At 44.1% G+C, this 130,480-nt stretch overlaps 1 protein-coding gene across 1 annotated transcript; it reads right to left on the bottom strand.

Moving 5' to 3' along the window:
• Window positions 1-40,783: 40,783 nt before the first annotated feature.
• On the bottom strand, window positions 40,784-116,228 carry C2H14orf132 (chromosome 2 C14orf132 homolog). Its single transcript, XM_059723204.1, has 2 exons — window positions 116,006-116,228; window positions 40,784-52,863 (listed from the first exon to the last, which is right to left on the bottom strand). Exons 1-2 carry the CDS (start codon window positions 116,030-116,032, stop codon window positions 52,639-52,641), a joined length of 252 nt encoding a protein of 83 aa, XP_059579187.1. The 5' UTR covers window positions 116,033-116,228; the 3' UTR covers window positions 40,784-52,638.
• Window positions 116,229-130,480: the final 14,252 nt, after the last annotated feature.

Raw genomic sequence — 130,480 nt, 5'->3', positions numbered from 1 at the left:
ATTTAATAGTTTAAGACAAAGATGATGACTTTGAACTTTTAAGGTTTTACAGACCCCACAAATAATCTTTTTGGATTTGTACAACTAATTTGAGTTCACAGATTCTCTCACTTTAAGGGAGATTCATTTAAGAATAAAATTTAAACCATGTTTTCTACCTAAAGGGAAATTTGTGCTACATCTAAGTCCAGGTCTATCCAGAAATGGTGCATGACAGTACTGTGCCAGTGTAGCTGCATTGCCACGCCTTCCTAATGCATGCTAGCAAGAAGTGCTTTTGCTTCTACAGCTTATACCATTTCCACAAATAAAATAGCCACCCCAGCTAAAGCAATTCTGGCCAGTTCCTATTGCTTGGATTAGATGCCTAACTGTGCTCAGGTGCCAACTAGGGTGAGCTGCCCAGATTGGACCATGCACAGCTCGAATCCAGCCCTGCTACTCATGGATCTAGCCCTGTGTGCCTGGATCTCGCCCTGCACACCTGGATCTAGCCTCATGCCACCTGGATGGAGTCAGATCTGGCTTTGCATTGCCCAGATCTGACCTTGCCACCTAGAACACACTGCCTAGAACCCACCTTATGCCACCACACAGGCCCAATTTAGCAAGCAGAGCCATGCTGTCTGGCCTCCAGAGCTCCCCACAGATCCAGAAATTTGGCAGCAGGGAAGTAGCAATTAATACTTTTGGTACTTCCCTGCTACCAAATTTTTGGAGCTGTGGGGAGCCTGGTGGGCCAGATGACAATGCTCTGAGGGCCTGGGGTTGAGCACCCTGACCTTGAGAAACTGTGCAGTCTTAGTCACTGCAAGTCATTAAGTGCAGTTAGGTGAGTGGTGTCTGGCCTTCTTGGCCCATGGTGCCAGGTCTGTCAATAGGCTGAATCTAGCTGCGTGAAAATGGCTTGGCTGGGGCTGATCCAGCCACATGGGGCTTGGGCCTGCTGTAGCTATGTGGGAATGGCCTGGCTGGGGCTTTATCCAACATGGCTGCATTAGGTCTGAGCTGGGCCATTCTGCCTCAGTTGGATCTGGCCCTGGATTGATTCACCTGTGTGGAAATAGGGCCCTATCCCTTTGCATAGGGCTGGCCTTGCAGCACTGACCCAGCCATGTGGGGCTTGGGAATTTGGTGGCGAGGGAGTAGTAGCAGTGTTAATTGGCACCAGTCTCCCATTGCCAAATTCCAGACCTATGGGGAAACCTGCAGGCCATATTACAGGGCTCCGTGAGCTGAAGGTTGATCACTCGTGTCAGGTAAACGCTTAGCTGGCAATGGGATAGTTTAAACAGGGAGTTGGACTAGATGACTGCCTGAGATCCCTTCTAGCCCAATATTTTTAATGATTCTATCACCAACACCCTTTGAGTGAAATCCAAGTGTTATGTGATTTGTTGAAGGTCAAAACTCTTTCAGGAATTCTTATTGCAGGAAGGAAGTATGCCACCCCATTCAGAGCTCTCCTCAAATCTCATAAGATAAGGCATAGGCTGGGTCCAGTACTAATCCATGATTTCCCATGTGATTTAAACAATAGTCAGGTTTATGTACACTGTTTATGGATGTGACTTCACAGGAATGTGACATCCCATGTGGACTTAGTCTGACAGGTGGTACAAAGCTTTGCCATTTCTCCAAAATTGTATTTGTTTTCTCCTGGCAAAGCCTTTCCCTGACCCAATGTATTCACAACCATTTCTTTCAAAGCAAAGTTTCCAGGATACATATTGTATCCCCAGATGCAGCCCCTGGTTTATTTAAAGGAGCCTCAGGGTTGTTCTAGCTTACCAACCAGTTGCCCATTGCTCCACAGAACATTATGCTAGCTGGGGATTGCCAACTTGGAGTCACTCCGGGTAATTTTCTTTTTCCCCAAATGCATTCTTAAATGTGAGTGGAGAGAGGGAATGGTAAAGATGCTGCTATTGAAGAACTTCCATAACCTATCTCCCAGTTTTCTGGATGTTTTATTTGCCAAAGCAACCTGCCTGACTTGGCTTTGAATCTCTTTTCATAACTATGTATCAACTTTCATTTGATGATATTGAAGTATTCCATAAATCTCAAATCTTCAATATTATATATGTGCACAATAGACATGCCTTATCTCCAGTTTTCAGAAGCAGCAGTGACAATGTGCCAACTAACTTGTCAAGATCAGTTAGCGACTCTGCTGCTGCAGAAACAAACTAGAAACTAGACTGCAACTCAGAGGGCTCCTGTCTTCACAGTGCCCTCCTTTTCTGCCCCTACCCTGCTCAAGAAAGTGTCTGGATTCACTAAGTGTGTGTCATCAGAGACAATTCTATACCTAGTGCACTTGGACTTTCCTCAGCTCACTCATGATTACTGAAATCTGAGAGATTGGAAGTATGCAAATAGTAAGTGTTATAGAGACTGCTGCCACATCCTTGCTGGAATAGGTGTAGTGATCTCTGGGTTCAATAAATGCAGGCATTCAAAGGATGAGAAGAACTAACAAGTAACAAGTTTTATTGTGGAGCAGTAGGCAAGCCTCTGCAGACCTTTAGTCTCTCTCTAACTGACTAACGAGGTGCTTCCTAAATGAGGGACTCTCCAAATTCCCATCTTCTTCAGTCTCCTGTTAGGGAGCATCTCTAACTATCATTTCTGTTATTACAATAGGGGAGCTCACTTTCCCCAGAGTGAGTAACATCACCATCATTTACAATGTTTTCAAAGTGCCTGCCGCTACGGTAAAGAAAAAAAAAACTTCCATGTCTTTCCATGCATCTCTGAGACAAAGATTCATTCTCATAAGCCTGGTTGGTCCTGAACATAATAATTTTAATATAACATTACATGAATATTTATAACTTAAAAACAAAAGAAGATTTAATAGATTTCATAGACATTAGGGCTGGAAGGGACCTTGGAAGATCTTTGAGTCCAGACCCCTGCCCCAGGGGCAGGAAGTCAGCTGGGGTCATAGGATCCCAGCAAGTAAACATCCAAATGTCTCTTGAAGGTGTTCATTGTAGGTGCTTGAACCACCTCCGGCGGCAGTCTATTCCAGAACCTGGGGGCTTGGACAGTAAAGAAGTTTTTCCTTATGTCCAGCCTGAAACAGTCATGGAGGAATTTGTGACCATTCAATCTTGTCATCCCTTGGGGCACCCTGGTGAACAGACGTTTCCCCAGATCCTGGTGAGTACCCCTGATAAACTTATAGGCAGCCACCAGATCACCCCTGAGCCTGCGCTTTTCCAGGCTGAAGAGTCCCATGGCTCTCAGCCTCTCATCATAAGGTCTGTTTTCCTGACCTCTGATCATGCATGTGGCTCTTTTCTGGACTCTCTCAAGCTTCTCCACATCCTTTTTGAATTGTGGAGCCCAAAACTGGACACAGCACTCCAGCTGCGGCCTCACCAAGGCTGAGTACAACGGGAGAATGACGTCCTCAGATTTGCTTGAGAAGCATCTATGGATGCAAGCCAGTGTTTTGCTCACTTTACTAGCCGCAGCATCACATTGATGGCTCATGTTCATCTTGTGGTCAGTCATGACCCCCAAGTCCCTTTCATCCGTAGTGCTAACCAGCGTAGCACTGCCGAGCCTATGAGCATGCTGCGGGTTTTTCCTCCCAAGGTGGAGAACCTTGCATTTTTCGGTGTTAAACCATCAGGTTCTCATCCGCCCATTTTCTGAGTCTGTCAAGGTCAGTCTGGATCGTTCTTCTGTCCTCAGGTGTGGATGCTTTACCCCAAAGTTTGGTGTCATCGGCGAACTTGGCCAGTCCGCTTCTGATACTAGTGTCTACATCGTTAATGGAGATGTTGAATAGTGTTGGCCCAAGGTCAGAGCCTTGAGGGACCCACCTTGAGGGACCCCATGAATTTGTTATAGAGACTTTCAAAATTAACAATGATACTATCTGAGAATTGTGTGGTAATAGATCTTGAATTTATTAATTTTTTAAAATTAATTGACAGGTAGTATATAGTAATAATTCTTGGTTAATGATAAGACTGTTTGGGCTTCTTCATTTCTTACAAAAATGAATTAAACAAATTATTTATTTTTATTTAAATGTTCATAAATATTTTGTTATTTCAATGAAAAAGAAAACTGAAATTTTCAGTTTTCAAAGAAAACATTTTAATGAGAAATTTTTCCTTTTTTCTAAAAAGTATCTTAGCAAATTTTTGTGCCAAAATTCAATATCTTGTTTGAACCAGCCCTCATCAGTAGGCTGATATTCAGTGTTCAACATGTGGACTAGTTAAACTGGCCTCTAAGTAAGAATGACCTGTATTCTGAGTTCTGACTAGGTAGGAATAATCTTTATAATCAGGTTTAAGGTATAAATACTCAAAAAATGCACATATGAAAATCTTTTTTTCACAAATATTCAACAATGCATAGTTAAAAGTTGCTGATTCAGTGAATATATGATAAGAAATTTAGAGTGGAATATTAGGAGGAGAAAAAAGAGGGAAGGGCAGCAGATCAGACTCATCTTAACATTAAAAATATACAGAAAAAAGTCTTAGTCTATTGACAGGCTTATCAATACTACTCTTTGATCTGGCCTTTCCATTCACCACAAAACACAACAGCAAAATCTGTTTTATTTGTCCTACACACAAATCTCACCACTGTCCTGCAGAAGCAAATGAGCTGGCTGCAAATTGCAGACATTTATCAATTTTACCAATCTCAGTAGCCTTCCAGAAAATTCCTCTTTTAATGATCTTTATCTCTTTGAATGACAGGAACCAGCAGGATCCTATCCTATGAATAGAAAAGTTGGCAAGTCTTTTCCTTAACTTCAAGACATCACTAACCATATGTATTTCTGTATCATAATACAGACAAACTCTAGATCTTAAATTAATGGATTTGATTTAGCATAACACATTTTCTATAGGTTCCTGATGGTCCACGATAAGAAATTAAATAATTTTTTGTGTCATGTTCAGGCCTGGGCAGGCAGACAGAGTCATTATTTTAGATTTATTGGGCGCGTCTACATGAGACACTATGCACAGTGGTTATCGTGCATTTATTTAGTACCTGTATAATCAAGTACTAAATAAATGCAAAGTAACTGGACTTACAGCACAATATCACTGGCGAATGTCTTTTAAGTGACACTACTTACGCAGTAGCTGTGCAGTAGTGTACTAGCACTGTTGATGCTTTGACACACTACTGTATGTGCACAGTATTATTCAGCTACTGCGCAGTCAGCATCTTGGGTAGATGTGCCGACTATAGATTTTAACTTTGGGGAGCTATAATTAACTATGTATTTAGCTGTATTAGATATATTTAACAAATACTATCCCAGTTCCCCAGAAAAATGTTTTAGCTCAGTCTGGATGAGAGTGTTGGCACTTCCTTCTCACCTCCAACAAAAGGTGGCCTGCAAGCCCAGAATCCAAGTCTGAGATCCTCAATAGCTAATAACTTATATGGGGCAAATATCTGTGAATCAGTGCGAGATACCCACCTAATTCTATGATTTGTCTTCCTTAGAGATCAGTCGCAGTTTTACCACTGTCTTTCCGTTGCTTTTCTACTCCATAGCAAAGAAAAAGATTTCATGAGACAGTCTCATTGGATAGAGAAAATGAAAAAAAATAGTGATGTTGAAGACACTGGCAATAGGGGGGCAGTTGTTTAGTCTGGTATGGTGATTCAGAGATACTTGGTGCATCTACATGAGCTGCTTTACTGCAGAGCTGACTGACTAGCTCCACAGTAAAGCATCACTGTCTACACATGCAACACTGTTAGGCATGTGAAGAAATTTCTTGAAGAATTTTTCGAGATAGCCAATCTAAATTTACTTTGCTGTAATTTCAAGCCATTGGTTCTCATCCTTCTCTCTGCAGCAAAAGAGAAAAAGGTGCTTTCCATCTTTTTATGTCTAACTCTTCAATCTGTCAAGTTCCTTCTGAATTGCACATTCATTCTTCAACTTGTTCACAGTGCTTCCCAGTTTAATGTCACCCACAAACTTGCTCATGAAGCTTTCTGTGCCACCATCCAAATCATTAATAAACAAGTGGAACAGCACCGAGCCAAGGACAGACCTCTGTGGGACTCCACTCTAAACTTCCTGCAATTCAGACACGGACCTGTTAATAATTACCCTTTGCTTCTAGTTATTGAGCCGGTTATCTATCCACCTTTACCCAGCCCAAATTTCTCCAGTGTGTTTGTTGTTTAAGAGAAGGTCATGTGGGACCTTGTTAAAAGCGTTGCTGAAGTCCACTGTATTCTCTTCATCCACCTGAATAGTTACCTTGTCAAAGAAGAGGAGATCAGGTTTCCTTGACATGATTTGTTTTTCATAAATCCATGCTGGCTGCTTGCAATCAGCCCTTCCTTCTCCAGATGCTTGGAAATGGCCTTCCATAGGATATGCTCCAGTAACTTCCCAGGTATTGAGGTGAAGCTAACTGGTCTGTAGTTCCCCAGGTCCTTCTTTTTGCCTTTTTAGAGGAGCACTACATTGGCCCTTTTCCAGTCTTCTGGTGCCTGGCCCATCTCCTGAAACTTCATGAAGATCATTGCCAAGGGCTCCAAGATTTCTTCTTCCAGTTCCTTCAGGACCCTGGAATGAAGTTCATCTGGCCCTTCTGGCTTGAATTCATTCATACCCAACAAAAGCTCTCTGACTATATCTTTTGTTATCTCCTCCCTCAACTTGCCCATTTCCTTATCCAGATAATCCCTGTTAGGTGCTGGGCAGCTTACATTTTTTGTGAAGACTGAAGCAAAGTAGCTTTTGAGAAACTCTGCCTTCTTTGTATCTTTACTTAGGAGTTCTCCCTGGATTGTTAATAGAGGACTCACAGCTTCCTTGGTCCTATTGTTCTGGTCAACATACTTATGAAACCTCTTCTTGTCATCTTTAACCTCCTTTGCCAGGTGTAGCTCATTCTTTATCTTTGCCTTCCTAATTTTGTCCTTGCAGGTTCTTGCTATTTCCTGGTATACATCCTTGGTGACCTGCCCATTCTTCCATTACCTGTATGGTTTCCTTTTGCATTTGAGGCATTTTAGAAGCTTCTTGTGTAGCCCCTTTGGTTTTCTTGCCATTCTTCTTGTGCTTCCATTGTGCTGGGACAGTATCTTGTTGGGCTTCCAATACTATGCCCCTTAGAAGCTCCCAGTCCTCCTGGGCACCTTTATCCTTCCATCCATCCTCCCATGACACCATACCTATTTGCTCCTTGAGTCAGATGAAATCCACCTTTTTTAAATCTAGTGTCCTAATTTTGCTGACCTCATGATTTCCCTGTCTCAGGATCTGGAATTCTATCATATCAGGATTGCTTCTTCCCAAGTTACCCATCACCTTCACATCCTCCACCAATTCTTCCCTATTGGTCAGGAAAAGATCCAAGACAGATGTTGTATCCTCCACTTTGTTGAAAAGAAAGTTGTTCTCCACAGAAGTTAGGAACTGGCATGACATTTTATGTTTGGCTGCATTGTTCTTTCAGCAGATGTGGACCATACAGCAGATGTCCTCCATACAAAGAGGATGGAGCTAGGATGTTTTCAGTGGTGGCAGATGACAGAACAAGGAGCAATCAAGTTGCAGCAGAGAAGTTTAGGTTAGATATTAGGAAAAACTTTATCACAATGAGGGTAGTAAAACACTGGAATAGGTTACCCAGAGAGGCTTTGGAATCTCCATCTTTGGAGGTTTTTAAGACCCGGCTAGACAAAGCCTTGGTTGCCATTATCTAGTCAGCATGGTCCTGCTTTGAACACAGGGTTGGACTACATGACCTCCTGAGGTCCCTTCCAATCCTAATTTTCTATGATTCTATGTCCAGAAAATTGAAGTTTCCCATCAGTACTATCCCACAGATTTTGGATAGATTTGTCACTTGCTTGAAGAGTGCTTCATCCACCTCCTCTTCTTGATTAGGAGGCCTGTAATATATCCACACTATTATATTGGTGCCGTACCTTTAACTTTTAATCTTCACCTAAATACATTCTGCTTTACCATTGTCTTCCTCCTGAACCAGGGAATAAGTATATGTGTTTTTGACACACAAGGCAACACCACCATCTTTTCTCCCAACCCTGTCCTTCCAAAACAGAGTGTAACCCTCAATGTTCATATTCCAGTCATAAGAGCTGTCCTACTAGGTCTCAGTGATGCCAATCAGATCATAGTTTTTTTCACAGGCTGCAGCTTCCGGCTCATCTTGTTCATAGATGAGAGAGACAAATGTGTGGTGTCTGTGTTTATGGTCAGTGGAAAAGAGCAGGAAAAAATATATCAATTGATGCAAGCGTGTAACCCAGCAGGAACAGGGTGTTTCATTCCATGCAGCACCAAAGATTGTATGTTTACAAGACAAGTAATGTGTTTACATTTGTCTTGTCCAGGAACTAAAGAGCCCCAAGCTACTTCAGGTAATCAGAAGGACACACAAGAAATGCTGCCTCTCAAATTTCCCAGTATCCAACCATTCTCAAAAGCTCAAATAACATTTAAAAATTGTCCTGCACAGTGTGTGATACCAAAACAAGCATTCAGAGTGCCCCGAGCTTTTTTACCCTAAAGAGGAGATTGTAATTTTACCTTATAGGGCCATAAGAAAAAGAAAATGCACTTGGCTGCATAGGATCATGGGAAAGTAGGGCTGAAAGGGTCCTCATGAGGTCTTCTAGTCTAGTCCCCCATTCAAGGCAAGATTGACTCTGACTAAACCATCCCAGGCAAGTGTCTAACCTGCTCTTGAAAACTTCCAAGGATGGAAATTTCACAACTTCTTAGGTAGCCTGTTTCAATGCTTGACCAGCCTCACAATCAAAAATAATCCTAATCTCCATCCTAAATTTCCCCCATTGAAGCTTGAAGCCATTGCTCCTAATCCTGTCCCCTACAGCCACAGAGCCCATCTCTATCCTGTCTGTAATCTCCCTTCAGGTATTTGAAGACTGTTATCAATTTTTCCCCTGAGTCTTCTCCAGATTAAATAACCATAATTCTTTTAGTTTTTTCTCATAAATCCTGCCTTCCAGGCCCCTAATAATTTCTGTGATTCTGCATTGGACTCTCTCCAAATTGTCTATATCCTTCTTGAAGTGTGGGGGCCACAGCTGGACCTAGTATTCCATGCAAAACCTCATCAGGGCTGAAAAGAGCAGAAGAAACACTTCCCTTGATTTGCAAGTGACACTCCAGTTAATACAACTCCACATGCTGTTGGCTTTTTTTGCAATGAAATCACACTGTCAGCTCATATTCAGTTTACTGTAACCTCCAGATCCTCATCTGCAGTACTATAGCCCAGGTACTCCTTCCCCAGTTTGTATTTGTGCACACAATTATTCAGTCCCAAAATCAGAACTTTTCATTTGTTCTAGCTGCATTTCATCTCATTGATTGCAGACCATTTCTCTAGTCTATCAAAGTCATTCTGGATCCTAAACCCACCCCTCAGAGTATCTGCAACTCTACACAACTTGGTGTCATGCACAAATTGGCTAAACATGCACTTGATCCCATCATCCAGACCATTAATGAAGACTTTAAACAATATTGGACCCAAGACAAACCCTTGGGGAACCCTACGTGTTACCTCCTCCAACTAGAAATTGAACCATTGATAACTACTTGTTGAGGACAGTGATCAAACCAATTTTGAATCCACCTGACAGTACTTTCATCTAGTCTGTATTTCTTTAGTTTGCTAATGAGAATGTCATGGGAGACAGTTTCAAAAGCCTTGCTAAAGTCAAGGTATAACACATCCACTGATCTCCCCGCATCTATAGATCCTGGCACTTTATCATAGAAGGAAATCAGATTGGTTAGACATGACTTGCTCTTGGTGGACCATGGCTGTTCCTGATTACCTTGCTTTCCTCTAGGTGCTTCATAGAAGGACCTGCTCCATGATCCGTCCTGGTATCAGGGTCAGACTAACTAGTTGGTAGTTCCCTGAATCTTTCTTCTTCCTTTTCTTAAAAATGGGCACTATATATTGACCATTTTTCAGTCATCTGCGATCCCACTTGACCTCCCCAAGTTCTTAAAGAGGATAGCCAATGACTTCAAAATTACTTCAGCTAATTTCTTCAGTACACTAGGGTGCAGCCCATCCAGCCCTGCTGGTATGAAAGCATCTAGCTTCTCTGAGTAATCCCATGTTTCTGCTGCAGGTGCAGGAGGGAGACCAAGGGTGCTGTACACCCAGTGCTTCCTCCGTTGCATGTGGTTTGGAAAGGAACACAGGAGAGTGATAATGGTCAGAGTCCATGGCACCAGTGACTTGACCATGAAGTTGAGGTGGTGTTGAAGTCTAGCCATCAACTACCAATCAGAGCTAATGGCAGCTTACTTCCTTTTGAGGGAGCATGGACTGTAACAAACAAAGAATTCGATCACAATTCCCTCCCTGAGCTGTTGTGGGGCAGATGAGGCCTGGGCCATTCCTTACATAAGACAGCAAGGGAGCAATCCAGTTCAAAAGGTTTTACCAACCCAGTTAAGGAGACCTTTTACTAACACAGAGCCCTTACAATATTTAGATGTTATGAGAATGCCAACAATGCCCCTCTCCATCCAATTCCTTTTAAATTTATTTTTTAAAGAGGAATCAAAGTGTTGGTGTCTCATCCATTTTTAGTAAGAACTAATGGGTGAATACAGTGGTAGAGTCAGAAAGGAACAAAACTTACTTGAAACAGGTATCACAGGAACAGGAGCTGGACAGACAGAGTATTTTCCCTCCACAGACCTGAAAATACTCTTCAGTTTTGTCCTGCAACAACTGAGCCATTGCTATCTTGAACCTCAAAGTCACTACCTAGGATGGGAAAATGACTTTTTGCTGGCAAAGGCTGTCATGCTGCTGTATATATGCATAGCAACTGTCCCATTATATGTTGCTTTCTGTATCATGCAATGTATAACGGCTGGTGCTGAGGGGACAAAATACTTCGTTCTTGTTACAAGAATAATGTGACGGAGTCGTTAGGTGGAACGTGTAGCCAGATTCTCTGATGTATTGTGACTCTAGTGCAGCCTGAAAGGAACAAAGCAGAGGCTAAAGAGCAACTGAATCTGCCTGGCTGTGAATTCCTTTAGCGTGGAGGATCACGCAGCTGATGCATGTAGCTGAAGAATCCAGTTCCTGGACTACCTCCTCCTAGGCACCATTTAATGTGCTCTGTAAAGCCTGGATCAGATAAAGTATTTACTTTTAAAAAATCCAATTCTGTAGGAAATGGCCATGCCTTTTCCCTTCTTTGTCATCCATCTTGCTGAGAATTTCTTATGCTTGCCAACTCAAGTTATTTGTAGTTGTTTTTACTTACATTTAGCTATTTAACTGTCAAATATAAAATAATGATATTTAGTTATTTTAGTTTAGATGCTTTGTTGTTTAATGATTTCTTTGACCATGACGCAGTCTATTCCTCAGACATTTCCACTTTGTTGGGTTTTATTTAGTCAGTGTCCGTTTGGTGCTACTTGTCTTCCGTTCTGCTACTGCCACCGTTGTTAAGACAGAATTCCTCAGCTCTGTTGCTGAAGGAGGAAATTGCCAATTGCCAGGAGCCTGAGTTAGTCCTAATCTTGTGTTAATAATTTCTTCCTCTTCCATTAGGGAAGTAATTTAGAATTCCCAGATTGATTAGAACTAATGGCATTTCTTTTAAGGCAGACACATGGACCATGCATTTTATGCCTGGAAGGAAATAGAAAAATAGGTTCAAAAGCATAGCGTGTCTCTTATTCGTCATTCATGTTGGACTTTACTTGGTAAACATTCCATTCATTGCCTGACTGCTCTGTGGAAGGCAGACAGTATGGGTCAAAGAAGAGAAACTGGCACCTTCTGGTGCCACATGGTGCTCCTAGATGCTGCATCTGTTTGACACTTGTGGGTAATCACATTCCACCCCATGGTCTTCACAGTGCCCTTGCTCTCGCCTCCCAAATGATATTATCTTTAACTTGTCAATATATCATTCCAATGATTAAGTAGAAAACAGTCTGTGAGTAACCTTCTCTGGTTGTTGACAGAACCGGTCTTTGCAAGGCAAGTAACCCTTAGCTCCCAGGATGATCCTTGTGTATTTTACATGCAAACAATAACCACTTTCCTTCATTTGAGGGAAATGGGACAAAAGAGCTCATCTCTGTCTGTTAGTTTGAAGGGCTTTGTTGAACTCCTGGGCAAAACAAGTCCAAATCAGTTCTCCTTGCTCCCTCTCCTTCTTGTGTGTAAGAATAAGGCAGCAGAATAGAGAGCAGGAAATCTGGGTCTATCTCCAGGCTCTGTTAGTGGCCTATTGGGTAGCCTTAAGGAAGTCACTTTACTCTGTGCCTTGGTTTCCATCCTTATTGAATCATGAAAAATGATACTGACCACCTGACAGACTTATTGATGAAAAGTATTAAGATGTAGGGGATAGAATTATTAATAATAGTATTACTAATAGTATTATCATAACTGTTCTTACTGTTGTAAAAATTCTTACAAAGCCTAAAAGAACGATCTTTACTTAAAACAGGGCTGTTCAATTTCTGGATAGTGGGAGGGCTGCAGACCCTGGAGCATCATATCGCATGGGTGCCCCTAGTTGCCCCATGCCCAGGGGCCCCGCAAGCAGCATGGTCAACCTGGCCCCTCTCTTCCTGCATGGGCAGTGCCCCGCTGCTACCCTGTCCTGCCCCACCCTCAGGAGCTGGGTAGGAAGCAGAAGCTGGAGGAGGGAGCACAAGCCAAGGGCTGCATGTTAAGCTCTCAGGAGCTGCAAGTTAGATAGCTCAACTTAAAAGATACACAAAAACATAAAATCTAAACACAAAATATTGAAATATTCCAGTACAATCATTGCTGTATTGTGCCAGTGGAAGAAATGGTGTGATCAGTAGAGCTAAGCCCAACTCTGGCCATCTGCAGGGTGGTGAATTTTACCTGAAGTGAAATTGACTGGAAAGAGACGAAGGCTCCGATGGCATAGTTTGACAGAGCTGTGGGCTGCAGAGACCTGCTTGTGGTGATTGTGTTGAGGCTTTTGCCCGAGGCTCTCACTCTGTTTAAAATGTATGTGCTTTAGAGGACCTCTCTAACTCACTTCCATGCCATGCCTGGGATCATTGCTGCAAATGTGCCCAACCTGCCCATTGCTCACATTTTGCTTATGCCCAGTCCTGAAAACAAAGCAATGTTGTTGTCCTAGAGTACTTCTGAGTGCATGCCTGGCACTGCTCTAATGCGTTGTCTCTTGGTTGTGATTATAGGCGCATGCACAGGGCTACTCTTAACACAGGTCCATTGCTGTATTTTGGGGGCTCTGGACTGTCTTAGATATGATTGTCAGGGGCAGTTCCCAGTTCATTTTTCAGGACAAAAACTTTCCAAATGTCTGTTTTTAAAAGGAAATGACCCCTGAAGGTTTCACTCTGTGAGGGGCAACTCTGAGCCTGCAACAAACACTTTTATAGGCAGGCAAGGGTCATTGGGTAGATGCAATACCTTTTATTAGACCAACTGAGTAGTTGGAAAAAAGTTCTTACCAAGCTTTGGGGCACAATCACCCTTTGTCAGGCATAGGGAGTCTCTGCTGGTCAGAGATGCCAAGGAATGAGAGAAACTAAAAGTGTAGAGGGATGTCAGTGAAAATGTAAATAGGTAATGATAAGCAAGACAAAAGGAAAAGCAGGGAAGGGAGGGGACACAGAGCAGGGGGAAGAAAAAGTCAGAGGGAGACAACAGAGATAAAATACTTCTTAGTTGGTCTAATAAAAGGTATTGCATCTACCTAAAGAACCTTGCCTGTCTATGTTCTTAGACTAACACAGCTACAACCAAATACCCAGTACACATTTTTATGGCATGCATATTGGCTGTCAGTGGGCAGAAGTGAATTGTGGGTATTTTAATTTCTAACCTCTAACTTTAACTCTAATCTTTTAACAGCTCTACAAAACAACTTGGAACCTGTGCTTAATACATTTTACAATTTAAGCCAAGCATGGGATTTTCTCAAACTCCATATCAGCTCATGGTTTCATGTTCTCAGGACATTTATCTAGTTTCTCAAACTCCTTGGATTAGTTCCATACCCCAAGGTCTTGGGACTCTCTTCTTGGTTTTCACACTTATTTTAGCAATCTAACACATTTTCACATTTATTCTCTGCTTTTGTTGCCAGGGTTAGCCTAATTATTTTAGTTGGACTAAGTCCTTCACTTCCCTAAAAGTCATATTCTATAATGAAAAAAAACTCTCTTTGTTAACCTTCTTGGGAAACACAGTTTAAAATCAACAGGGGCTCAAGCTGTAATATTTTAACCTAGTTATCATGTGTTTAATCAAAAAACAACAAGCAAAGAAACTGAATGAAGACCTAGAAATAGGAATGCATGAAGCACAGGAAAATAATGACCTGGTAATAAGCCCTAAATCTAATAAAGGACTGAGGTAACTGAAAATTAGGTGGTAGGGTCTAGCCCCCGGGGTAGAAGGTGCTTTGTGTTAAGTGTTTAGGTTACCTTGGCAGAGCAAGGGGGGAGTTGGGTACCTTAGACTGGGTCCCAGTCTGTTAGCACACTGGGCAGGAAGCCCCCTAGGGCTAACCTATAGGAGATGCTGAGTGCCTGTCACACTGTGGTGGCACTCAAGGCTTGAGGGAGATGCCTCTCCATTTGCGAGCCTCAGCCTGGAATCCCCTCCTGAAGAAAGGGGGGGCTGTACTGCGTGTTTTTTTCCCCATATGGTACTAAGCAGATCTCCTTCTTTTAAAATAAAACCAGAGTAGGAGGTGGTGGTGCTGTCCACCTTTCGCATCACAGCATGGTGCATAAGGGACTCACCCAGGAAGTGGAAAACCTAGTGTCAGTTGTTTTCTCTGCATAAAGGGGCTCCACCCATATCTTTCACCTCCCAAGAGAAAACGTTTACCACTAGGCCAGCAATGCCTATGTATGGAGGTGAGGGGGGGATGAGGCGTACCCTTCCTCTCTCCAGTGGAAGTTGTGCCACTGCGGATGTTACATTCTTTGCTGCTGTAGGGCAGAAAGAAGTGAGCAGAAGAGGAAGTATGACTGTGAAGTCTAGCAGTTAAGGCACTAGGTTGGAGGCAGGGTTCTAGGTCCTGGTCCCATTTCAGGGCATTTCAGCCTTTTTAGAATGAGTGTGGGGTGTAAAAGACAGAAACATCACAAGTAGGAGGAATTTCCTGATGAGCTCCACCCCGCCGCCCCAGTAGCACAACTAGGGGTGGGCAAGGGGGCACAAGCCCGAGGTGCTGACTTAGAATGAGATGCAAGATTACTGGCTGCTGCTGCTGTCCAAGGCACAGAAGATACTTGTTATGCTCATACCTCCCTGGGAATTGCCCCAACTGCTAGGCTATAGTCATGCTGCCTCTTATTCTCTCTCTCTCTGGTCCAATGGTGCTCATACTGTTTTCTGTGCAGAGGCACACATTCAACAGGAAGGGTAGAGTAGTGTGCCCCACCCAGAATAGCTATTGGCTAGGGCAAGGGTTGGCAACCTATAGCCTGTAGGCTGGATCCAGCCCACAGAGTCACTGGACCTGACCCATGGATGTGGAGCTTCAACAGTATTTGGCAGCAGGGAGGACTTCCTCTGCAGGTGATCTCTCCAAGTTGCTGCAGGGAGAAGTGGCAGCTGCAATTGGATCCTAACACCCACCTACTTGCTTCTGACCTGAGGCTAGTCATTCTGGCTTGCAGCTGGAAAAGGCTGCCAACTGCTGAGTTAAGACATAGTGATGGGGTGGGAGATGTGGGTTTGAACCGAGTCAGGTATAAGCAGCCACTGAACTTGGGTCTTCTACTCTGGAGTGAGTTTCCAAACACAAGGTTCTGATTTAAAAAAAGGGGTGGTTGTGCCCGTTTTGTGAAAATCCTGATCCCCTGTGTATGAGACAGGCTGTGAGAAGACCCTCAGGATTGGGCCTCTCTGAGGAGCTAATCAGAGGATTGTCTGGTTTCTGGATCCCAGTCTGAGTTGGAGTGAGCTACGGCCAATCTTCTGCCTCGCCAAAAGTGAGGCAGTTCTGGGTATGGTTAGTGGCATAACTCTATTAAGCTGAAAAATATTAAAGCCATTAGGTTCCTGTGGAGTATAAGCATCTTTGGAAGTAGGGGCAGCTGAGTGGGGCTTTTGTTTGGGATCACAGTATTGGATTGAGGCATATAAATTCTGCTTAAATCCTTCACAAAGTGTCAAGGTCTTTATTAGACTTGGCACTGAATGATTAAGTACTAAAATACCCAGTATGTGATCAGCAGATTCACATGATTCAGACTATCAGAACCTCAAGCCATCAGCTCTAGGGTCTATGCTAGCTCTTTCCTGAAGGTTGGAAAGTTTGAATTTAGAGTCCAACTTCACAGATTGGACCCATTTCTAATTTTAAAAAATCCACTTCCATAAAGAAGGAGAATGAGGAAACACTTTCAAAATGGCTGGAGGCATCTGTATTATGTCTGAGCAAAGAGTCTTCATTAGGATATAGACCTCCAGGATTAGTTCCATGCAGGGCTGATTTTACTGTGTCAAGATGCTACACAAGGGACATGTTTTCAGTTGTTTTAGCAAGAAGAGATACTATTCACAGAGCTCCTGTGCAAGTAAAACAAATCAACGTGGGAGTGAATGAGCTCGAGGGCTGTGTAGTTAAAATGTGAAGAAAAACAAGAGTTATATAATCACAGATGCTGTTTGTAGCAGGAATTCCTGCAGCCTAGAATGTGAAGAATGGAGAACAAATATGTGCATGAAAGAACCAAATAAAAGACCAAAATAGTCACGGTGTTGCCTAGGAAGCAAAGGCCTGAGATGAAGTGTTTGCATTCACCTAGAAGGGATAGGGAATGCAGATGAAAAAGGCAGATTGAGTGTATGAACCTTGTATCAGAAGCCAGGCACTACATCTTGGAACAGCAAGTTTAATGCTGACATGTTGTCTTGTCAGACAGATCCCAAAAGCAACTGTAATTTGTTATTGGTAATCCTTTGGGAGTTTGAAACTCAAACTTGTGCCTTTTTCCAAGGGCCTCGTTCTTCCACAGGGGAGCATGAGGGCTCACACATTTACTCATCTGCTATGGTAGAGCTGCTCATGGTTGCTGAGCAGAAGCTGGTGATTCGTGTTCTTGGTGGGTAATGCATTCAATCTCTTTTTGAAGGTTTGTCTCAAAGCAAAGCTCATAGATGCAGCACGTCACCTGGTTTCACACCAAGAGCCTCATTCCAAACCCACTGACATCAACTAAATTCTCTGACATAATGTATGTTTGTAAGGGCCTGATCCACACTCAACAAATGACACATCAGGCCAGACTCACACAAAACCAGGTTCACATTTGAATCCCCAAGATCTTTCTTGATAAAGGCAGGCAGTGTGTCAAGGATTATGAAACCCTGACACCAGAAGGATTCTGCATAGTTTTGGATTACAGCATAAAATCTGAGCATAGCTCTTTTACTCCCAAATGGGGATGGCATTCTGATAACTCAGCGTTGCTTGGCTTATCTACCTTCAACTCTGTCCATGTTCTAGGGAAGTGTAGAGAGCTGTATTTCCCCTTCCCCCCTCTCCTTTCTCCTCCACTCAATATTGAAGCATTGAGGAGCCTGTAAAATACCACTTACCAATTTTTCAAACAGATGTAAAGGTGGAAAATATTTAAATCATATTTTGGACGCTTACAAATTGACTGTAAAGTAGGATGACCTAAGAAGGAGGAAACCTATTTTATTGTCAATGTATTACTTCATGGGCCAGGTAATAACTCACAGAACTTTAAGAAAGCTGTCAGAAAATGGTGGTGGCAATCAGGATTTATATAGCATTTTGCAAAGGAAATTTAAAAACAGCAGTCTGTGCAAAGTTACCAGCTCCTGTGGTGTATTGCTTTTAACACTGCATGGTCATTAACAGAAACAATGCCCCTATGTATCAGTTCCAGTAGTGATGGTCATCCTCACATAAAGGACATTCTCCCTTTGTCTTCCTTGACTGAGAGGTGCAAGCTGCACGTAGCAAAATAGCTTTACCAAAATTCCAAAAGATTTAGGCATCTGTATAAATAGCACAGGATACCTTGACTAAGTAAAGACAGTCAAAAAGCTGAGGGCTGAGTCGATTCAATCTTTGCAGATTACGTTAAGCTGATAAATTTAAGAACTGAGAGGCAAGTGAACAGATACTCACTTTTGATTCAGAAATACAGCCACATGCCTGTAGTGGCCCAAGCCAGAAGCCAGGTGGTCCTAGAGTACACCTCCTTGATTGGGCTCCTGGCTGGAGCAGACAGCTTGGGCCAAGGCTAGTTTGCCCACCCTGTGAGGAGGGAAAAGGAGCTGCAGGAGAGTTGGAAAGTATCCTGGGATGCTGGAGGACTGTAAATTAAACTTGAATCTGGAGAGGATCTGAGACAACAGTTCAATAAACTGATTTAACCTAAATCAGTTAAGTCTGATACTACAATCACCCAAGTTTATCTTAAACCAGTTTCAGCCATTTTGAAAATGATTTATGTACACTGAGCTTCTTGACTAGGGACAGAAGTTACACATCAACCAGTTTAAGTGATCAGAAACTGGTTTAAATCTGTAACAGAACATAACTTCAGTGTACATAAACCAGTTTCAAAATGGCTGAAATTGCTTTAAAACTTGTTGAATGTAGTATCAGATTTAATCAATTTGGGTCAAACTGGTTTATGCAAAGTCTATCCTAGACACCTTCCTGGTTTAAGTTAAACCTGAGTCCTCCAGCATCTCGGCATGCTCTCTGGGCTGAGCTGGGCTGTGCTCTCTGCTCCAGAGAGCAGGGCTGGCCCCACCCATCTGCTCTCTTGCCTGAGCAGGACAGGGGCAGACATGGAGAGATGCTGGCAGGCATGGCCCTATTAAGGCAAAGTGGGCACGGAGCGAGTTAATTCTTTCTTCCTTTCCCCGCCCCACCCCTGCATGGGCAGTGGAGGGGGTGGGAGGCTGGAAGACCCCAGCTGCGGTCCCCAGGAGAAGAAGGGATGGAGGGAGGAATTAACCCTATCCCTGACCCCCTTCATCTTAATGGAGTCATGCCGGGATGGCATCTGGCCAGGTCCCTCCGCTGGAGCAGCGAAGGGTGGTGGATGGGCAGCAGCCTTTGTGTCAGGGTGCCTAGGACAGGGTTTATTCCCTGCCTTCCCTTCCCTGTCCCACCAGCAGGGACCGCAGCTATCCCAGCATGGCTCCATTAAGGCTAAGGGGACATGGAGGGGGTTAATCCCCCCCCCCCCACTAGGGGACTGCAGCTAGGATGGAGCAGCCCCCTTTCTCCCTGCCACCCACTGCTGTAGGGTGGGGAAGGGAGCTCTGTGCTTGGCTGCCCAGCCCCAAAGGGGTTCTCTTCCCCATCTCCCTCCCCCTACCACCACCAGTGGGGGGCCTCTGTGCAGGGCTGCCTGGCCTGATCTACCCTGGGCATGAGGAGCAGTCGTCACTGAGCCACAGCCTCTGGTGATAGCCCTGCCCCCGCGGCCTGGCCCCACTCAGCCCCAGCTGAGACATCCACACAGTGGGGCTGGGCCAGGCTGTGGGGGCAGGGCCATCCCCAGAGGCTTCAGGTCAGTGATGGAGAGAGTGAGCCCTGTCAGAAGTACAGCCTGTCCCAACGCGCATGGGCATGTGTAGATATGTACATCAAGGGCTCAGTGAATAACTGTTCACCAGGGCACCTGAGGGTAAAACCAGGAGTGATGGCCACAAACTTCTGGAAGACTGTTTCAGGCTCAACATTAGGAAAAACTTCTTCACAGTTAGTGTCCAGACTGTGGAATAAGCTCCCTCCAGAGGTGGTGCAATCACCTACCCTGGAAATCTTCAAGACGAGACTGGACAGTCACCTTGCTGGGGTCATCTGACCCTCAGTTACCTTTCCTGCCTGGAGCAGGGGGCTGGATGACCACCGAGGCCCCTTCCAGCCCTACAATCTACTGCATCTTACATGCCCTGCCTTTGATACAGTCAGGATCCTTTGTGTTAACAGATCATCCAATTATTTTATGGTTGTTTAGTACTTTCATGATTCCTAGAAATAATTCAATTATTCACGAAACATGACTTGTATATGGTAGGAATAACATTATCTTGCTTGCCTTTGTTTTTACAGAATGTGCACAATAATTGTAGGGCTTCATAGGGGCTCCCAAAAGCAACTGCTATTTTATGCAAGGCTATATAGTTTAGCCACTTCTCTTGCCACGAAGACCCAATTAAAGGACAACCCAGCTAGGTGATTTAAAAACACCTTTTAGTTCTGTTGTAGAAACACACGCAGCATACTTTTGGGTCAGGTCAGCAGAAGCTTTTATTCAAATGAAACTACAGCTGACCCCAAAGTGACATGGATTTCTTAAGCACTTGGAAGGGGTTCTCCCCCAAGAGCAAAATCAGGAAGCTTATATACTTTTTAACAGTTGCTACAACTCACGTGATCATATAGTGGAGTTTGCTAGAAAAAGCAGCTACAAACACTAGCTCATTACTGCTTTGCTATTATCAGGATGGGAATTATGGAGGAGACAAAATTAGTTCACAAAGCGAGAACTAACACTCCCTTCTTGCCCCTGGAAATCAGAGTTTGTACATACTTTTTTCTGCTATCTTCAAGGCTGCGGTGAGCGAAGCAGTTGCAGAGGAGTTACAAAGAACAAACACTTTCCCTTATCTGCTCTACTATCCAGAGCCAGCAATTCCCCACAAAGCGGTTATGTCATCTTATAACTTGTATGATCAAAGTTTAAGGCATTTATTTTTTTCTGATTCCACAGTCCCCACTTTGAGACTATTTAGTCTCACTTTAGCCTTAAACTTCCATTCTCATGAGTCCCTCTATTTCATCATGCAGCCTTTCATGTTTTCTTTCAATCTGCTTACACTTTTGTAACACCATTATTCTAGACTCTGCCGAGTGTTTTCTTGCCTTGCTAAAGCTTCTCCTGCTGGCTTTTACACAGCAGAGGATCAGTTGCACTAAGATATAAAACATTGTCAGAACTATCAAGACAAACAATATTCTATACAGGATTTTCTTGCTAAGGGTTCCTAAATTTGGGAACCAGGAGGTTAACCAAGACCACATTATTTCCATATCCCTTTGATTCATTTGGTGAAGTTCGACAACTTCTTTTTCAATAATTTTGGCTTGATTTTCAAGGGCACTAGAGGCATCAGGTATATATACACAGCATTCAGACTTTATCAGGGCACATATTTTTCCTTTACTGGCTAGTATATAGTTTAGAGTAAGTCTATTTTGCAAAGTCATTTGTCTCATTTCTTTCATTTCTTTACTTATTTCACGGAACCCAATGGCAGTGGCATTGGCTATTTTTTCTAAGGATACTGCAACCTTCTGTATTTTAGACATAGCTAAGCCTGCCCCATAATTGGGGAACATTATACCCCCAAATTTTTGGTTTTCAGTAATTTTGCGAACATTGCGAATTTTTTCTTTTGGCAAATGTGATCTAATCGTGAAAGCGGGGTATGCGGCAGAAACATAGCATGTTCCTTCCCACTCGGAAGGAAGATTTTTATAAGCCGTTTTCACAATCAAAATAATGACCAGCCAGTGCAGTGAAGGTGGTGCTACATTGAGGTTTCATCATCCATTGTGAATAGTACCCGGAAAATTTACTCTGGGGGGAGTAATTAGATATCCAGGAACCATTAGAAAGCCAAGCACTATTTACTTTAAATTCTACTTCGCATTTGCTAATTCCTACTGCTACACGTGATCCATTACAGGTCCAACAAAACTTTCCAGGAGTAGCATAGGCTAGTTGTATATAGTCAGACTGATTGCAGTTTATGTCTTGCCAAGTCTCGTTTCAATGGAAATCTGAATAATAAGGGGCCAGCATCTGAGTTGTATTCAAGGGTACAGGTATCATGGGTATTCCTCTGGTGGAATGGATAGGAACATGATTACATATCCAACAAGTGGAGACATTTAAATCTATTCTTATTTGATAAACTAAAGACAAAAATACATTTCTACAGGCTAAGCTCAAAAGTTTAGCATTAACAATCAAGATAGAAAAAAGCTTCATGTTCAAATATTATTCAACGGGGTCAGAGATATCTTCGTTTCACAACTGGTGAATCTGGCTGGGCTGAGGTGATGGGTTCAGGGGAGAGGTTACTAGGACTTGCACCCTGATGCTCCTCACTTGCCTGAGTGAGGTTCTTAGGGTCTTTGTCCTTGGCCTCAGGGAAAGGTCTTAACTTTGGTTGGAATTCAGCTGCTTCGTGGTCTAATGAAGGTGATACCTTCTTGCAATGCGAGGCGTGAGTTCACGTTTGGTGACCTTGGCAACGAACAACAGTATTAGTGGTCAGAAGTACCTGGAAAGGTCTCTTATCTGGGTTGAAGTGCATTTTTCCATTGATGGACCTTTACGTAGACCCAATCTCCTGGTTCGAGGTTGTGACAGGGAACATCCGGTGGTTGAGGTAAGGCTTCTTGGACCTGTGAATGAACAGACCTGGCATACTTCGTTAATGCCTTGCAATAATTTAGTACAGTTTCATCAGTCAATTGTAGGTCTGTTTGGTGTGGGGCAACACGTGGTATGGCTGGCATCCTCATGGGTCATGTCATGAGTATTTCATTAGGGGTTAGGCCATGTTTTCTGTTAACAGTGTTCCTAATGTGCATAAGAGCAATGGGCAGCGCATCAGGCCATTTGAGGCCTGTTTCAGCGCAAATTTTTGAAATGCGTGTTTTCAAATCAGAGTTTTTACATTCTACAGCACACTGGATTGTGGATGATAACTACAGTGTAGGTATTGCTGTATGTTGAGTGCTTGGCAGATGTTTTTTACTATCTGTCTTGTGAAATGGGTGCCTCTGTCGCTATCTATTGTGAGGGTCAATCTAAATCTAGGGATGAATTCTTTAAGCAATTTTTTTGCTACAGTGATGGAATCAGCATGTACGCATGGGTAGGCTTCTACCCAGCCAGAGAACATATCAATAATAACAAGAACATACTCATAAGAACAGCACTTAGGTAGCTGCACGAAATCAATTTGCTGATTCACAAATGGTCCCCATGGAGGGGGATGGGCTGCGGGTGTCGTTTTTACCCGTTGCCCAATGTTGTGAGCTAAACAGATGGGACAGGAGCTATGGTATTGTTGTGCCATGGAAGGAAAATTTGGGGCAAACCAATCTCTTTGTACTGTACCATGCCCCCCTTGCTCGTATGGGCTACTGAATGAGTCAGATAAGCAAGATATGGCAAAAGCTCTCTAGGCGCCACCAGGTGGCCATCCGGAGAGCACCAGAGACAGTCGGGGTGCAGTGAACATCCTGCATGCAGCTAGTCATCCTTTTCCTTTTTTGGGGCCTGATTTTGAAGAAGGGCCAGACTTGTCTGCTGAAGTAACCAAAGGAGACTTGTCTGCTGAAAAACAAACAAGAACAGTTAGGAGCCTGTGGGCCAGAAAGGGCCGCGTTTCTCATGAGCTTTACGTTTAACAATAGGAATAGCAGAAGGCAATTGAACAGCTTCTAAGAGCGCTTTTACATAACAACCATGACTGATTTGGGTCCCTGATGAAGTGAGGAACCCTCTTTGTTTCCAGATTTGTCCAAAATCATGAACACCGCCAAAAGCATACTTAGGGTCAGTATAAATGGTTGTGGTTTGATTTTTCACAAGAATGCAAGCATGTGTTAAAGCAATGAGTTCAGCAATTTGAGCAGAACGAGCTTGGGGTAAAGAATAGGCTTCCAAAACAGCATACTGAGTGCATACTGCGTATCCCGCAACTAATTTGCCTACATCATTTCTAAGACAGGAACCAACAACAAACAAAACAAGGTCAGAGTTCGGGATAGGAATGTCCTTGAGGTCAGTTCAAGGGGTTAACAATTGAGTTGTGACAGACAGGCAATCATGAGGCTCACCTTCAGAGGCGATTTGCAGAAATGACGCAGGATTCAGAATTGAACAGCAATTTAAGGTTACGTTTGCAGCTGACAGTAGCAGTTTCTCATATTTAGTAAGATGGGAATTGGAAATATGCTGAGTTTTGCCCTTGAGGAGAAGGGCCATCGCAGCATGTGGAACTGCAATGGTTAAAGAGTGTCTCAAAACTAGAGTATCTGCCTTTTCAACCAACAAGGCAGCAGCTGCAACTGAACAGAGGCAAGGAGGAAGTCCCGCAGCCATGGGATCAAGGGCAGAGCTGTAATATGCAACTGGGTGATGCTTTTCACCATGCAGCTGAGTGAGTTCTCCTAAAGCGATTCCTTCCTGTTCATGACAAAACAAGGTAAAGGGTTTCTTATGATTAGGGAGTCCAAAAGCGGAAGTAACAGTGAAGGCTTGCTTAAGGGCCACAAATGCTTGTTTGGCTTTATGAGTCCAAGGGAGGGGTTCTGGAGTGGTTTTATGAGTAAATGCTTGCAAGTGTTTTGCAAAAGCAGCATAACCCAGGATCCACTGTCTACAATAACCCGTTGCACCTAAGAATCCCCTTATCTGTTTTCTAGTCATAGCTTTGGGAATGTTGAGGATAGCTTCAACTCTACTAGGGGAAAGGTGTCATTCTCCTGCTGAAATATCATGCCCTAAAAGTGTACCTTAGACTTACAGAGCTACAGTTTAGATTTTGAGGCCTTGTGGCCTTTCTGAGCTAAAGCTGTGAGGAGTGTCAAAGTATCTTGCTCACAGGCCTCCAAAGTGGGTGAGGCTAACAACAGATCATCAATATACTGAACAAGGGTGGACCCCCCTTTGAACGTGTTAGGATCTAAATGCTTCTTCAGGATCTGGGAAAACAGGGTGGGGGACTCTATATCCCTGAGGGAGTCTTGTCCAGGTATACTGGAATCCCTGATAAGTAAATGCAAACAGATTCTGGCTATCCTCATGAATGGGGATAGAGGAAAAAGCAGAACAAAGGTTCACTACTGTGAAATATGTAGCATCTGAAGGGATACAGGAAAGAATAGTGGCGGGGTTAGGGACCCCGGGGAAAGCGAGTAAAACAGCAGCATTTACAGCTCGAAGGTCTTGCACAAAGCGATAAGTGTCTTTACCAGGTTTCTTGACAGGTAGGATAGGTGTGTTACAAGGGGAGCGTGTTGGGACAATAATCCCTTGCTCAAGGAGTGAGGAAATGACAGGCTTGATCCCTTCCTTGGCTTCCTTTGAGGTGGGGTACTGTGGGACATGAGGAAGTGGCTTGGCAGGGTTCAGGGTGATATGCTGAGTGCTGAACCAGTGCGTGTGCCCCACTTCATTTGCATGGGTGGACCACAGCTGTGGAGGTACTCGTGCCAACAGTTCCTCTTGCAAGTAGGAAGCATCAGGATCAGAGTACTCCTGAGTTAGCAAAGCCACAAGCTCGGTTTCCCTATGTTCCGGTACCTCAAGGTAAACACCATCTGGGCTACAATAAATCATGCATCCCAGTTTACACAGCAAATCCTTTCCAAGAAGGTTGACAGGTGCACAGGGGCTAAGAAGAAAGGCATGATTTTCAGACAAAGGGCCAATAGAGATGGAGACGGGTTCAGAAACGGGATGTGGGATAGGTTGTCCGCCTATACCGACAGCATTTAGTTTCAGGAGAATGAGGTAGGAAAGGAAATTCAGTAGCCTTTAGTGTGGAGCGGGAAGCTCCAGTATCAACAAGACAGGAGACAGGTTTACCAGAAATAAGGCATTCAACAAACAGACCAGATTGGTCAGTAGCAAGCAGAGGAGTGATAATGTCACTGTCCCTCAGGCTGTCCTATTCAACACTGGGAAAATTGACAGAAAGAGAAGGTAGGGGCTGGGTTTTTAGCCAGGGCGGTTGGGGCATTCTGATTTCCAATGTCCTTCTTGCTTGCAATAATGACATTGGTTCCCATAGCCTGGGTTTTGTGGGCCCGAGAATTTATCTCTTCCCCTGAATCTACCCAGGCCTCCTCTTCCCCATCCATGTCCCCTTCCTCTACCTGGACCCTGCAACTGAGAAATCTGTAAGGCCATTAACTGAAACTCGGCATTGTCTTTGGACTGTTCCAATTTGTTATGAAAATGGTTAGCTGCAGCAAGGACTTCAGTTAAATCTTTAGTTACCCAGCCAATAATTCCTGTTTGAATTTTCTCAGCAATTTTAGGGTTAAGTCCCTGGACAAATGCTGCCACTATTGCTTGTTTAGCATTTCTGACCGGGTCATCCATTCCTGAATATCGTTCAAATGCCTGTTTGAGGCGTTCCAAGTAGTCACTGGGGTGTTCATTTTTGTTTTGTTTACAGGTATTTATTTTGGTCCAGTCTGCCTTTTTTGGGTAAATTGTGAGAACTGCCCGAACCAAAGCATTTCTCTTGTCAATAAAGTCTTGGCCAGTCCCTGGGTTTTGATCTGGCCAAGTACAGGCAGTGTACAGACACAGCATAGTTTCCTTGGGAAAAATGGATTGCATGAGCTGATTAACGTCAGCCCATGTTGGATTATAACAATTTATAACAGTCTGCAATTCTTCCTGAAATTTTTCCTCAGCCTTCCCTGATCTTTGGGAATTTTTGAGTTAAACTGTAGAGATCACCTGGAGTCCAGGGTGCATAAGCGGTTATTATATTTCATCCATCAGTGCCAATGCCTGGCATTTGCCTTAGGGGGTAAACTTGTACAGCTAGGGATCTAAGATTGATGGGAGATCTTTCTGTGCCTATTCTCATTCTTCTAAATACACCTGTGGAGGGTTGTGACCCAGGAGTAAATTGCCACACTGGTGATGATTGAGTGGCAAGTATGGTGGATGAGTCTGGACTATTAAGCTCCGTGGATGAGTTTACCAAAGGAGCTTCAGCTAATGGGTCCCCAGCCTGGGCTGCAGCCTGTTACTGAACCAGTTGTTGTTGATGTGGGAGTCTTAGGAGAGTAGGGTTCAAACAAAAGTCAAGGATATCCTCTGCTGGCTCCGGTGGTGGAGGCGCCCCAGGCAATGCAGCTAATTTCTCCTGAACAGCTTTTAACTGCTATTTTAATTTTTCTTGAGAGTCTTTTAGACTTCTAGTTTGAGATTCTGTCCGCCTTTTGGACATCTCATCATACCAATAAAAGAATGTGTCCCACTGGTTTCGTGGTGTTTTGGCTCAACAGGACTATAAAGCCCCTTTTAAGTGCACTATTTTATCCTGGTCAAATGTTCTTTCTTGTGGAAACTGCTTCATGGGATAACCCTTAGTATACCAGTTCCACTTATCCAGGTACTTGCAAGCCTTGGGAGAATAGTGTGTGTACATAAAGTACGCTAGAGTCCCCTTAGGGGGGAGTATGGTTTTGACAGACCTGTTCCATATTCAGTCACATGGGGAGACGTAGGATGGGCTTATTTAGGATGTCCAGGCCGCTCAGTCCCTTGTCCCATGGTTTTTTCACTGCCCAGACAAAAGGCTTCTGACCCGACACCAGCTCATAAAATGGAAATGGGGAGGGAAACACAAAAGGGATCCTTTCACTTCTGTTTTGGCAGAAGCTACTGAGACAAGGGGTTTGGAAAAGACTAAATAACTGAAGCCCTGTCCACCGTGTCATGAGATTCCAGTTGGGCCCCCTTGTTTTCAGAACTGCCCTGTCAGGCAGAATTGGGGCGGCTGAACCCAACCGTAGTCCCAGACTTGGTCAGTGGCTCATATTTCTAAATACACACACACACCCACCCACCCACCCACCCAGTCAGCCAGACCCCGTCCCACATTGCCTTGGTTAACTAACTGCGAGCCCAATGTGCTGTTGGATGGAGGTGATTCAGACAGATTCTCCCTGAACAGAACGTATGTTACCAGACAGGATTATTAGACAGAAAATTTTAGCCAGCAGTAAGGTTCTAAACTGACCTGTTTTAACAAGGTTCAGATCCAGTTACCTTGGCCAAGTTGGGAGCCTACGGGCAGTCCTCCTCCAAAACCCCAATAGAGATTTTGAATTAGGTCTCTTACCTCTCAAGTTTGGTGCCTCGGGGTTTGCGCGGGGGGGGGGGGGCAGTCCACAGTCCTCCTCCCTCAACACGTGTTCTGGATCTGAGTCATGGCACCAGGAATAGTCGTGGAAACACACACAGCATCCTTTTGGGTCAGGACAGCAGAAGCTTTTATTCAAATGAAACTACAGGTGTAGGGGGGACCCCAAAGTGACATGGATTTCTTAAGCACTTGGAAGGGGTTCTCCCCCAAGAGCAAAATCAGGAGGCTTATATACTTTTTAAACGGTCGCTACAACTCACGTGATCATAGAGTGGAGTTTGCTAGAAAAAGCAGCTATAAACACTAGCTCATTACTGCTTTGCTATTATCAGGATGGGAATTATGGGGGAGACAAGTTTAGTTCAAAGCGAAAACTAACACTCCCTTCTTGCCCCTGGCAATCAGAGTTTGTACATACTTTTTTCTGCTATCTTCAAGGCCGCGGTGAGCGAAGCAGTTGCAGAGGAGTTACAAAGAATAAGCACTTTCCCTTATCTGCTCTACTATCCAGAACCAGCAATTCCCCACAAAGCGGTTATGTCATCTTATAACTGGTATGATCAAAGTTTAAGGCATTTATTTTTTTCTGATTCCACAGTTCACTTGACCCATAATCAGATATTATCTAACAAGTCTCTAAATTTGTTTGATTTAATGACAAATACTCCATGGTTTGGTGCTTCATTGCAAACAGCATAGGCAGACTAAAAAAAAACCAAAACAAATAAACAAACAATGAGTTGTTTCCAGGCCTCACTGGAAAGAGATGGTAGAAATTTTGCAAAAATACATGATATTTATTCCTGCAGTTGAGTAGATTCCTTCCTTTGACTTTCCCTTCTTCCCTAACAGTAGTCTCCTAAACATAGAGAAGCCATAGTGCCACTTTCTGGCAGCCTCCACGCTTGGATTAATGCAAGATAGTTTATTTAACACTATATTATACATTACTTTTATATTTACAGTCGGATTTGGCTGATTTGAGGGACAGTGATTCGATTTGGCGATTTGAATCACCGTCCCAAACTGATTCAGCTGAATCGCCTAGGCCCATTCCCCCATCTGCTCTCCCACTTGCCCCAGCTCCTAGCACTTGGCAGGGAAAAAAAGCCCTGACTCACCGTTCCTGCCAGAGGGGGGCAATCCCCACTGCCCCCTACTGCCCCACACCATGTGGGGGGCTCTGCATGAGCCTCCAGAAGCCACTGCAGGAGTGGTGAGTCCCAGGGGTTTTCGGGAGGGGGGGGGGGAGGAGGTTCTTAAAGAGCTGGAGCAGCCAGGGGTCTCCCCATGGTCCTCTCCCCAGTCCTCCAGTTCCCCCTTCCCCGCCCCTAGTACTTACCAGCTCTGAGTCCGGCTACGGTGGGTGTGACCCCTGGGGCACTCTATTTGATACTGGCTGCCAATTAGACATTGAGCTGTTTATTTCTACTCTCCGAGCCCAATACTGCAGCCAGTTTTCTATCCACCTTACAGTCCATTCATCCAACCAACCTGTATTTCCTTAGCTTATTTGCAAGACTGCTGTGGGAAACTGTATCAAAAGCCTTACTAAAGTCAAGGTATATCATATCTACTGCTCTCCCCATATCCACAGAGCCAGGCATCTCATCATAGAAGGGAATCAGGTTGGTCAGGCATAATTTACTCTTGGTGAATACATGCTGACTTTTCCTAATCACCTTCTCCTCCAAGTGGCTAGAAATGGATTCTTTGAGGACCTGTTCCATGATTTTTCCAGGGACTAAGGCGAGGTTGGCAGGTCTGTAGTTCTCTAGATCTTTCTTTTCTTAAAAGAGGGGCACTATATTTGCTTCTTTCCCATCATCCAGGACCTCTCCTAATCTCCACAAGTTTTCAAAGATAATAGCCAGCAACTCTGCAGTCACTTTGGTCAACTCCCTCTGCACCTTGGGTGCATCATGTCTGGCCCCATGGACTTGTACACACCTACCTTTTCTAAGTAGCCCCTTATCTGTTCTTTTGGCACTGTTGGCAGTTCACCTCCTCCCCAAATTGTCCTGCCAGCTGCAGTAGTCTGGGAGCTGATCTTGCTTCTGAAGATTGAAGAAAAAGCAGCATTGAGTGCTTCAGCCTTTTCTGTATCATCTGTCATTAGCTTGCCTAACCTGTTCAATAAGGAACCCACTCTTTCCTTGACCTTCCATTTGTTGTCGACATGCTTGTAGAAACCCTTCTTGTTACCCTTCACATCCCTTGCTAGCTGCAACTCCAATTGTGCTTTGGCCTTCCTAACTTTAAAAAGCTTACTAGAAGTGGAATCATTCATGCCAGAATACTGAGCTAAATCTCTCCGAAGAGTTCCCTGCTAAACCAATCTGGTATTCTACCATACTTGGCAGTCTCTCTGTACGTGAGGACGGCTTGTTACTGCGCCCTCAGTGAGGGTTCTTTAAAATAGAACCAGCTGTCATGGACTGCTTTCTTCTTCAGACTGGCCTCCCAGGAGAGCCTGACCATCAGTCCCTTGAGTCTGCTTTTCTGAAGTCCAGTCTTTACTCTGCTGCTCTCCCTTCCTTCCCTCAGGATCCTGGTCACTGTTGCCAAATTGCCATCTCCTTCTATATTCCCCATCAATTCTTCCTTGTTTGTGAGCAGCAGGTCAAGAATGGGATGTCTCCTACTTGTCCTCTCTTGCACCAGGGAGTTGTCCCCAACATTCTCCAAAAGAATTGCTCATGCAATTTGTTAACATTGCGCAGGCAATATGGTATATAGTTATTGTAATATTTAATGGGCAATTTTTATTGTTAAATTTTATTAATAACTTTGTTAACAAGAATTCGCAGAGATCCATACTGAAAGTAACTTAACCCAGGCACATCCTAAAGGAGCTGTTGTGACTTTTCAGTGAGACTTTTAATGCTTAAGGGCTTGTCTACTCTGCCTTAGTACTTTGCCAGTGAATTAGGTCCATGCGACTATCTCCTAAAATGGAATTAATATATCTACCTTATTTTGGAGCCTAGCACATGCCAATAAGCACACTCACTTGCTCTCTCCCTCCCATCCCCACTTTCACTCCCCACCCCCTGTCACCAAGGTGGCTATATTATTTCTGTTTTGGGTAGCAGGGCACATAGCATACATAGCATTGAAGGAGCAAATCCTGGCTGAAGTTGTGTGCCTGTCTGCAGTCAAAAGTAAGGCCCTGCAGTCAGTGATGGGTTTTCAGAATACATTCCTTTCTTCAGCTTAGATGGCTCTTTGCTCCGGCTGTTATGGTTTCTGGTATTATTAGACATGTAATTCTTCCCAGACCTTGAAAAGGAAACTAGATGCTTAACTCAGGGGGGTTGGATTCCACTAGATAGTAAAACTGCTAGAAATCTAGGGGTGTAACTAATCCCATCTAGGACTTAAATAGTTCAGAAATATTTGCCCTCCATGCATTTTTTTAGAAAAGCAGCGCCAATTTAGTGGAAAGGAGCTCTCCAAATTGACATTGATCGTCTCTTTCTTTTAGATAAGAAGACAGATGGTTGAAACAAGCAGCTGGAGACAACACTGAAAAGTCTTCTGTTTTATATGTCACCAGAATTCAATAATAAACCCCATTTCCAAACAATGTTGAATAACAGTATATTGACTTAAAAATTGAACTTAGTTTCCCCCCCCCCCCCCACAGAAACAAAACATACCAGCCAACTGATCAAACAAGGAGTCTTGACCAGTTTCATTAATGGGGAATACATGTAAATAGGTATCTTAAAATGTTTCTGTAGCACTTCATAGTAATTATAACTAGAGCTGGGAAGGTTTTGATTAATCTTTTTCTCATTGAAAATTGCCACATAAGCAGATTATTATTTTCAAAATAGGGTTAATTTGACAAATTTTCCCATCCAAATTTTACTGAGTAAAAGGCTTAAAATGGTCTTAACACCCCATCTTTATATTTCTTGAACTGAAATTATTTTTTCTCATTGAAAAACTTCTCACTTTAAAATTTATACTAGATTTAGAATAAAAGAAGATTACAACAATAGTCCATTGAAACTAAAACTGCAAACTAAATATTGAGGGCACATCTATATATGCACATTTACTGCACAGTATGGACGTGTGTTGACATGCACACTCCTGTACTACACAGTAAATATGGTGATTTACACTGACTTGAGCGTAAATTTGATACCTGCATCATGCAGGTATCAAGTTTACACCCGATTAGTTACTGTGCAGTAACGCAGTGTAGATGCCTTACTGTGCAGTAATACAGTGTGTGGACTGACTTGAGACTAAAGTTAGTCCCAAGTCAGTCCACATACAGTGTTAATGCACTTTAACACCTGCATGTGTAGACACTGGTCTATTCCTGCTTACTGCGTAGTAAATTTAAGATGGCATAAATACATGTGTAGACATGCCCCAATTATCGTGTACTGTTTGTGAAAACCTGGGATTTTGATTTTGCCCTGCTTTGGGATGGGATTTTTTTGGACATGTTGACAATTTGCAGGATAGGAAAATCAGTTTCCCCATCCATCCATAACTATAATTTTGCAATCCAATTTAAAGAAACAATCCAAAACTGTGTAGAGTATACAAATAAACCTGCTGAATCTAGCATGTATCAGTTATGTTATTTTGGGTTATAAAAAACCCCATCTTATTGTCACAGACTTGTAAGAAAACTGTCTGAGCAGTAAAGACAAGCAAGAAGTGATGACTTTTTTTTTTTTTTTTTTTTTTTTTTTTTAGAGGATTTGGCTCAGAGGAATAAGATATAGGAATACAATATGTGGTAAAAATAAGGCCTGATTTTATTGCACAATTTGGAGTTGCTCCAAATAAATACATATCAGAATAGCACAGATTTCCAATGGAAGACCATGCTTTAGCAATTAAAGGGAATATGTTATACCCCTTAAAACAGTAGGAGATATTCGGGCTACATCCTTTTAAGCCTCTGAAATAGATACTAGACTGCCATTTGCTGTCACCAAGAATGAAGTTAAATGTTCGGTTCATTCCATCCTTGCTGGGATATGGCTACCTCAGAATTGGCAAAAAATAGTATGCAGAGTTTCTGAGCCTGCAGCTGTATCTGACTGATGATCATATCAGAAGAAGGGAATAAGTATGTGAACACCTGCTCTCTTGAAAACTCTAGCATGGTACACCTTGGTAGCAATGCCAACACTAGTGTACATGATATACCACACTGCAGACCCAGGAAATGGAACCCCTTATGGCAAGGATGGCTAGCCTGTGGCACACCACATATTAGGAAGGAGATCAAAGTTGCATTTAGGGAGGGTGTGGGGCTAATTTGTGGCACACCTGCCACAATGGTTGGCACCCACTACTTTATGGCTTACATATTCACAAATGCTGGCAGGAGGGCAGACATTGGGCACATCTATGCCATCACTGGCCCCCATCACATTTTGGAAAATCCACTTGCTGAAAGCTAGCTCTTATTTCAGACCCATCCCTGATGCCAAAATCCAATGGGTAAAAAAGTCTAATCATGATGTTGTAAACATCCTCTGCCACTGCTCCCAGCATTTGACGTACCTGCATGAAATGAATTAGCCCTGGATGTTTCACAGTCAGGGGAAGCAAGTCAGAAAATTGCAGTGGCTTCCCAGTTCTGTACTAGTACTGGTTTCCCTAGAACCATCCACTGACAAGTCCAGGAAGATCTGCTTCTTCATGCAAAAATTCTTGAACTGCTATTTATTCCACAGCTCCAAAATAATGTGCCCCATCAATCAGTGCTAGTTATTACAGGCTATTCCCAGGGGAGGATGAGCTCTGTCCCTTCTGTTAGTACTGCTCCACTTTGCTTGGAATAATTAAATATTCACTGGAGCTGAGGTAAGAACTCATCTCCCATGCAAGCATCCCAACTACCAGGCCTAAGATTAATTTTCTCTCTCTTATCTGTGAATGTGGCCATGTCTAAACAAGATGATAATTTTGTAATTGCATACACAAATACAGTAGCATCCCCAAATGGCTTTTTGGTGATGCTGACTGCATAGTAACTCATTACTACTACACAGTAGTGTTGCGTTGCACTTCATGCCATGCGACGCTACTGCACAGTAGTAATGAGCTACCATGCAGACAGCATCTTGTCTAGATGCAGCCTGCGTAAGTATTCTAGTCAAAGTTGGAAAGTTTGAGACCCATTAATGGTTAGGGTGCTCATATGGGAAGGGGAAGAGGGTGGTGTGGAAAAGGAGGGAACACCTGATTTCAGGTTCCTGGGCCAGTGAACGTTTGTTTACTCAAAACTGAATAGGTTCAAGAGGGAAGACTGAAATGACCCAATGAGCATTCATCCAGAATGCCTACATGCTGCGTGAGCATCCTAATCAGTGTTCTTGGACAATAGGACAAGCATCACCGGATTTGCAGATTATTTTGGTGGTAACTGAAACTACATCTTGTGGGGGTTACTAAACTAAATAAGTGAGGAGAAGAGCAAAACCTTCTCATGCCAGCACAGAAACAGGAAAAGTGTTAATTTCATGGCAGGTATGATCAGTGAAAAAAATACAAGAACAGTTGGGTCTCCAGGAAACACCTGGCGATGATTTTAGCACTGAGATCTATGGAGATGGCAAATGGCTAGTGTCACAGCGGGGTCCTACAGGAGGGCCGTGATCTCCTTTGTCACAACCCAAGGGTGTGATTTTTGTTGTGTGCACGCTTTGGCACCACTGAATTATTTTCCTGCCAAATTGTAGCTTTCTTTGCAGTGTGCATTTCTTCTTTGCAGTTAAGAAATGCTCATTGCAAAGAGTTCCCGCCATTTGTATGATAATTTGAGCCCCATTATTGGCTTGCGTGAAATTATTCACACGTGGCGGCTAGTGATTGGCTTGCTAGTCGTATAAAAAGCTTGAGTGGTTTCCGCCCAAGTTGGAGGACTCCACGAACACCAGGAGGAGGGATCTTCACACTGTGTGAAGATCTCCAAGCGTTGCGGAGCCTATTGGACCCAGCGCATTTCAAGCAGGCAACAGAAGTCTGATCAGCCTCTAGCCTCTCCCCGTCGCCGTTCGCAATCCTCGACGTATCCCTCTCCCTGCGCGCAAAAAGGATCCACGGAGCCTAGCAAACTTCATGCAAGTCTATTCAGAGCTCTCTACTTCGAGTACTTTCTTCAGTTGGCGCGACGGGCTTGTGGTTTAGAGCCTCCAACCGGATGGGCTAGAAGAGTGTTCACGGGAAGGAACTCTAGTCCGCCTCTCTTCTTTTCTATCTGTAACCACAACTCAAGCAAGTTTTCCAGCCTACACCGCGACCAGCTTCGGTGTAAGTAAACAACCTTAAATCAACCATTACACGTCCATGCCTAATTCTAGCGTGTCGCCTGTTTTCTCTGACCCAGTGTGCTCAGGCTACTGGCCACAGCCCACGCGACGCGAAAAAGGGCCCAGATTGCTCCCGGCCCGCACATCCTTAAGGCCCCCTTCCTCCGTGCCAAGTCGGCCCAAGGGCACCCTCTGATTTTCGCCCGCCACGTCTTTGCTGTTTAGATAAGTTTGGGAGGCTGCCTTACATCTTCTTGGACACGGCTTGTTGTGACCTCTGTCCCCATGCACTGCCGGGCCCCTTGTGGGTCTTGTCCTGCAAATGGGTGCTTTGGGGCACCCTAGCCTTATGGGCTATGCGTGGCTCCAACCACCCCTTATACCACGCCCCAAACCTCGCAGTTGGAATAGATATTGGTCTGTCAAGTTTACAGTCGTCCTCTCTCCAGGATCCTCTGCAGCGCCGCCCTCTCTCCGGGATCCTCTCAACAATGCTGCCCCTTTCGGTAACACTGCCCCCTTCTCTGGGGCTCTTTAGTCCTGCTGCCCTCTCTCGGGGCCTTCTTAAGTGTCGCCCCCTTCTCTAGGGCTTTCTCAGTACTGCTGCCCTCTTTTCGGGCCTTCTCGGTGAAGCTGCCCCTTTCCCGGGGCGCTCCGTGCCCACGCTGGGCCTTCTCAGTCAAGCTGCCCAGTCTCTCGGGTCCACCACACTGCTGCCCCCTTCTCCAGGGTTCACCACACCAGCACTAGGGCTTCTCAACCACCCCTCTCTGGACCTGGGGTCTATGCACCCCATACGCAGCACCCTTATTGGCACTGGGGTCCCCACACTGCTGTGGGTTCCCTATGAGGCCTCCTCCAACCCCTAATAGCCTCACCCAAACCACCAGTGATAAACAACAACAAAGCAAAACACAAGCCCCTAAGCTATAGCGTAACTTAAAGCCACCCGGCTAAAACCACATGGCTCAGACATCCTAGAGCTGCCATCCTTCACCCGGCTTGAGCTGTACCTGCAGTCAGGCTTCTTCTCACATCTTTGCTCCAGGAGCTCCTTTCTCTGTGGCTGCTGGCCAGGAACTGCGTGGCCTCAGCTCCTGGGCTTTGAGAGCCAGGCCCTGCCCCTTGCAGCCAGCTGACCGCTGGCAGGTGTGGGTCATTTGCTGACTCCAGTTGCCCTGGCAACCACCAGCTGGGCTCCTTATTCACTGCTAGGGCTCTTTCTCTCGCAGTTTCTCCTTTTTAGGAGCAGGGCACCTTGGTGCTCTGCAACAGCTAGACAAGTGATTCTCAACAGTGTATATTGAGACTAGGGTTGCCAACCCTCCAGGATTGTCCTGGAGTCTCCAGGAGTTAGATATAAATCTCCAGGAAACTCCTGAGTTACGTGGAAGTTAAATGATAGGGCATGCATTAAAATAAATATTAAATGTTGAATCCAATTTATACAGTAGTCTAGTGGGGTTTTAAAATGTAATAGTAATGTGCATTTGCCTTCCCATTGTAAAGTCAACACACCGTACTCCATAACTGATGCATGCAACTACATGGGCACATTTGTGTTGTCGCAGGCATGTTGGCAGTTCAGAAACCTCCCAGCATAGATTCAAACAGAGTTGGCAACCCTAAATGAGATCCTTTCAAGAGTCTCACAGGAAGTTGTGCAATGTTAGCACTGCTAGATGTGCAAACATGATTCACAAAATAAATCCAGAGATTTCAAATAGGAATCTATAGCGTTAAAAACATACTGACCTGTTGTGCGCTTTCTGCAAAAGAGCCCTCCCCAGCAAAAAACAACAAAAGAACTACTTAATATCTTTCCATAGTTCAAAAATTAAAGAAACCTAAGTGTAAGCATTTTCCAAGGGGTCACCTGAATCTAGTGAGGGTTGTCTCAAGTCTAAAAAGGTTGAGAACCACTGGGATAGACTATTTAATGCAATATAATGGATGGCTCTGTTAGCAGTGGACATTTTAAGTGGCAGAGTTTTTGGCAATGTTTCAGTACAATCTTTACAAATTGTAGGCACGAACTGAATACATGAGGTGTAAGATGAAATGTGATTGTAGCTGTACCGTGAAAAGCAAGAGAGTCAAGAATACATTGATTATATTTACAGTAACAGAAAATAGATTTGGTCATGCCAGGTTACATTTCTGGGTGCAGTGTCAGACTCAGATAAGCATTCCTGTCGGGACTACAGTGGTGGAGCTCCCCACCAGCAAACTTCAAAGTGGCAAAGGCACAATTGGGTCCATAAGGATTAAAACTCAGAATAAAGCCTACAAGCAAAATTTTCCTCTCTGATTTGCATTGTGGATCACTTCTCTAGAGTCTCTGTTGTTCTACACTTCTGCCTGTGAAATGTGTGCAGAATAGGCAATAGAGATCTGCAGTGCAGATAGAAGATGAGAATCTCTAAGTTACAGTTCTTGGGTGTACTAGTACTAAGAAATTGTGCTAAATAACAGAGACTCAGCAGGGTCTTCTGCCTCTTTTTGTGTTGGGGGGGGGGTGTGAAATCACACAAGGATCTAAGAGAAGCATTGTCCTCAATTGTGCCAAATTTTGATACAAAACAGTTCTTCCTCACTTCATTTAAAACAATGTTCCTCCCCCCGCCCTGTGTTTCCTTTCCTTTTAAAAATGAAGGTGCTACAGCACAACCTTTTTACTGAGCAGACTTGCGAATGGCATTTCTGATCTTTCTGAGTCAAGTCTTAAGGATTATTATACAGGAAATTTAATGGTCAGTGAGAGTGTGAATTTGCAGCACAATAATTATTTTATACCAATTCCCTAGTGGACAGTGGAAATTAAGCACAGAGCCATAGATTTTGAAAGTGGAGCAAGCTACCTGGCACTCAGTGGGCACATCCACACTAGCGTGCATGTCTCAAAGCCCTTTGAGACACTGCAAGAGGCACGTGCAGAAATGAGAAAACATTCTCCATGGTACAAATTTGCAGCATGGGGGGCTCCCCAGTGACCAGTGAGTGACTGGGAGGGGGGGGTCCCTCCAGCTGATCCTGCTGACTGGGAGGGGGTGCTCCGGCCGATCACTGCAGTCACTTCTGGGAGTGGCCCTGGCTGATCGCTCCAGCTGCTCCCACTTCTGGGAGCACAACAGCACTCCACTCCCTGGCCAGTGCTTGCAGGGTGGGCACCGGCACTCTCACCTGCCCATTGCCTAAGTGACGAGCACAGCCAGTCAGGGGGTTGCACTGGTGCTCTTAGGAGGTGCACATGTACTCCCACACATGCCTTATCCATCGCCACTGCCTGGCCCCATTCGGCCTCTGGCCCAAACTTGGCCTGGGACATCCTCAGATATGTGGTGGCCACATGCCCCCTCTCTGGGACCTCTACTCTCACACACTCTGGGTGTTTTGCCTCTGGGCTCTTTGAACCTCACTGGGGTCACTACTGTGCCTCACACTCTCTCCCCCTCACTAGGGCTGCTGGGCCTCATGCCCCTTGGGCCTCAAGGATGGGTATCCGTCCATGTGCTTGGACCTCACCTCATATTGAGGCCTTCCACTAAGCCTCAGGTCCCCCTGGCCCCTATGGTATGTCATCCAAGCCTGGTGCTTTTCTCTCGGGATGTGCTCCCCTAGCCTTTTCCCTCCACAGGATCGCCCATAAGGCAGGTGGGGCTGAGGCTTTCCAGCATTCCATACTCACTTTTCAGTAGAGAGGCACAGGTGTGGCATATCCTGGAGACTGCCCCACCACACCATCCAACCCCAGCGGGTGTAGTTTTAGGTTATGCCCCAGGACTACTGCAGGCCTACCTGCCCTGGTCTTATTCTTCCCTCACTGGGCTCCTTGATGTTCTTTGTGGACTGCTCATTCCTGGGCACTCTGTTCCAGCCTCGATCTCATAACATAACCCAAAGCCACTGGCCCCATCTCTCTCTCAGGCCCCTTACAGGGTACCTCCATCAGGTGACTGAGCTTCAGCCTCCATCCTTCTAACCTCCTTCCTGACAGACCCCGTTATTCTCTCACTGGTGATCTCTCCCTTGAGAGACCTTCATTCACTTGCTCCCAGCCAGAGCAGTTGGGGTGCCAGAGCTCTCAGCCACCCTGGCTTGCCCCTCGCAGTAGGCATACTTGCCCTTCAGCCACGGGCTCTCAACTGGCCCATTTACAAACAGCTGACTCTGCCCACTTGATAAGAGTCCACCCCTGGGTCCCCCCATAAAGTAGTCCTCTTATACCAGGCTTGCCTGGAGCCTCACAAATCTTGTGCAAAGAGGCTTTTTACTTTATTGGGGTCATCTGAGCCCCTCCAGAAACCCCTCCAGGGTCAGCTCCACTCCCCAAGTTTTCCCAGACCTACCCTAACCTCCAAAAATTGTGGGAACAGCAGTACTCAGGCCAGATAACGTTCAGCCTTCGGCTCCCTAGTTGCAAGTGGCAGCTGTGTTCCTTGGGTCTGGTCTTATACCCTGGCTGCCCAGCCCTCCTCCAATCAGGTAGCCCCCTGGCTACCATGTGACCACCTGATTGGGTCTGCTTCCATCTGTAGGTTGGTCTGCAGCCTGCTTAAGTCCTTAAAGTGGCAGGCACCCAAAGGTGCTCTGCCACAAGTAGACATATATACCAATTCTGTTTGTGCAGCTTGGTGACCTGTTTCAGATTTATCCTCAAATTTATGACAAACATTTACTGGAGCCCATGGAAGAGGAGGTTCTTAGCATGTCCATCTGCCCTTCCCTCAGCAGACTTGGACTTCCCCTGGTCCTTGGCTGTCTTTCGAAGGATCCTGATGAAGTTGACATTCTACCTGCCCTTGCAGTAATACCCCTTCAGTAGACAGATGGCTGAAGCTATTTCCTAACTCACCCTGCTTCTTATAATCTAGTCAGCAGCTCTGTGGCTGCTCCTTCCCCCCACTCCCCCCCAAGTGTGAAGTTACAGGCCTAACTGCTGCAGGACTGGACAGGAAAAATCAGAGCAGGAGACTCTTCCTTAACCAGGCTTCTGCCATTTCCTAGAGTCCTTTCTCTCACTCTGGGGATTAATTAGCCAAAAGCATGGCAAGGATAGGCAATCCTTAGAATGGGAACCTCTGTAATGAGGCAGAAGGCATCATGAAGTGGAGGTAACACAAGTATGGAAGCATATCCCAGTCCTGCAGAATGAGATTTGGGAATTCACAGTACAGAGGGTGTAGCGATGGTAATAGGATTTAACTAACTTCCCAAAGAATGAGAGGACAGACATGTGCGCTCCCCATGAAATCTGAAGTGGGCCAGTCAGCTGGGAGGGGGTAGAGAGGAGGGCCACAGAGAAGTAACCGCATATATCTGTCAACCATATGGCTTTTCAACCTTTATTTGCTGCATGTGTAACTGACATGCTGCCAATTTATTTTAAATTTATATTTTAATTTATTTTTAATAAGGCTCCCAGTGACTGACAAATCATGAAGAGCTGCAAGCTACAGGTAACAATAAGCATATCATCAGCTTTAATTATAATCCATATCGTTTCATGTAGATTAACAGAATGAAATACAAATCGTCACAGTTGTCAGTTTCAAGAACTTTATCCCCCAAAGCACATATTTAATCTTACATTAACAAAGTTTATTATCCTCACCATAGTAAAAGAATAAACCAGTAGTAAGTACATATATAGTGAATGAAACCAGTTAACTAACCATGGAAGGAATAGAACAGAATACATTTTCTGTTTACTAAACCAGTCATGATTACAAAAAGTTCAGGAAAACCTAAGTTAAACACTTTTCATTTTTTTTCTCTGAACAGATAAATCCACATTTCAAGAACAATTCTTTACAAGAATAAAGTTTCTGTAAACTAACCAATACTATATAAAACAGTACAGTGAAGCCTCTTCAATGCAAACTTGTTTGTACAGGGAGAGGAGTAGCAAAGAGAAAGAATATGAAAATTACATTGTCAAAGTTAATTAATAAAAATAGTACAACATACAAGGACTCTTGTGAAAGCCTGCGGCTGGAAGGAGAGTGAGAAGAGTTCAGTTTCTGCAATCAGTAAACTTTCTAATGAAGTGTGGACAACTGCAGTGAATTTACTTTCAGATTGAACTGCTGCAAAGATACTGCAAAGTGATATTTAAAGTGAACAGCTAATGACAATTGTACAATACATGCATTCAGAACAGGCTAGATCACAGAGTTATTTGTTTGGCTGTTTAGATCATCTAGAAACTCTGAGGCTCTGCACCTGATGCAGGGTTCAGTAGCTTCAGAACTGAAAGCAACTTTCACATAGTTAAGGACTGCTTCTAAATTAAGCAGCCTAGTGGACAAGCAATATAATAATTTGTTATACTACAGACCCTTCCAACACTTCTATCAAAATCCTCATATTTTTACATTACTTATTCATTTAAAAATACATTGCTCTGATTTCTTTTGTAAATTAAAAAAATTAAAAATTTGTATAAAAGACTTAAAGGCCCAGTCCTGGAAGCTGCGCTAGACAGGAGGACCCCCAGACCGAGAAGAACCTCAGTCAAGCGACTGAGGCTTCATGGGTGCAAACATCTATCTGCATGTAGCAGCTCTTGGGCTGAGGCTTTATTCATTCATCTAATGGGAGTAGCCTAACCCAGTATCAATTTTATGTTCAAATCCTGCAAACACTTTGCTTGCATGAGTAATCCCATTGATGTCAATAGGACTACTCATGTAAAATTCCAGCAGTACCTTAATATTCACAGGAGAGAGGCCTTAGTGATTATAGACTCAGCCAGCTCCCTTTTATTCCAATGGCAGTAGAAATAGGCTGTGCTTGACTACCTTTAAGTTTATTGTCAGCATCTCCCACCTAATTCCCACCAGTAAGTTTCCGCATCCTTGCTTTTTGCTCAGTTGATTTAGGAAGGTTCAAGTGCCATCAGGCTATATATGCTTGGGAGCACATCAGAGAGCAAAAGATTATTCCTGTTGTTTAACATCTGTGGCTCAAGACTGTGGAGAAGTATTTCAACTCTAGTTAATTTTTCCTTTCAGCGTGTTAGTCTTGATCCTGCCCCATGAAAAATCAGTGAAAGTGCTGCAATTTACAAGGGATTCAAGCTACAGCACTAAAAGCTGTAGTTCACCATTCTCAAAATGAAGAACAGCCAAGAGAAAGAGCATTCACAGACCTACATACCAGCTTATAACCAGGGATCCAGGTTTTCAGTTTCCCATGGAAAAAAAGAGAAAATCACAGATTTTATCCTTTACTGGAGGAAAATGCAGATTTCTCATTGTACCAGAGAAACCTGTGGATTTTGCAGTTTTACAAAGACCTCTCTGCAGGCTAAGGGGCACAAACCCATGCTGTCACCCCTGCTGCTGTTGCGCACACAGGGGACATGTTGCCAGGGCACTGTGGAGCTCGCAGAGGTAAGGAGATCCCCGTGCGGCCCCACTGTGCCCTGCAGTGCCACGTTGTACCCATTGGGCTGCAGAGGCCCTGGTGTAGGGCAGCAGGGTGGGAGCCTGAGCCTGCAGCAGGCAGGTAGCAGTGGGGGAGCCAGGCTTCGCTGCAGCAGCCACCGCCTCCTGCCAGGGGTTGGGGGCTGCAGACCCAGGTCCCTGACCCCATTAGCCTGGCAGTTGGAGGCCCCCTCCAGCAGGGTGGCAGGGGGCTGTGAGTGGGGGGCGAGGGGCACCAGCAGGTTTGGGGGGGCAGTGAAGGGCACAAGCAGGGCCAGTGGGTTGTGGGGGTGGAGGGGGGAAGCAAGGGACACCAGCAGGGCTGGGGGCGGGGGTGGGACTGTGGAGGGGAAGTGAGGGGCACCAGCAGGGCTGGTGGGGGGCTGTGGGGTGGAATGAGGGGCCTGTCATTTTAATCATGGATTTGGGGTGGTTTATAAGAGAATTTGCAATTTTTTATCAGGGAAAACCAGGATCCCTGCTCATAACTTTTTAGATGAGGTAGAGTAAGACATGCTATAAAATGAAATATTGGGAAAATAACACTATGTAAAAGACAGTAAGATCTGAAATATCAATACACAGCAAAAAGCACGTATGTTGGAGTTCTCTATTTGAGGGTATGGTATAATTTCAATCCAGAGGGATAGCTTTAGGCTAATGTTGTATACTGGGGTAGTACCAGAAGTATACCTTTTCCTTGTTATGGAACAGGGATCCATAGAACTGGTTTATTCTATTCACACTACCCACCTTATAATCACAACACAGTGAACAATATAATGTGAACATACTGTACAGCAGCTTTGATGTACTTTCTATAAATAATACTTTTCTATATACAGAGGGGAAAAAAAGACTGGATGAAATGTGTGTTAGACTTTGGAAGAAAGTCTCCACAGTCCTGGAACAATAACTATGAAATCTTCTGCTATGAAATGTAGCAAGATTAGATCATTCTACAGTAAAAGCTGTGCTATCTGACACTTTATTAACCGGCATGAGCTATTATGCATGCAACTGGTATGCCGGCATGCAACCGATCGACGTGGCAAAAACGAAACCAGAAGTCTCACCGTGGCATGTCAGGTTTCGCCGAGTCCCATGGCCCGGGGCAAAGCAGCCTGCACGGGGGCCCCCTCCTTGTCCCCTGGCATAATGATGCCAGGGAGTGAAAGCTTTGGTGCACCAGATGCTGCGGGAGGGGCAGCAGCCCTAACAGACGCCTCTCAGATAACCAGCATATTTGATTAACTGGCACTCCCCATTCCCCCTGGATACCAGATAACACAGCTTTTGCTGTATATTACAAAAAAAAAAAAAAAAAACCCTACAAAAAACCCCCCAAAAGCAAACTATTGACACAAAGTTTTAACAGTTAATCATGTTAAAAAGATGGCAAAAATTATACCAAACTACTGTATACATTTATAAGTCTAATCTTACTTTAGCTATGAAAATGAGCATAGCTATATTTTTCACCTATACAAAATACAGCTCTTCATGCCACACCAACAGCCTCTTTCCTTTTCTAAATTACAGTTATGATGCCCTTCAAAAATTACTCAGGGCTTGGGGTTTTTCAGATTGGTGATTACTAAATGCTGGCCAGATAAGAGCTTGCAGCTGTGGGTTTCAGCTTGCTGATAAAGTCTGAACTGCTAACAATTTGGACAGTAGACATGTTTGTCATGTATACATACTGATAAGCAGACTTACTAGCAAATGGGGTAAATGTAGTGGTTGCAATTAGTTTCCTGGTTTTGTAGTTTGTTATAGGCCGTGAAAACTAACAATTTTAGGAAGAAAAAGAACTCTTTATTTCCTTGGATTTTCTCTAGTGATGTCTGGCAGGTGGAAGCTATGAGCAAGTCTCAGCTCTGCTATCAACTCGATGGGCTAATGGGATTTAGTTCATGCAACCCTAGGGGAGATTAAAAGGAGAAATAAAGGACACAGTGCACTTGGTTTGTTGCAGGTTGGTAGCGCAGGGGAAGGGCATTCGCTTGAAATAAAAGGAGGCTGGGAGCAGCATCACCTGAGGGATACTGCAGTGGGCCAAGCTCAGAAGACTTGATTCCCAGCTGTATCACTGGCCTGCTGGGTGATCTTGAGCAAGTCAGCTTATATATCTGTCTCTCCATTTTCCTCCTCTGCAAAACTGGGTAAAGAGACTAACCTCCTTTGTGACGTGCTTCCAGATATACTGGCATAAAACATGAGATACCAGTTGGCAGTGTTATTTCTTTATTTATTAGATTTATATCCTGTCCTATCCAAAGGCTCAGAGTGGTTTGCAATAAACAAACATCCCATAGGAAGGATTCCCTAACACCCCTCACAAAACCCATCAATGCCATAGGAAGGACATGACCATTGTCCAGAGCTTTCCATATTTTAAGAGATCATTGGTTGTGCTCATGCTACATCTTAGTAGCCTTGGTAACAACAGACTGAACTGGTCCATAAAGCCCAAGTACGTCTGTCTATTTGGGTGCATCCTCATACATGCAAAAGAGGTCTAAAGGATCTAAAAGATTTTCTATCACAAGAAAATTCTGTATCTTGATGGGGTCTTTCTGGCTAACTTTTACAATAGCTCCACAAATAGGCAACTGCAATCCCAGGCTGTAGAGAATTACCACAGAATACCAGCAGCAACAGAGTTCTTAGGCACCTAGAAATACCCCAGTTAAATCTTTTTAAGAAGTATATATTTTCTTCCACTACAATGATTATTCAGGAGCAAACAGCACTGATGTAAATACAGGTTGCTTGAAGGTTATTTCTGACAAACATCAATTGTGCTAGTCAGATCACTTGCAGTTTTATAAGCACAGTCAAGTTTACAGTGGCTTCTTTTAACCTGCTTTATAAGGAGACAAGACACATGTTGGCACCCGGAGCACAAGTGAAGTGGGCCAGCATAACTGATACCACCTGAAATAACCTGTCCATTGATAGAGGCCTGGATACATTGGCTCAGTCCAAGTACTCTGGAACAGACAGACCAGGTAAGAACGTTACATGCTATATTTGGCAAAGCACTCAGAACTCTTGAAACTTGAAACAGATTCTTGACCCTAGTCTATTAGCCCTTTGTGGCCTCAGGCACTGGAAAGGGAGACAGCCTAGCTGGGGCATTTCTCATGGGTGTAGGGTCCCTAGTGAGCAGAAAATTAACAGAATTTCCTCTTCTGTCCTTTCACCCCAAATGCTTTGGTTTGGGGCTATGTCAGAAGCAGGGAGGAATAAGAGAAGACTGGGCACAAGGAATAGTGCAGAGCTCAATGCGCTTCAGAAATAACCAGCTAAGGCAGTGGGAGCCAGCCTTTTGGCCACAAAGTAGACCCTGTATCCTCCCTGAGTGCCACTCAGCCCCTTTCCCTGTTTGATCTGGTGCTTTGCTTTCTGCTCTCTGCCCTATCTTCCACTGTTTCCTGCTCCCTCCCTGATCTGCAGTGTGCTACAGAACACATAAAAGCAGCCTGTGTTGCTTGTGATATGTGGTGTGGGTTGGTCACCCCTGAGATAAGGGATAACAGCAGCTGATATGATTTACAGCAGGCCTCCCGGATGCTGTGGCTTGTGTAGGATGCCCCCAAATGCCCTTGCCTCCAGGCCCATCCTTGTTTGTTTTTTTCCCCCTTTAATAACTAACAGGTATAAACAACTGAATCTTGAACCACTGATCACTTACTCCCAGTACAAAACAGTTTCCCTGATACTTCCCAACAATGAGATAAGGAAGGACTTGCCATCCACAATGTTCTGGAGGGAAGTTCAGCTCTAGTATAAACAGACTGTTAGACACAAATGAGGGCCATGGGATTACAGAAACAGGATGCTAATTAACAGCTCTGAACTTCACCTGTGAGAACGATGACATTTTACACCATTAGCAAAAATATGGGAATGACCCTTGTATTTCCTGACAATAATTAGATGAAATTAAGTTTTGTTTCTTGAAAACTCAAAGTTCTGAAGTGTTTCTATTTAGGATTATGGTTTTTTACTCACTTTTTATTAACAATTGTTAATGTCATTTTCCAGACTGAATTCTGTGATTAACCACAGGAAGTCCAGTAAAGCAACATTTGTAAGGACACAGTGTAAAAAGCAGAGCAATGGGAAATTAATAACTTTTACTACTCTGCAGGAAAATGTGAAGAGATTAAAATCCTGAAAAACACCAGGATATTAAAAAGGAAACTTTTAATAAGAGAGAAATATAAAATGGATCATAGAATAAAGGAAGGAATATAATTAGGTTCAGGCTCACCCACAGTAGAAAGTTTTCTGGATTGTTTGATATATGTGTGTTGGAAAACATGATAGCAAATGTCTGTGTCGCTTGTATTCACTCACCAAGTAGCTTAGTCTTGTGTGGCACTGAGCATTTCTGTATATGATGCTGGGTGAGATCAATGAGTATTCAAGGAGCTCAGGATCTCAAGGAAATGTTTAACAGTTTGCACAATTCAGCCATGTTTCGACTTAGACAATTCTAAAGCGAGCTAATGCTTTAGGAACGTTTGTTCACCAGAGTGCCCCAAGGGATGACGACTAGGTCGAATGGTCATAAACTTCTACAAGACCGTTTCAGGCTGGACATAAGGAAGAATTTCTTTACTGTCCGAGCCCCCAAGGTCTGGAACAGCCTGCCACCGGAGGTGGTTCAAGCGCCTACATTGAACACCTTCAAGAGCAAACTGGATGCTCATCTTGCTGGGATCCTATGACCCCAGCTGAGTTCCTGCCCTTTGGGCAGGGGGCTGGACTCGATGATCTTCCGAGGTCCCTTCCAGCCCTAATGTCTATGAAAATCTATGAATTATATATATATTTTACTCATAACACGAGTCTCCCCTCTTTCTCCACTGCACTTGTCAGTTTGTATAGCAAGGTGGATGATAGGTGAAAAACACATTCCCAAGCAAATGCATTTTGTAATCTTATTTTTTCCCCCCAAACATTACTTCTAGGGGCAAGACACTGTGTTTGAAGATTGAATAGAACACTGAGTGGAAGAGCCAAGCTGCCTTCAATTCTGTCATAAGATGTCCCTATCTCCATCCTCAAGGAACTAGCTGTCTCCTTTCAAATGTTTGTCCATGAGCAGCCAACTGGGTTAGGATGCTCGCTGCTTACAGCACAATAATTCTTAGGAGTTGCACCATTTATCCATTGCCAGAAAGCCCCATGAACTACAGATGGGGGCAAATTTTGTCAGAATATGTAATCCCCACAGTGTACCATTTCAAGGATCATTAACTTTGGAGAGGACAGATATTAGTGCTACCTGCATTTGCAAAGGGTGCTGTGCTAATTATAAGATAGCTAGCTACTGGTCTTACTCTAATATTTATAAGGTGGTTTGCCTTATTCAGTTAGAAGACCAATATGTGTATTACCATTTTCCACATACTAGTGAGTACCTCAGTGTCACTTGCCTGTGGTCTCATGTGCTTCAGATTTTATATAGACCGTAACTGATCTGACAGATGAGCTCTGTGCTGATGCACAAAAGGGGCTAAAAGAGAAGTGCAAGGACCTCCTTCTTCTTCGACAAATGATCGCACAGCATGGTCTACACACAAAAGCTAACACCACACTCCAAAGGGAGAGATCTGTAAGAAAAGGGGGAGCTGTTTGGCTCCCAGATGCCTAGAGGCCACAATGTAGTCAGCTACATACACCTACTTTGAGGAACAGGAAAGTGCAGTCAAAGATACTTCTTCCTTTTGTTTGGGCCAATAGGGGTCATGATGCAAAAGAAACACCTGCCAATGCCCCTACTCTTTCTGTGAGCACTATTTACCATATTTACTTGAATACAAGGTGAGGTTTTTTCCCTGTTCAGCATGGGAGGCAGGGAGCCCCTCGTCTTGCATTTGAGAACAAGGCAGGGTAGAGGACCAGGCAGCTGTTGTGACTGACTCTGGCTCCAAGCCTGGGTCAAAGGCCCAAGTCAGAGCCACAGCAGCTGCCTGTTCCCCCTCCATCTGTGCCCTCTCCGGCCTCCCCCACACCTTCTCCCCTCCCCACTTTAATGTAAGATGCAGCTCTGGCTCAATTCCCTCCGGGGCAGTGGGGGAAACTCTGTCTCCTGCCTCTCCAATTAGCAGGGGCATAGCTCCAGCCCCAGAACTGCTGCATGGTCAGGCAAGGGCCATGCCTCCATGTGCTCTGTGACTAAGGGGAATCAAGGCAGAGCTGCATCTGATAGCAAGGGGGGGGGGGGACAGGGGCTGTGGGGAGCAGGCTGCAAAGGAAAGAAGTAGTGTGGGGACAGAGGGCAAGGAGGCCACCTGTCCACCTGCAGCTGCTTTCACTGTAGCAGTGGGAGGGATGAATTTAAGATGACCTTCTGTTTATCAAACTCTATACCTAGAAATGTACAACAAATTCATAAAGTGATCATATATAGCATCTAATTACTGGGGGATTGTCTTAAATTTGAAGTTGTCATTAATTTAGGTAAATATAATAATTCCAGTGGTCAGAGGGTTTAGAGTTGGTCCAAGTTACAATGAATCTAAATCTGAAATTCCTCATGTTCTCATGTACAGAGAATGAGCCAAGTTCTGAGGTTCAGATAGGTAGCTTGGTCTTAATACTTAGGTATCACATCAATAAGTTTGTTATAAAATGCCTTTAGGCAAACATGTCCAGGTCCAGGTGTAGAGTTTTAAGAGACTCAGCCTCAGGCCAAGACCATCCCTAATCCACTTCACAAAAAAACACTGCAGAGCCTTTTCAACCAACAATATGTTTAAATCCTTGGAATATTCAATTTATTTAACTATAAAGTTGCTATGGGCACCTGCATTTATTTAAATACAGGATTTATTTATGATCTTGTCAAGTCTTGAGGCTGGGCCTGCTGCCAAATTTCTCTATTTTACATGCCACCCTGTCAAGCCAATTGCTTTAATTAAGTTGCATCAGATTTTTTCCTGACAGCTTCTTATGATGAAAACATGTGTAGTGAGGAACTGGTTCCTTTTCATCTTGCCTGCAATTACTATCAAATTTATACAAAAATAGGGCACTTCTTTGTATATGACTACATGGCAGTGTCTCGTTTTCATAAGCAGAAGCTTGGTCCTTTTCAGTTCATTCCTGAGTACTTGATTTTCATGGCTAAGCATGCCCTTTCATTTTGGCCCAGTACTTCAGGAGGTAACACATACATGCACACACACACACACTCGCAGCTAACTGCACTTAAACATTTTTAGGATTTTAAATCTAAGCCAAGCATTCTACAGGCAAAGTCATCAAGCAGTTAAAAAATCCTATTGGGTAATTACCATAATGTCAATTTATTTTTTAATCATGGTGAAACTGTTTTGCTCTCAACCATGAAGAAGTAGTTTTACTGCAAGATGTATCATATCTATAGAGCCTCGCTGAAACACTGAACAATCTCATGGAACTAATAATGCAATTATGAAGCCAGTGACACATCTGAAAGCTGAATGGGACATGCCATCAAGCTATTCTTTCATGTATTATTGTTTTAAAATGAAAAAGTGGAGGAGGGACACACAGGGGCACATTAAATCTTTTCATCTGGCCCAATCCCAATTAGATGGGTCTAGCATTAGTACTCCAACTCAGTGTTGAGGACTTTGCTCTGGGCTGATCCTTGAAGGGGAGGAGGCGGGGGAAGAGGGAAGGTGTCCTACACACAGAGATTATGCTTACACATCTCACCATGCCCCCAAGTACAAGGCCTAGGCTGTCAAAGGCGTTTCTGCATGGTCACACTAGTTTCATTACATTCAAGGCTTTATTTGGGCCATAAGATTTGGCACTTCATGGCTTTGTCTCTAGCTAGAACACTTGGGGAGTTCATTTATGGACCTCCCATGAGCATTAACCAGTCCTCCTTCGTAAATTCTTTCTCTGTGAAGGGGAGAATAGAGTTTATAGGATGCTCATCATCTTAAATACTATAGGTGCCAGATTGAGCCTCCAAAGCCTAACTCGGATTCACCTTCCACACCACTGAACGACAGGAATGCCATTGCTCCCTCACTCTCGGAGAACCTTATGGTCTCTAGAGTGCAGCTTTGGGAATCCTCTCATGCAGTTTCATGGATCGAGGATCTCTGCAGCGGTGTGACAGCAAGCCAGCTGCCAAAAGAACCAGGGCAGCTTTAAAGGCCAACACTTTGAACAATAAATAGATACAAAAGCGGAAATGCTGATTTAGGGCATTCTGACTTGGAGGGGAAAATGGTTCAAAGAGAAAAATAAGCCAAAACTCTCCATATATCTGGCAGCTTTAATTCAGCCTTGAGCTGAGTGGCAGAGAATAACGGGGGGAAAAAGCAGTCATCCCTATGCCTGTGAAGCGGGGAGAATATGGAAAACTACCCAATATGTGGAGGCTGCATATTAATATTTATCAGCTGCTATTTTTCTATGCTCAGGCTCTGCATCTTTTTAAAAAAGGAGAAAGAGGCAAGACATGACTAGCATTCATTTGAGTTTTGTCTGAAGATGCAGCTATGTATGCCCAAGGCAAGGAAGGCTACAGATTATTGTGGATGGGTAAAGCCCTTAAAACAATTACTCACAAAAGGTAATACAAAGACATTATCTACTAACAGAACACTGAATATAAATACCTGTATAAAATGCTTTCTGCAAGTGATTTTACATTGCCCCCCTTCAAAGCTATTATCTACCCATAGGAATATATTAACATCTAAATATGAATTTTTGTCAAGCCTGTCAGCAATTTCACTTCAGATACTGCTCTCCATTTTTCTATGTGCCTCCCCACTATAATTAACTCGTGAAACCAATTCACTATGGAAGCCTACACATGAGCAAAACAGGACTATTCAGTAATCCTTCTGATGGCAGTTCTTCCCCCCTTAAGGGGGATCATTGACAGTTATTTTGGCTGCAAAATTTCTCTGAATTAAGATTTTGCTTTCATTTATGTTTACTTGACCAGATGACTTTGGTAGAAAATTTGGACTTCAATACAACCAATGAAAAAGGCATCATACTACCCAGATCTTTATTTTCTAGAAGGGATAGATCCAATGAACTATCAGTGTTGTTTCAGTTAGCCAGCTGTACAATGGAAACTGAAGATTTTTGCCTTTCCCACTTCACATGCTTGCCAGTACTTCGTCCCCTGGAATACAGGCTGCCTGCAGGCAGTAATACCTATTACATAAACTTCTGGAACTACTACAGTCAAGATACACCTGCAGATCATCTTCCCTATTCACTGACTTGAAAAATGGAGTGTTAGTTAAACCAGGCACACCGCTACTTGCTTGCATTGCTTTAAGACTCATAATAGCTACACTTTAAAACACAGCTGAGTGATAGCACATTTCAAATTTACACATATGCTTAATGTACAGTTTCAAGGACCCTAAAAATCCTCCAGTGTCTCCCATCCATTGCATCTGGAAAACTAGGTAACTACATTTTCTGGGAGTATCAGATGTACAGTTATTTAATATAATGATGTGATCAAAATACCAACCCAAAGGCAGATTAAACACACACAAACACAAGCTAATAGAAAATTCAACCAGTAGAAAATAAGAACTTTCTATAGAAACATTACTTTCTTTTTATATTTAATGGACCCACACTGATCTGTCACATCAAGTTTATACAGAGGACATCTACTGGCTTTGCTCGTGGGTAAAGCTTTCACCTCCAAACAATTTGCAAGTGTAGCCAAACTTTTTGCTACCAAGGTTCAAATTCTTAGGCTGGGCCAGTGCTTAAAATGGACAACATGTCTACCTATATTTATATAGACATCTATACAGACACACACACACACGAGAAATACTGTTGTAGCTGTCCACTCCTGCAGTATTCGGGTCTCCAGTCTTCTTAGAATGTGAAGGCATATACCACTCCCACAACCACAATGTTTCCAATTGTTGCTATGATCGCAATCCATAATAGTATGGCATCATTTGAGGAGCGGGGCGTTTCTTCTGGCGGGTTCTGCATTGAAGCAGCTGCATGGACATTGGCCGATGAGTTAAACAAGGAGTATTCGGTACTAAAGTCCTCATTGGGTGAGTCCATGAAAGCTCCTCCCATAACAGGAAGCTGTGAAGGACAGAATTATGATTACTATTAGAATGAAATTCAAAATTAACATTTGTTTTGGCCTAGAAGGTTATAATTTCAAATAAATAAGTCAGTGATGATCCCCTCTTTTGCTAAGTTTGCAGAGATCTCATGTGCATATTGGTATACAATGATCATGCACACAAGAGTATCTTTCAGTATGCATATTCTTTGCAGTAAAGGTCACTAGATCTGACCATGCCTACAACGTGGCCCTAATTTTACTACTAGAGTAAAAACCATTAGCACCAAAAGGCTTAGTGTGATGAACAGAACTATTAAAAGAGGAGACTAAAGAAATAACAGAACAGAAAATTTAGTATATGATGCTTTTCCCATGTCACAGGAACATAGGACTGAAAGGAGACTTCTGGGGCACTATTCACAGACCATAATCTGTTTAAAAATTCCTGAAAAAGCACCCACTTCAAACCCTCACACACCACAACTACAAGACAAGACCAGAAATACCATGACTCCCCTATAACTAACCACAGGTAAAAGCAGGAGAAACGAAGGCACTGCCAAACCTCTCTATCGCTGCAATGCAATTATGCTCACAGGATTCTTGGAAGAGGACCATGCCCTACACACCATAGAGGAAGGCAGAAACCCCCAAAACCCTTACCAAACTGACTTGAGGGAAAAATCCTCTCTGACCCTAAATCTGGTGATTGGTTTGACTGAAGTAAAACAGCAAGATCCTCTAGCAAGAAAACTGTAAGATTTCTTGTTACCAGCAGGAGCAGTGGCTATGTACCTCAATCAAAGCCCCAGCCTTAGTCATAGGTCATAGCCAATGTCCCAAAACTCCAGAAGCCAATACAGGAGGAAAAGAAAGAGGCCTTCCTGGTCTACTGATGGTCACAGAAACCCTGAGGTACGTGATGCGCTATCAAGAAGTGACCAGGTAAATTCCATAGAACAAAGAGAACACAACAATCCCAATTAACACAACAATCCCAATTCTGCTTTTGCTAAAGCAGCTTCTGATCAATTTAACATTGCCCTCCTGTAATAGAAATTATTTTTTGTTCCACTCTCTGGAATCAACAAACTCCCTTGTCAAGATGCCATATTCACAACTCTGAATAAACTACAGAAGACTTCAGAATTGATGCTGAAAGTCCTGACTTGCAGCTGGTGTTAATCTGTATAATTCATGGCATGATCTTTCATGGTCAAAGATCTGAACCAACGTGTTAAAAAACCCCCAGAGGAACAGAGGGCTATCTGCTAAATGGAAAAAAAAGCTTTTAAAAACTGCCCTATAAACTTCTGTAGAGAAGGTGAAGTTGCCTTTCTCTTCTTAATAGGTAAGTTAGCACTGTACATGGCAGTTAAAAAAAAATGAAGAGAAAAAAAAAAGAACTCTGTAAATTGGAAATTATTCAGTGTATGAGTCAGACTCTTAGGATGTGGAAACTTCAAAGCACACTAACAGCACTGTAGTTAGAATTTAAATTGTGCTTCCAAGCTTGTCTTAGTCAATGCAGAATTTTATATTGCGATAGTACAGCCAATCTCATGTACAAAGAGGAACAGTCACATCATTTTATCTTTCAGCAAGCCTATTGGCTCCTAGTTTATTTAAGGATGAGCTTCAATATTGTTAGGCTAGTTCCACATCCTGAAGGCCTTAGACAAAATACCGTTTTGTTTCCTCTTCCTTCCTCATCTTGCACATGAAGGACTTCTATCCCTCAGCTCTGCTAACCTTTGTGACTTATCAGCCAGGTCTGTCCCACACAATTATCTTTCTTTCTTTTTCTTTTTCCTTTTTTTGGTAGAAAATTTTATTTTTGTAGGAAGTGGGAGGAGTGGAAAACATTTTGATGGATAACTTCAACCCAGCTTTAATCTGCATGTTCTCCCCTGTAACTATCTATGGCAAGAACAGCTCAAAGCAAATTAAGTGCTCCTGGGATGGCAGAGGGAGAGAGAGCTGGCTGTGAAAAGCTCGACCACTGATTGGTTGTAGTCTTCTCTGGGGTCTAAAAATAACTTTCAATCATTTTCTGAAAATGCCTAAAAAGCAGCAAATTAGGGCCAAGAAACAAAGCTCCCAAGTCTGTTTTCATCTTCTTCAGTTAACTAAAGACATATAATTCTATTCCTAAGAACAGAATTCCTGCACATAGGCAGAGAGAGTTGATGATGATTCTGAGATGACTATTAGAGTTGTATCCAGAGACCACAGAAATATCCAGAGACCAGCTGTGAATCCTGGCACTCTTATGCAGGGACAGGTAGAAGAAACATTCACACCTTTAGTTAGGCACTTGATTTCAGGATGCAAAAGCTTGGAGTCATAACTAAAAGACAGACAATGCCTAGCTCCATAAATCAGTAATTCTCAACCTTTACAGACTCAGGGCACCCCTCCACAACTTTTGGAACTGAGCAGCAGCCCATTTAAAAAAGTGAAATAACTTATTATAGTTCTTGTCTCCTTGCAAAGGAGCTAGGCAGTGGTGGCAGGACAACACCCATGTAGCAATGAGCCTGAGCCTGCACTTATCTTCTCACACTTTGCAGCACCCTTCAAAAAGATCTTGCAGTTGAGAATTGCTGCTATAGATAAAAAATGGTGGCTAGTTAACTTGAGCTTTCATTGCTGCATTAGGCCCTTCACATTCTTCTGAAGGCCAAAGTTGAAAGGTAAATTTATTCTATGCAGGGAGAAGGCTTAATAGTCATTTCACTATGACAAGGACAGTTTACAATTACTGCTGGAAAGCCAGATTGCACAATGTACTGTGGCTTCCCCAGCACTCTCTGTGATGACAATCATTAGAAGTTAAGGATGCTCAGCACTTTGAGAGATTTGGCACGTGAAACACAACTCTTTTGCGCCTGCAGAGACTGGAGAAATAACAATGTTTAGTTGAGAGGCACTGTGATCAGTGATGTACAGAGTAGTCCAAGATCAAAATGTAAGTCAATTATAGAAACAAACTGCAATTATCCTCTTGCCCTAACATGAAATGATTCACTAACTTTCAGAAGCAAGGAGGAGAGGTCAACAAAAGGCCTTGTTAAGTTATAACTTCACAACGTGATTTTCTCTCGAAACCTTTAAGAACCTGGTGAAAGATTGTTGTTATTTGTACTCCAAAATCTGGTAGCACAGTTCCCTTGCAAATTAAAAAAATGGAAAACAGCTCAAACAGATTTGTGAAAAGACTTTACAAACGAGAAGCCTGGAGAAGCTAAAGGTCACCTCATTTTAAGGACACTGCTGAGCCAGGACAGCTGTGAAAAATGTTTTTTCCTTAATTGTCCTCATGAATCACTGTTACAAAAAACATTAGATTTTTGTTGGATGGGAAACCACTAACAAGCAACCTCAAAATGACACTTTGAATTGCCATGGGACTTGTTGTGTGCACAACCGGTGGTGTCTCTACCATGAAGATTTTTTGGGAAAAAAAGTGTTCCAGTAATTGCTACAACTGGCTTTTCATCTAAAGTCCTTAAACACTTTTCCGTTTAAATAGTATATAAACATATTTTACATTCACAATTGTTAGAAATCTCAAGAACTCAGTGTTGTATTATTAAAAAATATCACGTTTCCTAGGGTTTAGACTACATCATTTGAAAAAGTCCTTGGAAAAAATTATTAAGTCAACACATGAGGTTTACTTATGGGGGAGAGGGTGGAAGAAGAATGCATTTACTGCAAGCACCATGTAATAAAACAGCATTGTTGTTATTATTCAACAGGGTCTTTAGGCACCCATTACACTCTCCATTAAAATTAAATGACTATTCCCACTGGTATCAACAGAAGATAGATCAAAATTCAATAACATTTCCGTTATACTTTCCATCTCTTCTTTCAGCCATTAGCAACCATTTGTTTCTGAATCAAAAAAATAATTCCTGGTTATTAGTGAGAAGCTGATCATATCATCCATAAAGATTATGAATGAGAAAATGTGGGGTGAAATAAAAAAAACAATAAAACTGACCATTTCTGTCAGTTATTTCCCTTTAAGAAAACGGAAATTAGTTAAAATTACCTCAATCATCAAAAGGAACGTGCGAGGAGGAAAGCAATCAATTTATAAATTTAGGATATTTAGTCTTAGTTTAGAATTGTAATTCTGAAAACTGATTTAGTGATCATTTTAGAAAACAAAACCATATGGCTTTTAAGAAAAAAGGGCGGATCAGATCTCTGAATATTAGCTCCTGCACTAGAAGTCTGGGTTTGCAGGAGTTAGAGAAGATGAATGGCTTCTCCAGAGATTACACACTCATTGTGGGAAAAGCCTCTGTAAAATCAATTCTCTCTAAAAATTGGCTTCCTAGCTCCCATAAGCATAGGTGTGTGTAGGAATCAATGGGTCCAGGAAGCAGTGGGGGAGTGAAAACATGGCCTCAGCTGCGTAGGGTCTGAGAAGCACTCAGATCTGGGCCTTAGGGTTGGGCAATGTGGGCGACTGCCCAGGGCACCATGGTCAGGGGATCACCCCCCTCCTCCCCTCCATGCTCTCATCAGAGCTCTCCCCCCAGCACATCGTGGCTGATCCCTGCCCCAGGCAGGAGTGATGCCCAGCCCGCTGCTCACCTCTAGCCACTGCTCAGGAGCAGCCGAGTCAGGCAGCATGGGCAGCAGCAGCAGCAGTGCCTGCCCATCCACCTGCCTGGGGCACCATGTTGCTTCACCTCCCTCCTGGACTGTGCTCTGCACCCCTGCCTGCAGCAGTGCCACCAACCTAATGGTAGGCAGAGGGGCACTAAAATACAAGTTCTCTCAAGGTGCCATTGTCCCTCAGGCCAGCCCTGAGTGCATTGTTAATCAGTCAGCAAGATTCATTTCAATGCCTGATTCATTCAATTTCTGTGATGAGTGAGTGATTCCACTATACCAGTGGTGCTCAACTTTCTGGCCTTGGATGCCGGATCCACCTGCGTGTGTTAGTCCCCACTGCAGAGTGAACCTGCTCACCAACATGATCTAGCATGCAGGACCATGTCATCCAGCCCATGGGATTCCCCACAGCTCTGGAAATTTGGCAGCAGGAGAGCAGCAATTAATACTGCTACCATTCCCCTGCTGCTGAATTTCAGGATCTGTGGTGAGCTTCATGGGCCAGAGGACATCCCATGGGTGAGAGGTTGAGTATGACTGCTCTATGCAGTACAAACAGGATATACACGTACAATCACATTTCCCTCTGAACAAAAATAAAAACCTCAAAGGCTGAGAAGTTTTATATGTTTGGTGGCTGTACAACCATACCCTTCCCTCTGGGAAGTACAGTTTCTGTTAAAGTGGTCTCTCAAGTGACATGTGCTCATCAAAAGATACAGAAAAAAAAACCATGCAGGCAGACCTTGATGGAAGTCTGGCCTTCCACATAGCACGGATCTGTCTCCATGGACCCCAGTTCTGCAGCACTGCTATATACTGCCCTTGCCTGAGATCAGAAGAGAAGGGGCATTACAGAACATACCACCATCACACTCATTGTGTAGGTTCATGACTTGGACATCATCTATGACTTTTACTTCCCTCCAGGTCCCTGGAGGTTATGCAAAAATTGTACAGATTCCTTATGTATAACATTGATACGGTAGAACATTTTCAATCCACTAACTCATCATCTTGCATACCGATTAGGGCTTTTCCCTGCCTCTTTCTCTAGCTTTGACCAATGCAATTTTGCTCAGAACGTGGCTGCAAAGATCATTTCTTGAATTATTGTTTTAACTATGTGACTCCTCTCGCTGCATCCATCCACACCCCTTCAAACACAGGATGCTTATCTTTACTGTCAAGGCACTTCATGGCATCTTATCCTATCTATCATCTCTCATTCATCAGTGAAATGTCAGCTGCCACTTCCAGTTAGCCATCAGTTACTTGTTAAGTTTCCAAGCAAGCACCTTCATAGAAAATTAGGGGTGGAAGGGAACTCAGAATGTCATTTAGTCCAATCCTCTGCTTAAAGCAGAACCATCCCCAACTAGATCATGCCAGCCAAGGACTTGTCTACCTGAATCTTAAAGACCTCTAAGGATGGAGATGCCACACCCTCTCTGGGTAACCTGTTTCAGTACTTTACTACCCTCCTAGTAAGGAAGTTTTTTCTTATTTTTTACATAAACTTGCATTGCTGCAATTTGAGACCATTGGTCCTCACTCTGTCATCTGCCATCACTGAGAACAGTTTAGCTCCATTCTCTCTGAAACTCCCCTTCAAGTACTTGAAGGCTGCTATTAAATTTCCCCTCAGCCTTCTCTTCTCCAGGCTAAATAAGCCCAGTTCCCTCAGCCTCTCCTCATAAGTCATGTTTCCTAGCCCTCTAATAATTTTTATTGCTCTCTGCTAGAATCTCTCCAATTTGTCCACATCCCTTTAGGGGGTCCAAAACAGGACATAGTACTCCAGGTGCGGCCTCACCAGTGCTGAACAGAAGGAAATAATCATTCCCCTTGATCCGCTGGCAACACTCGTGCTAATGCAGCCCAGTATGCTATTACCCTTCTTTGCAACAGGGGCACGCTGTTGGCTCATATTCAGCTTATTTTCCACTGTACCTACCTCCCAGGTCCTTTCCTGAAGAGCTACTGCTTAGCTAGTCAGTCCCCAGGCTGTACCGGTCCATAGAATTATTCTGCCCTAAGTGCAGGACTTCGCACTTGTCATACATTCATAGACTGTAAGCCCGGAAGAGACCTCAGAAGATCATTGGGTCCAGCCCCCTGCACCAAGCAGGAAAGATAACTGGGGGTCAGGTGATCCCAGCAAGGTTATTGTCTAGTCTCCTCTTGAAGACTTCTAGGGTAGGTGATAGCACCACCTCTGGAGAGAGCTTATTCCACAGTCTGCACACCCTGACTGTGAAGTTTTTTCTAATGTTGAGCTGAAATGGTCTTCCAAGAGTTCATAGATGTTAGTTTGTGGCCATTACTTCTTGTTTTCCCCTTGGGTGCCCTGGTGAACAGTTGCTCATCGCGCCCTTGATGTACCCCCCTTGTGTAGCGGTAAGCTGCTACCCGGCCCCCTCTCAGCCTTCTTTTCCTCAGGTTGAAGAGCCCCAGATCCCTCAGCCTTGCCTCGTATGGCTTGCCTTTTAGGACTCTGATCATATGGGTGTCTCTTCTTTGGACTCTCTCAAGCTTTCTTTCTCTCTCTGCTTGTTAAATTGTGGTGCCCAGAACTGGATGCAGTACTCCAGCTGCGGTCTCACCAGTGCTGAGTGGAAGAATCACTTCCTTGGTTTTGCTGGAGATGCATCGATTGATGCATGCCAGAATATTATTTGCCCTACTGGCTACAGCATTACACTGCTGGCTCATATTCATACTGTGATCTATTTTTACCCCCCAGGTCCCTTGTATTTGTGGTGCTAGTCAGTTTGGTGCTGCCAAGCAAGCTCCCAAAGTGAAGCACTTTACGTTTCTCAACACTGAACTTCAAACGATTCTGATCCACCCAACTTGCTAGCTCTACGTCCACCTGTAGCCTATTTTCAAGCATGACCATGCTCCCCCATAACTTGGTGTCTTCCGCAAACTTGGCTAGTGAGCTCTTCACCCCAACATCCAAATTGTTAATAAAGATGTTGAAAAGTAGTGGACCGAGCACCAACCCCTGTGGGACACCGCAGCCCACTTCTCGCCAGGATGACACAGATCCATTCACTACAACTCTGCATCCTTTCCTGCAGCCAGTTTCTCACCCACCTGACTGTCTCAGAGTTAAACTCACAATCCTCCAATTTTCTCACAAGGACATCATGGGATACTAAGACCTTTTGGAAGTCTAGGTATACAATGTCAACCTGGTCTCCTGTCCAGGTGTCTAGTTACCTGGTCATAGAAGGAGATGAGGTTGGTAAGGCAAGACCTGCCTACAATGAAGGCATGGCTGGCTGTCATTCAGCATCTTACCTTTTGAAAGCTTATCGCAGATATACTCCTCAAACTTTTCTGGGAATTTCCTTAGGATGGAAGTTAAAGTGACTGGCCTATAGTTAGCTGGGTCCTCCCTCCTGCCTTTCTTGTGGATGCGCACAACTTTGGCCCTCTTCCAGTCCTCAGGGACTTCTCCAGAGTGCTACAAGTTGTGGAAGAGTTTTGCCTGGGGTTCCGCAATGACTTTGGCCAGCTTCAGTCCTACTATTGCGGTAGGAGCTGGCTCAGCACTCTTGGACAAAGATCATCCGGTCCTGCTCCTAATTTTTTCAATTCGTCATACACCAGTTCTACGGCAATAGTAGGAAGGCAATTATTCCTACCATGCTCATCCTGTACTCTATATGGAGATGTTTTCCCCTTGTCCTTATTGAACCTCATGAGTTTTTAGCCCAATCCTCCAATTTGTCTAGGTCTAGCTGAATCCTAGCCCTACCCTCCAGTATATCTACTACTCCCTTCAGCTTGGTGTCATCTGCAAGCTTGCTAAGGGTGCACTCCATCCCGTATTCCAAATTGTTGATGAAAGTATGGAACAGAACTGGTCCCAGAACTGCCCCACTCCACTTGATACTGGTTGCCAACTAGACAAAGCTATTGATTACTACTCTTTGAGTCTGACAATCCAGCCAGTTTTTTATCCGCTTTATCTAGAAGCATGAACTTACATCTTCCACGCTGGACTGCAAGGGGAACAAGCTGCAAGTTGGAGGCAGCTTGGTTTTAACCATTGCTTTGTCTCTTCCCTAATTCCATCCCTTCACACCTAAGCCACAACCTTCCTGGGCCCTTGGAGCTGAACTTCAAGGCTAGGGACAGACATTATACATAAACCAGTTTAAGTGATCACAACTGGTTTAAACCTGTAACAGAACATGTTTAGTGCATATAAACCAGTTTGAAATATCTGAAACCGGTTTGAGATAAACCTGGTTGAATGTAGTATCAGACTTAACTAATTTGGCTGAAACCAATTTATGCAATGTCTGTCCTAGACCCCTTGCTGGTTGAAGTTAAACCAAGAGTCCCCCAGCATCCTGGCATGCTCTCTGGGCTGAGCCGAGCTCTCTGCTCCACAGCAGGGCTGGCCCCACCCCTCTGCTCCCTACCTGGAGCTCTGGAGCAGACTTCTAGGCACAGCAGGGTCTGCTAGACTTCACGATTCATCGTTTGATTAAAGCTGTAACTTTCCTAGTTAGTGTGGAGCACCGAAGTGCTGATAAGTCTTTATCACCCGATTAGCAAAATAATAGCCTCTCTCCACATAACTTCAAACTTCTTAAACAGCTTACTGGCTGACTTGTTCATTAACTCTGAAGTGGCAACACTCCTGCCCCTTGATCAGCCAGAAGGGAAAAGCCTGCGGACTGTGCAGGCAGACGTCCCTAATGAGAGTCCTGCCAGGGCCTGGCCACACCCACCGCAGCTCAGCTCCCTGCAGCAGGGCAGGGAGGGCTGCTCTAGCAACTTGGAGCCACTATTCAAGGTTCCAGTACAGCACAAACACACACAACATTGCCAACATCAGCTTGCAACCCTCCAATACACCATAAAAAGAGTGGGAACAGATAGCTTTTACCATCTGAGAGTCATTCATGGTAAAGTGGCTCATCTGACATTGAGGGGCTTTTAGTGACCCATGATAAATGGTTGACTTGCAGCACCTGGTATGGATGTACTGTATTTTAAAAAAAACAAAATTTGATCATCTCTATTTGTTAGCAGCACTTCATATTTACTTCCAAATGTGCAGTTAATACTGACTGTTTGATGATAGTGGCTGTCTCCTTAATAAGAGATGTCTCTTAGCAAAAAACTATGTTACTAACATTGCCCTCCTGTTTTCTGGTGGTAAAGGGTCATCCACTGATTACTGAAATAGCCAACAATTTAGGAGGCCTGGATCCAAGCATCTGGACTGCCACTTCCTGCACCTTAGTCTGCCATCCGTCAAAGGGTTGTAGTAATAATTCTTCATCTCACAGGAGGTTCTGGAGGGTAGGTACATTAAAGCCTGTGAGGCCCTCAGCTGATATTATTGAAGGGAGTTACACAGGCCTCTTGAATAGATAAACAGAAGACCAGGAACAAGAAGGCATGCAATAGACAGGAGATATCACTGATATACACACAGACACCCAGCTGTTATGAACATGACAAACCCCCACTAAAAGCAGCTGAACATTTTCCCATCTCTCTGAATACTTGGACTTTGCTGTAGTCTGAAGTTGATAACAATGTTCCTATTAATTTGGTGTATTTGAGGCTTGGCAAACAGAAACACCTTTGCAAATGCCAGAGCATATCACTATATTAAAAGACCAGGCGTGAAGGGTATTTAGAAAGGTTGTCTCCTAATGTGAGCTCCTTTCCCCAACAGTCAGCGTGATGAATGCAGTATAAGCAGACAAAAAGAGCACTGCAATATAGTGAAGTGTGAAAAGTTTCTGCCCACCCCCCCAAAGACTGCAGATAAGAACAATTAGGACTAATAGTAAGTTGTTTTTTGATGGTTTTTGAAAACAAGAGAGTTTGTGCTGTTATCTGCCCACAGCTGTTTAATTAAACTGCAAATTGTCAAGCAAGCACTAATAAGAAATTCCTGTGGCTAATGACAGTGCACAAGTCCAGTCGATTGCTTTTGCTGTGGAGCAGAACTGATAGATACACAACTTGGATTCTGGTTGGTTAGACAATGAAGTAATGATTAAACAGAAAGGGAAATTCTAAGCAACTTCCTATTTATGGTGCAAAATTTGCAAGACAAAATAAGTGGAAAGAAACAGCTTAGAAAGCATAGATTCAAGGAGAGAAGTTCAACAACAGTTGAGAGGAGAGCTACTGAGAAACCCAGACCAACAACCTTAGAAGTAATAGTGTCTAATGCCTCAAGATTTTTTTAAAAGAGGAACAGTATTTTTCAAGTAGAAGTTGGTGGTTCAAATCCAGCCCCCTTCTTTAGAAGAAATTCAAATGATCTGATGGCTGTGTAGTAGTCCAATTCTGGGTTAGAGCAGATAAGTTTCTATAAGGTGTTTGGCACATGTTTTAGTAGTTACAGCACAGATGCCAAGTTTTAACAGACACAGAGGGAGAATTATCCTCTTCCCCTGTTAATGGGATGTACACATCAATATTGATGTTCATTGGTTAATATGCAAAAATTTGCATTGATCCTGTCCAGATTTACCTATTCTGTGGATAAAGATTTTAAATCTTTCAGCCATAAAGATGGTACATTTAATTAAATCAATATACATTTTAGTCAACATTACCACCAGGCTTACTGACACATAAAGCAATTTTCTACTTTGTATCTTGTAGTGCCTTAAGACTATTAAACATTTAACCCCTGTCTCCAACACTCCTGTAAAGTATTATGCCCATTCTCTAGAAGTATAAACTAAAACCCAGTAGCACTATTTTTCTGGAGAAAGCAAATTACTCTTATTGAAGTCAACAGGATTTTCTTGGATGACAGGAGAAGATTAAGCTTTTACTTTTTGGTTAAGTGACCTGCCCATGGCCACATATCAGGTCAATGTCAGAGGAGGACAACAGAACCAGAGGACTGGATAACTGAGTTAATTTACACATACTCAGTTACTACTGGCTTCACAGGAAGCAACATGCATCACCACTAGAAAAAAAAAATCAATGTTTGTGGCCCCTCAGTCCCAGCCCCTTGGTTCTAAACACTGAGCCGTATTTTCTTCCCAAGGATTACAGGGTATTTCTTTCCAGTAAAGATCTAAATCTACAACTAAAAAGTTTGCAGGTTGGGCCCCTCTAGTTGGCAGAAAAATCCCATATTATGTCAAATGTGACTTAAAAAAAATGCCAGGAGGAGTCATCTTTACTTTTCAGCAGTGCTGTTCTTATCATCACATCAGTTCACAATTTGCATTTGTCTGTGTTGCTGAATAACAGCATAACGTCAAAGATGCTAAATAGTATGATAGTTTAAAAATATTACGTATTTCAGAGATTGCAAATCCTTAGTAGCACTAGCATTGACTGAGGTGTTACAATTCACTTTAGTTATGCTTACCTATAGTAATGGCTTTAGGGAGTCAGCTGTGACCTAGTATTTAGATTTTCTTACAATGTGCTTTTAAAAGTCTTATGTGATTAAAGACATGTTGGGCGGGTTCCCACGTGCGGGGGCACATGGTCTGTGATGCCACAAACTGTACATGGGGAATGTGAAAACATGCACCATGCTGCAAATTTGCAACACAGTGGCAAAAATCCTGGCAAAAAAAATACCTCCAGGAAAAAAAGCAGCACAGAGCACACATCAGTAGTGTGCACTGAAACAAATGGAGGGCTGACCATCCAGAGCACACCCTGGCTGCCAGCCAGGTTCTGTGCTCCTGGATCTGCACCCCTGCTGCATCAGGACACCAGTTAATACTGCTGGGGCCCACACCCTCAGGCTCCCCTAGTCCTACCCAGGACAATTTGCTGTATGCCAAATCGCATGTACAGGGGTGTGCAATGGGGCACAAAACAGTGGTACAAATCTGTGCCACTACTATTTGTGCCTCTACAAGCGCATGCCCCTGGCATGTGGGGACCTGCCCTTCAGGGTTACTTTTAATTTTACAAAGCCAAATGAACACACCCATAATTTGTTTGTAGCATTTGAAACTGCAGTATTGTGCTTTGAAGTGAAATTGATTTAGAAGCTAGTTACAAACAACTCTAATAATTAATTGCCCAAGATGGTAGAAATGCAAGAGGTGTACGAATAAATTTTATTCTTTTTAAGATATTAAGCTTTTCAATAGTTTTTAAACAAAGCAGATATCCACAGCAAAATGATAACCACAGAGTCATTGTTTTTCTCACCCTCAACCTCTTTCATGCACATGTATGCATGCACACAGCGCATGTCACTAACAGACGGTTTTCTCTTTAATAAAAGTATGGAAGTTATTGTGATTGCTTGTCTGACAACAACATCTGTAGGCCCAGTTCCATTGTCCAAACATACAAAGCCCATCCTTACATACTTGCAATTTAGCTGGCATTGCAATACTCAGAATAGTTATTCAAAATTAATTTGTCAAGTAGATTAGTCAAATTGTATTAAAGCCTCGTGTAACAAACTGAGTCACAATTAACTGAATTAAACTTACCTCCCATGTAATTCAATTAAACCAAATTTAATTTTAAATGACAGTTGTCCACCCAGGGGTTTAGTGAAGTTTAATTTATCCATTTTAAACTCTTACCTTTAATTTGAATGATTTTTCCTTAATACCCTCATATGAACATGTCTAAGCAAGACATGTTATTTACTTTTAAACATACTTACAGAAGTACATTTTATTTACTTTTAAACATACTTACAGTAGAAGAGAAGTCTCTTTCTACTGAAACTCAGAATTAAAGAGATTTGCCATTGATGGGGGTGGGGAACACACCAGGACTTTATCAGTTATTTTTAACCTGTCATTAAGCTCCCTTTGCAACACCATACTTCTCCTTATTCTATTCAAATAGCAAAATTCAACTCTCTATCCTCTGCATATTGGGAAGGAGCTTCTTGTTATTTTTGTTGAGCTTCCTCTTCTGATATACATGTTCAGGGGTCAGATAAAATCTGACATTGTCCCTTCCACAACTTCTCACAGTTTTACTTGAAATAGGGCATTTGACAGAATCTTGCATTCTGCAGGACTGTATACAGCCAGTGGCACTGGAGAAAATACCTCTGTAGTTGGATCCTTTTTGGAAGGCTATTCTGTTAAAAACAGATGCAGAGAATGATGCAGAGAACTGGAATATAAATGGATTTAATTTCTTTCTTTTGTTGTTGTTATTGTTAGATCTGAATAGGTAACATGTTGGCTAGCACTGTGGAAGAAAGAGACTTGGGGGTCATCATTGACCACAAGATGAACATAAGCCTGCAGTGCGATGCTGCGGCTAGTAAAGCAACCAAAACGCTGACTTGCATCCATAGATGCTTCTCAAGCAAATCCCGGGACGTCATTCTCCCCTTGTACTTGGCCTTGGTGAGGCCGCAGCTGGAGTACTGCGTCCAGTTTTGGGCTCCACAATACAAAAAGGATGTGGAGAAGCTTGAGAGAGTCCAGAGAAGAGCCACGCGCATGATCAGAGGTCAGGGAAGCAGACCCTACGATGACAGGCTGAGAGCCCTGGGGCTCTTTAGCCTGGAAAAGCGCAGGCTCAGGGGTGATCTGATGGCCACCTACAAGTTTATCAGGGGTGACCACCAGTATCTGGGGGAACGTTTGTTCACCAGAGCGCCCCAAGGGATGACAACTAGGTTGAATGGTCATAAACTTCTACAAGACCATTTCAGGCTGGACACAAGGAAGAATTTCTTTACTGTCCGAGCCCCCAAGGTCTGCAACAGCCTGCCACCGGAGGTTGTTCAAGCGCCTTCATTGAACACCTTCAAGAGCAAACTGGATGCTTATCTTGCTGGGATCCTATGACCCCAGCTGACTTCCTGCCCTTTGGGCAGGGGGCTGGACTCGATGATCTTCCGAGGTCCCTTCCAGCCCTAATGTCTATGAAATCTATGAAACTTTCCAACCTCCCCAATGGCAGAACAGTCACTGATTTTCTTCTGCAAGATTGCATCTGCCTCCTTGCTGCTCAATTCCTTCCTCAAATAATCTTTATCATCTCCACAGAGAAATCCACTCTATTCAAGCTAATTATCCCCCTCCATCAACTGCAGTTCAATGTGATGCATTTTTAATTCTCCTGCTAGGTCTGAAAATAAGTGTTGGGGGGAGTGGGGAACCCTACTGTCAATAAAATACCTGCCACATACTTGAATACAGAACACGTCCTTATCTTAGCTTTCAAGAGATCACTTCACCAAGCATTTCCTTGTGTCTAATGCTAACAGCATCCCAAAGTGGAAAAGAATAAGTTCTTAGAAAGGAAGAGAAATGTAAATGTCAGTCACACTATTAAAAAGTTTCCAACCCAATTTGAATGATGAAAGGCAATTCTTTTCCGTTATAAAAGGTGGTGAATTTCATATTCTGCTTTTGTGGGCAGTACACCAGTGCACCAAGTCCCTTTGCATGGGAGGTCATTTTCAGCAGTTGTTCCTTAGGTCTAAAATTCCCTTGTTCTTGAAGCATGCCAGAACCTGAGCCTGGGCATTTTCTGAAAGGCATTTAGCAAAGCTAGGCTGGGTTATTGTTTAGGACAGTAATTTTCAACCTGTGGTCCACAGACCCCTAGGGGTCCACAGACGGTGTCTAAGGTTAGGGAAAGAAGTTACACAAAAATCGGTTTAATTAATCAGAAACTGATTTAAACCTGTAACAGAAAAGAAGTACAGTGCACATAAACCAGTGTCAGCCATTTTGAAACTGGTTTAAGATAAACCTGGTTGAATGTTTTGTCAGACTTAACTGATTTGGGTCAAACAGGTTTATGAAACTTCTGTCCCTGACCCCTTCCTGGTTCAAGTTAAATCGCAGTCCCCCAGTATCCCAGCATGCTTTGCAGTCCTGGGCTATGCTGTGCTATGCTGTCTGCTCCAGAGAGCAGGGCTGGCCCCGCCCCTCCACTCCCTACCTGGAACAGTGAGGGCTGCCTCACTGGTCTCACTGTCACTGCAGACAAAACCTGGGTGGGGTCTGGGGCCAGGGAAGGGAAGGTTACATTTATCTTCCCCGGAGTACGGAGCTGCCCTGCTGGCTTACTTAGCGCTGGCTGTGACTGTGGATTACACACCCCAGAGGCACCTAGAAGCAGGAAGAGGAAGCAATGAGCAACACTGTAGAGTCCCCTGTCCCCTGCTGCCCCATCCTCCCTGGCTTCTGGCTAGAGCTACTGCAGGCATATGGCTGCATTTCCTGAATCAAAAGGGAATGAGTGTTCATCTGCTTATCAGTTCAATCTCTGCAGTTTAGATGAACCTGCAAAGACTGAGTCAATTCAGCCCTGGGCTTTTTGACTGTGTGTACTTAGCCCCTACCTCTGGCTTGTTCTCAACTTTCTGACCCCACGTATCTTCCCTTCTTGGCATCCCAGTGAGCCAGCTTCAAAGGGAGGGCTGCAATGTGTTCTGAGCAATGCTGAACCTGTAGCCTCTTGGTTAGAGCAGTCTACTCTGAGGTTGAAGACACTGCTTCAAGCCCCCTCTGACTGAAAGGGTAGAAGGTGGATCTCCTAGTCCCTTGGTAAGTGTTCTAAGCACTAAACTACTGGGCTAAAAAGGCAGAAGAGCTTCCTTCCCTGACTCCAGTATTTTTTTTGAGACCAGAGTTTTGGATTCTGCCCAGTGTTATGTGCATGCATGGGCAATTCTATTCCCCCTGGCAACTGAACAGCCATAGTGTAGCTGTAGCCCAATGGTGCTCAGTCCATCTGGCCCTGAGCCCAGATGTGTGGTGCAGGGCTGGTCCATAAGCAGGCAGGATTCAGTTGCAGAGTGACCCCACGACACCAGAGAAATCTGGTGCCTGAAGCCATGCCATGTCACCTTGACAGTGGGACTGCCCACAGGTCTGGAAATTTGGTGGGAGAGGAGCAATGGCAGTGCTGTGTCTCTGGGAGCAATTAAATACTGCCACAACTACTCTGCCACCAAATTTCAAGACCTGTGGGGAATCCCAAAGGCCAGGTGACACAGCTCTGTGGGCCGTAGGTTGAGCACCACTGGTTTAACTGATTGAGCATATAGGGCCGTGCAAAGTGAACATAGGTATGCTAAAACCCAAATTGTGCACAAGTGCTGATAATAGCAGTCACATGGCTGTGTAGATGCTACATGAAGGGTAAATAGGATCAGGCCCTAAGTCACGGCAACTACAACAGGATGATACTCAACATTCCACTAGGAAAACAGAGATGCTGATTTTTAGAAAAGAGCTGAATAAAATATAGACACTGGTTCTGAAGTGAAAAAGTAAAGGAAATAAAATCTTGAAGATGGCACAAGTGTCCCTTAAATTTGTAGAGGTTTTAAAAATGTGCATATGTCAGCTATGTCCTTAGACCAACACGGCTAAAACCTACACCCCTGCATATTTCAGTCATGCATCTCACTGAACAAAAAGGGACACAACTAAAGGCAAAAAGTAAATCAATTATGTGGGATGTGAGAAATGCCTAGGCAGACAATGAGCACTCAAAAGAGAGAAGAGAATAATGGAAGAGATTTCAAGACAAGAGCTAGCACTAGATATGTAATGAAACAGAGAGGTGGAAATAATTAAAAATGATAGAAGAAAATTCTCTCACACAGCAGTTGTTACGCTGTAGAACTCAGTGTTACAGGATGCCAATGAGGGCAAGAGTGTAACAGGATTTCAAATAAAACTATCCATTCATATAATAAGAAACCCAGAGTTGTTCCTGTTTTGGAAGGAATATAAAGCCTCAAGCTTTACAGTTGAATGTAGCAGTTAACTAACTATATGCGATGTAAATGAGACTTTCTGATACAGATTGTTTCACATCCACCTGCTGTGGGATGTGAAACAATCCCTATACCTTCCTCTGCTATTTCTGGTCCTAGCCACTCCCAAGCACAGGCTTCTTGCCTAGATGGACCTTGAGTTGGATCCAGCACAGTAAGTCCTATTTTTCTCCCTTCCAATGTTATTTTATCTGTGAAAAGCAACACAACTTATGGCACAATGCCCCTGGGAACGCACTTCATCTCAGACAAATGGCAATGCTCCACAATTTGGTGAGCAGTGGTAACTACATGGGATAGACAAAAAGCTTCCACTGACATAATGTACAAACAAAAAGCCTATTTGTCTATCAGTAGAAAGTGCAATGTAGATTTTATAACCGTGGGTAAGTTTCATGTTCCTTAAAATCAAGGTAATGATATAGCGGCACAGTAGATAGTAGTCTCATGTGGAGATACACAGCACATTCTTGGAAGAACCATTAAAAGGACCTTACCCAGTTAGTCAGAGCCTGATCCCACTAAAGTTTATGCAAGTCTTAGCATGGATTTCACTAGATATTGAATCAAAGCTTTTGATTTTTTTTTCACCTCTCAGAACTACCAGCCTGATGGGATATTGACATTATCTCTGTATTATTGGGCATAGTAGGCGGGTGTTTGGATCTGATTTGCAAAGCTGGAGGTAGAAGTATGCATCTCAGCTGAGATTATTTAAATGACTAACTAAAATTCATTACTGACAAGACTGATTTTTAAAAACATGGCTATACAGAAAACAGTACAATGTAGATGTGGCACTCTTGGACAAAGCTTGAAGGAATTTTAGACAGCTGGTGGTAGATGGGTGGCATCATTAATTGCTCCAAGAGCCACTCCACTAGTGGCAGGTGAACCTTAGAAGACCTAGAGCAGTGGTTCTCAAACTGGAGCATTGTGAGTCTCTTGCAGGGACTCTGCAAGACTAGATGGAACTACCTTGCATGCCTTGTGCACAGCCAGGCTGGGAAGGGATGCAGCATGAGCCTGTGCTCTTGCCTGCTTCAGGGTTATCTGATAACCCAAATTATACCTATCTGATAACCCAGAGTGCCAGTTCCTTCCCACTCTAACCTTGAACAGTGTCTCCCAGAATCGGAGGCAGTGTAGGTGGAACTGTCCCATATGCTTCTGTTTCCAGGATGATTGTGGCTGCACCAGGAAAGACTGCAGAAAGAGCAGCTGCTCCTGCCTGTGTTAGGCTTAGAGAACTCTAAAGCAGGGAGGAGCGTGTGCTTGTGCTGCAGCCCTTCCTGGTCTGGCTGTGAACAAGGCACATGAGGCAGTTGCAGTAGCAGCTCCCAGTTGAAAAGCTCCGAGCTGAGCTGAGGCAGCCCAACTATGGTTCTCAACTGGACTGATGCCAAATTAAGAAAAGTTATGAAGAGGGCCCTTAATCTAAAAAGGTTGATAACCACCAGACACGAGCAGACATGTCAAACTCATCTTATACCCCAGGCCAGATCAGGACTGAAACGCTCCTTGCAAGCTGGATGCAGCTGGGGACATGAGGAAACTGGGCAGCAGTGGCAGCTCTCACTTGAATATGCTGTGGTGGCAGTTCCTGCTCCAACCCAGAGCCCAAAGTGATGGCAGTGACTGCAGCTCCAGCTCCAACCCAGAGCACACAGCAACAGCTCTTGCTCTGACCCAGAGCACATGGCAGCAGATCCACCCACTGTCGGGTGCCCTATACTGGAGCTGGTGGTGCCATAGACTACATGCTGCAGAGGCAGTTCCAGCTCTGGCTCTAGTGGTCCACTAGACGACCTGGTGACCAACTTAAACATAAAGGGCAGCCTGGGTGATAGAGACCGTGAAACCATTACGTTCACTATCTGGCACAAGGCAGACAAATTAAATAGTAGGCTTGAAGTATTGGACTTAAAAAATGCAAATTTCAACAATCTCAGATCACTAGTAGGGAAAGCACTGTGGGATCAGGCACTGAAGGCGAAAGGAGTACATGAAGAGTGGTTGTTCCTTGAAGACATGATCCTTGAAGCACAAAGGAAGTCCATTCCCACGTGGAGGAAAGGAGAGAGTCCAGAGAAGGGCTACCCGTATGATCAGAGACTTACACGGCAAGCCATACAAGGAAAGGCTGAAAGATCTGGGACTCTTCAGCCTGAAGAAGAGAAAGCCGAGAGGGGACATGGTAGCAGCTTACCACTACATCAGGGGTGTACATCAAGGGCTTGGTGAACAACTGTTCACCAGGGCACCTTTGGGGAAAGCTAGGAGTAATGGTCACAAACTCCTTGAAGACCGTTTGCGGCTCAACATTAGGAAAAACTTCTTCACAGTCAGGGTGTCCAGACTGTGAAATAAGCTCCTTCCAGAGGTGGTGCAATTGCCTACCCTGGAAATTTTCAAAAGGAGACTGGACAGTCACCTTGCTTGGGTTACCTGACTCCATCTTTCCTGCCTGCTGCAGGGGGCTGGACCAATGATCTTCTGAGATCTCTTCCAGCTCTACAATCTATGAATCTATTAATCTAGCATGGGGCACATGGGCCAGCAGCCAGGGAGCTGAGGCCATGGCAGTGTGGAGAGGAGAAGCAGCTGGAGAGCAGCTAGGGCTATGTTAACCTTCACTTGCCCTCCTGATGTGGATTGCCATGTCCACCAGGACCTGTGGGCCCTGGATTCTGCAATAGTCTGGTAGGCCACATAGAACAGCTCTATGGGCCGAATCTGGGCTGTATGTTTGACATCCCTGGACTACAGGATAAAAGGTGAAAGTGTTCAAAACATAATAATTCCTCCATGGACCCTATGCTGTTTGAACAAGGTAGGAATAAAATCTTGTAGGCTAGTTCAAATTTCAATTGCACTGCCCATAAAAATTAACCAGCTGAAGTTTAACTATATTATACCAATAAAATACCATAGCTTAGCTTAGTTGCACAAAGAAAAAAAGGTCCAGTCTCTATTCCATGCAGATTTAATATCCAAACTATCCGCCTAATGAATTTAGATAGCCTTGGTTATACTATAAAGTAAGTTGGGCTGTCTGCCTAGCAACTGCTATCAGATCAGCACCATTGTGGGCAATGATAAAATACAGCCATGTGGGTACATATTCAGTGTATGAAGTCAACGCCTCCATACTATGAACAATTTTAAATATTATTCCTCTCATGGGGGAAACAAGCATATTTTCAAAAGAACAGCTTCAAAAGGATTCTAAATAGTGCATCTCTGCCTCAATTTTTCCTCTCAATTATTATTTTCCATATGCTGGTTTCAGATTCTCTACAAGAACAGAGAGAAGGAAAACAGATGATGCATTTGTTTTTCCCCCTTCGAGTATTTAATCTTTGTCCAGTATTTTCAGTCCTAATTTAATTTTCTTCCTTTCCTTTCATTTTTGCATTACATTTTTCAAAAGGGAAGAGGGACCTGGTGTAGAATATGACATTGTAATGTGTATTTAACAATCTTTTATTTACTGTCACCTTCTATGAAAACTTTTCCCTTTCCAAGTCCCTAGATCAAGAGCAGTATCAGTATTAAATACGCAAATGCTTCTGTTATAGGAGGCAAGTGTTTTGAAAGAAAAATACCATTGTTGCTTTCAAGCCACATTTCCTATGCAACAAAACCTCACTGACAGCAAAGCGTAGTGTCCAAATAAGGAGATACCACGTACAGCAGCTTCTAGGAAATGAGGTTGCCAGCCCAAGTATAGAAATGGGACCACAGATTCTGGTTTTCTGTTTTAAAAAAATATAATCGCAAATTCTCTCATAAAAAACAATCCCAAGGTCTCTAATTAAAACCCCCCAAATCTGTGTTTTTCCACAATTAAAGTGAAATGCCACTAATATTAATATTAATAAATATATATATACATATATATATATACACACACACACACACACACACACACACACACACACATACAGCAAAAGCTGTGTTAACCGGCACTTTATTAGCTGGAAAACTCTATTAATCGGCATCTGAGGGATGCGACAAAAGCGAAACTGGAAGTACCACTTCCAGATTTCGCCACCGCCGTGAGCAGAGTTCTTGCCACTTCTTTGGCCCATGGCCCAGGGCAAAGCAGGCTGTGCAGGGCCTCCCTCCCTGTCCCCTGGCACACTGACCGATGGTGTACATTTGATTAGCTGGAATATTTGATTAACCAGCATCCCCCATTCCCGGGGATGCCGGATAACAGAGCTTTTACTGTATGTATGTATATAAATATATATATATTAATATATCAGTTGAACACAATGTTGCCGATGTATTTACAATTTTAAAGCAATTTGGAAGCCTCAATCATTATAATAAGACACGTTCTAAATACCGATATATTTGGCATTTGATTTTGTTTTGTTTTTTTATCATAGAAAACCAGAGCGCCCTCTTTCCCCTTTGTTCACCATGATGTAGGTCCAGCTGCAGCTGCCACATCCTCTCCCCTGAACTGCTTTTTGGTGTTGAGCAGTTCTGAGATGCTGTTTCCCCTCACTCCCAACCCACAGCCCTGCCAGTGCCCCTCATTTCCCACACAAAGCCCTCCAGCCCTGTCGGTACCACTCACTCCCAGGATCCCCCCTTTCTCCCCATAATCTCTGCCCAGTGGCCCAGCTTTAAATGATAGGATGGAGTTAGGGTGCTATCCTGGTAAGTAAGTTCACAGTTAGGGCACTGTCCTGGGAAATAAAAGATGTGGGTTGAATCACCTCAAACTTAGTTTTTGGAGTATTTGCCCAGGAGATGCTCCTAAGCTTTTATATACAGAAGAGCATCTCTTCCGTCTCATCTTCCTCCAGCAGCTGTACTTTGAGAAAAGGAAACAAACATACATGCTTAAAAGGACAAACTAAGCACCTAACTCTGTAGGGAAGGAGTTATGTCATGCTGCAAGTCCCAGCCTTGCAGCATGACATACCTGCTAACCTGAGTTAGGCACCTAGAAACCTCTCTATGATGTTTCATTAGCAAGTATGCAACATTACAATGAAGCATTTAGAATACAAGGAAGTTAGAATTAGGACAGATAAAGATATATCCTGGCAGCCATTGACACAGCACCAAAAACGTATCTCTTCTATAACTCTTCAACAGAAGCATGTCTCAGGACAATTATTCCCTACTCCTCTCACAATAGGTAAAAAAGAAAAAAGAAAACACATGCCCTTTTTTACCTCAATGATGTCTAACTTGAGATGTATTTTGAGCTATATATATGGGCCTAATTCAAATACAATACAAAGGCTACTTAAAAAGGGGGGAGGGGAGGGAGGGAGAGGAAGACATTTTAAATGGTTATCTATCAATCATTAATTCCTTGAAACAAATATGTGTTTCTCTCACTTGTTTTAAAAACATCTAGCAAATATTGGGTTCTACTGCAATGATAATAGCACTTTCTTCATGACAGGGCAAGGTATCGCCCTAGAGTCTAACTCATTCAGAGAGACGTGAGCCTTTGCATGCTATGCATTTCATAGCATCTTTCATACAACACAACCTATTTTGTCAGTTCACGCCCTTCTGAACAGGGTAGTCTATAAAGGTGCCACCCTGCCCTACCTTCTATCTAGCTTCAGACTAACATGGTAAATTGCCTATTTCTACTTTCTTGGCTCATTTGCATATGAAAAAAAGGTGAAAGCAACAGAAAACTTAGTTCAAGCCTGTAGCCTGCCACTCTAGTAAGCACCAATGCTGCAATCCAAATGGGAAATGTATAAGATCAAAGGTAGACAAGTAGTAAGGAAGGCATAATACACTGATGTTATGTGGAGTACCTATATGTCTTCAGATTGCAAAAGCATGAGCCACTACAAAGTTCCAACCATATTTTAACCACATTTCCCATAGCAACAGGCAGATGCAAATACAATGATAAAGCTGAGAGAGTTAAAAATAAAGAAGTGTTGCATTTTATACAGGGCTTCTTTGGTACATAGATGGCACCTCTGTAGCCTGAGAAAGCACTGATTCTGCTCTAAATGGCTCTTTGCATGCCATTCATCATTCAATTCAATTCACTCCTGAAATGAAATTGGAAACCATGATGTCACAATTTCTTAATGTTCTCTGTGACTAGAAATACTGGAGAAAATTGAACTCTGTATTATATCCTTTAAAAGAGAAGGTCATTTCTTTCTGTAGCTTGCTATTCACTGAAGTAAATCTCAGTTAAGTATAGAAATAAGTTTATTTACTGGCTATAATAGAAAGAAATCAAAGTAGAAATAAATTAAATTCATCTTGATGCTAAATTGTTGCTATGGAAATATAAATGATCAAATGGATCATATCAGTGAAAAGATACTGTCTAGCCTAAAGGCTTCACCCTTAATTACCAAAGGTGATAAAAGTGTGGGGTTTTTTGTTCAGTCTGGGTGTTTTGGGAATTGGTACTACTTTATCCAGCCTCTCACTTTCAGGCTGACAGTCTGAATCTGAACCAGGTCAACTGAAAATGATTGTGAAGGCTGTTTTGTGGCCTGTGTGATATGAATTTGGTGATCTCAGTCCAATTCCAAAGCCTACCTCAGTAATAACATTTTAGACCCAGTCTGAAGGAAATGGGAAGATTTTTATGAACCTTCTCATAGGACACATCCAAGACATGAAGACTGACCCATCCTCTCACTTCTGAAGCAGTGAAGGTGGCGATCCGTTGCACTCTAGTGGATAAAACTCGGGAATGGTGCTCGTTGTTCTATTTACATAGCTGTGCGGTGGATGGGCCACAACTTAAGCAGGTCACTTCACCTGTCTGTTTGTTTCTCCTCTTCATCATTTCCCTAACTTGTTTTTATTTATATTTAAACACTTTAGAGCAAAGGATGGGAATTGCCCCAGTCTGAGTGGACCAACCACCAATAGGCAGGAGGTTGCTGCAAGGGTAGAGGGACATGACGGGTACATATAGATTAGGGGGACCTGTTGAAAAAGGAAGTCGCCCGAGTCCTGTGTATTTTCTATTAGGCCTGATACAAAGCTTACTGAGGTAAATGAGTCTCTCAGGGATTTCCAGTAGATTAACAGTCATGCACACTGTAAACAGACCAAATACCTGGGAAAACTTAGCATTATCTAGAAGGAACTAGGTGGGAAATAACTTTTCATTCTTATACTAAATGATTGTTTCCCAAGTTTCTTTTAACAGTTTTATATATAAAAACAAAGGTTCAAAGTAGTATTGCTAAAACAACACACAGCACTGCTGCCATAAGCCTGAGAGTAAGTTCTTCATCATGACACCACTAAGGCATTAAAATGAGAGAACAACGGGGCACACAGAAAATCTCTGTCTTCTCCTTGACTGGGGTAAACAGAACTTATCCACAGCTCCTCATCTTCCTTGGCTGGTTAATAACACTTTGTTCCTCCTGTTTCAACCTCTTCTATCCCTGCCCTACATTTGTGCCACATGTCAGGGACACCACAAGGAGCCACCTTTAAGCTCATCAGTAGGGACCTACCAAATTCACAATTCTGTGATTTTCGTGGAAACCATGAATTTGGTCCATCACTGCAAAAAAGCCCGGTCCCCACAAAAAAAGTCTGGGGACCGTGAAAAGGCTTGCAATTGGCAAGCAAGTGGGAGAAAAGAAAAAAAAAGGGAACCGCAAAATGGAAAATGGTGGGAAGCCCTGGCATCCTGAAGCATGGGGGAAGGAAGAGGGGGAAAGAGGGAGCAAATTGGAGGCTGAGCCCTTGACATGGGTTTAGTCCAGGAGCCATTCAAGGGCCAGCCTTGGAGCTTGCAAAAAAATCTGACCCCCCCCCCCCCATTAATTTTGTTTTGAGTTTTTGCATTGCATGGCAAATGCCCAGCCTGGCGCTGCCTGCCCACCCACTTGCTGGGCACCCATGGGTTTCAGTGGTGCTGTGCGAGGAGCTGCCTCCCCTCCTGGCATGTGGTCAAGCCCATGGAAGCCATTAACTGCATCCTAAACTGCATGCTAATGTGTCAACTAATGGCTTTCATGGGTTTAATTCCCTGATTAAGCCCATGGAAGCCATTAATTGACGTTAGCAAACCCCAGTTTGGGGCCATCTGCCAATTTCCAGGGAGGAGCAGGACTTCCAGGACCCCTCACCAAGAGGTGGGTGGGTGTGTGGGAGGGGGCTATCACACTCTGCTGCAAAAACAGCACCAGGCGCTGCGCTCGGACTGTGAAATTAGATGGCAGCCACCCTGATTTTGGTACTCATCACTGAGTTGACAAAAGAAAGAGACATAGAAAAGTTTCTAGAAAGCAGCTAAAGGCTGTCTCGTTACCAAACCAATATAAATTGACAGCATCTGCCTTTAGAACTGAACTGATATTTTTCAAACGTTGTATAAAACATCTTGTGGTAAGAAAAGCCTCCTTTGAAAGATGGATCTATACCTAATGTATTGATTGGAGCTTTTACAGAATAATATCAAAGCAGACATCCTGAGCATGATACTGCTCAAAACAGAGAACAGCAGCAAGGTTGTAGGACAGGGCAATCCAGGTTTCCTTTGATCAGTCAAGCTTTAATAAGCCACCTTTATTAGTAATGCTTAATCCTATTATAATTAATCAATTTGTCATTATTTACATACCACTTTTTCCAGTCACCCTGTGGCTTCACAACACTGAACAAACTCAAACATAGATAGTTACACAAATCAAACCAAAATAATATTGAAATTCCTTTATGTAGATCAGGACTGTTCAACATGAGTCCCATGAGGGGTTAATGTGTAGCCCCCAGGCTCCCACCCAGCTGCCCCTCCCCTCATTGCTCTGGCTACAGCCCTCTGGGCTTCTCTTCCCTCCTGTAGCTGGCGAGCTGGGACTGGAGGAAGTGTGGGGGGCACTCAAATGGTGCAGCAGATGGCCCCCACTGGTGCAGCCCCTGGCTGTACCTTCATTCATTGTTTATTTGGAAAGGAATATTCCAGCAGATAAAATAAAAAGCAATGCTCATCCTTAACTATAGTGGAACTGGAACACAGCTGTAACATGTACACGCTCCAAGTTGCAAGTGCTTGCACATAAAAGGATGGGTTAAAGGTTAGGTATTTGTTGCAATACATTTTCTTAAGACTAAATTAAGAGTAAAGACTAAATGCTACAGGGGAAACAGATCTGGATACCAAAGAAACAGAAACCAGCAGTAGACACAAAAGCAGCCTCAAGGGCTTAGAGCAGGAACCAATGGAAACGGATGCTGTAATCAGGGTGTCTTCTGCTGGTTTGCTTGGATGTTTCCTCTCCTTCGAGGACTGAGGGGGAGGTGGTCTGAGGGGACGGAGCAAACAGCCATCTCTGCATTGCAACTTCATCCTACCTGCCCTTACATCCTTGTTTTTCCCCTCTCTCCTGTCCCTTGCTGTCCCTCTACTTTTCCCTGCCCTTCCCCTCCTAACTACATCCACGCAGAAGTAGTTAAAGAAAAAAGTTGAGCTATGGATACGGTGCTTCCCGACTGCAACTCTGTTCCTTCTACTTGTGTCTTATATCTGTCCTCTTACTATTTATCACTTGGATCAGGCTGAACGCTTCATTTCAATAAAGCTAAAATACTGACTTTGGGATTTTACTTTTACAACTTATGTCAAAAGGAATTTTGACATATTTCTTTTTTTTTTCATTTTTCAGAAAAGAAAGAATTAGGATGTTCTGACCACATTAGGATAATTTAAAATATTATTTTCAAAAATACATTTTTGTAAAAAACACAGTTTTGCAGACAATTTTTTAGTTTTGACAAAAAGGTAGATTCTAGCATGGGGAAAAAACTACCAGAATTTTTTTTTTACCATCTCTACTTATCTCTAGTTATAACACTATTTTTTGAAATGCAAACTTATACTGGTATGTACCAATACTTCCTCCTCTCTTGGGTCACTTGTTTGTTCTTTTGCACCTAAAAGGAGGTCCTGTATTGACATATGTCTGCAAAGGCTTTAGCACATGTTAGAAATAGAAGTAATAGCAATAATCTGAATACAAATTTTGCAATTTTGCAAAAATTTTATCTTTTTTTTTCGGTAAAGAGTTGATCCAGAACCCTGGAACAGAACATGCTTGAAGCTGCCATTATCTGAAATCCAAATCCCAACACAGATCTAAATCCTTTGGTATGAGATCATCCTTTCCTTCACTATATAATTACTGAAAATTTATTGTAGCTTTGCTACACAGTTCTGGCTCAACTACACCAAACCTGCAAAAGCACAAGCAAGGTATGCATGTGAGGCCAGTGATTTGTTCAGAACGGATGAGAGGGAGGGGGGAAAGAGATAAATATTGTCCAATTACTCCATGAGAGAAAAAATGATATAATAATTCATAAGAGCTATGCTGCTGGTGAGCTGAATGAGAATGATTAAAATTCAGGTTATTTCAAGGGAAAGATACCACACACAAATCAGAAAATTAGGGTTGGAAGGGGCTTCAGGAGGTCATCTAGTGCAACCCACGGTTCAAAGAAGGACCGTCCCCAGCTAGATCATCCCAGCCACAAGGGCTTTATCTACCCAGGCCTTAAAAACTTATAAGGCTAGAGGTTTCACAGCTTCTCTGAGTAACCTGTTCCAGTGCTTTACTACCCTTCTCATGAGAAAGGTTTTCCTACCATCCAACCTAAACTTTGCTTGCTGCAATTTGAGAATAGAGACCTACAAGAATTACTCCTCTCTATCAGCTTCTTTTACTTTAGCTCCTTGGTATTTCTGCTGAGGTGAGATCATTACAATTAAAGAACTAATTGGTTTCACCTGTTCTGTTAATCCTTTGGAGAGCTACTATCTGCTTGTCCCAGGGCAGGAGAACAGGGATGGAACCAGAATAACAGAGAGACCGAGCTTAATAGATTCATTTACACTGCTGCCTTCTACTGCATATTGATTTTCTCTTTGCTATTTCTCCCACTTAATTAAATATTCGAATGAAATGTTACCTTTGCCAAGCAAAGAATGAAGAACATAACCTCAAGCTCATGCTGTGCTCAGAATAAATGAAAAGATACTAGTCATCTTGTAAGATATGGTGAGTTCCCAGAACATGTTGTTAAAAAGGTTATGAGAGTAAACAGTTATGGACATTTTGACCTTCCTATGATCCTCTCAGAATAGTCTCATCCACTTCCTGAAGAATTTGGATGAATGTTTGGAAACATATCTGACACCAACTTTTACCACTTCTGCGAACAATAAAATTCTCTGAAGATTTTATTTACAAGACAAGCTGAATCCTTTGCAGCTGAGCAGTTACTTGGAATTTTTTTCTTTATGTTGTTTCTGTTCTCACTGTACTGTCTAAAAGTCCAAAAAAAAAAAAGTAGGTGGGCCCACATGGAGCTACATCAAGGTAGGCAATTATTTCAGCTGCAGGGCCACTTAACAACTTCTGGTGAGTTGTCAAGGGCTGCAAGGGTAGCCCCATCCCTTGACAGGTGCCCCAACCAGAAGTCCTACCACTAACTGGGAAAAAACAAGTCATCTATTACAAATCAAACATAGATTCATAGATGCTAGGGTCGGAAGGGACCTCAATAGATCATCGAGTCCGACCCCCTGCATAGGCAGGAAAGAGTGCTGGGTTCAGATGACCCCAGCTAGATGCTTATCTAACCTCCTCTTGAAGACCCCCAGGGTAGGGGAGAGCACCACCTCCCTTGGGAGCCCATTCCAGACCTTGGCCACTCGAACTGTGAAGTTCTTCCTAATGTCCAATCTAAATCTGCTCTCTGCTAGCTTGTGGCCATTGTTTCTTGTAACCCCCGGGGGCGCCTTGGTGAATAAAAACTCACCAATTCCCTTCTGTGCCCCCGTGATGAACTTATAGGCAGCCACAAGGTCACCTCTCAACCTTCTCTTGCGGAGGCTGAAAAGGTTCAGGTTCTCTAGTCTGTCCTCGTAGGGCTTGGTCTGCAAGCCCTTAACCATACGAGTGGCCCTTCTCTGGACCCTCTCCAGGTTATCCGCATCCCTCTTGAAGTGCGGTGCCCAGAACTGCACGCAGTACTCCAACTGTGGTCTGACCAGTGCCCGATAGAGGGGAAGTATCACCTCTTTGGATCTATTTGTCATGCATCTGCTGATGCACAATAAAGTGCCATTGGCTTTTCTGATGGCTTCGTCACACTGCCGACTCATGTTCATCTTGAAGTCCACTAGGACTCCAAGATCCCTCTCCACTTCCGTGCCACCCAGCAGGTTATTTCCTAGGCTGTAGGTGTGCTGGACATTTTTCCTCCCTAGGTGCAGCACTTTGCATTTCTCCTTGTTGAACTGCATTCTGTTGTTTTCTGCCCACTTGTCCAACCTGTCCAGGTCTGCTTGCAGCTGTTCCCTGCCCTCCGGCGTGTCCACTTATCCCCATAGCTTTGTGTCATCTGCAAACTTGGACAGAGTACATTTCACTCCCTCGTCCAAGTCACTGAAGAAGACATTAAAGAGTATCTACTATAACATCTACTATAACATATTTTAATTTTATTTTAAAAAATATTTTTTCTCTTGATTTACCTGTGTTTGCATAGTGTATATAGAAGTGATTGCATAATAGCTCAAAATAAAAGTCTTACTCTCATATATTGTGTATGGGGGTATGTGGGTGTGACGTTTGTGGGGGAAAATTTGTGAGGCGTTGTGAAGGGGTATGGCAGGCTGTAGATTGGACATTGCTGTATGTGGGTGGATGGGTGTGGGGTTTGTGGGGTGGTCTGTTGAGCAGGTGTGGGTGTGGGAGTGTGCGGGCATAGGATCTGCAGGGGGAGGTTTGTGGGGGATGCAGGTTTGGGAGTGTGTGTTGAGGTATGTGTCAGGGTGTGGCTCCATGCCAGTGTGGATGTTGCGGTGTACCTCAATGTGGGGCTTCCAACACTGCAACAGGAAGCCACATGGCAGCATGGAGTCCACCTGGCCCAATGGTGTGCAACTCCCCGCGACTCCCAGTCCATGCGCCATCAGGCTAGGTGGGCTCCATGCCACCATGTGGGGCTTGTGGGCCAGACTGTGCAGCTCCCCACGTGGAGGCACAGAGCCAGCCTGGCGTGGTCTGATGGCACATGGCTCCCATCTGGAGCGCCAGGCATGCCATGTGGTGGCATGGAGCCAGCCTGGTCTGGTTTGAAGGCACATGCCAGTGAGGTGATCCAGCTCCATGCTGTCACATGCCACCAGGGGGCTGTGGGCCATGAGTGCTCTGAGGGCCTACCGCCTGCTGCTGTTGCCGCTGCCACTGGCAGGGGCTGTGCACCATGGGGGATGGGGGACCCACACCCCTCACAGACCTCCCCACAAATCCCACCCCCTCCACTCCCCACACATCCCCCACAACCCCTTCCCCACAAACACACATGCCATTGTGCTTGGCAGGCTTCCTGCCTCCACGTGCAGCTCCCAGCACTGCAAGCAGGAGCTCCCCTCCCCACTTACCAGCTGTCCAGTCACCTGCCAACATGCTCAGTGCCTCCACATGGGGTTTCCAGCTGGAATGCCAGGAGCTCCACAGAGGTGGAGGCACAAAGCCCACCCAGTCTGATGGCACACAACCTCTGAAAGCCTCCCACTGAGTTTCAAAGGAACAGCCACAGGCCAGTAATAATTGTTTTTTGGAGGGGGTACACAGGCTGGATACAATGGCCTGGAGGTCTGGATCCAGCCCGCAGGTCATATTTTGCCCTCTCCTGGGCTACATAGAAGAAAAAGATGGAACAAAACAACTTCCAAACTATTATGGTACAGGAAAGTACTTTTGAAGAGAAATTTGAAGATGTATGAGTCAACTTTGTGCATATTTATGGCGAAACCCTCCCAAGGACAGTACACAAAGGTGCCTATTTGAAAATGTGACTATTAAGTCTTAGAAGCTGATATCCTTGGCTGAGCAAAGGAGGCAATCCATCTTTTGATACTGCCCAAAAGATGATGGTCAGAATGGGGGTAAGTCATGAAGAGCCAGAAAAACTAAGACATGCAACATGTTTGACAGTAGTGTGAACCAGTGAAGGGATTCAAATAGTGATGACATGGTGAAATCAATGAACTAGGAAAGTGATCTTTGCACTTGCATTATGAATAAGAAACAGCTAAGCAAGAATGCCTTTATCAAGGCCAGACAAAGTAAAATAGCCAGAACTGTGATACAAGATAATTGGAGTCATAATGAGATTTTTAGCTGTGTAGATGAATAGGAAAGACTGTTATGGGTGTTATAAGACAATCTTCAGAGTCTGACACAGCCTGACCGCAAAGACCAAGACAAGAGTTCCAAGCCAAAGATGATCCCCAGGTGACAGGCAAGATATTCAGAGATCAAGGAAGAAGATAATGAGAAAGGCTTGAGGGGGAAAAAAAAGTTCAGATCTTACATTCAGTAATGTTGAGCTTAATCTAATGGCTAGATGTACACAAACAGATCTGAGACAGGCTTTAGATAACAGGAACTTGATCTGGAAGAGAAAACCAGATGTGAGTCATCAGCATAGAAAAGATAATTGAGTTCATGACTACAGATTAGAGATGAACAAAATATAACCCGTGAGCCAGATCCAGGCTGCCAGGTCATTCTACCCGGCCCACGGTGCCCCTCCAAAAAGCAATTATTACCTGCCTGCAGCTGCCCCTCTGAAGGCTGGCAAGAGGCCATTGGACTGGGCAGGCTCCATGGCTCCACCTCCATGGGGTTCCTAGCACTCCATCTGGGAGCCCCATGCGGAGGCACTGAGCACGATGGTGCGCAACTGGACAGCTGGTGAGTGGGGAGGGGAGCTCCTGCCTGCAAGAGCAGTGGATGAGTGTGGGGCTTGTGGGTGAGTGTGCAACCCCATGGCATACAGCCCCCCCCTGCCAACGGCAGCAGCAGCAGGCAGTGGGCCCTTGGGGTGCTCCTGGCCCACTGAAGGTCAGAGCCAGCTGAATTCTGAGAGTTGTAGGTGACGGCACAGAGCCTGAATAGCCCAATCTGCTAGCACGTACCTTTGAACCAGACCAGGCTGGCTCTGTGCCAGTATGCGGTGGCTCCTGGCACTGCAGGTATGAACTGTGGGCCAGTGGGCCGGGCCAGCGATATGCCTTCCAGCATTCCAGCAAGGAGCTGCAAGTAGAGGCATGGAGTCCACCTGGCCCGATAGTGCATGACTCCTGGTACATGTGCCATTGGGCTGCGCAGGCTCCATGCATCACTTGCAGCTCCCAGGCTTCAGCCGGAGCTATGCAGCGCTAGGGGGCTCTGCCTGCAGTGGGCCCTGCCTGCAGCAGGTCAGAACCACCCTGAGGGCCCATCGCCTGCTGCTGCTGCTGCCAGGAGTGAGGGCTGTGCACCATGTGGGGGAAAGGCATGTGGCAGGGGCCCATACCCACCCCCAAATCCCACCTCCCCCAAGCCCCACACCCATCCCTCCACAACTCCCACCACAAACCCCCCCACACCCCTTCACAATCCCCACATGCACACTCCCCCCACAAATCCCACACACACATACCCCACCCCCACACACAATACACAAGAGTTTATTTTGAGCTATTATGCTATCACCTCTATATATACACTACACAAACACATGTAAATCAGGGCTAAAATAGTTTTTGAAATAAAATTAAAATATGTTATAGTAGATGTTTGAGTTTTATATATGATTTTTTTTTCTGGTTTCAAGATGGCAACTCCCCCTCCCAAAAGGAGTACTTCTGGGGATGTGGGGGGGCAAATGTCCTGGGTTAAGGATGGGACTTTTGGTCCCAAGATGGCAACCTCCAGGTGGGACACCTGTCAAGGGGTGGGGCTACCCGTGTGGCCCTCAACAGCTCACTAAAAGCTGTTAAGCAGCTCTCCAGCTGAAATAATTGCCCACCTCTGCTATAGATGAAATTACAAGAGCTAAATTGTTGAAGGGGAATAGGAGGGACTTACTGAATCCCAAGAAAACTGTATTGGTGATGAGAAGGATCGTTTAAATTTGAAACAAGAACCAGGAGAGGATAGGGTCATATCTTAAGGTATAACTTCAATGCACGTGCATCTCACACACTCAAATGAAAAGAAAATACTGCAAACATCACTTTAATTGCACAGAATAATAGGATTAGTGTTAGACTAAGGGACCTATGGCAGTCCCTTCCAGCCTTACTTTAGGATTAAGAGCAGTAAATTACTACACCCCTAATAATGTGAGCACCAGTAGCATTTGGGCACTTATCAACAACCCCTGAGAGGCTGGATATTTTAAGCTTAAAAGTATCATCTAATCTCAGGCTAGAGAAATGTGTGTGGACAGGATTCAAGTTAGGAGCAACACTTGAGTTAAAGGTGTGTTAAAAACAAGTACTTGTAGAGAGAAAATAATGATTTTCTATGAAATACAATGCTGAAATATTACGAATTAATGTGATAAAATAAACTGGGCTGAAGAACTGATTATCCATAAAAATCAATGTCATGTGCTTAGTGGTTTCTAAACACACTATAATGAAAATAAAATAACCAAATGGCCATCACTTTACATACAGCCCCAGAAACACTTCATCTAAAAACTTAGCAAGTCACATGACAATGATCTTTACTTTTATTATCATAATTATCAATAGTGATAATAATGATAATAATAAAACTGGCCAAATTTTCATAAGGAGGACTCAAGTTATACACCAGAAAATTTGAACATGTCCATCTGCATTAACTAGGTTTATACACAATTCCTCATATGCCACGTGATCACCTTTATGTATAAAATGCATCTCTATAAATGGCCATTAAAGTAGAATAAAGTGAGGACTGTGTCCTTTCACATTTATCTTTTTAACAATGCAGTGTGCTGAGACATGAGTATGATTGGAAGGCAGGCTGCAAGCACAGATAATGAACTTCTTAAAGCATGGTGTTCTTTGCCTGTTTGCGTACTGTATTCTAGAGTCCTTGTAGCTGCACTGAAGTTGTGCTTCATGTAGAACTGCATGAACTGACTAACTCGGTATCTATTTTAGTATAAAACTTAAGCCTCATAACTTCTGAGGTGAGCAAATATTCTCCTCATTTTACAACTGCCAAAAGAAACTCAGACCACACGGCAAAACAGTGACAGAAATAGGAAAAGAAGAACCCAGATCTCATTCTTTATCACTCCCATTCGTTATTTGTGTGCGGGCCCGGAGCGGTCTGAGGCTTTCGGGGGCACGTGGCGGGCTGTGGCCGGGAGCCCGCAACGGTAGGGCGGGGACTCTGGCACAACGGACTAGAATTAGGTACGGACGCGTAGCGGTTGATTAAAGATTGTTTTACTTACACCGTAGGTGGTTGCGGTGCAGGCAAGAAAAACTTTCTTGAGTTGCAATTACAGACAAACACAAGTGGAGTTTGCTAGGCTCCACCGAAGACACACGCACGGAGTTTGCTAGGCTCTGCAAAACAAACACAACAGAGCTCTGGATACCCTTGAAAAACCATAGATACGTCTTAAGAATTTAACGAACGAGACGGGAAGAGGTTGGTGGTTGATCAGGCCGCCGAACTCCTCTGAGACACAAACAAAGTTTCTATTACTCTGCCGCGTGCTCAGAGTCCCCACGAGATGGTTGTGGAGTCCTCTACAACTTGGGCGGAAACTGCTCAAACCTCTTATACGACTAGCAAGCCAATCGCTAGCCGCCACGTGGGAATAATTTAGAAACAGCCAATAGTGGGAAACAAATTTACATACGGGTGGCGGGAACTCCTCTGCACCGGGATTTTCTCTCTGCAGCTGAGAATTGCACCGTGCAAAGAAAGCTCCATGTGGCGGGAAATAATTCTGCAGTGCTGAAGCGCACACACAATCATTGGGTCATGACATCCCCCCTTGCTGAAGGCACAGCTGAATTATACTACATGCTCGTCACTCGGGTTGCCAGTAGCTCTTACAACGGGTTGCTGAACTAAACGGGTAAACACAAAATCAGACAACATAATAAGTTCATCCTCCAGGGATCGACTCAAATAATAGCTGACACAAACACATACACATGCAATTTTATTTATAATAAAGAATTGAACTATCAGGGCTTCAGTGGGTGTCATGGCAAAGTCGCGCGTCAAGCCTTCACTCCTTCAATGATGATGTCCTTCTTGGGGCTTCTCTCCGCCACGCACTCTGAATTCTGGATCTGTGAAAAGAATTCTCTTAAAACAGTTATTTCACTAATATTACAAAATTCACATGGAACTGCACGACAAGGCGGTCAATTAAACTCACTATCACTCCCAAAACATATAATACAGGTGTTTGAACACAACTCTACTCTGGACAACCCTCTCTTGTACACTCAACAAGATGAAAGCGTTGAGGATTCATCATCCAGTTCTTCTAAATAATGAAAACCTAACTCATACGCCAGTTGCCATTGGCCTGCATCCCCTAAAATCCGAAGTTGCCGCTTATTGAGTCCAGAACGCTGTAGGAGAAATCCAAACATGAATCGCTCCTCTGGTGTTCTCTGTGGCAACGGAGGGAGATCAGATTCGCGATGTCTTGCGCCTTAAGCCTTGATCGGGTGTCGATGTTCCCGATCGCTGGATAATCTTGGCTCCATCAGGATACGCAGTCGTGACAACTGACGAAGATTACTCAAACTCCATGGACATAAGTCCTAGCCATGAGACTAGAGCCTCGTCGGATTTGATCCCAGATTTTCCGTAAAGCTCTTGTAGCTCCGCCCAAACATGAGTGAGACAGGTGGCAGCGCAAACTGCACCCTGTGCATCAGTCACTGGGTTGATCGTGGCTACAGGACAAGGTGTTACTTCGGGAGTTGATGCTGTTATTGTTTCAGGCAGGAGGGGTGGATGCACTCCTCCACTCGATTCTCCCTTCCGTCGGCAAGAAGGTGTGGTCGCCGGAAGCGACACTGCGTCGGTGGGCGGGGTCGCCGGCTGAACTCTCGCGTGTTCCTCCGAAGCTCCACCCTTCTCTTCCGGTTCTTCCACGCGGTCTCCCTCTTGCTCGGTGCCATCTTGGAGCGACGTCTCAAGATTTTCTTTCGCAGCCGCCTCTTTGACCGCTTGAACGGCCATGCGCAGCTGGGCTCTCAAACTTGCATTTTACTGCATTAGATCAGTTACAGTACGGAAAGTTGCAACCAACATTTTCCCCTTGTCGTACCTCGGGGCCACCCTCTCATCTGCGGCACGTTCCTCCATCTCCAGATCTTCGCGGAGCTTGGATAGATGCTCACAACCCCTCAATTTAGACTCCACCATAAAGGGGGCGAACCGGTCGATCGGCACCGGTTCTTCACTCTCCTGAGCACATCACGAGCAACGGGCACACTCCTGGGTGAGGGTCGGGTTTACTGCGCCTGCCGTGTTGACTCCGGTGAGGGACACAGTCTCGAGGGGCCTAAACAGGACCCGCTCATCATTCATTATACACCCGAATGCCGCGGGATGAAGATACACTTCCCTCTCTCTTGGGGCTCCGTCTTCGGAAGCTCCCTCTTCTCCCGTCAGCGATAGATGTCCGCTGATAAACCTTTCACCCGTTCCGCCCGCCTGGTGGTAAGCGATATGCACCTCCAGTTCCGTGACGTTTACTACTTGGCGTTTTCCACTGCACCAAGGGCAGTTCTTAACTAATTCTAGTTCCGTCATGCTTTCCCCGGATCCCATCCTCGTCGCCATGTGCGGGCTGGGAGCGGTCCGAGGCTTTCGCGGGCACGCGGCAGGCTGTGGCTGGGAGCCCGCAACGGTAGGGCGGGGACTCTGGCACGACAGACTAAAATTAAGCACGGACTCGTAGCGGTTGATTAAAGATTGTTTTACTTACACCGTAGGTGGTCGCGGTGCAGGCAAGAAAAACTTTCTTGAGTTGCAGTTACAGACAAACACAAGTGGAGTTTGCTAGGCTCCACTGAAGACACATGCACGGAGTTTGCTAGGCTCCGCAAAACAAACACGACAGAGCTCTGGATACCCTTGAAAAACCGTAAATACATCTTAAGAATTTAACAAACAAGACGGGAAGAGGTTGGTGGTTGATCAGGTCGCCAAACTCCTCTGAGACACACACAAAGTTTCTATTACTCTGCCATGTGCTCAGAGTCCCCACGAGATGGTTGTGGAGTCCTCTACAACTTGGGCAGAAACTGCTCAAACCTCTTATACGACTAGCAAGCCAATCGCTAGCCGCCACGTGGGAATAATTTAGAAACAGCCAATAGTGGGAAACAAATTTACATATGGGTGGCGGGAACTCCTCTGCACCAGGATTTTCTCTCTGCAGCTGAGAATTGCACCGTGCAAAGAAAGCTCCACGTGGCGGGAAATAATTCTGCAGTGCCGAAGCACACACACAATCACTGGGTCATGACAATTTGTATTGCCATAGTGTCCATGAACTCTAACCATGAACCAGAATGCCACTGTGCTAGGTGCTGTACAAAAACAGAATACAGACAGCCCCTGCCTCAGAGCTTGCTGTCCAAGTTTAAGACAAGGTGCAAGAGATGGACACAGACAGATGTGGGATGACAAGGGATACTGAGATGATATTGTCTGGGGTCTCAGCATATCCTCATTCTAACTGTGGTGAGACTTTTGTAGGTATTGCAGTAACAGAAAGCTTTAAGGAAAGATCTGAAGGAAATTGAGGTGGCAGCTTTCAGCTATTTAATGAAAGCTTCCCCAAGCATGATAGACAGCAAGGGAGGAAGCAAAAAGCTGCTTTTTTCAAGTGGGTGATGAAGGGTAACATCATGGACTGATGGAGCAGGTGTCAATTTATACTGAATGAGAGAAGGCAGGCCTTTGAAAATTAAAACAAACTGCTGATGTTTGCAAGAGAGATGAGGAAAACCAGTGGAAGGATAACACAGTCAGAGCAACAGGCTAGGAAAATAATCTTTGCAGAAGATTCTGAACAGGCATATGGACAATAGAATTGCATTTCTCAAGAACAGAGGAAAAATGTTTGATTAATCAAAAATATAATACAGAAGGAATCTACAGGATTTAGGTGTAGCCTAAATGTGGGGACCTAGAGGGGCAGAGCTAAGTGAAAGATGAAGCTGAGGTTATAATCTCAATCTTTTGCTTCAGTTTCTATATTTCACCTGGTCATAATCCAGAAATTTATAATTAGCAAGTCATTTGTTCTTCCTGCTGTTGCTGCAAAATAAATACATTTAATCTGAAATGCTATCATCTCTGTAAATCTTGCTGCTAAAATGGCAACAATTTTGCCTACAAAAACTGCGTTTTGGTTTCTGCCCCACCCCTTCCCTTTAACATCCTCAAAAATAAGCACAAAACAAACCAATTTCTTCATCGTTAAAAAAACGCAAACCCATGATTATTTTTGCAGACAGACCAACTTAATTTAAGTGAAAGAGAGTTTCCGGTTTCCTTATGCAGTACTGTAGCAAACCATAATTCTCAAGTTAAAATGCAGAAAATCAAACACTTTCTGTCAGGGGTAGATAAAAACCACCTGTGGCATTGATCTACTGCAAAATGAGGGGCTTCAGCCATGAATTCATAACATGGGGGCTGTAAGGAATGTAGCTAGAAACAAGGAGTTACAGGCATAGAATAATTGTGGGGAAATGGGACATTAATTTATATTAAGAAATGCCCCCTTCAGAGCACTGGTCCATAATTCCATAACAGCTCAGCTCTACAGTTCAAAGCTTACTGACAGGAATATTGCAGATATATTTTTCAAACATCACTTGGGGAGAAGTTCTGGAAGATGTTATGTAAATATCTCATTTAATATGACACTCCATAATTTTTCCCCCAATTAATTTGTTTAATATTTGGCTTTGTAAACTCTAAATGGGTCACTTTTGTGGTTTCACAGTCTCAGCACGGAGGCGCTATGAATACTGCTCTAGTTCAGGGGCCAGCAACCTATGACCCATGGGCCAGTCCCATCCTGCAAAGTGACTGGATCCAGCATGCAAAGGTCCAGGCCAGCCTGTGGCAGCATGTGGGATCAAGGGCATACAGTTTTGCCTGTCATGCCCCCATTCTCCACCCTGCACCATAGTGCTTATCCCCTCTGCACCCCTCACTGCTTTCTCTTACATTGCCAAAGTCCCTCCCCACTGCTGTTGGGGATGGGAACTGGCAGCATTTGGTTCATGTGGCAGAGGTGGTAGCAGGAGGCTTGGGTAATGTGGAAGAGTTCAGTGACCCATGTCAGAGGCAGGAGAAGGAGTGAAAGCTCTGTCCCACCTCTCCTAAAGGCTGCTGACCCCTGCTTTAATTAGCAGAGGCAGGAACCAGGAAAAACTGAGAAATTACTGGAGAGTAGAGGTGCACTGATAACATTTTTCTTGGCCAATACCAATATTTGATTGTTAACCAGCCATAATCGGCCAATACTGATCTGAAAACTGATTAACAGGAATGCAGTTGGGCAGCACAGGTAAGTCTATGGAGAGGGAGAGGCATGAGGGGGTGAGGCAAATCAAGGCCCACATGGTGAGGGAGTGAGTGGGGCAGGGGCAGGGGCTGGTAGTGCTGCCCAGCCAGGATGGTGAATGGGACCGAGGGCTGGGGTGGGGAGCGGGATATAGCCGTGGGCAGCTCATCCAGGTGATCAGCATCCTGGCACTTAAAAAATGGTGGCAGGGGTGCTTGAACTCAAGCTCATCTAACGAGCTTGAGTTCAAGCGCCCCTGCTACCATGTTTAAGTATGGGGACGTTTTTAACCGGAGCGGAACCAAGCGGGATAAGGGCAGATGCGGGCTGCCTGCTGTGAGCTTGGGGCTCTCTGCTCTGCTGCCTTTGCCCCGGGAGCCCTGCACTGGCCATGCGTCCCCTGCCTGCCCAGCACTGGAAGGCACAACTCGCTGCCCCAACTGCTTTTGGGTGGGCAGGGGGTGCACAGCCAGTGCGGTGCTCCCAGGGCAAAGGCAGCAGAGCGGAGAGCTCATTAGATGAGCTGTAGCTCAAGTGCCCCCACCACCATTTTTAAGTGCTGGGACACTGATCCCCCTGGATGAGCTGCGCACAGCTCTGTCCTGCTCCCGCCCCCTCCCCAGCCCCAGGTCCCATTTACTGCCCTGGCTGGGCAGAGCCTCCAGCCTCTGCCCCACTCCCTCCCTCACCATGGGGGCCTTGATTTGCCCCGCCCTCCCCCCACCACACACTTACCTGCAGGGTGCTGTTCTTCAAGCTGCCAGCTACATTCCTGGCCCTATGCATGCATGCAGCTCCATGCATGCACATGGTATCTGGGGGTCCTGGCCAGAAGACACGTTATATTTATCAGTGAACATTAACGGCTACGGTGGCCAAAAAAAAGCTGATAATGTTAATTGTCCTCTTATCAGTGCCAATCCAATATGCAACTGATATATTGGTGCACCTCTACTGAACAGAAAAAATATGATCCGACTAAAAGTGAGCTCAGATTCAAAATAATGAGAGCAAGTTTGGTAGAACTATATAACTAATCTTGAGCCTGCAGAAGCAATATAGCTGCATTTCCAATGGAATTTCCACCCCACTGGAAATTTTAATATTTTAATATCCATTTTCATCCCAAATTGCAAGAAAGATTAAATGTTTTAAAGAACACAAAATTATAGAAAAACACTTATACAATGTTAAATGTTTGGGTTTTGATTTTCAAGGCAAAGAATCACAACATTTTGATATTATTGTATCGACAGTACTTTGTTCTGAGCCAGTTCTATGAAAAATGGCACCTCTGGAAGGTACTTTGTGGGAGTTTCTGTTTATGTGCCTAATAGTATCATTACTCTTCTGGGAGCTTAACCTCTTGGCAGGACTGTACCTGCCATGATTCACCTAGTTGTATGGCTCTTATTATTAGACCATGCAGCTTGATCAGATGAGAGACTGAACTGCATGGTAGGAAATCTGGTCCAGGCAGGTAGCCTGGCCAAGAGGAGAGACTGATGCTGTTTAATAATGCTGAACAGACTTCAAAAGGAGCATTAGGGGTCAAAATATTTCCATGCAGATCAAACTGGCCCAAAATTAAACATTTCATTTTTGCTTTCTGAAAGAAAAATTGTAAAACTGACGAAAAAAATATATTTTGGAAAATGTCATTTTTTCAGAAGCTTTCTTCCATTGACAGAAAATTCCCAACAAATTCTGGTTTCATAAGGAGCTTTTAAATGGTCTAAAAAAGAATGGAGGGGAGGATTTTTTAAGAGGCAAAGTATACAGCCATAGTCTTCCTTTTTTGCTTAAAAAAGCACACCCAGCTGTCTGCACTTGTGAGCTGTCAGGTATATAAGGCAGGTGCCATCATACAGTATTCTGAATGGAAAAATTAAAAGCTTTGCGTTAGGCCAGTGGAATTTGTGATGTCCACAAAGAAAATAAAAGTCTGACTGTTAGAGTTCCTTCATTTAATAATTTCAGTTTTCTAATTCATCAGGGAGCATCCACCATTTACAACTTATGCTCTCAGTAGTTAAGCACACTGATCATTTGCTTGTTATTCATCAGCTCTGGTTTGTTTTCCAACCTTTTATACAATGGATTTGCCTCTTGTTTATGGATGATGCAGGTGCAAAGTTGCTAGACGGCATTCATTCAGCTGCAAAGCAGGCAGTCTGAGAGAACAGCAGTGCTGCTCAAACATAATAACTGAGTGGTCTCAACAAAATGTGCATGTGACTAGAGTGGGTGTCAGCTGTGATGTGGAAGATCCCAGCACCTGTTCGTGACTCCTACATATTTTATATACTCTACTGAATGTTTTATGTATGTGACAATTTTGTCGTGTCTTTCTGCATTCTTTCTTCTCCACCCCTGAAATATGCAACTACAACACATTGCTGGCTATACAAACTGCTTTGAATTAGTTCAGATAAGTGAAACAGCAACATTTTGTGAGGAGTCATGTATGCTAACATGGGATTTAAAACATAACACCAGGTCAAACTCAGAAATAGAAATACTAAATATGGTTAAACTCAGAAGAGAATAGTTTATTATATGGTACCAACAATTTAAAGGTACCATGACATAAAGTGCAAAGATACAGTAGTATACTAAATAGAGCTTAAAAGAACACAGTGGACACATCTATGCATGATGATATGTCATAGTAGCAATGCACTAAGGCGACGTAGCATCCATAGGCAAAAACCAGGATGCCACAGCAACATGCTCCCTCATTATAGCACCTTGCTACAGTGACAGTGCCTAAAAATAACCATGCATGGTGCACACAGCCCAATACAGGCTGTTACTATACTGTCTTTTAGTACTTCTAATAGGAAGTACTAAATGACAGTGCAGTAACATCAGTGCCATAGCAACATGTGTAGATGTGCCCAGTATGTAGTGCCAACAGTTACAAGTTAACATATCAAACTGAAGAGTAGATGTATGGCATTGTATTAAATAAAGTTTACAAGGAGGATAGTATGTTTTACAATACCAACAGTTACAAGTTAGTTAAATAAACTGATGTTTGGATAACTGAGATAGGATAACAGATTAGCTCTAGGTAAACTTAGGGTCTCATTCTGTTCCAAGTCAAGACTTGGAGCAAGACTTTGCTTCTAGTAGGTAATGCAGTTGGGGCAGCACAGCCCTGAAAAACCCCAGGACCTGTCTTGTGCATTAAAGTGCATAATTCCTCATGTGTTCAGCTATGGTTTCTAAGACCAAAGCTGAAGGGTTGCAACTTTGAGTGATGTATGCTGACAAGAGGTAAAAGCAGTAGCTGCACTCACTGTGCACCCAGACTTGCCTCCATGCTTATTGGCAGAATGGTGGCTGAACAGCCTCTGTGCCCCAGTCTCACAGCCCTAACATAGTAACAGTCGGGGAAGAGAGCGCTGGGGAAGAATTTGGCTTCTGGATACTGACATTATGGGTAAAGACAATTTAGTACTTAAACAACAACAAGATCAAGCCACATCATACCAGTTCTGAGATTTTTCTGATAGCAAGAGGAGGGCTCACAGTATAGTACCAGATTTAAATTCTTTAGACATGCAAAGGCCACTACTATTGCTTTGACTCATCTCTTATAACAGCAACTGTGTCCATCAACCTGGTCCTTTTCTGGGGAGTTTGGAAAAATTAACAAAAAGCAGATGCTGATGCTACTTAGTGGCTTCTGTGACAAAGCTGAAAAATCCAACTCTAGCACAAAAAAGCAATGTTCTGTCATCAGCTACTCTGGTGTAAACCCAGAGACATTTTAATGTTTTGTGGGACTTGTATGCAAAAACCCAGTGTAGCTGGAAGTAGAATTTGGAGTGTCTGAAATAATTTGAACAAAATTCAGCTATCAAGTAAAACAGGTATGCCCACAGGCATCACACAGTACCAAATTTAAGAAAGGAATGGGAGTTTGTTTTTGGAACCACTGGTTATAAGGGTATAGGACATATGCAGCTTGCATACTTTCCTTTCCTTCAGAAAACTATAGGAAAATTAACTGGAAAATACTCAGGCTCCTTAATTTTTATCAATAGCACTGCTCCACTTAGACACTTCTGATACCGCTTGTGAAGTGCTCTGTTTTCAAGAGCAGACACAGAATTCAAAATGTTATTAACGGTACTTCAAAGGAACCAAGGCTCAGGAAAATACAAACAGAATTTTACATAAGATTAGACTTTTATGATCATGAATTGAGATGCCCTAAAAAAATAAAAAAAATTAAAAAATAAAAAAACAAAAAAAAATCACAGACCAAAATTATGGGCATGGAAGAAATAGCAGGATTATGCATCTTCCAAATCACACTTTCAGTGGGTGGCTTAGTAGGATTTACCACATTGAGAAATGCACACAATTAAATCACAAGCATGCCACAGTCTATGTACTCTATTAAATTATATTAACAACTGTAGCTGAATTTGAATAATTGTACTGATAATACTTTATAATGCACTAACCATTATTGTGTAAAAATGGAGCCCAGGTAATGGAAAAGAGTATAAAATTGCCTTAACTGGAGATAATGGGATGCCCATCTTCAAGGGATAGGTCAAGAATAATTAATTCAAGGTAACCATTATGTAGATGTGGGCCAGATGGGTTTTTTAACCATTTAGTTGAAGAAACTAGAGGCCTTTTCGGTAAATCTGTCCATTCTGTTCGAAGGGTACAAACCACATGAAGTACTGGCTTGGGTTTTCAAAGAATGCATGAATCCAAGTTCAGGAGCCTCTGGCATGAGACTAAAGAATGTTGTAGAAAATATTTAAAAGAAGAGTTTTTACAACCTATCTGAACAAATACTGGAGGAACTGGGCCTGATCTTGAAATCCCATTGATATTAATAGCACTTTATAAGATCAGAATTGTGGTAGCTTCTAGGTGATTTAAAGATACATCAACTGTATTGCATTCTTTTATTTCCTTTAGCTGATACCCTCTGCTAGACACAGGCGTCATAACCACTTAAACATGTTTGTTGAATCACGGCCCTATCACTTTATTTAGAAAATAAATGTGCACTGTGAACAATTCTATTTATGTAATGAATATTTTGGCCAGATCCCATTCCACCTATCAGGTGCCTAGGTGTGATCCTACTCCTTCCTACCCAAGCCCCTGAAAATAAGTTAATGTGAAAAGGTGGATGGGTCCTCCTTCTGCTTACTGCTTTTGGGGACGCAGTCTTAAAGCTAAGATGCAGGTATGTTCCAAAAAAATGCCTGCTAACATTTTGGGATGAAATGTGCTAACAAGTGCCTAAATCCAGTTAATTGAAAGAGGATCTGTCCTTGAGTGATGAAATAAGCTATTACAGTTATTCTTCTTTTCCTAGTTACAGGGGTCTGAGATAAAATATATGAGCTCACATGTTCCTTTCTTAGCTAATCAGGGAGAAAGCATGAATTATTGAACACAGTGAACAAAGCATTTGCAAACAAAAGTACTTTTACAGTCCCACAACTACTGAATCAGCTGACTATATACTAAGTAATGCCTCATCTCTGTAGATCTGGTAATTAATCATGAGGTTACAAAAACCAACCGAGTCCAAGAATAACTAGTATCTCTTCAAGAGTCAGTTCCTCAGCAAGTTTAAATCCAGACAATGGAGACAACTGAAATCAATTGAGCTGGCCCTAATCCCTCTGTCTCCTACTAACTGAGTACGGGGAGTGGAATAAAAAACATTTAATTATCAACAACTGTAGCACCCCGTCAACATGCTCCATGCAATTTGCAAGGATAGTGCACTGCTACTTGTGATTCCTTTCTAAACTGCGCATTTTAAAAATAGACATATTGCTTCATAAATACTGAATCAATTTATTCCTGTGTTGTCAGAACTTTCTGTGCCAAAGACAAGCACAAGTTGGATGATGTGGCACAAGGAGATCTAAACAAGACTGATAGGGTACGCTCTTCTGTCACCATTTTTGTGAGCTCTCAGAGAGAAAGCAAGGAACTTGTAGCTACCAGAACTGAAATGAATAAAGTGTAATCCTCAAGGAAGTGGGAAGAAATTCACTGACAAGGGGTTTATCAACCCCCACCCCCAACCTATATTTATTGCCTCTGAGCAAATCAGGAGACTGGCTTTTGCCAGTCTCATGGGATGCATAAATGTAGAAACTGATCCTAACAGCCAGCCTGGGCTTTCGAGGAAGCACTACACTCAGGAGACCTTGTAAGATTGGGCCTATAAAATGAATGGTTTCCACAGCACAGTGAGACCAATCCCTGGAGGCATTACTAATGGCACATGTGTGCTCACGTGTTTTGAATGCAGCACAGAATAACAAGACTTTAATGTGGGGAGAGAGCGAGGATGGCTTCATGAAGTTCAGAAGAGAATCAGACAGGTTCTCAGGATATCTTTGGATGTGTCTCCATTGTACTACCATCACACCCCAGCAGGGGCACTTTTAAGCACATAGTACACATCCAGTCCTGATCACATCTGTCACTACCCAGAAATAAGACAGTGAAGCATCCCCAGGTGTGCCCCCAGCTGCCATGCTCAAGAAAACCAAAGACTTAAGTTCTGACAGCAGCCATGGGAGGGGTACCACCAGAGCAGCTTTACCACCATGTTTCTGGATTTGATGCATGTGAGTAGGAGGAGGTGGGCAGAGCATACTCAAAAAGGCCTCAGTCAGGACATGCCAGGGACATAGCATAGGCACAGCTACTTTGGACAGGCTTCAGTTGGTTACAGCAGGAGATCCCTGGATTTTCACCAGTGGGCCAGAAAGGAAGGAGAGATGTACTTATCTCCAGGTCAGGCCACTGAACAATATGTACATGACATAAGAAGCTAGGGGCATCCTTTTGCACTCACTGTCACCTTCATTTATAGTCAGTGTTAAGCTCGCTTGTGGGAACGGCCATCTTTTCCAGTGGATACGTCTCCACCCTGGGAGCTAACAAACCTCGTCCTGGTTTGCATTTTGACTCAAGTAAGTCTCTATTAACTGCCTCTATTATCATGGTTCAATTTCTTTGTCTGTAAATAATATTTACTTTCTTTTGCAAAGTAATCTGAAGTCAGTGGGCTTACACACATGCTTAATTCTGAATCAGGGCCTGAAAGTGTTACCTATCTGTAATGCATAGGAAATAATGCATGAGGTATATAGAGCTTTTCTTTTCTGTTCCATTCTTTTCATTCTTTTATGTCCCAGAAGCAAGCATATACATGTATTTAGTCTGGGCGTACTGAATGTTTAGTGAAGCCCTGTAGCTGGATTCCACCACACACATTACACTGTCCTGTTTGCCTTGCCAAAACAGTTGTTCTGGGTGTTCAACAAGGCAGGTTCATATTTTAAAATACCTTTTCTAGTATGCTGCTGGGGTATTTGTTTATTATTTTTCTTAAATAGCAGAGGTGAAGGAACAAGACAGGGCTGATCTAATTTCATCACTAAATCTGTATGCCCTCCTCTAGCATTGAGTTAAACTTTTTTATTACCTAGATGCTGTTCTGTTCCTAGCCTAATACTTTTAGAAATAATGAGCTAGCACCCAGACCCAGGCAGTCACCCTCTAAAGCAATACAAGCCATTCTAGACTGTATGCCCAACCGGGCAGACAGCCATCCCTGCCTGGCTGAAGTAAAAGACAGGTTCAATTCTTATCATTCCACAGAGCATGAGCTAATGTATCACACTTATGCCAGAAAGAGAGACTTTCACAAAAGAGGCTGGAGCTATTTCTCTTGGTATTAGGAAGGGCCAGATGCTGAATGTCAAAATTTAACTACTCACCCTCACTGGCTCTCCAGTTCCCCATATTCTCTCAGTCCCATTCCATTTTTCTTAACTCTTCTTTAGGCCCCAGTTCAACAAAGTACTTAAGCATATACATATTTATTTTTTCTGAATATGAATGGTTTACTGAGCTGGTATCGTTGATGACAGCTATTTTAACATTCTGTCTACTGTTGGCAGATCACATTGTCCTCTATTAATGATTGCCGAATATTCTAGAGAACAGGTGTCCCTTGACAACTGTTATAAAAGTGAGACTATTAAAGAAACATCCTCTTTCAAATTTTGTCAGCACACTCACATAAATTCATGAGGAGTACAAAAGAAACCATAAAAATAAACTGTATCCAGTTCAAACTTTTCTCAGCCTTAGCCTGCAGAAAATGCCTGCAGAAAGATGAGGGCTATCTGGAAATGCATAAAACACACTGGTAAGAGAAATTTTCAAAGGGTTCCCAATTCTTTCCTAACATCATAAGGTTATGAGGATAATGATTTGTAAAACTGCTTAGGAGGGTAAGGCATTTGGGGATAAACATTCATTTTCTGCTCTTCCTAGTCCATCTTTCTGTAGAGCACCAAGGAACACTCCAGGAGAATAAACCATCTGCTACACCTTGACAGTGAATCAATTTTGGATTTCCCTGACCTAGCCACCTGTGCATTTTTACAGGATGCCTGACCAAGTAGTATAAAGTCTATATTTGTGAAAAGACAGCAAATCTGTCAGATACCAACACACAATGAACCATTTCACATCTGTCTATAATACCAAACAATGCTCGTTCGTCAGTTGCGAAATTTAGGAACATGCACTTCTATGTTGATAAAGTTCTTCCCAAAATTGTGGTAAACAACACAGTTAATTAAAAGTGAACGGGGGAGAACAAGGGAAGGGGTTAATGTTTGACTGGGTGATCCTATGTTCAGAACATGGGGTTTGGAACCTTTCAGACTGGGTTCAATGTTCAGCTAAATCTGATGAAGAGTGACCAAAAGATGTGATATTTTGGTGGCTTATATGAAATGAATGAAGTTTTTTCATTCCAAAGGCATTAGATTCAATATTAAAATTAAGACTAATTAGCACACTTGTTAGCAGTCTTGACAGAACATGGATATAAAGAGTGAATGACTGTCTTATCTGTAAAAGTGAAGGCACACCGATACAAGGGTATAAGAAAGCAGCGGCAGCACCATCATCACAAACTATCTGTATTCTGCATTTTCATTACATGTAGCAATTCAGTATGCTGGGTTGCTCAGTGAGCATGTTCTCACAATTACTGTATCTACATGGCAAAACAGTATAAACAGTTACAAACACCCTGCATTAAAATTCTTAAATTTACCACATTTTAGCTCATGTTCTAAAAAAGGAGACTTATTTCCACTTTACAGATGGGGAAATTGAGACACAAGGGATGAAGTTACTTGCGTAAGATCACAGGCTAAACCAGTCTCATTATCAGGACAAGAACTCCTGTCTCCTGGCACCTACTTTGTGCACTTATGATGATGCTTTGCTTACCCTGTTACAAATCATCTTGTTCAATTCTAACATAACACAATGGCTGTCCTCAATCCTGCCAAAAGAACACTATAAAGAGTGAGTGTCATTTCAAACACAAGGCACTGAGAGATGCTTAAAAGAGGAGGTGAGTATGAGCACCTCTATGCAAATCAGCTACTCAGTGCTCAAACCACAAACCAGGCCAAACTAAGTGCCATATACCCATACACTCACAATATTTGCAGGAAGAGACAACACACTGGAGAAGGTTTCCATTCTGTTTTCTCTCTCTCCTGAAAGCTGTTAAGAGGCTGCTCACCAACCCAGCCACTAACAGGAGTTTTGGGGCTATGTATAGACTTAGGAAGAAAAGATATGGCCACTGTATGTGTTAACAGCATTTATTTTCGGGCAGGTCAGGGCAATGCTCTCACTTAAGCCTTCAAAGTACAACTTAAGAGGTGCACAAATTGTGCTAACCCTGCACCAAAGGATGGATTTTCACCCCTCTGACTACACACGTCTCCCAGCTAACAATGGGCATCTCATATTATCTGTGATCATAGCTTGAGCATGCAGCATGTAAAAACATTCATGGTCTGTTTCACCATTCATTTTGATTGTTTTTATACTACCTTTAATCTACTGATACTAATGGAGTTGTTCCTCATTTAGCCCTAAGTGCAAGGGAACAGGAAGGCCATTCAGAGGGCTAACAATAGTATAACACTCAGCTAGGCAAGGGGCCATCTGAAATAACAGGTGAAGGACTTTGTACTGTGTTATCTCTCTAAGGCAGCCACCTGCATCACTCTCTGAAAGTATTTACTGCCATGAAAGACCTTGCAGAGAGGCTGAACATACTAATAAAGTTGGTCAATGTTGAATTTACTTGTGCTACTCTTCTAATTTTCTATGTTCCACATCACTGCATGACATCTGAAGGATCTAAATTGGGTTTTCAAGCAACACTCCAATTTGATAATGCACCAATGTTCACAAAGGGAGCAGAATCTGCAGGTTGGGTTCTAAGTTATACGCAAGGTTTGGTTTGTTTGTATTTTTATTCTAGTCCTTAAAAAAAAAAAGCGAAATCCAATACCACTCAGAAAAATTATCTTTTATGCCAAGCACTGTCTGGTACAAAGGGGCAGGAATATCAGCGCTGGAATTCCTGAAGGATACCATCACAGTTCTGCCCATGTTGTATTGCAGGCAGGGGCAAAATACGACGTGGGGGCTGGATCTGGCCCACCAGGCCATTCTAACCGGCCCGCGGGGCCCCTAAAAAATTTAGAAAATTAGTATTTATTTGCTCCAGCTGCCTGTCAAAGGTGACAGGAAAATGAGGCAGTAGGACCAGGAGGATGCTGGTGGCAGGACCCAGCAGTAAGACCTGCCCAGCCCTGCCTCCCCAACCAGAAACCCCTGCCTAGCAGAGGCTTCTGGCCTGGGACCGTGGGGCTGTCTCTGCTTCCCTGCACCAAAGAGAGAAATATGACCCTCAACAGCTTGCCAAAACTTGTTAAGTAGCCCTCCGCCCAAAATAATTGCCTGCCCCTGTTGCATTGGGTCTGAAGTGTACAAGGATGCTGAGGCTGCTGATTTCAGTAAGAGTTAACAACGAACGTTAATGACTATTTTTGTATACCATATTTTCTTGTATACTTCACACCCCAAAATAAGATAGCTACCTTGTTCTGAAAGGCAGAATGAGGGGTTGGGGAGGGGCAGGGAGACTCTTACTTTAAGATACTGGTATGTAAAAGTAGCTGAGTAGCAGCTTCTGAAGCAGGAGTCTCTAGTGGGGGTGATGAAAGAAAACTTGACCATAGTCAGCATTTAGGAAGCCTCACATACACTGCAGAATACTTTTACTTATAGTGCACACCCCACCCACTGAATTTTGGAAAAAAGTATATGTGTATGTAAGAAAACACAGTATTTTTTACTACCCATAGACAGACATTGGTATCAACTTCCTTTTTGTGCTAGACTAGAAAACAAGACAAGACGAGACTCAGGAACCAATTGCTAAAGACTCTGAATGTCATGCTTGGAGATGCTACAACTACAAATTGTGTGTTTTTGCCTATATCTACTGAGACTTAGACACTGGATTCGGAAACAAAACCATAATTAGTTACTTCAAAATACTGATTTCTTAATTAATTAGCTGCTTCCCGTAAAACTTACATCAAAACTGTTATCTGCAAAGTGTGTGAGCATGTGTGTATAAAATACACATATGCATATTAATGAATGTACAGTGCAGGCATTTGTACAGCCTTCCCTGCGACTACAGGTTTCTGTAATTTCCAGTGGAATATTTTTTCACTGATTTTTTGTACGTGAAGGAAGAAACAGACAATTGCTGACATTACTACTTCAAATGGGATATCTTCTAAAATGCCTACACCAGGCTTTCCCACTAGAGTGAGAGAGACTAAAAGCAGTCCTGGAATTCTGTTCCTCTCTTTATTCAGATAAGGCTTCTACAAGGTACTGAGCATTCTGGCATTGATCATGCAAAGCTCTTCTTGCTGAGCATATGAATAGCTCTGGTGATATCAATGGGGTCACTTGTGTGCTTACAGCACAGCAAATATTGCTAGACTGGATTCAGCATTTTCAGCATCTTTCGGGATCAAATCTGTGAAAGAGTAGCCTCTCCCAGCAGCAGGTTAAAGAGTTCTACAAAGCAACCAAGTCCCTGCAGAACAAACTTCAGAAGCTCTGCTGGCAAAATGATCCCTGGGATGAAAAATGGGATTTGCAGATGCTGCTTCATATCCCATCATTGCTGCAGGCAGACAAATGTATCATGTGAGACTCTGTCAGTCATGTAAGGGAGTAAATGTAAGAAATACCAGCCCAAAGACTACTCTTATGACAGCTGTTAGCATACTGCCAGGCCACATAAGTATCCTGTCTTCTGGGTAGGAGTTGACTGAGTCTAAGTGGTAGGAACTTGATCTATATCTAAATTTCAGAATTAGGCCTTATCTCTAGGATAAGCCACACCAATCCCCCAGATATTACTATTACCACCCCTGAGCTTTTATGGTAGATAAAGATATTCAAAAAGCCTGAAGCAGAATCAATCTAATTTACACAGTTTTCTGTAAGCAGCGTAGTTAAGATCAGTAGCAAACAGAACACACATTCTCCCTTTGGTGGGGGGAACAAATCTTAGCCCAGATTTTCCATTTTTTTTTACCAAATCTATGCATGGCAAACTTCTGTTCTGTTATGGGTATAGACCAGTTTCCAATCACTTATAATGGTAAAAGGGTAATGTCTATACCTGGCCTTAGAGTCTGAAATCTATACCTGAACCTGAAATTTCCATCTTGGGTTCACCTCTGTTCTTTTAGCTTCCCAGTGTTTTGAGTCCCTCTGCTACAGCAGAAGTAGCTAAACTGTGATGTAAAAGCCACGTGTGGCTCCTAAGCAGCTCCTAGGGAGGTTTGGGGGGGCAGGGGTTGGCATGAAAGAGAGAGAACCAGTGGGATGCTGTGGGCAGGTCACTGGTGCTAGGGCATGCCCAACTCAAACACTGTCCTGTGACACTTGCAGCATTTTGATTTGTGGTTAGAAAGGTTAGAAAGTCTGGCTCCATTCTTGGGCTGTATGGATCAAAGGGTGCTAGAGAAAATTACATTTTCAGTTAAAAAAAAAAAAGAAGAAAAAATATCAAAATTGCTAGAGAAAGTTCATTCTGCCTTACATGGTTCATGAGAGAATATTGAACTGATTATATAAGAAAAGATCCTCCTTAGGTTATTAAGGTTTGATGTTACAGATCAATGAAATAGACACGTGTAGGAGAGACACCTGGCTAGGATGGTAACTGGAGAGGAGACTGAAGTCCAAGACATCCATGGTAACATTCTCTAAAATGCTTCCAGTTTCACACACTAACTCAGAGAAACAGGCAGAACTGCAGAGATGCAGTGCGTGGATGAGGAAGTGGTAGGGGGGAGAGGCGGTTAGAGCTTGTGACAAACTTGGAATTCTTTCAGGAAAAAATAAGTCTATATGGGCCCCATTTCAACAGAAAGTGCACCAGAGTACTAGCACATAACATAAAAAAATACACCAGACTTAAAACTAAAACCTGGGAGAAAGCAAAAAGGTGCACAGATGAGCATGTAGTTCAGACTGATGCACCTTTTGTGGGCAAAGTGACAAAAATCCAAACTTCTCCCAAAGAGGAAAGGAATGAGAGTGATAGGGCTCATATAAAACATAGGGAGGAACAGTCAAAGTAAACAGGGCACACAGAAGTATGGTGCAATGCAATGATAACAAGTGCTTGTATACCAAATGCCAAAAGGTAAGAACTAGAATGGATGAACTAGAAAGCCTGGCATCCACTGATGATAGTAACATAATGAGCACTTCAGAAACCTGGTGAAATGGAGGCGGGGGGAGGGGAAAAAATAGGATGCACAGCGTCCTCCCCTTCTTGAAAATGGGGACCACACTGGCCCTTTTCTAGTCCTCCGGGACTTGGCCCGTGCGCCACGAGCGCTCAAATATTCCTGCCAGTGGCTGTGCAATGATGTTGGCTAGTGCCTTCAGTACCCTCAGATGGAGCTCATCCGGGCCTGTCGACTTGAAGGCATTCAGTTCTTCCAAGTGACTCTGCACCATCTCAGGGTCTACGCATGGTAGTCTGGCGCCTTGCTGCTGCCTCTCTACAGCAGTAGCATCTCTGCCCTTTGCCCCTCTAACTCCTGTCTCATTTCTCCCTCTCCTGCTTCTGGCTCACCGCCACCTCCAACATCTGTCCTGAGCTCCTCTCCACCTGCAAACCCCCTGTTTCTTTGCCACTGTCTTATTCCCACTGCCTTTTCCCCTGAGCTCCCAGGTTTCTGACTCAGTTTCTTTCCTGGCTGTCTCCTCCTTGCCACCAGGCTTTTTTTTTCCCTTGCACCAGTGACCTTGAGTAATCCTGGGGCCACATGATCTTAAATAAACCCAAGCCTCAATTCCTCAGCCAGCTTTTCTCTAGTCCACTGGTTCTAATCCTGGTTCTGGCAACTTTCACTCCTACACTTTAACTCTCTCTCTCACCTTAACCTTCCCCCAAGTATCCCAGGTCCCCCAAGCACACATACATACTTTACCATCGAAGTTAGGAACTTACCTGTGTGCATGTGTAGGTGGGTTGTATGAGTGTGAACTGGTGAGTGTGTGTGTGTATATATATATATATATATATATATATATATGTCATTGTGTGCATGATATACGAATTAGTGATCTGTGTATGTGTACTGAGTGTGCGGGTATGGACAATTGATTTTTGTCTAACTTTTGGTGGGTATAGTGTATATGTTTGAATTGGTGATAGGTATGCATGTGCCCAGGCTGGTTTGGATGTGTATGTGCCTGAGTGTGTGCCTAATTGATTTGTGTGTTTGTATACGTGCAATTGTGTTACACCCTCCTGTCTAACAGCGCAATATTGAGATCCTGAGAGTTGGCCTGGCCCCAAAGGGCAACAATACTCCCGCTGTACTCAGCATTAGTGAGACCTCAGTTGGAGCGCTGTGTCCAGTTCTGGGTGCCACACTTCAATAAGGATGTGGAAAAACTTGAGAAGGTCCAGAAAAAAGCCACCCGTATGATCAGGGACTTGCAAGGCAAGCCATATGAGGAAAGCCAGAGGGACCTGTGCCTCTTTAGCCTAAAGAATAGAAGGCTGAAAGGGGACTTGATAGCAGCTTACTGCTATATCAGAGGAGTGTATTAGGAGCTTGGTGAACAACTGTTCACTAGGGCACCCCAGGGAAGACCAGGACCAATGGATACAAACTCCTGGAAGGCCACTTCAGGGTTAATACCAGGAAAAACTCCTTCACAGTCAGAGTGTCCATACTGCAGATTAAACTCCTTCCAGAGGTGGTGCAGTCACCTACCCTGGAGGTATTCAAAAGAAGACTGGACAGTCACCTCTCTGGGGTCACCTAACCCCAGTTATCTTCCTGCCTAAAGCGGGTGAGGGTGGGTGGGGACTGGATCCGATGATCTGCAAGTTCCCTCCCAGCCCCTAACAATCTATGAATCTATTAATCTGCCCCCCTCATCACTTCCCTCTCCCCACCCGTTCCCCACAACAGACTTACCAGCCAGACACTGCTCTCCAAGCTGCTGGTCTGCATATCTGCAATCAGACTGGTATCAGCCAATATGGCTTGTTAATAATTGGCCATCAATATCAGCCCCCCAAAATCTTTATTGGTGCACCCCTAGAAGAGAGCACAACTGGCAAGCTAAGTATAAAACTATACGAAGGCAAGCAAAATAAGAATTTGAGAAGCTACTTGTTAAAGATGCTAAACATATTACAAATTTTAAGTGCATTATGAGTAGGAAGCTTGCCAGGGATTCACTGGGGCACTTGACAATCACAAAATAATAAGAGCACTCAAGGAGAATAAGACTATTGAAGAGAAGCTAAAAGAATTCTTTGCATTAGTTTGCACCTTGGAAGATGTTAGAGAGAGTTGCATTCCACAGCCACTCTTTCTGGGAGACAAATAGGTATAACTGACCTTAATTGAAGTGTCAGTAGAAGTTAGAGAGGAAACTGATGGACCGAACAGTGGCATATCACAGGACCAGAGGGTATTTGCCTGAGTTCTGAAGCAACTCAAACTCTAAATTGTAGATCTACTGACTTTATTATATAACCTACTGCTAAAAATCAGTCTCTGTACCAGAGGTCTGGAAGGCAGTCAACATAAAACCAATCTTTAAAAAAGGCTCCAGAGGGGATACAGGAACCTATAAATCAGTTAACCTAACTTCCATACCTAACAAATTGCTAGAAGCCCTAATAAAAAATAGAATACTTTGTCATGTGGATGAATAAGACCTGCTGAGAAGTCATCAATACAGGAGACCCTCGCCATTCACGGGGGATATGAGAACGTATCCCCCGTGAATGGCGAAATTCGCAAATAAGGCACTGCGTTCATGAACACTGTCTGTGTTCATGAACGCAGTGCCCCTGGTGGCTGGCAGGGGAGCACAGCTGTGCTGGCAACGGCGGAAGCATGGCAGCAGCAGCAGGAGCCTGGCGGTGGCAAGCACGGAGCTCCTGAGAAGCTCCTTTAAATGTATTTAAGATGAGGGTTTGGCATTCACAAATATTTGAAACCATGAATGCCGAACTCACGAATAGCGAGGGTTTCCTGTATAGCTTTTGTAGAGAGAGCTCCAACCTCACCATTCTACTAGAGCACTGTGGGGGCATCCACTAGCATGTGAATCAATATAATCCAGTTGATACATTGTATCTGGACTTTCAACAAACCTTTGGTAAAACCCTGCTCCAAAGGCTCTGAATTAAATTAAGCTGTGATAGAACTGGAGGCAAGGTCCACTCATAAAGAGCAAAAGCAAGCCATGTCTGACCAAACTGATTTCCTTCTACAATAAGGAACAGGTTCTGTGGATGAGGGGAGAGCAGTGGATGAGATCTACCTTGACTTAAGCAAAGCTTTTGATATTGTCCCTCATGACATTCTTATTAACAAGTTACAGTAACCCCAGCACGTCCAGGGCTGGGCAGGGGCAGTGGGAGCCCCAGGACCCAATCCCAGTGCACCATGCTGGGGACCAGTTGAAGCCACGCAGGGCCCGATCCAGGCATGTGAGCCTGATGCTGGCATGAAGAGTCCAATCCAGTCCATGTACTGGCACTGTTCCACTCACCTGGCGCACAGGGCCAAAAGGTTGAACAACTCTGGACTAGACAAAAGTACTGTAAGATTGATACTTAACTGGTTGGATCATCATACTCAATAAGTAGTCATCAATAGCTCAATTTCTAGTTTGGAGGAGGTATCAAGTGGGGCTTCCCAGTGGTTTGTCCTGGGTCTAGCATCATTTAATGTGTTCATTAATGTGGACCTGCAGATACTTCAAAAATTAGGGTCAGGATCCAGAATGACCTGAATAAACTCGAAAAATGGTGCACAAGCAACCAGGTAAGATTCAATAGGAGCATCTGAAAATTCCTGCACATGTGACAGAATAATTGCACACACAAATACAGACTGGAGAATGACTGGTTAGGCTGCAGTACTACACAGAGGGACTTGGGGGCAACAGTGGATCTTATAAACTGAATATAGGCCAACAGTGTGCTATTGTTGCAAAAGAAAAAAAAAAAGTCAGCAGTGTACTGGGCTCATGGGTTGTATTAACAGTAGTGTCAGTTGCAAGTCAAGAGAAATGATTCTTTTACTCTCTTCAGCACTGGTGAAGCCTTACCTGGAGTATTGTGTCCAGTTTTGGGCCCCACACTTCAGGAGGGATGTGGACAGTTTTGAAAGTGTCTGGTACAGAGCAACAAAAATGATTAGGGGCCTGAGAAGCATGACTTGTGAGGAAAGGCTGAAAGAACTAGGGTTGTTTAGTCTGGAGAAGAGAAAACTGATGGGAATATTTGATAACAGTCTTCAAATACCTGAAGGGCCATTAGAGAAAAGGATGAACGTGGGCTTCTCTCTATGGCTGTAGGGGATAGGACTAGGAGCAATGGCTTCAAGCCGCATCCGGGGAAGTCTAGGTTGGAGATTAGAAAGAACTTCCTGACTATGGGGATGGTCAAGAATTGGAACAGAGAAACTGGAATCTCTATCTCTGGAAGTTTTCAAAACCAGGTTAGATAGACACTTGGCTGGGATAGTTTAAATCAGGAGTGATCCTGCCTTGAGCAGGAGGCTGGACTAGATGAAGTGGAGAAGTCCCTTCCAGCCCTATTTTCCTATGATCCTACAGATCAGAAACTAGCTAAAGGAAAAGAAGCAAAGAGTAGGTATAAATGCAGAGATCTCACACTGAAGGAAAATAAGAAGTGGGGAGCTCCAAAGGTACATAATGTTTTAACATGTTCATCAATGATTTGGAAACAGAAGTGGCTAATGTGCAGATGACACCAAATTATTCAGAAAGGTAAAAAAGAAAGATGATTGTGAAGAATTGCAAACAGTCTTGGAAAATGGAGTGAATGGGTAACAAAATAGCAGATAAAGTTCAGTCCTGATAAGTGCAAAGTGATGCATGTGGGAAAGAATAACCCCAATTCGCGCACACAGTGACAGGCTCTACATTTGCTGTTATTACACAGGAAATATCGTGAAGTTTTTAGAGAATTATCCACAGTAATACTGGACCAGTACTTGTCAGTAGTCAAAAAGGCGAAAAAAAATAGAAATTATTAAGGAGATTGAAAACAAAACATAAGATGTAATTAAGCCACTGTAATCCATGGTACATGTACATCTTGTGTACAGTTCTGGTCCCACTACCTCCAAAAGGATATGATCGAAAAGGCAACTAGAAGGCCAACAAAGATGACTAAGGAGCATGAAAAAGCTTCCATATGAGGAGAGACTAAACAGGCTATGAATCTCCACCTTAGATCAAAGATGACTGGACTGGGGTGGAGAAATAATAAATGGTGTGAAGAAAGGAAACTGGGATTTACTACTCACAATACTGAAAGTAGCAGTCATGCAAGGAAATTACCGGGAAGGAGATTTAAAACTAACAAAAGGAAGTTTCTTCTAATATCTTTTATTAGACCAACTAAATAGATGTAAAGCTTGCTATTTAGGTGGTCTAATAAAAGATATCAGATTTACTCAAAGAACCTTGTCTGCCTTATATGGCTGAAGGCATTTAAAACCCTAACAACATTCCCTCTCTGGCTTTGTACAAAGACGACGACGTTGATGGCATCTGGAAACTAATTGTAGTAATTTCTAGAGAACATAATGCAATGAAAGAACTACAAATAGAACAAATAATAATTATTTTGAGGGGGATATTTTCATTATGGAGCAAAAATTATTATAAATATGCTGGGTGAAAATTATATTGAAAATGTAAATCCCTCAAAATACCTAACGGGAACTAATCCTGTAGCTAGTGTGCCACCCAGCTGCGATACAAACCTCACAGAACCTTAATGCAAAATGCTATTTCTTGTAATGGCTTTTCCATTGAATTTCCTGCTTTTTCAAGGTTAATGCTGAATAAACTCAACTCACAACCCAGCAGTGCTGCAGTTTTTTTCCCATCAAAAATGTTTTCAGCCAACAATTTGAACTGATATTAAATTACAGAGTGTTAGAGAAACTATTAAAAGCGCACATAGCATGAGGTTCCAGACAGGTCCAGAAATCTGGCAGGAGAGTAGAAATTGTACTTTTACACTGCTCCCCACTGCCAAATTTCTGGATGTATGGGGAGCCCAGCAGTCTGGGTGACGCAGTGCTGTGGGCTAGATCTGGCCCATGGGACAGGTGTTGAGCACCCCTAGATTGCTCAAGGAGATTCAGTGCATAGCATCCTTCAGCCCCACAGTCTATTTTGTAATTTAACTGTACTCTGCACACCGGGCAAGAAAACAGTGAGGGAAGCAGCTGTCCAAGGTCTATTAGAAGCCTTGAAAATGACAGGAGTTAATCCATCCATGGGTCAATCGATGGGCCTGATCCAGCAGCGCTAGTATATGGGTTTGGACTCTAAGCCTCATTTTGCACTGGATCTGGCCAATAGTTCATAGATTTTTTTCAGTTCCAAAGCTACAACCTTAAATGAAACACAGTATACACCATTCAAAGAACCTGGCTAATTCAAGATGCGTTTCCAATAGGAAACTTTCCTGCAAAGCTTCTGTGGTGTAGACTAGCCCTTAAGCATTAAAATGAAAATGGTCTAGATTTTCCAAGATCTGACTTATTTCAATAGTTTTGGGTGCCAAAGACGTCTGAAAATTGGGACATTTATTTTGGTATTTATATATGGATACAGTGGCAGATACTTAGATTTGCAAATTTTGGCCTGTAACATATTTTTAGTAAATATACTGAAGCTTCACTAAGAAGGAGCTTCACTGCAGCTTTGACTCCAGCAGTCCATTTTCACTGAGACGTGAAGAGAAAAAGACTGCAAATTAGATGAGGCCAGATCCTCAGCTAACATGAATCACAGTAGCACCACTGAAGTCAATGGAACTACCCCCAAATTATACCAGCTGAGGCTCTGGCTCAAAGTGTGCAAATAAAGTGCTCTAAGGCATATAATGTTCTATGACATTTCACAGGGCATTAAACCAGGCAAGCTTTGGCCCATGATATATGGTATAAAGGCATATTAAGACTATACAGAGCATCTCTCACAGAAATAGTAAACAGTCTGATAAATTATGAGGCAAGGAAGTCAGCTGAGATGTAACCTTTGCCTTTGTGTCCAACCATGCACTTCACTTATAAGCATGGACTCTACTGGCAGAAAAATAATGCACAACAACTATGTATATGGCAGTATACACAGTAAAACAGTAAATATAATCTTGCTTCAGGTCAGGAAAACTTGTCAAGACTTTAGTCAGTGGCTGTATGATTCAATTAAAGGTGTTCTGCTCCCTCCTCCTAGCAGCTCTTGCTCTCCTACCTCCTTTTCTTTGGTCTCCAAATCCTTTCATTCCTTGTCAAGAAGGACCACCTTAGCCCTGTTACCACGAGTGCTAAGGACACAGTTGACTCCAGCCAGACAAACAGGTTTGAAACAAAAGGAGACAAGCTGTATAAATGGAGTAAATAATCTGATGCTGGAACCAAGTATCTGAACACCCACAATAATGCCATCACATCAAACAAATGGCATGTCTTCAAATTAATATATTTGATAGCACACTACATTAAAGAGACAGATAGACAGAGCATGAAAAAGAGACTGGACCAAGAGACAGAAAAAATATTAAATAAATGAATCTGTGCAAATGAAGCTACAAAGAAAGAAGAGAAGGAAGGTTGTGCAATTCAGACAAGAAGGGAGTACAAGTACCAGTATAACAAAATAAACCAGGAGGGATCCATAAGATGTGGACATGCCCAATGGTTCCCTCTATTCACTGTATAGGCCTCATTCAGCAACAGGGGGTCTCCTTGATAGCGCCTGTGAACAGTTCCTTGGCAACATGGCTTTGCAACTCCATTGCCAGAGACAACTCTGGCCCTGTGTGGAAAGACAACTCCAGGCTGTTTAATCTTTTCCTTCCAAGAGTCTTGCAGACACTAGAGGGATCATGCATGGCACTGCCCCAATCTGCCCGATCCACCCACGGCACGTCCAGTTTCTCTTCCATGCCCCATTGCAGATTCTAAACGAGTCTGCTTTCCCTTAGCAATGTCTGAACAGAAATATGAAGGGACAGCACTCAGGAGGCAGCAAACCTCTCACCCCTTCCTGTACAAGGGAAGTGAGCATCTGGGGATGATTTCACTCTAGCAATAGCACTCACTGCTGTGGAACATTGCTAACACAACATTGCTAATAACTCCAGCAGCTCCGAACAAAAATAATCAGGCACCCATAAGATGAGGAGGTTCTCCAACTTTGCCAGGTAAAACTACACAAAGGATCTACACACCTTCATGTTCCAGGAAAGAAACAACACATCTTACAGCTATCATATAATTTTCTCTACAAAAGGTCCCTATTAATAAAGGATACAGCTTTTAGTTATTTTGGACAGATAGAATAAGTCCAGTGAAGAGCTCATGGTTAAGATGTGGGAATGGAGAGCATTAAGGGGGATTCTAGTTCAGCCTCTGTCACGGATACTGCTCTGTTTTATGGTGAGCACTTAACCTACCCGTAAAATCAGGCTAAGACCTCCTTCCTCACATTAGATTAGTGATTTTGTGGTACTTGGATTATGATGATAGAGACCACAAGAAGACCTATACACAAGTAACTAAATGAGATATTAAATAGCAGGGACACTTGGCAAGTATGGCAATTTATGTTGAATAAGTCAGTAGTGGTCTCTTTTGGCAAAACAGCAGCAAACTAGAACTGCTGACTTTCCAACCCCCTCCCTGGCCCTCCTGCCCAGCATGGCATTTCTTACACAGTACTCTTATTGAGGATAATTCCACCTAACACAAAGGCCTAACTCAGAATTAGGGTACAGCATCACCCCTGCTTCCAAAGGAAATAACTGGATGCCCACACCAAAAAATAAGTTAGCATAGGAAAGGAAAAGACTGTACCCCAGAAAATGCTATCATCTCAGTAACAAAATGTGGCACACGCGGGTTCAAATTTTACTCAGATCTGCAACTGCAACCTAAACCTTCACTACTATGCCCCAGTAAACCAAGAGTCAAATTTAGCCTAAGCATACCCCGATCCCTTGCAAAAAAGTTCAGGCCTGGACCTGAACTTTGCAGGTGTACATCCCTTAAGACACACACACACAGACCACCTGAAGTCTAGTAACCTATTCAAACCACACAGCGCTTGTGCGTTTGTAGAGGCCATCAGGTTTCCGGAGGAATGACGTGTCTCAAAGTCTGGGTACAGCCGGAGGCACCTAGGTTTCTCCACCCGGAGGCCAGGTGGAATTACCTGGCCACTCCTGCCGCACAGACCGCTGTCGCCTCAGGGCCAGCAACAGCCTGGCCGGAGCTACACATGGACATGGCATTTAGAGAGACTTCGTCTTCAAAGCCCACCACCCAAAGAAACGCTAGAGTCTCGCACTCAGGCAGCTGCCGGCCCTCTCGTAGGGAACAACCCTTGCCTCTGGGAGCCAGGCTGCTCTCAGGGGAGGCAGAGCCGGGATGAGGAGCAACAACTTGCAGCAAGCGAGATGAGGAAAGACAGTCCTGGCCAGGAGGGCGGGGAAGCGCTGGACCAGGCTGCAGCATCTCCACCCGCTGAAGGCCCCGCGAGGCGAGGAGGCAGCCGGCGCCGTCCTGCTCGGGGCAGCGCGCGGGACCACACGGGTCTCTTCCACCCTCACGTCCCACCACGAAGGCGCCGCCCGGCCCGGCCCGGCCCGGCCGCTGGCGGAGGGGCAGCACCACCGCCTGCGGGGGCCAGCCGCGGGCGGGAGGGCGAGGCGCTTCTCCCCGCCCGGCCACGGCCCCGGCCCCGGCCCCGGCCCCGCGGGGCGCGCACCGCGCGGCTCCCGCGCAGCGCGGCCGGGGCTGGCCCGGGGCCCTCCCTACCTGCGCTGCCATGAAGGACAGGTCCATGGTGCTGCTGCTGCTGGTGCTGCTGCTCCCGGCGCTGCTGCTGATGCTGCTGCCGCGCCGGGGCGGGACCGGGAGCGGGAGCGGGAGCGGCTCGTCCGCCAGCAGCAGCCGCGGCCGCGATCCCAGGTCCAGCGCAAGGCGGTGCCGGCGGCCCGGCTCTGCCCGGCTCGGCGCAGGGCTGCTCCCGGCGCCACGTGACGCGCCCGCCGCCGCCGCCGCCGCCGCCGCGCTGCCCCGGGGAAGCCCGCGCGCCCCGTGGGACGCCGCCGCCGCCGCCGCCGCGCTGGGCTGGGGCTTGCTGCCGGGCGCGGATCACAGCCCTGGGCTGAAGCGCTGAGACGGGAGAGAGGGCGGCGGGCGGCCCGCACGTGGAGGGGTGCGATTCTTCCCCTCGATCCAGCTGCGGCGAGGCCACATCTGGAGTCCTGCGTCCAGTGTTGGGCCACCCGCTCCAGGAAGGATGCGGACAAATAGGAGGGCAATGACAGTAGCGAAGGGGGCTGAGGGGCACGACTCCTGAGGACAGGCTGAGGGAGCTGGGCTTATTTTGTCCGGGAAGGAGAAGACGGAGGGGATTTAATAGCAGCCTTCGGCTACCTGAAGGGGTGTGCGGGGGGGGGTGGGTGGGTGGGCTGGGAAGGGGATGGAGCTCTTCTGTGCTCAGTACCTTCTTTGCAAGAGGGGGGAGAGGTGGGACTTGCGAATCCGGCACCCAATTACACTCCTGGACCTTGAGTACAAACTAATGGGCAAAGTCTTGGCCCAGTGTTTTATGTCTGTTATAGGTGCGGTGATCCATGAGGACCGGGCGTGCACAGTGCTGCGGCGACAGATCCACGATGCCCCGATACAGCTGTGAGATGCACGGCAGTGCCAACAGGAGAGGGGACAGAACGTCGCCACGCTGAACCTCGACTTGGACAAGGCCTACGACTGGGTATCCCATTACTGTAGACGCTGAAAAAGATGGGCGTCCCTGCAACCTTTGTCACCTTCTACACCAACATCAGCAGCAGGGTACTGGTGAACAGGTCCCTGACAGCCCCTCCCCTGCAAATTTCTAAGTGTGACATTTAATGCCACAAGCATATTTTTGGTCTATTTCTGCTCTGAAACAGAAGTCCAGCACAATCAGCTTGCTTTCACAAGCTGTTTGGACTGTAATGGAATTTAATTCTATTTTTTCTGACCAGCTTTACCTCTTTGTTAGATGCTTATCAGCTGCTTGTCCTGCAACACAGCCTCTCTCTAAGTGTTAAGTACTGCACACCTCCCACTGAAACAAAGACCTGAGCAATTAAAGAAGTGAAGAGCAAGTGCCTTAAGTTTGCCATTCACATACCTTTTTAATATAATTTTCACTGACTGGCTTATATCATGATGTCTACAGTTACCACTGCCCTTCAACTGTACTAATTTTACCACTCAATAGGTGGTTATTCTTTCCAATGCTTTTCCTCATGCTGTTTCTTTCCAAATTGGAACAGTCACTTTTTACACATTTTCTTATTCCATGTAGAGACTCATCTCTGCTAGGGTGCCTAAAACCCCCATGCCTATTGACTACTGCTAGGCAGACAGAATGACATAACTACAACTTGTGGTGTTGAGCTTGCACTGCTGTTACCTTGCTACTCCCTCGCTACAAATCTGTTTCCTTTACTTATCATAAAATCTTCAAGACTGTGTAAGCCCTGATGCTGGGGCCATGTTTTTATTGCTTTGTATGTCTACAGAGATGAACACCTTAGGAGCCTGACCAGGTGCTACTGTGATGCAGTAATAAAGAAAGAGTATGCTAATAACAGAAGTGGCTCAAGAATAATTTTTCTCCCTTGATTTAAAAAGCAATCACTACAGTTACACCTTTGCACCAGGCAATTTTATGTTAATTTTTTCAATATAATTTTTCAATTTTTCAGCAGGTGACAGTGGAAAAGAATTCGATGGCAAAAATCAATCATTACTTGAATGACTTTGTGTGCCTGCCAAAATCCTTGTGTGTGCCAAGAGTCCTGTTAACTAAAACAAATAAGAGCTAATTGAGACTCCTAGTTTAAGATTTTAAATTACGTTCCTTGAATATTAGAATTCCTCCAATTTCTTTAGTGAATTCTTCCAGAGTCTTACAAGGTTTAAAAGGTTTTTGATATATGTATTAGGGGTATGCAAAACAGGTCCTGTTCAATTCGGATTCAGCCCAAATTGGGGATAATGATTTGATTCGTTGATTTGGATCACTCTCCCTGATTCGATTCAGCCGAATCTGAATCTGAAGATTCAATGCTGATTCAGAGAATCAGTGATTCGGACATAGACACAGCTTTAAATGTTTTTTTCTACATACCTCAAGGTACCAGGCACAGCTTGTGAACACTGCGATGCTGGGGAAGATGGAGTGTCCCATGGGAGCAATGGGGGGGGGGGGGGGGGCCACATGCTTGGCGGCAAACCCGGAAGTAGACTGGAAGTACTTCTGATCCACTTCTGGGTCCTCCGGGGAGCATGCGCCCCCCCCCCCCCCCGCCCTTCTAGCTCAGCATCTGGCTGCAGGGGGACCCTGGAGGCACCAGTCACCAAGCAGACAGGGCCCCCAGTGCACTCCCTGGAGCACCCGGGAGGGGACTGGAAGTGCTTCTGGTCCACTTCCGGGTCTGCTGCCAAGCGTGCTGGGGAGCCCTCCCCTTTTCTGTGGGGCACTTCATGCACCCCAGCATCACAGCATTCACGAGCTGCCTGCTACCTAGAGGCATGTAGAAAAAACATTTAAAACTGTGTCTATGTCCAAATCGCTGAATCTTTCCAAATCTCTCCAAATCAATTTAGAAGGCTCTGATTCGATTTGGAGTGGTTAAAGGGTCTCCTGATTCGATTCAGATTGGGAGATTCGGCCACCGAATCAGGCTGAATCGAATCAGGGAACAAAGCTTTGCACAGCCCTAATATGTATACAAGCCAAAGGTAACTTCAAAGCAGTTACAATATGAAATCATCAGTTAAACTTTGTGTGGACATCTCTTCCAGAACATGATGATGGACCACAACAAAAGCTATAGGTGCATCACAGAATCATTAGGATAACAAAGTAGAACATTTAAATAGCATACTTTCATAGACATTTGGGCTGAAAGGGACCCCAAAGAATCATCGAGTCCAGCCCCCTGGCCCAGGGGCAGGAAGTCAGCAGGGGTCATAGGATCCCAGCAAGATAAACATCCAAATGTGTCTTGAAGGCATTCAAAGTGGGTGCTTGAACTACCTCCGGCGGCAGTCTATTCCAAACCTTGGGGACTCGGACAGTAAAGAAGTTGTTCCTTATCTCCAGCCTGAAACAGTCATGGAGGAGTTTGTGACCATTCAATCTTGTCAACCCTTGGGGCACTCTTATGAACAGACGTTCCCACAGATCCTGGTGAACACCCCTGATAAACTTATAGGCAGCCACCAGATCACCCCTGAGCCTGCACTTTTCCAGGCTGAAGAGTCCCATGGCTCTCAGCCTCTCATCATAAGGTCTGTTTTCCTGACCGCTGATCATGCATGTGGCTCTTTTCTGCACTCTCTCAAGCTTCTCCACATCCTTTTTGAATTGTGGAGCCCAAAACTGGACACAGTACTCCAGCTGCGGCCTCACCAAGGCCAAGTACAACAGGAGAATGATGTCCCGGGATTTGCTTGAGAAGCATCTATGAATGCAAGCCAGTGTTTTGCTCACTATACTAGCCACAGCATTGCATTGAAGGCTCATGCTCATCTTGTGGTCAATCGTGACCCCCAAAGTTCCTTTCATCTGTAGTGCTAACCAGCGTAGCACTGCCAAGCCTATAAGCATGCTGCACGTTTTTCCTCCCCTATGAGCATGCTGCAGGTTTTTCCTCCCAAGGTGGAGAACCTTCCATTTTTCAGTGTTAAAAACCATCAGGTTCTCATCCGCCCATTTCATGAGCCTGTCAAGATCTGCCTGGATCACCCTCCTGTCCTCAGGTGTGGATGCTTTACCCCAGAATTTGGTGTTGTTGGCAAACTTGGCCAGCCCGCTTCTAACACTGATGTCTACATCATTGATGAAGATGTTAAAGAGTATAGGTCCTAGGACAGAGCCTTGAGGGACCCTACTGGTCACCGTGCACCGCGATGATTGACTTCTGTCAACCACCACCCTCTGGGTCCTGCCATGGAGCCAATTCCCCAGGCAGCAGATCGTGGTGAGGTTGAGGCCGCAGTTAGCCAGTTTTGTCAAGAGGTGATCATGGGATACCAGATCGAAGGCTTTTTTAAAGTCAAGATATATGACATCAATCTCTTCCCCCTTGTCTAGGTGATAGGTCACCTGGTCGTAAAAGGAAATGAGATTGGTCAAGAAAGACCTACCCATAGGAACTACTTCACAGGGCAGCTAGGATCTGGAACCAACTTCCAAGGGAAGTGGTGCTGGCTCCTACCCTGGGGGTCTTTAAGAAGCGGCTCGATGCCTACCTGGCTGGGGTCACTTGAGCCCAGTTTCCCTCCTGCCCAGGCAGGGGGTCAGACTTGAAGATCTACAAGGTCCCTTCCGACCCTACTTCTATGATTCTATGAACAAACCTGTGCTGAGTATCCCTCAGGATATTTCCATCAGTCTGTTAAGGATGGCCTCTTTGATAATCTTTTCCAAGACCTTCCCTCAGGGTAGAGGTCAGGCTGATGGGCCTGTAGTTTGCCAGATCTACTTTCCTCCCTTTCTTGAAGATAGGCACAACATTGGCCTTCTTCCAGTCTTTGGACACTTCACCAGAGCGCCAGGAGTTCTCAAAGATCCATGCCAGGGGCTGAGCTATGATGCTAGCCAGCTCCTTGAGTACCTTGGGGCGTAAACCATTAGAGCCGGCTGACTCAAAGGTATCCAGCCTGTCAAGGTGTTCTTTCATGAGGTCAGCACTGATGGATGGTAAGGAATCCACCTCACCTGGGCATCCCTAACCCACAGTGGGCAGGGGTGCCCCATGGGACTGGTGAAAAACTGACGCAAAGTACCCATTTAGCACGTTTGCTTTTTCCTGGGCCTCAGTTGTCAGTTGTCCCATCTGGTTTAGCAGGGGTCCAATGTTGCCCTTGCTTTTCCTCCGGCTCCCCACATATCTAAAAAAGGACTTTTTATTGTCCTTGATATTTGTAGCTAGCTGGAGTTCCATCGCAGCCTTGGTTTTCCTGGTTTGCTCTCTGCAGGTCTGGACCAGAGCAGAGTATTCCTCCTTGGTGGTGGTTCCAGTCCTCCATCCTTTGTAGGTCTTCCTTTTAAGGTGCAGAAGGTCCACTAGTTCCCTGGAGAGCCAAGGGGGCTGCTGTGCCCTTTTGCTGCCTTTCCTCTGAGATGGGATAGACTTTGCTTGTGCATCCAGGATTGCTCCCTTGAGGAGCAACCACCCGTCCTGAACTCCCCTCCCCTTTAGGTTGTGGCCCTTTAGGTCCTCACTGACAAGCATCCTTAGCTTGTCAAAGTCAGCTTTCCTGAAGTCAAGGACTTCTGTATTACTGACTGACTTGCCAGCTTTATGGCAGATGGTGAAGGTGATCAGCTCGTGGTCACTGTCACTCAGCTTCCCTTCAATCATTAGGTCCCTGATTAGGTTGTCCCCGGTTGCCAGTACCAGGTCGAGCGGTGGTAAACCTCTCATCAGCCCGTAAACTCCCTGTGTCAGATAGAGGTCACCCATGCACAAGAGAAATTTATTAGTGATTTATTAGTGATACTTCATGATTTATTAGTTCCTTTGACAAATACAGTATAAAAATCCATAGCAAAATCCATAGCAAAAAATGCAAGTAGAGTTATGTAACATTAGCCTGTTCCTAAAAAACAAGCTATGATAGGCTAACATGTTCTCAATTTGTTTGCAGAAAAGACCTCATTTTTCAGTACAGTGGAACATAAGTCAATTAGAGCATAGTTTGGTTTGTCAGATTTCCTGGGGCATAGTAGGAAATCCTTTGTTGTACTGAATGTGGGCATAAGCTGTGCTTTTGCTTCATAAAGCAGACCTAACATAACTTGACAAATGGATCTTGCTACTGACGAGCATTTTAAATGTGCTTGTATCCGTGCCATCATATTTACCATATGTTGTATTTGTATTTCACTATCCAAAGCAGTGCACTACCAAATCCCAGTTTTTCTAGCTTTGATCTCATTTAAATCTTATGTCTATGTGGGAAATATTTCTCCATCTTGGACAGAAGGGGAATCCTAGGCTTCTGGAGCATTTGTGAAATAATTAATCAAATATTCTTTCTATCTGACTCTCATTTGTAACTTAAATCTCGTCACTGCATCAAGCTGTAGCAGCAGCCTGCAATTAGTTTTCTTGACAAAGGATAACCCAAAGAAATGAGAGGAACCCTGCCTGAATGAATGCATTATTTCTGGAAGACATCTACTGTTAAAAGTATACCATGAAGCACAGCAAGGATCCTGAATTTTTGATATAGTATCAGACTGTATTGCCAAAGGAGAATTCACTTATAAATTCTTAACCCTTATGTTTCTTTTTGGTACTATTCAAGGAACTGATCAGCAGTTATCCAGATTTTCCATTTGCTATGAAAAAATGCAGTAAAACACAGATCTTCTCATTTTATTGAGAAAAACCTGGATCTTCTCATTTTGAGGAGAAAAAAAAACACATTTTCTCCTTTAAAGGAGAAAAATGTTGGAAATGGTGGGTTTCCCCTTGCAGGCTGACAGAGTGGCAGCCTGCAAGGGGCTGGGGGGAACGGGAGGAGGGCTATCAGCAGGGGTGCTCTGTGTGCACATACACACACACACACAGCCACCAGGCAGCCTAGAGAGCATCTCCCACAGTTAAGTCAGAGGGGTGGGATTGAGGCCTTCACGGTGAGGGAGGGTGGGAGGGAGTTGGGCAGGGCTGGGCTGCTGCCCAGTCCAGGTGAGACTTGGGGCCGGGGGCTGAAATGTATGGCCGCAGGGTCTGGGTGGGGAGCAGGACGGAGCTGCAGGCGGGGGCAGGGAGAGGAGTGGCGGGGGCAGGTGTGGGGGATCCCTGCTGTTGCATGCACTCCCAGGGGGCATGAGGGACACGTGCCCCACAGATTTGTGCGTGGGGTGGGGGTGGGCTGCCTGCTACAAGCGTGGGCTCCTCTCCTCGGTGCCCTCCCCCTGCGGCCTCTGAAGTACAGCAGGCAGGACCCAGTGTAGCAGGGCACAGCTGGGTTGGGCAGGGAAGCTCAGTGCTGCAGCCACGAGCCTCATGCTGCCCTGGCGAGGAACCCCCTGCCCGCCCAAGAATAGTGGAGGTAGCGGCGCAGAGTTGTGCCCCTTACTGTGCCTGGCATGCTGGAGACACTTTGCTATGGCAGTGCAGGGCTCCCAGCAGTGGCAATGAGACTCCCTGCCCTGCTCTGCCCTGCCGCACTGAGTCCCACTCACTGGACCATTAAGCACCCAGGGGGAGGGCAGCAGGGCGGGGAACTTGAGCCTTCAGCAGGCAGCCTGCACCCACCATCCCCACGGACTCCCCTCTGGCCATGCCTGTGGGGGAAGGGAAGCCAGGCTCTGCACTCCTCTCTGCCACAGTAGCCACTGCTTCCCACAGGTGGCAGCCAGGGCTTGTGCACTGCTGAGGGGACAGGGGGTTGTGGACCCAGGTCCCTGGCCCCATAGCCATTGCTGGGGGTGGGCAGGGGACTGTGGGTAGAGAGTGAAGGGCACCAGAATGGCTTGGCAGGGCTGTAGGTCAGGAGTGAGGGGCAATAGCATGGGCAGGGATCCGACATACCGGGCCTGCTCAGTGCCACAAAGCAGTGCAGGAGGGGACAATCACAGCTGCACCCATGTCCTGGTGAGCGAAGGGGCAGGGGGAGCTCTGATTTTTCCATAATAAAAAACCCAAAATCAAACACCAAAATTTATAGGTATTTAGAATTTATTTTATTATAGTGATTGAAGCCCCAATAGGCTTCCAAATTGCTTTAAAATTGTAAATATATCAATAAAACATTGTGCTCAACTGATACCTATATAAATAGTGCCGTTTCATTTTAATCATGGGAAAATTCATATTTGTGGGTTTTTAATCAGAGAATTTGTGTTTTTCCCCCTTTTAATTCAGAGAAGTTGCTATTTTTAAACAGAGAAAACCAGGATCCCTGGTAATCACCAGAGATGTTAACATCTTTAGTTTCCTTTTAAGTTTCAGCGAGATAAGCCAGGTGTTTTCCTCAGGTTGTCAATTCTCTTTCACCACTAGTAACATGAAAGGAGTGACTTTAAGGTGTGCTTACAGCTAATTTTCCTTTGTAATAAATTGAAAGTCTAGGTTTTTATTTTTGTTTTGTTTCGTTTTCACCTTCAAGATTTTGCAGTGCCCCTATTTATTCTTCATTTAGTCAGTAAGTAGATACATTTTGTTAGGTAATGACAATATTTTGCATGTATACATTAGTAGATATTAAAGGCCATAAGGGACCATAATGATAATCTAATGACCGTACTCCATTATATAAGCCAAGAAGTTTCATCTAGTATTTTTTGAGCCAAATCTACAATTTGTGATTAAGAGTGTCCACACATGTAAACTCACCGCTCATCTTACTGAACATTTGCAAGCTTGGGTTTTTCCCCTTATATTCTTGGTGGGTCACAGGTATTAAAATCTTGAAATGAATCCATTCAGCGTAGAATTTTCTAATTGTTTCAGTTCCACTCTAGCTAATTTATGGTCTAAATTGTCACAACCCAAGGGTGTGATTTTTGTTTTGTGCGTGCTTTGTCGCCACTGAATTATTTTCCCACCCATTTGTAGCTTTCTTTGCAGTGTGCATTTCTTCTTTCAAATTAAGAAATGCTCGTTGCAAGGAGTTCCCGCCATTTGTATTATAATTCGAGCCCCATTATTGGCTTGCGTTAAATTATTCACACGTGGCGACTAGTGATTGGCTTGCTAGCCGTATAAAAGGCTTGAGTGGTTTCCACCCAAGTTGGAGGACTCCACGAACACCAGGAGGAGGGATCTTCACGCTGTGTGAAGATCTCTATGCACTGCGGAGCCTACCGGACCCAGCGCATTTCAAGCAGGCAACAGAGGTCTGATCAGCCTCTAGCCTCTCCCCGTCGCCGTTCGCAATCCTTGACGTATCCCTCTCCCTGCGCACAAAAGGATCCACGGAGCATCAACCACTCCGTGGGAGAGACCCGAGCTTGTCGTAGTCCTCAAATGAGGATTTAAGCGGAGCTGTGCCTGGAAAACTGTCCAGCCTACACCGCGACCATCTTCGGTGTAAGTAAACAATCTTGAATCAACCACTACGCGTCCGTGACTAATTCTAGCGCGTCGCCCGTTTTCTCTGATCCAGCGTGCCCGGGCTGCTGGCCACAGCCCGCGCAGTTCGAAAAGGGCCCGGATCGCACCCAGCCTGCACATAAATATTCAGTCCTTTTGAAGTTTAGTTCCTGTCCTTTTAGCTTTGTAATGATTTGAGTTAACATGGATCCTCTGAAATATTTATCATCCCTCACTGTTACAATTGACACGAAGGCAGAGTTCAATACATCAACAATGAACTGCAAAATACTACAAAGCAAATGTGGGTTTGTGGCATTGCATTATTTCCTATGGCTGCATATTCCTGTAAAGAAATGTACAGTGTTTCATAGCTTTCCCTTCAGGGTTGACATGCTCAAGTTTGTTAGGGGCTTTTGGTTTTCCTCACCTCTAGTATTGTATGTGCCTTAAAATAATTTAATATTAATGACTATTAGAGGAATTAGATGAATCTGCTCTACAACAGAAGTGAATGCCATCTGACTCTTAACTAGAGATGCGTTAAGGGCACAGCATAACGAAGCTTATTTATTTTTTCACTTAGTACTCCTTCTCTGTCCTGGCAAAACATACCACATCTAAGCATTCCCTTTGTCTGTTGCATTGTGACACCGGGACAGATCTGCCAGTAGTACAAATCAGCTGAACTCCAGTGATTCAACAGAAATCTGTTGTGCCTGCTCAGGTGCTGGACTAGGAGCACCAGCTGGATCTGGCCTATGGAGCAAAAAGGTTGAGTACCACTGGTCTAAAGGAAGCATTTTGCACAAAAAACCATGGGCGACTGGTGCCTCTTGAGTCTGTGGGGGTCCCCCACAGCCGATCTCACTGACCAGAGGTGGGGGTGCCCTGCAGCTGATCTCACTCACCAAAGAGCAGTCGCACCATTTCTGGAAGTCCCACCCCGGCTGGCACTCACAGGGGGGTGCCTGTTGCCTAACCAGGGAGCGCAGCCTGACAGGGGGTACACCAGTCCTCTCAGGGGGTGCACGTACACCCCCATGCATTGCCACCGCAAAATACCTTTGCAAACAGTAAGAAAACTCCAAAATGCTGTGAGATAAACATTGTGAGGTAAACATTCGTGTCTTACAGGACATGGAGGGACCAGAACTCTAACTTGTTCAAGGAAATACAAATTCTATGTGGTAGGGTCAAGAATTCAGATTCTTTGTTTCTTATTTGGTTATAAAACCAGTTTACCTTTTTTGTAACGACAGCCCAAACAGGAATCGGTTAACTTGCTGGTTTTTTGGGAATTGTCCATCCTTGGATCAATATTTGTAGTGGATATGTTGACCTCCATAAATCTTAAGAAACAATGGGACAGATTCTGCACTGATTAACATATGGGCTTCAGTATGTGTGGCACAAGTACATAATGTCCTAACTTCAGCCTAAATTTTAGATTGCAGTCACAGTCTTCTTGTGACTGTTCTCTGATTTACCACCACCATAATACTTTGTTTTCAGCTGTAAGCTTCACAACAGAAATTGAATCAATTAGTTCCAGATCTAAATCCAAAAGCCTCTGATGCCTGAGCTGGAAATGCAAGCATTGTTAACCAAAATTATAATAACCTTAAACCCTATATGTAGCCCATTCACCACTACAGGAGGACAGATTGCCATGCTAAATTGATGTGAACTATACCAGAATCCATAGTGTGTATCAAATCATATCAACTTCAATTACCATAATAAATGGACCTCAGTTTAACACATTCAAGTCCATAGAACTACTTGGTAAAATAAACTAGTTCCAAGTAGCTGAAAAGAAAATTCATTTTACAACAATTTACAAGACCCTTTATCTACCACAACACTTAGCATAAATTGTAACAGTGAAGGAATATCTATAAATTGCAGTTGAATCCATCCCCAGGATAGGATGAGATATCATCCATGATAGTATGAGGATTCTTAACATTGGAGGACTGGACTGCTAAGTCTCCTGTAGAACTTAGTCCTATGGGCAATAATGCCTCTGAAATCCGGTCAGAGATTTCACTCCATCCTAGGGTCACCAGTATCACAGCATTAAAAACAAATTACTCTGATATCAGGAACAAAAGAAATAATGGCTGCTCATGGAGAAAGCCATCAGGAAACCATTATTTCCAGCCTCACAAGAACTCCTGGTTGCTAAAGAAGGCAGAAATAGAGATCTTTTCTCGGACATAGTGATGAATACTTGGGACAAATCTCTGGCCAGATTGTCAGCTACTGATCTGTGTAATCAGCATAGATCTATTGAAGTCAGCTTGCATCAGCTGAAGATCTGGTCCTTTGGCTAGGGACAGACATTCAAAAAGCCTGAGCCTGAATTGATTCAATCGTTGACTTAGTCTATCCTGGCTAGGCTAAATCAATTTGTAACTGCACAGACATCTCTCACATGCAGGCACATGCCTGCAGTGGTTCAGGCTAGATGCCAGAGGGTGCTAAAACAGCCCTCCCTTACCTTCTTCAGTGCTGAGCTGAGTGGGGCATGGCCAGGCCCTGGCAGGATGCTCTGATTAAGGAGGGGTTCTCCCATTTCTGACCAGCCCAGCAGAGCATTGATAACACAGTGTTTATCACCTCTAACTCAGCATTTACCTTCCCATTAAGAAAATAACAGAGGGATATTACCAGCTACCTGTTGATTCTGCCTTTGTCCTGTCTGCCACAGCATAGACTGTAGCCAGCATGTGGTCTGCTAGCTAATATACAGACACCTCTCAGTAAGGCAGAGGGGAGTGGGGAATTCCATAGTACAGGGGAATGGGGGGAGCAGCCTGCAGTCTCTGCTGGAGCTCCAGCCAGGGAGCAGAGGGGAGGGGCTAGCCCCGCTGTGGAGCAGAGAGTCCAGCCTACCCCAGAGAGCATGCCAGGATGCTGGGGGAGCCTGGTTTAACTTCAACCAGCAAAAGGTCGGGACAGACATTGCATAAACCAGTTTGACTCAAATCAGTTTAAGTTTGATACTACATTCTACCAGGTTTATCTCAAACCAGTTTTAGCCATTTTCAAACTGGTTTATGTGCACTGAACAGCTGTTCTGTTACAGGTTTAAATTCATTTCTGATCACTTGTATCAGTTTATGTGTAATGTCTGTCCCTAGCCTTTAGATCTATAATTTAATAGAATAGAAGATACAAGAGGCACTCTCAGGTGTTAATTAAAGTTTTCTAAATATTTTGCTTAAAAACCAGTTTCCTCAGAGATAGATCATTCAAATAATGAGTCAAAATTATCATAGCACATAAATACTGGCAGGAACATATGAATCTAGCTATATGAAAACCAGGAGGTAAACATTAATCTATGTAACTAGATTCAATTAGTGTTAAATTGTCACTAAAAACTCAGAGGAAAAAAAACTTGGCATTTGGAAAGATTTATGGTTTTCCCATAGAATTCAGGTCAGATAGCACAAACCATTCTGTCAGCAGCCTAGTGAGCCACGAGACAGGGCTGAAAAATTCTGACAAAAAAAGAACAGAAGATTTCCCAATTAAAGGAGGGCTCTGACTGCAAAATCCCTAGAGGAAAAGTTGGCTGAACTAGTCTTATCTACCGCCCAGAGCTAAATTTCTATAAGCTACATGTTCTACTTTTCCAGCTGTATGAAATAAAACATTTTATCACTATGCCAAGGCATTTAACCTTTTCTTAGTCCAACCATTCTGTTAGACAGCAAAAAACAAGATCTGCAGTGCACTTTTTATGACAGTACATTTGAATTCTTTACATGTATGCTGTAGTAACTAATGTCTGCTGCTTGAAACTATATAGTCATAGATAGTCATGAGCAAAGTGCTGAACATGAAATGTAGATTAGTATTTAAACAACAGAACAACTTTCCTGGAAATATCTGTTGCCTGCTTTTTTAAAATATTGAGTTAAGCACCAGCCAAAGCAAACCACCTGAGCAAGAAGCATGTGCCCAGGGGAGAAATTCAGAGTTTCTAACAAATGTTCTCTTGTGGAGATATGGAAAAGGCTGAAGAAGGGGCATCATGATGAAATTATTACTGGGCAAAGACTATGAACACAGAAAATACCAACAACCCAAGGAAAGGAGAGATCTGTCTATCCCTGTATCATGTAGATACTCACATCAGTTACGTAACTAGCATGGGTGACTGGTGCCTCTTTAGTCCCATTCCCACCAATCGGGATGGGGGCGGGGGGAAGGGAAGAGGTCTGCGGCCAATCCCACTGACGGGGGAGGGAGTGGGGGTGTCCCTCCAGGTGATCCTGCGATAGCTGATCACTGTGACCGATCGCTGCGATCGCTGCAGCTGCTTCTGGGATGGCCACTTCTGGGAGCAAGTGCTGGCCAATCGCCACTCCTGGAAGCAGCTGCAGCAATTGCAGTGATCGGCCAGCACTTGCAGGGTGGGCACCGGCGCTCTCACCTGCCCCCCTGCCCATCACCTAAGCAGTGAGCGCGGCCGGTCAGGGGGTGCATGTGCACCCCCATGCACCCTCTACGCATCACCACTGATCACTAGATATTTTCTGAAGGGGAGCATAAGTTGGCTGACCATTGTCCCTCTACACTTACCTCAATACCAAGGCTTTCTGAATAAATTGTTGGCTTGTGGGGAGAGTGTGTGTGAACATACTCTTAAAGAACAGAAAATCTGATATATTCTTCCTTTATCTCAACACACACTCAGAGCTTTCAGGATTTCTCTGTCACTTTCAAATTTTAATTGCCACCTTCTATGCCTTACAGTAGAAGAGAGCACAGCAGCCTAAATATCTGGTTAAATTATCAAATAACTCCCTAGATAGATAAAAGGCATTTCATATTATGGAGTCCCTGCAGAAATGTTAACCATTCAGTCTTTCAAGCCCCTTTGATGTAGGTAAACATTATTAGGCCAGTTTTTAGAGCCAGGAAAACTGAAACAGAAAGATGATGAGATTTACCTCAAACCAAGTAGCAAGTCAGAGGCAGGATCTGCTCAGTAGGATTAAACCTCAAGAGTTCCTGGGTAAGTATTGGACTTAACCCAGGAGGCAAATTATAAAATAAAGATAAAGGAGAATGAGATTGTTTAGCTTCTTTGAGGATGGCTGTGTAGTTTGGTAGAATATATATTACAAGCAGGAAACAAATCACCTAGTAATTG

This window comes from Alligator mississippiensis, chromosome 2, assembly GCF_030867095.1.
Source record: "Alligator mississippiensis isolate rAllMis1 chromosome 2, rAllMis1, whole genome shotgun sequence".
Classification (NCBI taxonomy): domain Eukaryota; kingdom Metazoa; phylum Chordata; order Crocodylia; family Alligatoridae; genus Alligator; species Alligator mississippiensis.
This window is presented reverse-complemented; position numbering and strand designations above follow the sequence as displayed.

Excerpts from the sequence above, each read along its gene's own strand:
- C2H14orf132 (XM_059723204.1), bottom strand. The coding sequence starts at position 116,032 with ATGGACCTGTCCTTCATGGCAGCGCAG. Across the intron at positions 52,864-116,005 it reads TGTCCTTCATGGCAGCGCAG|CTTCCTGTTATGGGAGGAGC; the intron begins GTAGGGAGGGCC and ends TGTCCTTCACAG.